Source organism: Ruditapes philippinarum, unplaced genomic scaffold (assembly GCF_026571515.1).
Source record: "Ruditapes philippinarum isolate M1 unplaced genomic scaffold, ASM2657151v2 ctg2093_1_1_1_1, whole genome shotgun sequence".
NCBI lineage: Eukaryota > Metazoa > Mollusca > Bivalvia > Venerida > Veneridae > Ruditapes > Ruditapes philippinarum.
This window is the reverse complement of record NW_026853350.1, coordinates 9,636-153,814: the sequence shown is the minus strand read 5'-3', so window position 1 is coordinate 153,814 and position 144,179 is coordinate 9,636. Positions and strand designations below refer to the sequence as shown.

At 31.0% G+C, this 144,179-nt stretch overlaps 4 protein-coding genes and 1 long non-coding RNA gene across 9 annotated transcripts; 2 read left to right on the top strand and 3 right to left on the bottom strand.

Moving 5' to 3' along the window:
- Window positions 1-33,602: 33,602 nt before the first annotated feature.
- On the top strand, window positions 33,603-93,845 carry LOC132736592 (ADAMTS-like protein 1). Of its 5 annotated transcripts, XM_060723749.1 has the most exons (17): window positions 52,995-53,011; window positions 56,204-56,549; window positions 76,867-77,028; window positions 78,205-78,438; window positions 78,890-79,066; window positions 79,470-79,609; window positions 80,758-80,956; window positions 81,194-81,344; window positions 84,795-84,861; window positions 85,534-85,646; window positions 86,038-86,160; window positions 86,896-87,025; window positions 87,535-87,739; window positions 88,292-89,137; window positions 90,194-90,376; window positions 91,174-91,321; window positions 92,763-93,845. In XM_060723749.1, exons 2-17 carry the CDS (start codon window positions 56,514-56,516, stop codon window positions 92,879-92,881), a joined length of 3,033 nt encoding a protein of 1,010 aa, XP_060579732.1. In that variant the 5' UTR covers window positions 52,995-53,011; window positions 56,204-56,513; the 3' UTR covers window positions 92,882-93,845. The 5 variants fall into 5 exon arrangements, with proteins under 5 accessions (XP_060579734.1, XP_060579735.1, XP_060579732.1 ...); XM_060723751.1 differs by lacking the exons at window positions 52,995-53,011; window positions 56,204-56,549 and adding an exon at window positions 33,603-33,744; XM_060723752.1 differs by lacking the exons at window positions 52,995-53,011; window positions 56,204-56,549 and adding an exon at window positions 49,027-49,168.
- On the bottom strand, window positions 35,698-43,213 carry LOC132736591 (uncharacterized). Its single transcript, XR_009626597.1, has 4 exons — window positions 42,938-43,213; window positions 39,956-40,039; window positions 39,122-39,267; window positions 35,698-38,336 (listed from the first exon to the last, which is right to left on the bottom strand). It is a non-coding gene; the product is annotated as an uncharacterized LOC132736591 (long non-coding RNA).
- Window positions 93,846-101,439: 7,594 nt separating the features above from the next.
- LOC132736588 (protein C19orf12 homolog) lies at window positions 101,440-111,753 on the bottom strand. Its single transcript, XM_060723745.1, has 4 exons — window positions 111,627-111,753; window positions 108,128-108,244; window positions 106,780-106,872; window positions 101,440-101,722 (listed from the first exon to the last, which is right to left on the bottom strand). The coding sequence occupies exons 2-4, from the start codon at window positions 108,222-108,224 to the stop codon at window positions 101,502-101,504; spliced, it is 411 nt and encodes a 136-aa protein (XP_060579728.1). The 5' UTR covers window positions 108,225-108,244; window positions 111,627-111,753; the 3' UTR covers window positions 101,440-101,501.
- A 5,826-nt stretch (window positions 111,754-117,579) lies between these two features.
- LOC132736590 (alkaline phosphatase-like) lies at window positions 117,580-123,950 on the top strand. The gene is made up of 10 exons (XM_060723746.1): window positions 117,580-117,923; window positions 118,916-119,136; window positions 119,613-119,793; window positions 120,057-120,226; window positions 120,655-120,762; window positions 121,068-121,170; window positions 121,565-121,708; window positions 121,952-122,143; window positions 122,406-122,528; window positions 122,816-123,950. Exons 1-10 carry the CDS (start codon window positions 117,797-117,799, stop codon window positions 123,028-123,030), a joined length of 1,584 nt encoding a protein of 527 aa, XP_060579729.1. The 5' UTR covers window positions 117,580-117,796; the 3' UTR covers window positions 123,031-123,950.
- A 9,393-nt stretch (window positions 123,951-133,343) lies between these two features.
- Window positions 133,344-137,594, bottom strand: LOC132736587 (uncharacterized). The gene is made up of 6 exons (XM_060723744.1): window positions 137,472-137,594; window positions 136,712-136,866; window positions 135,940-136,029; window positions 134,919-135,071; window positions 134,209-134,366; window positions 133,344-133,688 (listed from the first exon to the last, which is right to left on the bottom strand). Exons 1-6 carry the CDS (start codon window positions 137,481-137,483, stop codon window positions 133,657-133,659), a joined length of 600 nt encoding a protein of 199 aa, XP_060579727.1. The 5' UTR covers window positions 137,484-137,594; the 3' UTR covers window positions 133,344-133,656.
- Window positions 137,595-144,179: the final 6,585 nt, after the last annotated feature.

Below are 144,179 nucleotides of genomic sequence, written 5' to 3'. Positions count from 1 at the left end.
GTAAAAATGTCGACAGAAATACCTTCTGGTCATAGGATCTTCATAATAATACATAAATTGTCAACATATTCACATCAGAATATTTTGACAATAAAGGTAATTTTATAAAATGGAAAATTAGATTAAAGACGAGTTAATGAGTTTAAAAAGCGTTTAAAAAGTATTGTAAAAACAATGTTAATTAAATCATAATTATTTAATATCAAAGTAAGTTTTTACAGAACATTTTAAATGATATTGTACAACGCTCGACCGTTCTTGAAACAATTGAAACAAAGCTTTTTTTTTTTTTTTTTGGCTAATTTTCAAACTCATCTTAATTGTGTAATTGAAATTGAGCACATTATTGGACAGGTATTACTTGTGTTGTTTCCTAAATGTGATTGTGGCAATACCATTATGCAAGATTTGTTGGTGCTTTGCAGAATATTATGTTTCTTACATTCGGTCTGTGCATTTCACTTACATTGAGAGAGAGAAAACATTCAATGTTAAATGTTACAAAAAGGTTTCTGACCGTAGATTCTGTATTCCTTGATTTAATGTTAATACTATTTTATATCCTGTCGCATAGAATCATGAGTTGCTACTTACGACGTATGATATATTATAACTATTAAGTGCGTTTCTTTTTAACGAAACCAGGTAATTTATATGAGTTTAAATAAGATATCAGTAGATGGTATGGCAAGATCACAACGTTTTAAGTCAAATTAATACAGGTCTGTTACCGAAATGGTATCTGTTTCAATACGTTATCAAATTTTACTTCTTTAAGTAACGAGTAGATGAAACACACTTATTTGTTTATAGTATTTAATGTAAGCACGCGAAAATATAATTACGTTGAGAAAACAAGAATATATTGTACGGCATTTAGAAGACCAGATATGAGATCAAAAACGGTACAGGCCATTTGTCATCTTGTTTGAGGTTACATTAACAATATGTTGAAGTTGTTTCGATCATGTTAATAAAATTTATTGCATGTATGTACTTAAATACCTTGAAAGTGTAAATTCCTTTTGTGAAGAGAGAAATGGATACTCACAGTATATTGCCACTGTTTCATTGTCTTTTGGGCAGGCACGTGGATCAAGTTGTAACATTTTTTGACTACAAATTCAAATATGGCAGGTTCAGTCCCCCATTACTCTTACAAAAAGTGCTGACAAATCCTTCAAACGAAACTTTTAATGCCGATGTTTCGTGTACAATATGATTATCTTGCTCTCCTAAAAGCCTTTTCACAAGTCAAGCTTCTATGTGCTTTGACAGTAACCATTTAAGCTTTGTTGATCATTAATTTTATGAAAATGGAATTAAATACAAAAGTTAAACATACTCTAAAGCCAACTGTTTTCAATCATCTTGTGCGTTAAAGAACTAGTCTTTCCCGTTTGTACTTCCATGACATTAACTATCCTTAGTATTGTTGGCGTAGCCGCATATTATGTTTAATGTTTCGTAAACAGTGTTCGTTAACACAATTATATTCTAATGAACAATAAAAATACAACTTTTTTGCCCCAATAGCTGATATTTTGTTTCCTTGTACTTTGAAATAATTATAGGAACGTGCTAATATTGTCACTTTGAATGAAATGTTATACACGATAGTTGCAGTTGTCCAAGCACTTTTGTGTTGTTTTGAATGTTACTAGCTAAATTCGACACATTCAAAAAGTACGACTAGGAATGATACACATGCATGTATTAACGATAATACAAACGTCCTAGTCTATGCAATTTTTTACTAGGTTTAGGAATAAGATATTCATTTTGCAGAATATATACAAAAAAGAGAAACGAAATATTTGTTAAAAGTTACCACTCTCAAACTGTGGGAAATTGCTGAATTTACAAATTCCAAAATCTTAAACAGACACTTAGTAAATGTTTTAAAAGAAAAAATGTTTAATGATATTTACCATTCGAATTCATCAAAGGAATTTGTAACTCTTACACGAAATAAACAAATGTCTGCCTGTGCCAGGATCAACTTTTTTAAGTTAATATAAACACTGCAATACAATTGCTGCGTTAAACAACTTCTGATGTATTCTGCTCCCGGTGACTTAAAGACGCTGCAAGGTGTATGGAACTCTTTCTGCTTTATGTCATTTAAGTATATTTACATTACTGCACAATATGTCTCACTTAAGATGTTAAGAATATTTTTTCTGGTTTTACAAAGGCATTTGGTTTTTTGCAGGATAAATACTATAAGTAAGTTCGTTTTGTTTTCTGAGTGTAAATGTCAGAGGTATTAATCCAATGCAAACAAAAACTATTTTAGTTTTATAAGTTTTAAGCCAGGAAAGATTTCTTTTCCATGCATAACTTTGTATCTCTTCCATACCTTAAATGTTACTTTTTCTTTTAAAAGACGGTGAAAGTCATGTTCCACGCACCGTATTTAGAAACTTATTTTCGCAGTAGAACCAAAGTCCTCGATATTTTCGAATTCACATCGTTCACGTAGCATGTTGTAAGGGCCACGTCAAAATTTGGAAATGTAATATGGGACCTAAGTAAACATTAATGTGATTCCTTCGCAATTACATTTCATTACGCTATGGTTCTGTTGTCTAATTAAACGCTATTTTTGCCCTAAGTGTTATTAAACATTAACATTAACAATCGTCCCGGTCCATCATCAGTCCTTACTTAATATGGTTTTAATAGACTTCATTCAAGGGATATTTATATTATTCGCATTTGAAAAACTAGTATGAGTAACTTCGATGATAAGTTTATTCAGAGTCCGCCTAACAAAAAAAATGAAATATTACCCTATTTCATTCTCTTGAGATTTATGGGGCAAAACATTCTCTTCAAAAGTGCCAGATAAATCTTGATTAATAGAGGAGGTTTTTCATTACTTGATGAGATTATAGCTGATTTTAATAGCTAATGTTTTATTTTAAACACGCACTTGTAAAGATAAGTCATGGAAACGTGTGAAAGAAAACATGTTTTAGCACTTTTAAAGCTAGGCTTTAATTGTTTCTATTTGCTTAACGTGTAGGTTTCTCAGTATGTATTACATAATTTGACTGTTACAAATTAAACTATTTCTTATTTTACTTAATATGAGAAAGGAATACAGACATTTTTTTTCAAAATAGTCTGATTACTTATTCATATTTAACAATTGTTTAACAATAATAATACTGTTTGAAAATATGACGCCGTTTTCTACCTATATATTTTCTGGATTTGGAAATCAGTTAAAATATACCAAAACAACACATATTTCTTTAATCTTAAATTTGGAAAGACCTTCTTGCTTCGGATTTGTTCAACTGTATATATGTAAAAGAAAAACATTTAAATTATTTGAATTTTGATGGTACGCGGTATGTAGGCTCATTATGTAGATATATTTTAGGTTGATGTGACCACGTGTTACTTTGAATTTATTCAATTTCTGAACACTTATAGAAAGTGCAAAGTAAAAGGCCAATTTCTAATTTCTATCATATCATCAATTATTCCATCTCTTATTCTTATTCATAATCTTCATTGTTACCATTAAGTATTATTGCAAGTGTGCTCCTTTTTATAAGAAAATAACTTCTGTAATACTCGTAAGTTCTGGAATTTAAATGCAATTATAGAAGACATTGCTGATTTTGCAAAATCCAAGAATGTGAAACAGAAACGCTAAATGGAGAGAAAAAATAATGGCAACCATTTAATTCTTCAAAAGAATGCGAAAAACTTGACAGAATGAACTAAATATTTGTCCTTTCTAAGGGGAATATTACATTGAATGTAAACATGTAAATGCAAAAGACGTTTCTTTTGATTGATGCAATTAGGGATTTTTTCTCGTTTAACTGTTACATATTCAGGTATTTTCTGTTTTATGTCATGGGGAAAATACTGACATTCATTATCCCGACTGTGTCTTTGAGAGTGAATACATTTGAGCAATGCTCTTAATCATTTCTCTCAGTCATCAAGTAAATACTCAATATATAAGCCCAGTTATCTTTTGTTATATTAGTTAAAATATAAATTATTCAAATTTAACTGAAGGTATTACCATTCTTATGCCTAACCTCCGCTTTGAAGAGTATTCAAATAGGCTACAACTTATGTTAACTACATTGAAACTGAGGGCCATGGGTTCAAACCTCATATGGGACAACATTTGTTTTTCTTTCTTTTTTTTCTTTTAACATTATTTATGTATCTCTACATCTATTTTGGGTAGGTAAAAGTGTTTATTTTTTATTATTTAATTTATAGGATATCTATTGCTTAAATAATGCTAAATCTAGTAATAAATATGGTACCTGATATTTTCAAAGTGTAATAAAATCAAAACTAGACGGTAAAAGTATTTAATATTTTACAAGATCAACCAACATACTTTTTGAAAGTTTAGGGAAACTTTGAAAACAGGCACTTATTTGGGTAAATTTTAAGGATTTTCTAAATTAGGCTCCCTAAGTAGGAAAATGGTCAAACAGGTGTTATAATGGGGTGGGGTATGGTAACATTTTTATACATATTTTTATAAATTATGAGTAAAAAAAACATAATATTGTTTATGTTGATTGTTAACTGAATAGTACTGTATGTTTCTTACCAAAAATAATGAGAAAACGTTTTACATTAGAATGTTAATGCAGAATATTTAAAGGGTACTCATTTCTGAAAAAGGGCCCTCATACACCCTAGACTCAGTTCATAAAAGTGGCCATAACTCGATTTCCTTAAGGTAAAGTTTGTTTAAATTTTGCATACAGGTGTATTTTAAGGTATATATCTGACCTATGATATAAATTTATCAGTTGCTTATAGTGCCCGTTAGGGTGGTAATATCTTAATACTTTTCATTCTTAACGACAATATTGTAAGTCTACATCAGCTTTAAGGTTATTTCAATTATTTTTTCTGATTTTTATGCTGAAACTCACTTATTTTCAATTAAAACTCTGAAAAGTTCAAAAATTAAAGATTCAACTACAAATTGAAATTAATGAATTTCCTTTACGATTAAAAATGAATAATGTGGCCTAGAGACACCGGCTTAATTAAAAGTATTGGGACAAAAACACAAAGAATAAAAAAATACATCTGTTATTGATTACATGTCCGTATGGATAATTAAACATCATACATGTATAATACTGTATATCAGTTATCAATTAATATTGCATTTTGCCTAAACTCGTCAGTGATTCCCTCATTGAAGGTCTTAATGAGAAAAAGATTTATTATTCAATCACTCAATAAAACATATTTACTCAATACAAACGAGCATAGAGTAGTTACTGTTTGCTGATTTATTTAAATTTATGAAATAGCTCATCGGAAAACGATTAAATAAATGACTGGTGAATAATCAGTTTGTATTTGCTGTAACGCCTTGAATATGTATTACATTAATCATTATTCCAGTAGGTATTATTACTATATATTTACCCTCCAATATAGGAACTTATGAAAGGTGAGATCAAGCAAACCAGGTGATCTAGATCGGTAGGGATCAAGCGTTTCATGTAAAACAGTACATTTACAACTGACTTATGAATGTATAAACCACAAAGAAATCAGTGTGTAAATATACTCAAAGGTTACTTTCAACGTATCCCATCCAATCTGATAACTGATTTTTCTACCCAATCTTGATGCAGTTCTAGATATAATTCTTAAAAAGCCTCTAAGATTACCAATTGTTTTATATAGGTAACATTATAAGGAATATTACACGAGTAAACAATGCCTTACAATACTGAAAAAATTCAATCAATGAAATAATTATATTTTTGCAAACATCATGTAGTTAAAGGTTAGCTGTGTTATCGATTGTAATGGTTGTGATTTCAAGATGTTTTATTTATTGAAAAATCAGTGCATAGATTATTGATCTTGTATGTAATCAGTTTTGAGAGAAATGTATCAATAAACGATCGGAGTTTCAAGGTTAGGTTTATATGCTATATTATCTTGACAGCCAATCGGGTTACGGGCTATGTTGTAGTGAAATGAATTAAATTATCTTAATGAGTATGTCTTATTTCCATTTTTATAGAATTTATTCATTGACGTAGATGATAGTCTGTTTGTTCTAGTAATTATTTATTTACAGAAATACTTGATTCTAATAAGTTAAGTCGTATGTTTATGTTCTTTATGGAACCATTCTCCTACAATAAACATAAAATGCTGACATTATAATCCTTTGTAATAACGTCAAGAGAAACATAAATTTATATTAAGATGACATGTGATAAGAATGAAACATGTTCTCGACGTGCTTTATCATGTTCATCAACGTTACTTCATACTTGCATCATTGTTTCTACAAACCACACACAATGAAACACGAAGAAAGTAGTTTTATGTACACATCAAAGAAATTGTTTATTCTTACATCACTTGCAATTAAAGATTCAACTGTGAACATGTTCATTGGTTTTTGTCCGAAAAAGAAATTTCAGATCAAACTTACTTCACAGCAAATACAAAAAAAAGCATTTGCTTTGTGTATCAATTTTGATATAATGATGAGATAAGATACGATGAGATAAGATAAGATAAAAAATAGGGAATGATATATATGTTATTCATGTTATACAATACAATTTAAAAAAGAGACGGTTATACATAAGTATATACATGTATAATAATACATTTAAATCAGCTGAATATCATATGTAAAAGTGAATAATAAAAGTGAAAGATAAATTATATAGTGTGAATGTCGAAATAAGCATTATACATAAAAGATTTTCGTTGGTTGTACCCATTGCATATAAAACATATTGCATATAAAACATAATCGACATTTATATAGTATGTTATTTTTCCTTTCAAATAGTTACATTATGTTTTCTTTCGTTTATTTCTCAATTCCCATTTGTCAAATGAATTTACATCGGAGAGATTACTTACTTTGTTGATGTTAATGCTATTGTTCAGTGAAATTATATTAATTCAGATCCGGAGCAAAATAAAATATCAGTAACATGTACTTGAAACCGATCTATTATAATTATAATGCTCAGTTTTTATCTAGTCTATTGTAGAATGTTTAATGTGAGGTATAAATATAACTATATTTAAATTCCGTAAAGTGTTACATTGTATTATAACAGCTACAAATGTAGCAATTTCGGTTAAATATTAATTTACAAATAATAAGGTTATTTTATTATAAAGAATATATTTCTTATGTCACATACGCATTATGAAAACCATGACTGAGTAAGCATGTAACCCATAATATTACATATTATTACACATACAAACTAACTTAATATGCAGAATTATCGCGAGAATGAACAATGTTGTAATTTTTTATTCTGTTCTGTAAACATTGATAGGGTTGAATGGTATCTAATGATTTCAAAGAGGATGAATAACTGTATAAATGTCACATACATTGAGTAAATGATTAATTTAAGTCTTCAATTTTATGGTGTTTATAAAAATTGCAAAAGGTAGTTATGACTGAATTCCCACAAAAACTAAAGATGTAAACATCTATTTTTGTCAGTAGAATAAGTCGAAATTCTTGAAGTAAATATGTTTTGATACGCATTCTTTAAGTGAGTAATCATTTTATTTTCCATTCTGAAAATAAATAATTATAAAAAACAACACATTAGCTAGCTGGTATTTTATAGGCAAAAAATGATAGACTGCTTATCGAATGAATTGATATGAAATATATGAGTAATTGTTAGTCATAGATGAATATCCTTAAATAAATGACGATAAGATGTTTAAAATGATAATGTGATGCATTCTGAAGTGAACTGAAAAACTGTAGAAATTTCTTGCACATTGCACGTTTTAAAAACAAAATTAATATATTTTGTAAACATATAAATATTTAAAGTAACATTACCTCAAACTGTATGTATGTGTACATATACAACAATAACATTTTAACACAAAGATAGACATAGAGAAGAAAACATGTAAAAATACTGATATCAGCTCTTCACCAGTTATATTTTAAGACAAAAAAATGGTGCAGTTACATGTTACCTTATAAATTGTCAAATAAGGAATAATGAAGTATTTCATTTTGATATTTTCGAACTGTACATAAATAGAAATTTAGTAGGGGGAAATGAGAAAATAGTTCATAGGAATTCTTTTTCCTGTAAGAATATGAGCATTGTTATTTTATAAATAACATTTTGATAGCATTTTTAAGAACATTCTAAAATATGTTGCTAAGTAAAAATGTCGACAGAAATACCTTCTGGTTATAGGATCTTCATAGTCATACATAAATTGTCAGCATATTCACATCAGAATATTTTGACAAGAAAGGTAATTTTATAAAATGGAAAATTAAATTAAAGACGAGTTAATGAGTTTAAAAAGCGTATAAAAAGTATTGTAAAAACAATGTTAATTAAATCATATTGAATATCAAAGTAAGTTTTTACAGAACATTATAAATGATATTGTACAACGCTCGACCGTTCTTGAAACAAAGCTTTTTTTTGCTATTTTTCAAAACTCACCTTAATTGTGTAATTGTGCACATTATTGGACAGGTATTACTTGTGTTTTTTCCTAAATGTGATTGTGGCAATACCATTATGCAAGATTTGTTGGTGCTCTGCAGAATATTATGTTTCTTACATTCGGTCAGTGCATTTCACTAACATTGAGAGAGAGAAGACATTCAATGTTACATGTTACAAAAAGGTTTCTGACCGTAGATTCTGTATTCCTTGATTTAATGTTAATACTATTTTATATCCTGTCGCATAGAATCATGATTTACTACTTCCGACGTATGTAATATTATAACTATTAAGTGCGTTTCTTTTTAACAAACCAGGTAATTTATATGAGTTTATATAACATTTCAGTAGATGGTATGGAAAGATCACAAAGTTTTAAGTCAAAACAATACAGGTCTGTTACCGAATAGTATCTGTTTCAATACGTTATCAAATTCTACTTTTTAAGTGACGAGTAGATGAAACACACTTATTTGTTTATAGTATTTTATGTAAGCACGCGAAAATACAATTACGTTGAGAAAACAAGAAATAATTGTACGGCATTTAGATGACTAGATATGAGATCAAAAATCAGGCAATTTGTCATCTTGTTTGAGGTTACATTAACAATATGTTGAAGTTGTTTCGATCATGTTAATAAAATTTATTGCATGTATGTACTTAAATACCTTGAAAGTATAACTTCCTTTTGTGAAGAAAGAAATGGATACTCACAGTTTATTGCCACTGTTTCATTGTCTTTTGGGCAGGCAAGTCGATCAAGTTGTAACATTATTTGACTACAAATTCAAATATGGCAGGTTCAGTCCCACATTACTCTTACAAAAAGTGCTGACAAATCCTTCAAACGAAACTTTCAATGCCGATGTTTCGTATACAATATGATTATCTTGCTCTCCTAAAAGCTTTTTCACAAGTCAAGCTTCTATGTGCTTTGACAGTAACCATTTAAGCTTTGTTGATCATTAATTTTATGAAAATGAAATTAAACATACTCTAAAGCCAACTGTTTTCAATCATCTTGTGCGCTAAAGAACTAGTGATTCCTTTTGTACTTCCATGACATTAACTATCAACAGGATTGTTGGCGTAGCCGCATATTATGTTTAAAGTTTCGTAAACAGTGTTCGTTAACACAGTTTTATTCTAATGAACACTAAAGATACAAATGTATTGCCCCAATAGCTGATGTTTTGTTTATTTGTACTTTTGAAATACTTATATGAACGTGCTTATGTTGTCGCCTTTAAATGAAATATGATACACGATAGTTGCAATTGTCCAAAGTCGTTTGTGTTGTTTTGAATGTAACTAGCTAAATTCGACACTTTCAAAAAATGCGACAAGGAATGGTACACATGCATGTATTAACGATAATACAAACGATCTCGTGTATGCAATTTTACTAGGTTTATTTTTTTTCAGAAATACGATATACATTTTGCAGAACATATACAAAAAAGAGAAACGAAATATTTGTTAAAAGTTAATACTCTCAAACTGTTGGAAATTGCTGAATTTGCAAATTCCACAATCTTAAACAGACACTTAGTAAAAAAAACTTTTAAAAGAAAAAATGTTTAATGATATTTACCATTCGAATTCATCAAAGGAATTTGTAACTCTTACCAGAAATAAACAAATAGCTGTCTGTGTCAGGATCAACTTTTTAAGTTAATATAAACACGACAATACAATTGTGCGGTAAACAACTTCTGATGTATTCTGCTCCTGGTGACTGAAAGACGCTGCAAGGTGTATGGAGCTTTTTCTGCTTTATGTCATTAAAGTATATTTACGTTAAAACACATTATATCTCACTTAAATTATTAAGTTTTCTCTGGTTTTATTAAGGCATTTGGTATTAATCAGGATAAAAACTTGGTGCAAGTTCGTTTACTTCCGAAGAAGTCAGTAAGTTTTACAACTTTCCTTGTTATTTAACCAATGCAAACAAAAACTTTTAACATAACGGTTGAATTCGTTTGTATCTGTTTATATTTGTTTATTCGCTGACTTCAAATCCATGCAAATTGAAAGCTGAAAAAAATACTCGTTAACCTTCTAAGATGACCGAAATTTAGCGTGAATTTATTATATAAATTCTTTAGTTAATAATATTACTGATACAATTTAGTGTGCTCAAAAGAGTATCACATTATTTACACACGGAGATCTATTCTAATACAAACAACGCAATAAACAAAGAAAGTTGTATCCCCTTTTTTACTTGAATGTTTATTTTTTTTCTTTAAAAATGCGGTGAAAGTCATGTAAAATGCATCGTATTTAGAAACTACTTTTCAGGTAGAACTCAAGTCCTCGACATTGTCGATTTTTTATAGCTTACGTAACATGTTGTTAGGGCCGCATCAAAATTTTAAACAATCGTCCCGATCCAACATCAGTCCTTACTTATGTTTAATAGTCTTCATTCGAAAGGTATTTATATTATTCACATTTGAAAAAACTCTGTTATATGAGTAACATCAATGATAAGTTTATTCAGAATCCGCCTAACAAAAACCCTATTTCATTCTCTTGAGATTTATGGGGCAAAACACCTTTTTCAAAAGTGCCAGATATATCTTGATTAATAGAGGAGGTTTTTCATTACTTGATGAGATTATAGCTGATTTTAATAGCTAATATTTTATTTTAAACGCGCACTTGTTAAGATAAGTCATGGAAACGTGTGAAATAAGACAAGTTTTTACCAAGTGTAAATCTAGGCTTTATGTAAATGTGTCTATTTTTCACTTATTTTCATAGCCTGTATGGTTCTTAGTAAACATGATATAATTTAACTGTTATATTTGAAACCATGTCTTATCTTATTTGAAAAATAATGTATTATCAGTTCAATAAAACAAGAGCTATTTTTACTAGAAGAAAAAGAGTTAATTATATATTTTTTTAGAGTACATGTATTGCGAATCTAGAGTATTTAGATGTCAAAATGTTCAGATATTGTACAAAATAGAAAAAGGAAATAATGTTTTTTGTTTATAAAAAGTGATAAGTAATAACATAAACTGTGCATTATTTTATTTGATAGTTCATCTAAACGGCAATTAATTGATAATTAAACGCAAGAATGGCATAATGGTATCAAAATCAAGTTTGTATTCAATCTTTCAAATTAATGAAATTGTACTTATTGTTATACTAGTAGTACCTGGATTTGTTAGAAGATCGAAATTTGCAAGCTTTACATCGCAAGTAAACATTCATACTTGGCAATTGTATAACAATAATTCGGATGCGTACAACTATATAATTATATGAAAAAATATAATACGTTGTATGTAAGTTTATTAGGTAGACTGTCAGATATCTCTTAGTTAGATGTAACCATGTGATACTAAGATTTTATTCGGTATAAAAGCCAACTTTTCATAATATTTAATTATTAACTTTCATCTCTTATTCTTTATTTATTTATATTCATTGTTTTCATTGAATACCCATGCAAGTGGTATCTTTCTTTTGTAGAAAATAACTTCTGTAATAATGTCTGGAATTTAAATGCTGATTTTGCAAAATCTAAGAATGTGAAACAGACACAAAAAGGTTACATTGCAACCATTTTATTCTTCAAAGGAATGTTAAAACTTGACAGAATGAACTAAATATTTTTTCTGTTCTTAGGGAAAATATTACATTGAATATAAACAAGTAAATGCAAAAGAGGTTCCTTTTGATTGATGCAATTAGGCATTTTTTTTCTGGTTTAACTGTTACATATTCAGGAATATTCTGCTTTATATTACGGGGGAAATGTTAACATTTATTATCCCGACCGTGTCTGTGAGAGTTAATACATGAAAGTAATATCTTTTCTCTCTGTCATCAAGTAAATACTTATTGTATTAGCCCAGTGATCTTTTGTTACCAGTTAAAGTTAGAATGATTTAGATTTAACTAAATAGTTCCCGTTTTATATGAAAGTGCATTAAGTCGACAGAAAATTAAATATTCTTTCAATTATTTTTTAGTTATTATAGTTTTTAATTATTTTTTTATTTGTTGAGAAATGTCACACATTTGTTTAATAATGTGTAAGTAACGGACTTAAAGATGTTTTACAACTGACGAAAGTAGCGCTGAACGTAAAGTGATGTGTCATAAAGGTAGCAAAATGAAAACAAAATAGTATTTTGACTTCCATAAAAATACTAATTGGCTATTATTATACCAGTTACCACCAGAGCAAGGAAAGCAAAAAGATGGTTCATCTATGTGACAATGAGAATTTTTGTGAAACGGTAGCAAAATACCAAAAATAAAATGTTGTTGAGAAAGAAACATTCTGAGGCATAATGAGTCTTTTACTAAATCACATATTAAATTGTCCATAACACTTAAGCTGCTTCCGTTATAATCTCATTGCGTCGAGATTTTCGTTCAGTGTATTTTATCAAACTTTCAGATATTGTTTCAATAAATTTCTATTCGTTATCTAAAATTTCTCTGAGCGAATGAAATAGCATTTTGATTGATTCATCATAATCGGATATATATTTTATAAAACGTCGGAATTATCCGGGTTTAAAGAGATATTTTAAAGAGGTAAAACATTTTACGTCTTTATTTTTAGAATTCTTTAGAATTCTAAAGAATCAAAACGGGCGGTCTGATATTTTCTATTGTTTCAGTATTTAATGACTATTCTTCAGTTTTGATGTTTAATATCAAAAGATAAGATAGCATAGCAGTGAAATACCATTCGTTATCCTGAAGGAATTTGCAAAATCATACGACAACTGTTTAGTAGTAAAAGATTGAGTTGATTCCAAATTACATATATATAAGGCCTCTTGTGAATTCAGGTTTTAAGATATATTTTGAAAATAGAAAATGTTGCACATGTATTGCTTTGCCAACAGATAAGTATAACACTCTTTATTCACAATAATTCTGTTACTGTACTGTATCACGTCTGATAATTTACTGGTGACTCATATTTCCGTGGTACTTAAATGTTTAACACAGACAACAAAAGTTAAAGGGAACAAAGTGAATATTGTAGGATAGACATGTCAATTGCATCATAGTTTATTCCATTTAATTTTTGCATGTAAGCAATTATGTATATAACATTGTAATTAACACCCATCTGCGGCATTGTGAGTAAATTTGTGTTAGGCAATTACATTTTAACAGTTTCCAAACCAAAACCAATAGTAAACTTTATTTATTAGTACACCTATACCTAGGCTCATATCTGAAAGGGGCTATTTTCCCTTTGGCATTTATCAAATACCTCAATGGTTGTTTAACAAAGAAGATTTTCTTAAGAGGTATGAAATCTAAAAGGAAAATAGTGAAACTTTGCTCTTAATCTGAATAAAATAATTTTTTTTTAGTTCTATATGTAACATTTCGATAAAAATACAATAAAATAGTAAAAGTAAAACTACTGGTAGGTTCATAAAGTCTAGGAGGCACTTTAGACTGTTTAAGCCTGATACCTTGGAAATAGGGGTACCACGGAAACACGGGACACCAGTATACACTGCTGTGCGTTATTTTGCTGTGTATGAGTATCTTTTTAATACTATCAGATTATTCATTATTTTGTTAGCAATAGAACGATCAATACTTTAAAGAAATTTAACAAATTATCTATATGAATCCAAAAAAAGGTAGAAGTATTAACCCCCCCCCCCCGCACCGTGTGTTTTATTTTAGTTTTTTTCGCTCCCATATACCAATCATTTTACTGAGCTCCTTTGATACATGTAATCAAACTAGGCAAGAACATTCTAACAACGCTGGTATTTTTAAACTTTGTAGTAAGTTAAAGATGGATGATAAATGTTTTGATGAATGTGTTCTTTCATGTTCATATAAACTAATTTTTTATCATTTTTCATTAAACATAATTTTCTCCTACTCTGGAAGAATAAAAGAGTAACATGAATATAAGTGTAAAATACTTACAATGTAACCTTATTTAAGTCAACCCTACATTCGAGGTGTTGTTTTTTATTCCATAAAGTTAATAATACCTTTGATCTTATCAGCCAGTCTATCTCCATTGCATTTATAGCAGTGCTCTCTAGAAAACTCTTTTATCATCGTCCGTTTTGTAATGCAATAAATGAATAACATTCTTGAAATAGTAACTGCATAAAAAAACTTGCTGTTTTTGACCTGATTGCAAAGTTTAGCTCATAACAATTAATTGATATGAGTTTTACATATGGAGAGAGGGAATCTGTTTGCACTTAACGCGTTATATGTCTATGAAAAAAATGTTAAACTACCAGTGACGCGGGGAAATTGGTTAAGCTATTATACTTAGATTAAGTTGTATTTAATACGTTGAGAAATTTAAATTTGATGTTTGTGGTACGGCAGATCAAAGGGGATAATATTTCAGTCAGTGACAAAACATTCACTCATTATACTTGTAATAGGTTTAACCTCGCATCATTCATCGTGTTTTATATAAAGTTCATTCATTGCGTTCAGCTTCATTTAGCGAGTTATTTAAGAATACATTTTATAAGACATAGGTAGTGTACTACATATGTATCTACGTTAATACATAAAAGGGATATTAATTGCAATGATTAATGTATTTCGTAATTTGCATTAACATTCAAGTTCAGATACTAAATATTTTGAATACTTTCAGGCCATTACTGTAACCCAACGAATATTCGCGACCAATTAATATTCGCTTTATTCGCGGATGGCCACGAAGCGCGAATATTTGTTTGCGCGAATAAGTCCGCACGATTTCGAGAATAAATTGGAGATTTTTTTTATTTTAGACGTTGTTCATGCAAAGCTACTTACCGGATATATTCGAATTTTACGGGCACCTGTTAGGAAGTAATGAACTGTTATGAATATTGCCATCAAGCAATAAAAACACAAACTAAGTAAACTACTACAGTAACTATTTTATAAATATCAAAAGAACTCTATGTCAATATAGCAATCAAAATAAATATACACATTTTAATACAGTTTATGAAATACTAGTAGGCCTATTGTCAATCACGTTTCTTTTCTGGTGTGCTTTCCAGACCATGATCAGGTAAAAACGATGCCGAAACATCCCTGCATTCTAAGGGTTTGTTTTTTATCCGCCACCCTTTCAACGACATGTTTAGAAATGAAGACGAACGATGCGTACATGTACATATATAGAGAAAAATGTTTTGCTGAATTGTGATCACAATTCACTTACCAATACAATATAAGGCTAGCGTATTGTTAATCCCATTTAAGACACCAATAATGACCTCAATTATTTAAGATTAATAGTCGGCTAATGGATTTTACGGCCCCATCGGACTTTCAAATCCGCGAATATATTTTTTCGGAAATCAAGAAAACGCGGAAATTAATATTCGCGAATATGTCCGACCTCGTCAAAACGCGAAAATTTGTATTCGCGAATATAAATTGGGTTACAGTATGTTTTATTGGATTTATATCGTGCCATACAATTATATGAAGAACAGGTATTGAAGTACCATATATGCATATATCACTTTCCTATAATAAGGGTATAATTATATTGACCAAGTTTTAAAGGGATACACAGGCAAAATTTTCATCTCTTAGTTTTGAATTTTTCATTCATTATTCTATAAATGCCCTCAAAATGAATATATTAGACAGTCAATGGAACAAAACTTTTTTCCATATAAAGAATAAAATGGTGGTTTCCTAACTTGACCCGCGTGGGTCAGGTTAGAGCGCTATGATTTCGCAATATTTGTCAAAGTGAACTCTGGAAACGTTAAAGAACATTTCAAATGAATGACATAGACTTGTTTCAATCATACAATATCCAAAATATCTGTTATTGTAACTTAAAGGGTTGGCTGAAGTCACCTGACTTGTTTTAAAACTATTTGGTGATTCTATTGGCGTCTAAATCTTGTTCAACATATGTAGATATATTTACGTTTCAAACCCAAAATGTATAAAATTCAAACAGACATTCATGCTGAAACTTCAAGAAACGTCATTTTAGCCTGTTTTCAGTACATAAGATCATTTTAATATTTTTGTCATTATTTTGCCTGAATATCCCTTTAAACATCGATGTCAATGATAACTTATATATTTGAGCCATGTCATGACAAAACCAACATAGCGCGTTTGCGACCAGCATGGATCCAGACTAGCCTGCGCATCCGCGCAGTCTGATCAGGATCCATGCTGTTCGCTTACAAACCCTATAACAAGTAAAGAAACTGATAGCGAACAGCATGGATCCTGATCAGACTGCGCGGATGCGCAGGCTGGTCTGGATCCATGCTGGTCGCAAACGCATTACGTTGGTTTTGTCATGACACGGCTCATTTGATTTTTTATTACTATAATTGTACGGACACCATCATTTAATATTACACTAAGTACAATTATCAGGTCTAAAAGAGAAAACACACTCTTTATATGGATAGATAAATTGATTCATTATGCACTACTGTCCGATTTTCTTAAGCCATGGCATTTCATTAATTAATCTCATTAATTGCTCAATTGAGTATTTTCCCATATTAAAATAGATAAATATTCAAAGATTTTAAAAAAGATTTTTTTTTATATTAAAGAAAACGATGAGGGATATCATTCCTCTTAAATAGCAAATCAAAGGGATACAATCGAAGTTAAGCGATTTTATATTACTATACCGTGTTATCACCCCTGATAACACTTAAAGGAACGATAAATACAAAAAATATACATGTATAATTTCATGATGATTAAATACATACAAATAATGTATTTTTGTGATTTCTTTTGTTTGTTTGTTTATTTGTTTTGCTGTTGTATTTTCGTAAATAATGGCGAGAACACAGGAGATATAGCTTGTTATATTCTATAACCTTTATTGCTGTATCAAATTGTAAGATTCAGCGATTATTAAATTCTTCGGCGCTTTGACATTAGATGTGAAAATTAGTATCATGCACATATTTTAAATGTCATTTTGACAGAACGCAGAATACTTTACATTTGTATAAATGTCACAGTGAGTTAGACATTTTAATAATAAAGCAATTTATAAAGTTATGAAGATTGGCACATTTGAGGTAATCTGTTAATAGAATATGATTCATATAAGAGTGTAAAAATGATCCATTTTGTAATATGCTGCAGATATATTACATTAAATTACTTGTATGCATATACAGATGTGGTGATAGTGTTAGCAATTTAACGTATTCTTGTGATTAGTCATCTGATTTGACAAGATATATAAAATACGACTAAAAATCTTTTCAAGTTTATTAATTACATAGACTCTTTTTATGGTGCATGATTATGTAATATATATACACTTGCGTCTTTTTAAGAATTAAAAAAATAGTTGCTAATTAAAGAAATGCAAGGGAGACAGATCTTGGTGATTTTCTTACTTTTATTAAATGAAGTTATCTTCCTTGATTTATATTGTTTACGGTGACCTAATTATTCTATAATGGAAATCATTTTTCGCACTGCCCAGTTTAGCATTGTTTCTTGCTATGTAAATAATGTAATGGTTTTGTGTTATCCAACTTGTTGGTGATAGTTAATGGAGATGCCCACACAGAAGATACACAGCATGATGAATCATTCTTAATATAAGAAAGTTTATATTTTGTATGTCAATACGATATGAGTCTCTTACAATGACTAACTGTTTTATTTCGATAGATCTTTCATAAAAAAGCTTGATGTTTCATCAATATTCAAGTACTAAATACCGTGTGTTAAATATAGAAATATAAAAAATCGGGTGGATTCAAATCTTTGAACGATTATAGATATTTGCTTTTTCCGATGAAAAAGTGTCGAAGTGGCGTATTTATTTGTACGGGCACATGTTCGTTGTAAAAAGGATGATATTATCAAATTTATTGACCAATTTGATTTTTATAGTTTATAATAAAACAGTCATATATCAAGATGAGATCAGATTATCTCAATAACAAAACTTAATAGGTTATAAAATGAGGTCTTGCTGACATATGTGATATATATGTGCGGGCATAAACGTGTCCAAATGTCATGCCGAAATAAAGCAATAGATACAAAAAGACTCATGCATTTTACATGGCACTTACTATTAGAATATAGTGAAATAATCCATATAAAATCTTGTTTAACTGAAGTAATTGTCAATAAAGAAATCATCTTTAAGTTAGATAAAAGTTTACTATAATTGTTATTATGATTCCTTTTAAGCTCGTCTGTTTCGAAAAATAAGTCCAGCTATATTGACCGCTGCACCTAGTTGTTGTTGTTGTCGTCGTCGTCTCGGTTGTCGTCTTCGTGCAAAAATATTAATGGAATTTGTTCTGTTTACTAATCGTGAAAAGGTACAGTTGATAGAGAAGGGGCGTTTTATTGGAAGCTAAAATTTTGGATTATGTCCCTTTTTACTAACATTTTTTTTCAAAATTGGTTAACATACGAGCGTTAACAGTGCATGCGATCCAAGAGCACACAAAACATGATGAATATATCAAAGAAAATGATATTCATCTATAAAGACATAAATCAAAGCGGCATGTCACAATTGGCAGGCTTGACCAATTATTTTTGTTAATACATATTATTAAACACTAACCTATACTTCAAAAACACGAAAACAAATGTTCTAACTTATTATTTGTTTAGAATAACAAAACAATGTTCTGTTTAAATGTTTAATTCATTTAACTGAAAGGCTAAAGGAGAAAAAAAATGGTATACTGATTTTTTAGTATTCCAAGAGAAAGTTTTTAAGTGAAGAAGTTAAAAAGGCATGACTCAGTTCTGTAGTAATACAAAATGAGAGACACTTCAGTAAAAAATGTTGGTTATAACAGAATATCTAAAACAGCATTCTTTTAGAATCAAAAACCATCTCTCCTTTTTTTTCTTTTTTTTCTTCAAATAGTACTTTTTGCAAAAGTCCAAATATACATTTTTAATTAATACATGTAGCTATACATTATGTTATTAAGATATGTTTACATGTATTCGTTTTGCTATCACACAGTTATTATAATTTATTTTTTCCTAAAGGTATGCAATATAATTTTATGCTTTGAAGAATCGAAAGTTAATTAATGCTAAAGTGTTACAAATATTACAAATTTTAAAGGCAGTGGTAAATGAGAAAATTAAACACATCCCAAATGACAAATAAAATGTAAATAAAATAGTTATCTTTAAACCTATCGGCATATAAAATAGGTGTTAAAATATAAAACGTTAGTGATTCAGCATAAAATTTTAGAAAGTAAAGGTGAATGAAGGTTTAATTTAATCAAAAATGTTAGGGTAATATGCTCTTAATTATTTTTTAATAATCTTATAATTTCATACATTTTCACTAATAAATGCCCGGTTTACAGCCTTGTCATTCAGGCCCGGGTTAATTCAGAACTCAAAGTGCATTTTAATACTTTAATTACAAATCAAAGGGAAAATAATGGAGCAATGCAAATTATCTAAAGCATCGGGGTACCAGATTGAGATTTTATTAAGAAAAACCATTAGTTTGAAGGTTTAACACTTGATGTCTCATATACGTTTATGCTTTTGTAAAATGGAGAAAAATGAAAGTCTCTCATGTTTGCATGAGTTAAAGTAGTAACTTATGGCGGAGTGTGAGGTCTAGAGACAGAGGGTGGTGGTGAAAGGGATATCACAATACAAATAACAGTTGAAAATTTTCAATACGAGTATCTATTTTCTGTTTTAATTTGCCTGTAATATCACCCTGGGCCGATCAGTTTTCTTCTCAACGCAGCTCACAAAAGGTCATCTTCCTTGTTTGCTAACATAGGGGCAAAATAGTTACAAATCAATTGCACCCTACCGGTTTGTATTAGAATCAAGCTTGTGACTTGTAAAGAGGCTATCCGGATAAATTATATTTATAATGTCGCCGGTTATACCTACATGCTCGATGCGACATGAAACCTGACCAAAAAGAATAATGATAGTTCTATTCGTCGTTATATAGAAGTCAATTGGAACTATGATGATACGCAGCCATTTATTATCATAAGCATGATAACTCCCTCAAGATAAAATTATCCCAAGCTATATTAAAGTAGCTCTTTTGAATTAAGTAAAATCTAAATAACATTCATAACAATTTGAATGAAATATTTCAATGCTATAATTATAAAAACTAGATCATCATTAGCGTCTGGAATAAACCTCGGAATTATTGGCATCACTAGGCTATTTCCTAGAAGCACATGATGTAATTCTGAAAGTATTCAAAGAAAGGTCGCTTCGGTCACGTTGTGACGTAATAAAATATGTAATATCGTGATTTTAGTTTTCCTTTATTTTCTTAAATTCTCTCAGTATGAAGATCTAAAGGATGTAGACAAGTGTTTTGTTTATATTGTTCATAGCCTATAACTATTTCAATATTTCAATGCACTATGTTTTATTAAAATATATAAGCTGATGCAATTATTCGGCTTTGCAGGGGGGGGGGGGGATCCACAGTTTTGATATATCTTAATCCAATTTTTCACGAATACTTTTTTCTGTCAATTTATCAAACATATAATTTTTACGTATAGGTCAGTGTCTGAGCTACTCTTTTGTTAGGATGAGCGCAAAAACGGGTTAATTGTGATCCTGTACCTCGCCCTACCCCACCTCATAAAAAAGTAATTACAAACATTTCAGTTTTCAATAATATAATGAAGTATGCATTAAGGCATTTAAACAAAGAACACCGCCGATTATCGCCTTTAAAATACACGGTATTTTCTATCATTTAGTACCTTTTACTCTGCATTAAAGTTGCAAGTCATGTAACATAATATACTCTATCTATACATTTGTATTTCATTTTGCCAACTGATCCCAAATTCAGATTCCCGCCCCTTTAACCAATCACGACATATTGTATTGTAGTTTTATACTTCAGTTCAATTTTCATAGTTTTCTTTTCACCGAGTTCTTTTTCCCAGAGGAAATGCTACAGAACAAATACTATGATTAATCGTGTAATATTAAGAAAACAACATTTTCATGCAAGTTACATTCATTGGGGTAAAATCTTAGCTACAATTTATAAATTCACGAACAGAATTCGAAGCAATAACGTACCAGTTTATTACTCGCATGCATGACAGATTATAATTGTGTAAAAAAGAGAAAAAGACGGGCATGTTTTTCTGTTTCATTACCATGCATTGTTAGTCACTCAGCTTTTCAGATAATATTGTAAAATTGGAGATCTAATTATCAATTATTGATACAGACGCTGCCCTTTTGTTGTTATTCAAAACTTTATAATGAATAATGTCCGTAACAGCAGTTGAAATTTTTAGAGTCTAAACGCGTGCAAATATGAAAAGATGTTTAACTGGCACTTCATGTCCAAGCATTTAAAGGGAAAGATTGCGATCTATTTTCTCTCAATAACACACTCAGACTCTTTTGTAAACTTTTGTAGTAAACTATAATTATGAATTATTGTGGTAAAGTTTAACCATTTTGGAATTGTGGCTAGTAAACAGTGTGTTTGAATCTACTTTTTAAGAATTGGAAGTGTTTAAGATTTTCAAAATTTGTGATTATTTGAACAGAATGATGACGTCATTTCAAATAAATATGTTGGATATATAGTACTGACATGAAAACTATTGGAAGTATCATACTTATTTTGGTAAGCTGTTTATATATTATGACATCTTATTCAATATTTATCAGTTATTAAGTAGTTTTAGGAGAAAGTGTTTCATTACATCAATACATACATAAACGATGGTCATGAAAAACTACCGTTATACATATAAATACCGTAAAACATTTTATTCTGAATAGGGGGCAGGGGACATATTCGAATGATGGCCCCGGTCAAATTTTTTAATAACTCAGACATGGTGTTTTGAAGGTACTGATAACTTCTGATATTTCTCTGTCATTGTAATTCTTTCTTGTTTGTGTGTAGTAAATGAGATATATTTTGGGGTTTTTACCCGAAACTAAGCATTTTGGTAGCTTTGTATGTATTTCTGACTCTCCGAATGGAGGTGAAAAAGTTAATCAAAGCACAGAAGGCGCTGAATTTGTTTGGGTCTCAGAATGTAAGAAAGGTGCAGGTTGTGAGATTATATGTATAGTGCCACCAATGCTTTCCAGCGTTTTAATTGTAGTAAAAAGACTAATTGCAACACTGATATTCAATCCAATGTTTATTTGACTTTAACAATTTGAAAAAAATGAGTTACCTTTACTGGGATTTGAACTCCAGACCTCTCGCTTCCTAAGCGAGCCCGAAAACCCTTCAGCCACGGTGAATTTATATGTGAACGGGCTGAAGAAAACCATTTTATTCTAAATTAGGGCTTGTAACGACTTTAACTGTTGTTTAACACAGATGTAAATAATCCTGGAGCTTACTATAAGCATTTATATTTATAAAGAATCAAAGGGCTGCAAGTTCTGTGGTATTTTCTGATCTTTGCAATCTAAATCGTACTGTATATCTGTATGCATTTTCCTGTATAGGTTTATTTTTATGTATTATAATTCATTTTGCAAGGCACCAGAGATTGATACATACGGAATTCTGCATAACTGGAGTTGCATCAAAAAATCATTTATGTTCATTTTTTACGACAGTCACACTTTATCCTTGCATATCATGGCTACTTCCTTAACGAAAACACTTAAAAAAGAATTTAACAAAAAAAAAAAAAGTTTCCTCGACTGGGATTCGAACTCGAGACCTCTCACTCACTAAGCGAGCGCGTTACCAATGTACCACGGAGAAGTTATACACAGGATGTCTGAATAATATCAAGTCATTCTAAATTTAGAACTTCCATTTGCATTTCGGGTTTGTAATCCTTATTAATTTCGATGTATTTTGTTCAGGGTAAACCTGTTGTTTAAAATTGAAGTAAATATTTTAGCGAAAATCCTCTCGCCCAAACAGTCTGACATGTAGAATCTATATATTCCACTACTCGGTTTGTGTAGTATTCGGTAATAAATAGTATTTTCATTGATAAAATCATATTCATCCGCGTAATTTGTGATTGTGCATTTATTGACAATTCTATAAGCCAACGCTATTGTTTAACTTTAAATGCGTTGTAATTTGTTGGATACTTGTAACAAAATAAAATATTTCTTTCTTTTAAATCGCTAGTTTTAAGCTGTTTTGAGAACTACTTGTTGTTAGGTTTGTCGTAAACTTCTGTGTCAGAGATTGAATGTCCGCTTTGTATTTAGTTATTTTCGATCAGAAAATACAATAAAACAATATTAGAAATCTTCGACCATTCGGGAATTACTTTGCTTGAAAATTGATGCGCCTGTCTTTGACCATCTTTACGCAGTGATCTCCCCTGAATTTTTCGGCTTTAGTGTACATACAAAAGGGAAGTAACCGCTTCAAAAAAGTGGACTACTTTCGGCATTTGCAATTAACAACATTAGACTCTGAAATTTCGCTACCATTATTTGTTTGGTCTGACGACCCAAACAAATAAAAATCAAGCTTTGACAGTTGGCGCCAAACAAGTAAGAAATTTCAGATAAATTTTGTGAAAAATCTAAACGTATGACAGACACTTTATTTGTCATTTCTGAAAATGCCATGGCCTGCACTGCGTGTTACTGATATTTTTAAAGGAATCGGGCGGATTCTGGAGTATGCTGCACCTTCATGAAGATTGCCCATATTGGTATATTTTAGGTGTGATTTTGGCTGGGTGGGGGTAAATATAAATTGCTGTCAGTCATTTTTTGAAGGAGCAATGCATACAAACTATTATTTTTTTCAATGTTTGTCATATATCATTGAATAATGCTGTGCAACTGGTTATCTGCCTGTGAAACATATTTTGAAATATTTGGAATTGTGTTTCTGGTCACACTGAATTACAAAATTTTTCATTTTTAGGTCCCCTGCCCCCTTAAGGAAATTTTCAAATTTATAAAATGTGTTGGAATTGACCCAAATGTGCCCATAAACATTCCTTCTACACTTGTTAGTCAAAATTTGAAGTGACTGGTAGGATTTATCAAGTTATGTAGAGTAAGTAGACTGTCAAGTCAAGGGAGGTAATAAAAATTTGGAATTTTGGCAAACACTGTACTTCACAGAATGTGCACATTTATCCAGATTTAACCGTTTTATATTGTGAAAATTGACATAATAATGCATAATTGAGCACTTTCAATTGTTACAAATATATATAATGTCATATAAGTCAACAGTGGTATCATTACTGCACTTTAAGGTGTATGCCAGGATAAATGGGGTCTGGATTGCTGTGAAATTCATTTTGGGACATTAAATGTGGCTGTAATATTGATTTTCTTGCTATAATCTCCTTCCAAAAGACTTTAAAAACTCTGAAAATACTTTATGGTATTTAAATTAAGGTGGAATACAGAAAAATAACCATCTCACAGGTTCCTGGCACTTGATATTAAGTAAATCATATAACAGGCATAGTCATTGTACTAGTTACTTCCCCTGAAATAGGGTCTTTTTTAAATATTTGATTAAATACAAAGTAACCGCAGTACATACTTTTTGAAGTTAACGTTTAATGCGAAATAATCCATATTTTAAGAAAATAAAAGGAAACGCTTTAATTTGGATCACATAAAAAATCTTAAGGGGGCAGGGGACATATTCGAATGATGGCCCGGTCAAATTTTTTAATAACTCAGACATGGTGTTTTGAAGGTACTGATAACTTCTGATATTTCTCTGTCATTGTAATTCTTTCTTGTTTGTGTGTAGTAAATGAGATATATTTTGGGGTTTTTACCCGAAACTAAGCATTTTGGTAGCTTTGTATGTATTTCTGACTCTCCGAATGGAGGTGAAAAAGTTAAAAATCAAGCTTTGACAGTTGGCGCCAAACAAGTAAGAAATTTCAGATAAATTTTGTGAAAAATCTAAACGTATGACAGACACTTTTATTTGTCATTTCTGAAAATGCCATGGCCTGCACTGCGTGTTACTGATATTTTTAAAGGAATCGGGCGGATTCTGGAGTATGCTGCACCTTCATGAAGATTGCCCATATTGGTATATTTTAGGTGTGATTTTGGCTGGGTGGGGGTAAATATAAATTGCTGTCAGTCATTTTTTGAAGGAGCAATGCATACAAACTATTATTTTTTTCAATGTTTGTCATATATCATTGAATAATGCTGTGCAACTGGTTATCTGCCTGTGAAACATATTTTGAAATATTTGGAATTGTGTTTCTGGTCACACTGAATTACAAAATTTTTCATTTTTAGGTCCCCTGCCCCCATAGCAGATCTAAAACAGTTACACAGTATGAGTCTAAAAGCCACATAAAAACAAACGATGCGTTGATTTCGTTAAAGGTATGTAATGGCACTAGCCTAGAATAAAGGCATGGATAAACAAAGGGTAGACCCACTTAAATGTATTGATATGTTAGAAACTATAAACAATCATTTCTTTAAACGCATACACTACCACATTATGTATGCGTATGTCTTTGAATGTATATAATTTAAAGGTCTAAGTTATAAGAGAAACTATGCACTGTTGAAACATTGTGTGTAGATTCAAATGAATTATCAAATACAATATACGTTAATAACTTAAATATATTGATTATCATAGGAACTTTGACCATATCCCGTCAAAAGTACCATACATAAAATCTAAGTGCACATTTCGTTAAAGGTATTAAAGGTAATGTTTATTATGTAAACTCTACGCATGAACATGAAACAGTTGATTATATGTAACATGTTGTATAACAAATAATCATTATGTATCAAATTAAAATTAAAACATAAAGTAAAATTAAATCTTTTAATTACACTATTGATTATACTTATCTGATACGCATGTATATGATTCGTTATCTTTGATATAACAGATTTTTACGGACGTTTCCATGAAACGCTGCTGGAGTTCTATTTCAAACTTCAGATTTCCTTAAAATTGACCCAGATATAGTTCACACCCTTATAAACTTAATTTGTTTTTCAAATTTAATGAAGGAGAAACTAATCTGTAATAACGATGTGATTGACAAGGTGTAATGTGGCGTACCTTCACACGCAATATAGCATTAAAAATCGACAATTTCTCAATTATCATTTCATCCAAAAATATGAGCCACACACGCTTTGATACTTGACACTTCATCAAAATAATCACGTATAAACAGAGATTTGACCTCTGGTAACATTCAATACGTAGATCCAGTAAATGGATACGTTATTTACATTAATTAGCACTACTAATTACCTACAGGTATTTTGTCAGTATACAAATTGTTGTATGAAAATACGATGCCTGTGTCATGTAGCCATTCATTCGAAATAAATATCTTTGAACATAGTATAATTCATATTTTAATCGCTTAAGCAAATTATGTTTTAAACGCTTTTATTACAAACAGAATCGTTAACAAGAGATGTATTTAAAAGGCTGATTACTTTAAGGCATTTTTATGAACTATTGACTTATATGTCAGCATTTCTGAATGAAGTATTATTATCATTGATTTTAATATTATCATAATTAATATTATTATTATTATCATTATTATTATTATTATTATTATTATTATCATTATTATTATGGTCACGCTGAATACATGTATGCTATGATATTCTCTTCTGTTATCATAACGTTGAAGAGGAACAGTTTAATACATGTAAAACGCGCATGCAAAACTAGTCACAATGTCTTAAATTATGTCAAAACAAAGAAAATGGACAGGGAATGAACATAAAAGAAAATCCTTGGAAATTTACAAACCTGCAATTCGTTACAATTTACTTGTATTTCAGTCAATTACTTATTTATGTTTAATTTTATGTTACGTAATGTATGTTACGAGCAAATGTATGCCAGTCTCTCCCATTTTTCCCACAGTAAATCAATACCTATGTAAAAAGTAGATGATAAATATTTCTGTTAATGGTGCATACAACATAATTATTATTCATTTAACATTTGATTTCAATTTAAACAAATTTGAAATGAACCGTAACCTATTTTTAAGCTATTTAAACATTTGTTTTCAGTTTGTAAATAATTTATGACGGAATTTGATAGATCTACAAGTTCGGTAAAAGCTTCTTATTAACACGTGATTATTTGTGATTTATATAAAAGCGTCATCAGTTTATTTGCCACATGAATTAACCTAATGATGTCATTACACAAAACGGTGAATTTACGTTAGAGAAACCTACCTTAAGATTGTGATTGATATAATCGATTTATAAAAAGATATTTTCTCCGTTTCGTTACAAAATATTTGAAATGCAATATTTGTAAAACAAACACACCTTTAACCTATATGATATACTAGTATAACACGTAAATAAATGTTAACATATTTCTGGTATAATGCATATTTGATTAAATTATTATTCAGGCGCATTCATGAATACAGTTTTATCAAAACTGAGCAATCGGTTAACTTCCGATTACACTGCAATGCAAATTTGTTCTGTAGAACTAGAATAGTAATAGCTCAATCAAACCATCCCAATTATTATGTTGTGCATGATAATGTTGTTGTCGTTGTTTTCATGTTGTTTTTGAAACTGTACCGTGTATTATTTTTAACATTATCGACCGAGGCAAATCATCAATACATCGCAATAGAAATGTTCCTAAACTACGGGGTAAGATGAGAACACTCCATATCAAAAAATACTGTAGGGTTCCAACTGATCTTTATTCACTGCATTAATAGAAAATGTGACCAAGTACCCTATATATATTTTTTTGTAAATCTATAATCAGTGGAATGTTATATAAACGGGTATGTTGTTTAGCAAATCTTAAGAATGAATAAGTCAGTGCCTCAGCGCTTCAATTATCCTTTAGTGTTGAACTCCTTTTTCCTGAACGTCGAACTAATGAAATACTTGCAAATCGTCTGTACGCAATTGTTAGGTTATAAAATTATAACACATTAATGTTTAATTGAATTTTAATCCATTTCCATTGTCGAATATTAATAATTTAATGTGTTTTAATGATGTTTAATAGATGAATTCAATGCTGAAGAAAATAGGCTATAATTTAAACAAGATCGTTGAATAAACAGATTATTATTGGTTGTAATTTCGCAATTATTACTCGCAATACAAATTTAATTTCAGATTTTAAAACCTTTAGAAAAAGGATGGTATAGCGATTAAAAAATCATGAAGTACAATGAAATTTTAAACATCGAGTAAGATTGAACATTTTATTAAAATGTCGTATGTTGTATATTTGGTGAGTTTATTAACTGTTTCAAATTGGCGCGATAACAAGGATGAACGTTCAACTTGTTGGTTACATTACTGACAATGCAGTTATGACTATAACTGAATCTTTTCATTGATTTTTATTGGTCCTCTTTACATGTGTTATGTTTCAATAGTTACAAATAAGTTAAAGGTTATTTTAGTTTGCATTTGACACTTGCTATGCAGATAGTGTCCAGAAATGTGCAGAAATGCCATTTACACCGTTAGTTAGTTAGTTAGTTAGTTAGTTAGTTAGTTAGTTAGTTAGTAAGAAAGTAGGTTAGTTAGTTAGTTATTTAGTTAGTTAGTTAGTTAGTTAGTTAGTTAGTTAGTTAGTTAGTTAGTTGGTTGGTTGGTTGGTTGGATGGTTGGTTGGTTGGTTGGTTGGTTAGTTAGGTTAGTTAGTTAGTTAGTTAGTTAGTTAGTTAGTTAGTTAGTTAGTTAGTTAGTTAGTTAGTTAGTTAGTAAGTTTAGTTTAGTTTAGTTTAGTTTAGTTTAGTTTAGTTTAGTTTAGTTTAGTTTAGTTTAGTTTAGTTTAGTTTAGTTTAGTTTAGTTTAGTTTAGTTTAGTTTAGTTTAGTTTAGTTTAGTTTAGTTTAGTTTAGTTTAGTTAGAAATATGAAGCGCTACAACAATCGACTCAGACACATATTTCTTATAGAATGTAAAATAATTACAATGTTAGCAATGAATTTGTTCATTTATCTCGAGGGTTACAGACTTAAGAGCTTTAAAAAACAAGGTCAAACTAATAATAATACATGCCAAACTGAAGGAATATTTCTTTATTAAAGAAATTCATTATAAACTGTAGAAATATCTATCTCCTTATGCATTGAGTTATATGTACCAAATTCTTAAGTAACTGTAAAACATTAGTCTTTTTATGAATCTCACGTGATGATTAATAGATGATGTAATATGTGCAAATCTGAATAAATGAACTGTTCTCTTGTTTTACCATATCATTTGACTTTGTCAACATCTTATTAAACCAAATTGCAATATCATTTCACACTTTATGGACGAATTGTTTCTCTTTATCAAATTACATAATCATATTATTAAAAACGGATATCAAAATTATATTGTATTTAAAAATTTGCAAAAAATGGAGAGCATTAGCATATCTTTTTGCAATAAACACAGCGTGAATCATCTTTAGTTATAAACAAAGTATAGAGTTTACGCATAATGTTAGTATATCATCATATCTATTAAGAATGACTAAGAAAATAAATAATTGTTTCATTTTTAACATTTAATTCATTTTGTAATCAAAGCATGTAATTTGAAACATTAGTTTACATACGATCCTAATGCGCCTTTAGATTCTTCTGGATATCAACTATTACAAAGGAATGAAACGCATTTAATTTATATGTATAGATAGCTTTATACGTGTAATTCGTTTCATATTACTTTCTTGCACTATTTACAATTTATAATTTATATGGCTATTAAAATTCTGTTTGTATTAAATGTTATTATAATATGTATTATTCAGCGCTTCTGTTGTATGTTTCTCTAACCTTTTTAGTGATACTGTAGTATTTTTCACCGTATTTAACGCCATTTAAGAAGAAGCTTTTACTACTGTTGAAAATAAATATTATAATGTCTTTTCTCTTCAAATTATCCAAAATATCGTAATACATTATTTACATTACATAATACAGTATTTTAAATAAAAATGACAGTTTCATTTGATGTATTGTAAGCAATGATTTTTTCATGTGTTTTAAGATTTAAATTGTCGAATTAACGCCTTTGCCTTATAAGCTTATAGCAATATAGTAATATCTGGATGGAAACCAAGTACTATAGCAATCAGCCGTGTATCATACAGGGTTTAACGTAATGGGGTGACGGCCTGACTGTCTCAAATGTTAACGTATTTAGTGATATACGATTACTTAAGCACATACACATGTATGTCATCGTTGATTTTAAACGGTTTAGCGAAATTAAAGGATTACAATGCACGTCCTGTAAATTGACTAGACTAATATTCGTAAATATGTCAATCGAATTTGTGAATAAACAGATATAATTATTTTGATCCGTCTTAAGAAGATTAAGGCCACGGCCTTTCCCCAAAGATATGTACAAAATCCACTTGAATAACAAACACTGTGATTATTTTAAACCGATGTTTGTTAATGTTTAATTTAACATCTAATTCAGAATTTTTACAAAGGTTTACTGTCTGAAAAATGAGGTACACGACCTTTAATGTTAAAACTAAAATACCACATTTATTGAATCTTGAAGGTGGATTATATTCAGTCGGATGATAATTTTGAGTAAATGATGTAACATTGTAAGAGTGTTATATTAGGATAGATAGTGTAAACATAAGGATGAATGGATGATCATCTTGTGTAAATAGAAACAATATAATAAACTGTGTTCTTGAGTTATACTATTTAGTAGACATTTATCTAACATTCACTTATTTAAACATGTATGATTGATTTAAATACTCAGGGATATGCGCGAGTCTTGCAACAACTATTAATTAAATTGAAAATTATAATAAAATTAAAAATTATATCAAAAAGCAATTATTAAAAGAAAACAAATTTAAATTCATTTAGTAATAAACCGGTAAAATTTGACAAACCAATGCGGTAAGCAATGCAGTCCGTTTTTAGGTAAAATTGACATACACAGTTCATAAAATATTGAGGCAATTAAATTAAACTAATTTGCGATATTCATAGTGAAACAAAATCGTTTTGTAATAATCACAATGTTAAGCTCCTTACAAACATTTATTCTTTAAATAGTCGTCGCCTTAGTACATAAACAGATTAACTCCTATTAAATTTAATAGGATTTAATCCGTTTCTGCACTAAAGTGACGTAATGATAACATTTAACAAATTAATATAGAATATTGCCGTATATCGTACATGTAAATGTAAACCGAGATGAAACCTTCGTTTTATTAAAACATTTACTTCATAAGATTTATAAGTAGTGTTTCATGCACTTGTTTTATTTTTTCTAGTCACTCAGACAAAATTCGTAAACTTTTTAATGTTTATATGTTCTTTTAAGAAAATATTTAATTAATTAACATGTGTTATAGTAAGAATAAAAAAATAAAGATTGGTATTATTTGATTTCATCTACATCATCATATTAAGTTTTTTATTAAATATTGCCTTAATGTACGAATGGTTGCATATTAGCAGGCTTAATCAAACAGAGTGATGTAATGTTTCATTTTCAAATATGACGTATTGGTCGACCTTTTTAAGTTCAATTTTGACAATTTTATTGAATTTCTTAATTGACATTGTATGTCAGTATGTCTTTTTATGCAAGGTAATTAAGATGTAATAATTAAAGAGAATAGATTAATCTCTATTAGTGTATATTCACATTATGACATCTTTATGGCCATTTTTTCTTCTTAAGTTATGAATTAATTTTATGTTTTAAGTAACACTATTATTGTAGGAAAGTGTATTATTTGTACTTTAAATGGATGGCGGTGATTTATGTCAGGGCAGCCCTGATAGTTGTATTAAATGACTTTGATCGTAAGGTTTTGACAGTTTATTTTAAATTATACGAACTATAAAAGGTTGTGTATTTCTCACGTAAATGTAGGAGTAACTTGTTGTCTTGCCATAAATTTTTGTTCTCTTTGAAACATACAGGAAAGTCAAAGTTCCGTTTAAAGGTCACATATAAGCAAAGTACAAACGGAAAGAATGTGGGTTAAAGTATTTCATATACCATTAAATAATCAACGCTGGCATTGTACATCGACTCACATGATTATTTTAAATTATAAATGCTGTTAAATTTAAATGATTAAAGAAGCGAAAGCTGAGTTAAAATCGGTTAGATCGGTAAATACTCCTACTTGTTTTTTTACTTATCTTATTATGTAAACTAATAAAAGTAACGTTAATGTTTTTGTACTGCTGCATGCGGATTGTGAAAACGATATTGCTTCTAATAATACAATGACACTAACAGTAAGAATGGTTAAACATAGACAGCAGCAAGCAAATATTGAAATTCATCATAAAGCCATGTTCCTCTCAAACAGGTGTTTAACTATATAATCACCCTTAGTGAGTCATCATGAAAATGAAGAAATGTAAAATGTGTTTGATGTAATCGAAAACCAGCAAAAACATTTCTATGTTGTTTATAACATTTCAATAATCTTATAATTTGATACAAACTCACGTATATTGTGCTGAATTAACGACCCAGTCATTACGAGTCGTGGTACATATAGTACTTCTAATTTATCTTAATATTCTCATTATAAATCAAAGTTAAATCAGTAAAGCAAAGTATGTTATCTGAACGCGCATCGGCTTGATTCATCACGTGACCCAGACTGCTTCAGATGAAGTGTGGTGCTAATTTTAACGCATCTTAATATCTTTATCTTATTTAATTAAAAAAATATTATCAAGACTAAAACATCATTGCACGATGAATTTTAAACGTGTATGTATGTATTTTTATATTTAAAGATATTTAAACGATATTTGGCTGTATTTTGTTTGCAAAATGTACGTGTCGAATTACAAGATGTGTTGAACCGTTTCTGTATTTTAGGAAAAATATTATACTTATATACAGCATTTAACTGAAATTAAAAACATCTAATCATTTCATCAAATTTAAAACGTTTTTATTAAAATAAAAGAAAAACAAGCGTATTGCGTGTACAATTACGAGTGCTAAATATAACAGTGAAAGATCAAGTTTTCGGTCCAATGAGACTGGATCTTACTATCAAATGAGACATTTAAGCAGATAATAACTATTTTCAAAAATTGGCAAGGAGTGTATACAGTGATTAATTATTTGCCATGGATTTAAAGTTGTCATAGATTCTTTGAATGTGAATTTTAAAACAATGACATGACTTATGATGATGGATACATCAATGTTTTAATATGAATTATACTGGGAGTGTTATTCTAATATTGGTAAGTAAATTTATAGTTAAACTTTAATAAGTTAATATTATTATTATTGTTTAATGTATTTTTAAAACAAACAGTTTTTCATTATTCCTTTACGTGTATAAAGCTATATATCTGCTGCAATAATCATTGATTGGATTCTAAAAAAAGAATACTTCAAAAATGTTTGTATCAAATAAATATGATACTAAATTGCCTGAAAAGTAAATGGCGCTTGCACAAAATTATTGCTAATCGGATAAAAACCCTACTTTAAGTAACAAAATAATATTTTGTTGAGGAGCATTTTATTCTGTTTAAGAACGATATTTACGAGTGTTAAATAACAGAGACGTCTTATATTACAAAACTTTCGAGACTCGACCAGAATATGGAAGCAATATAAATTTACTGCTGATCAACGTTATACAGTTATTCTTTATTCAGTTATTTCATTAGAATTAGCTATATACTCTTTAAACGAATCTAATGTGAAATCTCTCTGATCGTTGTTTAACTTGCTTATCCATAGGAACAACTGTTGTAACTTTAATGTTAATAATATTAACCTCTTTTGTTTTTATGCATAGATTATCTGAATATTTAAGTATAAGTCTTGTAATATCATAGCTTAAAATGGATGACGTTTTAAATGCATAATAAGTGGTGAATTCTCCTAAAAAAGAACCCAGTTTCTTTTATTTTTTCATCCCTATGAAGAAGAAAAAAATGACGTAATCCTAGCGTAAATGTTGTAACGCAGAGGAGGAAAGAACAGTGTCAACTTATAAATGAAGAATTCATTAAAAATGAGACTAATTTACTCGGATACATGACACTACATCTGAACAATCATATAACAATATAAATATGATCTTTGTGAACATTTGAGATGTAGGTCTTGTAAACGGATACGTTATTTACAACATTTAATGCTAATTATCCACAGGTGGTTTGTCGTAGTACAAATGGCTTTACAAAAAATATGACAACTTTGTCACATAACCATAAATCTGAAATAAATACGCTTTAACACGGTTAAAAAAATAAATGCTTGAATGTGTCATGTTGTGTAAGGTCAAATATCAATTGAAGGTTGTTAAATTTGTATAAAGATATACTGCAAAAACGTCTTAAAATTTATTATAACTATTTTTTTAACATAATAGTTTCTTCGTTAGTCATACATACGTTTAATCCGCCCGTGTGTCGTTAGCGCCTACCGTCATCATCATTATCATCTTCATCATCCTCACAGTCATCATCTTCAGTATCATTATTGAAACGAAACGGAACGGAACTTATATATACAAACAGCTCTTTCAAAGCAAAGATATGAGTCTCGGTCAATCTTGTCAATGTATCTAAGTTTTATTATTTTTATCACAGTTTTAATGATCGATAAATTAATTAACTAATTCTAACGTTGATGAGGATCTATACGCCCTTGACTGAACATAAAGTAGCGGACACTTAAATTCCTACCGTAAAAACAGTAAATGGTGCATTCTAATGCACGAAATAGTGGTATAATACCTTCTTGCAGTTTCCACATCCCATAAACCATGAGGTGCGATGTATAGCCGAGAAATTACTGTAGCAGTAGCTCGTGGCAATCATAAAATCAAAGTGCTGAAAGCACTGATGGGGGCGCAATATGTTGCATACAAAAATTCGAGATTTGTATAGCAATCTACTTTAGGTGTTCCAATCTGATATCATTCTTCTTTCAAAGTTGAATAAGTGCCCATTTTGTACACAATATAATAGTATCGCCTCCAAACTCTTGTCAAAATTGAAAATCATGTACCAAGAACATACTAACAAACCCAGGCAAAATGCATAATTGATATCATATATATATCATGAATAAACATTTTAAATTATGACATTGGATTTTGTTGGGAAACTATAGTTGTTTAACCAATTTTCATGTAAAGTACTTCCTTATGTGAGTGTATAACACATAAATCAGTGTACTTACTATATTTATTCCAAGAAATGATTATGCAGATAGAAAATAAACAGAAAATTTAACTGTCTTTAAAATATTTCTAAAATAAAACCAGGACTGTAAGAACAAACTTGTTTTTTGTAGAAACCTTTCAAGCACAATAGATAATACATGTGAGAATGTAAATTGGAATGGATACATATAATCAAGTTGGCATTGAAAACAAGAGCCACTATCTAGCCTGGGCCATGCTCGGCTTTTTCTTATATTGGAAGTCAAACACATCAGTAGGAGAATATTGTAATATCTATTAGAGTACTCCTAGAAAACATAATATAAATGTATAAAGTAAATTTCAAATTTGAATAGTAAAGGTCATAGTTGAATGATAATTGTTCTTTTGTCCAAGAATGAATCAAATCATAGACAAAAACAAAGTTATGACAATGTGATCGAATTTCAATTGTTTAACCTTGGAGGTAATGGTCATTTAAATGTCAAAGTTATATCAGAAAAATTCAACATGTTGGTTTTGTGTTTGTTTGTCCAAGCATGAATCAAATCTGTAAATAATAACAAAGTAATGACAATTCCAGCTAACTCCAGATATTTTATATCAAATAAAGGTCAAGGTCATATATGAACTTGAAGGGCTTTTGTCACAAAAACATGTCTCCCAAAACTGTGTATGGTTCTGATCACTCTTTTGAATTTTGGCAGTTTTACATGTGATAGATTTTTCTTTTTTTAACTCTGGGGCCATTTTGTGCAGAGAAACAGAACATGCCATTGTCGGATACCCACGATTGATAAACATGTCACATAACATGCAATCAATGATGAATGTTAATGGTTCGGCCGTGGGTATCTGACGATGAGAACATGCCAACAATGTGCACAACTAAGGATGGCACTGTACACTCCTGTTTAGTCCTGTTTGAAATCTAACCAGCAGTTTGAACATTACTTTTGTACTTTTATATAAGTTAAAGATAGAAAACATTATCAATTTTAATCCTATACTTATTATAGGTATTTATTGGATTCATTATTCAAAATTAAATGAAAGAGCATGGAACAAAATATTTTCAAGATCTAGTAAAATCTAAATGTTTTTAAAATCTAGTAGAATCAAAACTTTACAATAAATATACTATAAAGTACATTATAACAATACATGTATTTTGGATAATACACTCTCAGCTGAAATACTTTAAATGGGTATGGTATTATAAATGTTTGTAAATATTGTAAGTTATCTAATCAATAAGTCTATTCTTAATAAAAGAAACTTGCACCTTGATATTTTCTGTACAAACTAGAACTGCCATTGTCATGGCGTGAATACCCCCACATACCAATTTGTCAGAATCAACAGTAGTCATTTACAGCTCAGACAACCTCCCAGCCAAATCTGAGGGAAGTAAGCCAGTGCATTGCTAAGTTATGTATTCTACATGTTTTAGTGGAAAAGATCAAAGTGAACTTTACCTTTGACCTACTGACCTCAAAACTGAAACTGCCATTGAATGACTTCAATAACACCCCCCCCCCCATTTCATGCAGCCTTGCCTGGAGGTGTTTTATGATGAATATATGAGACCATTTGAGCAGACAAGCTAATTGTAATAAAAGCCCCTGTGACCTTGACCTTTGCCCCAGTGACCTCAAAATCAATAGGGGTATTCTACTAATCTTGACTAACCTCCATGCCAAATATGAAGACTACGGGTCAAAGGATTCTTAGGTAATTGGGCGGACAAGCTTTAATTAGCCAAGGCCCCTGTGACCATGACCTTAGACCTGGTGACCTGAAAATAAATAGGGGTCATCTACTAATCATGACTAACCTCCATGCCAAAAATGAAGACTGTGGGTCGAAGGATTCTTAAGTTATTGGGCAGAAAAGCTTTCTTCAGTCAAGACCCTGTGACCTTGACCTTTGACTTGGTGTTCTCAAAATTAAAAGAGGTCATCTACTAATCATGACTTACCTCCATGCCAAATATGAAGACTGTGGGTCAAAGGAATCTTAAGTTATTGGACGGACAAGAAAAAACTGACAAACTCCCGACGGCCGGACAAGCTGATTCCAGTATACCCCCCTTACAACTTTGTTGTGCGGGGGTATAACAGATTTCAAACATTGATAAGTTAGCTCATCTTCTTGGTGATGAACTGGCGCCTCTATATACAAATGTGGTTCTGTTCATACATAGGTTATCTCATGTTCTTTGTGATAAACTCTCACCTTGAAGTTGATAGAGTTCTGTTCATACATATTTCAAAAATAGATAAGTGATCTTATTTTCCTGGTGAAAAACTGTTCGCTCATTAAAGTTCTATACATATTATGATATTTCAAATATTGGAAAGTTATCTCATGTTCTTGGTGAAAGACTGGTGACTAGTTTTCTCCTCAATGTCATTTCTTTTTCTAATTAGATTAAGTCAAGTTACTATATTCATGAGGCTTTCGACATCACATCATCCAACATTGCAAAGGGCAAGCAGTCTCCTGGTATTCCAATTTCTTTTAAGTTTTGAAAAACCCAAATATTTCAATTTCTCTAGTAGTGTTTCCGACATGAAGACACATCTACATGCATCTGTCCTTATCACTCCTGCTATTACTGTTCTATCATACAAACGCCACTGTTTCCTGAAATATTTGTTTAGAAAAAGTTAATTGCAAAATAAAAATGCCATTATTTTTGTTGTTTTGTTCGGGGGGGGGGGGGGGGGGGGAGAGCAATTTAAAGCACAATTTCCAGCTTTACTGGTTGAGGAAGACCTTGGTGCACCTATGTGTATGATTTCAGGCACCTGGGTACCATCAATGTTCCATAAATAAGCTGGATAGCTTTCTCACATGAAATAATCCATAAACCCTTGCAGAGCTCGAACCTACAGCAGTGAAAGGCTTAATAGGTTCAAAGTCAACCAATCCACCACAGACACCCCAAGTATTTCATCTATTTGCTAAACAGCAATTTTTTCAAAATTATTTAAATTTATAAATGTGAGTGATTCTGATAACCTATAGATAGCTAAGTGTAGATAAGATAATCATATATGTCAGATATGTCGGAGTGCTTACTGTGAATATTCAATATTTTAATGTGAATTCTCCTGAGGTGAAAAGGAAAGAAAAGCTGAATTCCTAAATACATGTTACATGTCACAATTGTTCTTGCTATTATTTTTGTTCCTAATTTCTAGTATATAGATGATATTTAAATACACTGTAATTCCTTTTTATAAATTTGGATTTTATCCAGTGACAGAAGCTCACTGACTTAAAATAAACTGTCCTGTGTCAGCCTTTAAACAAGTCAAGAAAAAAAGCTATTAGAATATAATAATTAAGAAATATCATATACAACCACTTCTAAATAATCATGTACCGCTTCCTTAAATGCCATGCTACTGAAAGAAACATTTTACCATTTATTCACTGCAAGGTTTGTCAGATTGACAGTCTCACATTTTAGCCTTTATCTCTCTTGATTTCATTCTCATTGACCCTAAAGCATCCTTAAAATCAATATCCTGCCGTTCACATTCACAAATCTGACATGTAGGCCGACCATCTGAAACAGAAAGTTGGAAAGATAAAATATAATTATTATTAGATATACATATAGTATCCCAATAATTATGTTAGTTGATATCAAATCAATAATTTAAGCAGTGTTCGAAATTAGCAGTAGTCCGAGGGCCTGACTACTAAATTTCTCCTCGGGCTACCAACTTTTCACAGTAACAAGCCGACCAGGCTACTGTATTTTCAGAGGCAATATAAACAACTGTTTTGAACAAATGAATCGTGCCAGTGAAATGTCTTTTGGGCTAGTGAATATTCCAATCTGGTAGTCCGACCAGACTAGTCGATTCAAATCCTAATTTCTTACACTGTTTAAGAAACAATTTGTTCAAAATTGTCCAAGCACAAAGATTTTTATAGTATACTATAGTAGTTATAGTGTATATACAGTATGTACTAAATGTCTTTACAATCTACTATACTGTCCTGAAATTTTAAGAAAACAACTATCTTTAAAATCCATTGTCTCAGAAGTTGCAAAACCAAGTAAATGAAATTGTTCTGGGTTTGTATTATTCTGCACAACTTCTCATCACAAAAGCTTCAAGGACATTAATGAGTGAATCAGGTCCTATCCTAAAAGATTGTTGCGTACAAGTTTGAAGACAATCCATTCAAAAATAACAAAGTCATAGCCACTAATAGCAAAAATCAAGAAAATTTAAATATTTTACCTTGAATGTTTATATGGAGGTCAAGTTTAGTCTGGTCTATTTGAAGGGTTGTTGTGGCCAAGTATGAAGACAATACACCAAGATCTGAAAAGTTATGAAAAAGGTTAAAGTTTGTTGACAGCAACGGGAAAGCCGTCATGACCCTAAAATGCAAACTGAAAGTTCTAGCCTATACACACTGTTGAGGATAGCCGTTCAGCATTTTTCAATAATAAATAAAATCAATGCAATGATAAAATCAGTAACTTGCAAGTCTTCTAACATTTTTACAAAGAATGAACATATATATTTTTTCCTAATAATTCTATGATGACGTTCAGCCTTTTATATTATAACAAGATATCGGAAAGATATATCAGAAATGAATTGGCCCGTGGACTTTAATGTCAATCATAGAGCTCTTATGCAAAATGTAATGGTAAGCAAACATCCAGCATGAAATTTTCAAGTAGCTAAAAGTGAAATAAAATTATTAAAAATACTTTGTCATATAAATTCAACTACTGTTGGAAATTGACCCACATGTTTGATTACAAATGTATTACATCTATATTGTCCATAGAAATAATAAATTAATTTTCAGTCTCTTTCTCTTCGCGCTTTCACACAGATTTAAATTATTCAACTCCATGATTTTCAGAAGGAAAAAATCTTCTGATCATCAAACACTAAAAATTACTATACCAACTGTAAATTGCAGTCTGTGCGAAAGACTGTCGGTCCTCGGACCTCGCCAACTAAAAATCAGTAGGGCCGAGATAAATTTCGATACAGTCAGTTGTCATGTCCAAATAAAATTTCAGCCAGTTTGAAACAATTTTTGGCCTTCTAAAATATGCAAAGCTTCCAAGATCGATCTATTTTTTTAATTTTTGCTTGTATTCACAGACCAAGATAACCAAAATCACCGCAGGATACGACCAGTTTTTGCTAAGTAATGTAAGCCACCATCTTGTCTTTGATAATTTCCTTACCAAAACATATTTTTTCTCCAATCTTCAAAATTAAACCTTTGAAAGATGTATTGTTTTCTTGTGAATTATGCTAATGTTTTATTAATTATGTTTCTGTATATTTTTTTCATAGTATCTTATAGTTGAGTCTGACAATTCATATATGCTAAATATTTTTCTTTATAATTATGGCAATATCCCTCCCCCATCCCTACAAAAAAAACCTTTCAGAGTCCGGGCCGGTAAAAAATCATCAGGGCCGGAAATAAATCTAAGGATTCAAGTCCTTGCGGCAGGAATTTTTTTTTGACTTTCACATTGACTGAAATTGTATATGATATTCAATAAAATCTTCTTTTAGAAAAACAAGTTTGCATATTATTGTTTTAGGCAACTCATTTTTAAAATGCTGTACAGCTAGCCTCAACAGTGAGTATATGCTAGTCGTATTATGAGTCGCATACAGCCAGCACTTTTGTCAAACAATACTGGTTCATACTGCTAGCCACTGCCATGATTAATTATTCCTTCCTCTACCAATTCATAAACTTCCATCAACAAAATTTTTGAATACTATTAGTATAATAATCATATAGATGTTAAAAAATAAAAGTAATGATGACTTAATATGATGTATATAAAATTCCACTGCTAAAGACAAGTTGTTTTTATTGATAGTTTATATCAACAAAGGTAATGAGGTAAGTTTCATCAGTGTATGATGACTTTTAAATTTGTGTTTAAAGTAAAAATTGATAGTCATCAAATTGTTCTAAATATTACCATACTGTTATACAGAGTTCCAGATAATTTTTTGACACTGGGGGTAATTACTTACCCCCACATTCCAGAATGTGGGGGTAAATTTAAATAGATCAAAAATCTATCGAGTAAAATTTTGTGTGAAAAAAATGTCAATTTGATTAGCCCTTGAAGCAACCATGCACTACATGTGTATTAATAAATCCTTGCAATTATCAAGAAAATAGAACAATTGTTTTATCAAGCACCTAAGCAATAAAGACGTAATTTGACTGGTTTACAGAGAAAAATAGTTGAAAGTATCTTGACGGGTATTAATTGGAAATAGATACACAGTCAACTGTTAATGGAAGCGGTCAATCAGCTGTTTCGAAAATGAAAGTACACACCAAAAACGCTTCAAATTTACATTCTTTGCGTAATAAATTTACAGAGTGCGTAAATGAACGCAACAAATTGGTAACGTTGTACGTTTTTAGTTGATTTTAAAGCGTAAAATACGCCGATACTCACATTATCTGGAATCTGTTATATTTAATAATATAATCAGTAATCTTATTATTATTGACCTGTGGTTTTGAATTTTAATACAACTACTTTTTTCATATAAATGTCTATAAATTTACAAATAAAAAATCTATAAAATTATGGACTGACCATAAATATGAAATCCTACATCTGATGAAGGCAAAACTGTGGAAATCAGATCTACATGTATGAAATAAGTATATCTGAACTTAAGTCATATTGTATTTAACAATTATAATTATTACCAGTCCTTTAAAATTTTGGGACCTCTAGGATAGGATTTTATTCATTACAGGGCTGGGGCAGTACCTCCAGTCGCTTGCAAAAATCATGATCACAAAATTGAAAACTATCATTTTTCACCAATTATAACATTTTACCTGTATACCATGACAAGTTTTGGGCCTATTTTGTTTAGCTTAGATAGCTAATACAGTAAATTGAGTTATAGAGATGTGTTCAAAAAGTAGTCAAAAAATGTAATAATAATTTAAGAAAATATCTTTCCATGTTTCTGAATAAGTCCAGATATTAATTATGTGGTTTCAACAATAAAGAGTGATAAAACAAACCAATATGTTAATAAATTGAAAAGTGGACCGAGTTGAAAAAAGGCCGAGCTGACTCGGGGCCGAGTACGTTTTAGGGCCGAGTTTGTAATGCACTTAAATTTGCAGTCTATCAAGCGAAATATATCAATAGCTTTACCAGATTGTGAAGAAAACTTGATTATACATACGGAATAGATTGCAACCAAAATATCAACGTAATAGCTGGGACTTCGTAATTGATAGCAAATCTTCTCAGCCTTTTCTCGGAATAACTGACCAAGATGGCGATTTCGGGAAAATGACGTCAGTGGGAATATAGTTCGTATTCATACGCATACAAATTTTTACTCTGTCATTCACACTTTTTAACCATTTTAAGCTTGAAAGTTATCTAATATGAAAATCGTATTCCATTTTTCCTGAATTATTGTGTTCTATGATAGTTATAGTTAATTTATGACTTGATAAAATTGGCACCAAATGTATGCAAGTACTTTGGCTCTCGTGCATCGGGAACCAGAAGGTAGAACAAATTAACTGGTTCTCATTAAATTTTTATCGACTGCTAGCGTAGTAATATTCAAATCGCATAAAGCAATGGTATATGTAATTTTGTGATAAAAGGATTTAAAATTTAGAAATAAAATGATCAGTCAATTTCAAAATAGATACGGTATTATGATGATCTGAATATTATGGCAAAATATTGGAACTATTTTTGCTCAGCGCAGCTAGATAGCCTAGACGCGTTCAAAGGGTAGTTAGCTGAATTTATCGTAATTACATTGGGGGCTTGCGCCCCCAAAAATAAGGTAGCAGACAACGTTCTTTTGCCAGAAAGCGACAGGTCCGTATAGCAGTCTGTCCGTACTGGAGGGTTACGCTTCTTAGTAACATTCTTCGTAGTTCTCTTACATTCTTCATAAATGACAGGTAATAACTGGGTGAAAATCAAACTTTCTAATATCATTTCAATATCTGTCTGCGAGTGTTCAATTTATTAATGATTTTTATTTTTTTTCACTGACATAGAAATTAACAAAACATTCAAAATAGTTAACTTGAATTCTATTTCCGTATTTCATTTTAATTTTAAGAGTAAATGTATATCATTCAACTTTTTCTGTTTCTCGTTGTTATAAAAGTCAAAATGATAAATATATTTGCTAATGATGCGTTATCCCTGCAATGCCTTTGAAGCATTAGTTTCAAAAGAGAAACAATTATCAAATGAACCGTAAGATATCGTATGTCATGTTTATAAACTATCAAAACAGTAACTACAACGTTTGACTGATGCACTTAATTTCAGATAATGTTCCTGTGATATATTTCTTTCTTTTGATAAAAAGTATATTAAATAGCATTTTTATTTTTTAAAGACACGTTGTTTTACATTTTGTAATTACTGAGTATATGAGTTAAAGTTCAACTCGACGACTCAGATTTGTTTTTAAACTCACGATGAGCAATTTTTTGTTTATAAGAAGAGATTGTTCTGTACATTCATTGCAAATCTGCGGATGATGTATATTTAAGCAAATGTGTGTATAAGACCATATAATAATTGTGTTATTTTATAAGTATCTTTTGCATGGTCAAAAAAAACCTTTTGTAATTGTTTATATTACATGCAAGTGTATCATTTTTTGCAAATATGTTACGATGATGTACCTTTGGTACAAATCTTATAAATTATATGTCCTGTTATGTTCTAAAGTAATTTGTGACATTTTTATATAATATTATTATATAAATCATCATATGGTATGAAACGAGGTGAACGGATAGGACCTTTCTAAATGCAAACTACAGTATACCATGAAATTTCAATTATTGTGTGTTAAGCAAAGTTATTCCCATATCCGCTATTCTTATCCATATAAAAGGTTATTTAAGGTTATCTCTTTAATAGTAAAATGATGACGTTACAATCTACGTAAATACGTCTATTATTATGACTCATAGATTAACCGGATAATGTCCTTTTAGCTATTCGGTAAATATTTTCATTTCACACATAATTTCTGATATTTATCTTTGGATAAATTTCTAATAGGCTGTTTTCTGTATTGCTTTTATACTTTTTTTTACTCAATTCTCTAAAGAAATTAATCGTAAATTACATTAGTGAAATATTTGGTGTGTAATAAAAGGCGAATCAAAATTTTAATTCTCTATGTAAGCAGATCATATAACCATATTATTATGATTTATAAATGATAAGTAATTTTAAGGTTTTGATAAAATTCCCATCCTGGGAAGTAATTGAGCTATCTTTCAATCCATTTTTTTTGTAATTATAGATAAATATAATGGAAATTACTTACTTAATATAAAGGTCAATAAAAGACAAATTAGAAAATGAGAAAAGAATTAAATGAGATTATAACTTGCATATAATAATTCATATTTTTCACTACCGTTCAAATCCAATAATACATCAGAATTTTAAAGTATTTATGGGAATTTAAACAGGACATGACATTTATATAAATTAATATACTTTACGATACGTTAAGCGCACAACCTAACATTTTTAGTAATAATGATATATATTTAATTTGGAACATTTTTATTTTCTTTAAAGGCTGTGCTGAATATTATCTATGTTTTTGCATTACATTTTTTATTTATTGATTTAAGATACATGTTTGTAATGATTTCTAATCAACTAATGCGATAGGAAACACAGAATGAGTAATGAACTTCGTGTTATAAACAAATATTGACAGAAAACATTTGCGCGATATGTGCTTGTTTTAACGATATGTTTGTAAACGTTTTAACTAAATGTTATATTTACTTTTTACAACATTACTTTTGGAGGATTTTGGATTCTAAAAAAACACGTTTTTTTGTAGTTGTAGGAAGGTCGTTGTGTACTGGTGCTGGTGTTATCATTGATTTTCTGTTTAAGCTGTTATCTAACCATTGACTGCAACACTGCTTGTAGCCACAATATTTACCCAAGAAACCAGTGCAAACGAAAATCTATCTGCAATGCTCGCTTATCAGTCAGTACATATTGTGGAACTGTCCACTAAAACTGTGAATGGTTATAATTAAACAGATTGAACGGTGGACAATTCCCGTCGCATGCATCGTTTCAAATAACTAAAAGGATATAAGACTATATTGGCAAAATGTATGTCTCTGCGTACAGCATCAGGATATGTTTAGATAGATAATCCTTAGTTGAAAAGACAATTTATGACGTATATCTAAATAATAGACAATATGTTATACATTACACCTGTACAGTTGATATCATTCATTTAATTCATACAAGAACGATGTGAGATATCACCGTAAAGGTATTAAATGAAGTTATTGAGGAAACTTATTTTCATCTAATATATCAATTTGTCAGTTGTTTATTTTTATTAATGACATCTTTATTAGAACTATCAAACTGATTTATGATACAAAAACAACTGAAATGTTTTGGTAATGATTTTTATCATTCACTCGACCTATAAAGCCCCACATAGATTTTTTCTTGGGGGGGGGGGGGCGGGTATTAACACAATTTTGTTCAAAGACGCCAAAACAGAAAAAAAAGATTTTTGCTAACCTCGGCTGATACAAAGTTTAAGCAACCTCACCTGCTGGAACTATGATATGCGTAGACTCAAATAATTTGAACCCATTTAGTCTCTTCTTACACCGTGCTTCTTAAGATCCGCAAGGTTAATCGGTGGCTGCAATTATTATATCTCAACCCGTAAAGGCAACCCTCAAAAGTCAAATAATGAAAAAAGTAAATAAATTTTACGTACAACACATTTTAAAAGCGTTTTTTATTTTTTATAAAAGCATATCACACAGATTGAACTACTATTTCTTTTTACCACTAATCGAAATTGAACCGGAATAGATTTAACATAATAGGTCGACATCCTGACTGCTCGCAATGTTACCATATCAAGTGATATACAATTACTTAACCCTGTGTCGACATTGCCTTTGTACCGTGTAATTGAATTTGGCGGATTTACCAAAAGATTAACACGCGTGCATAAAAGTGACCCTAACCAATATCTCTAAATATTTCAATCCAATATGTGAAGAAAAAGATAAAAGTTTAACTTACCTGACCCGGCCGACAAAGATATGGGTAAATTTTTAAATGATATGTTTCCTCTTCTAAATATCAAATATTTTAATTATTATAAACATCCTACCAAGTATTAAACTTAATAAAGTATTCATGTTAAAGGTGAAATTTTAACGCATTAAGTATGTACTAATGCAAAATGTGTTCGAGTCAAGGACTTAATATATTCTATTCCTAATTTGAAAAAAATGCGGGTTTTTATACGTCTGTGAAAACATTGTTGTGAAAACGATGTGTATTTTCAACAAGGTATTTCAATGTAAAAATAAATTTTTGAAGAAATGTTTCTTGGTAAATTCAAATTTAACTTTAACTTGTTATATAAACAGTTATCATGTTATGCTTAAGAAAGAATATAGAGGCTACAGAAATATTAAGAATATATTCAATGTTAACTTCAAATTAACAAGTAAATTTAGTTTCTCAATTATCACTATTAAAAGGAAATGTATGCCATGGAGCAAGAATTTCTCATTCATAGTAGAAATAGAAATATATGTTTTGAAAAACAATTCTTGATATGATGAAATAACTTTAAACCCGTTGTTAATAATTATACACTTGCAGAAAATGGAATACATATCAAATTACTCTCGTATTAATAGAAGAAACCTAACTGAAAACAAAGGCAGATACATTAAATGATGTAACATGAATACTGTCGAATGACGCGTGATCCTTAAGCAACAGTTGTAAACTCACATTAACTAAGATTTGTAAAAATCATGTATAATGTCTTTAGTTTGACATAAAATATTCTTTTTATCAGTCACATTTGTACCTGGTACGTTTTTGTGAAGCTTCATTAAGAAATATATATGAAATTACAGTTATCATTATTTTACTAAATATTCATTTAAGTTCATTTTGCAAGCAAATTATGTCTTGTTTTATCATCTCCGAATACTTGTAAGTATTTTAAGAATGCTCGTTTGAAATGATTTGTTTACTTAAAAACCGGTAGTAAAATTCTAATTAGCCCCTCTAATGAAATAAATCAATTTAATATGTTAAATGTTCACATTCAATGGTGCTATTGAAGGCTGGCGATAAAATCTTATTAAAACACAGCTAAGTGAAATATGTTAAATTTATAATGTTATCGTTTGATCAAAAACAAGGTTTGGTTTAATAAAAACACTTAAGTAATAACAGTCACTACTCCGACATCTTCATTGAATGTGAAATTTTTTAAGGGTAGGAATCAAATTTAATGTTTTATTGTGTGTTTTTTTTTTTCCAAATAAAATAGATTAGATGTAACTTTTTATAATAATCGTAAATGTTAATGACAAAAGTTAATATAACAATTATGGAGGGAAAGATTTCCAATGAAAAAATCACTCTGTCGATGAACAAAAGTGATAATTATAGTGTTAAAAAGTTAACAAATGATTGACGCATGAGCAAGTTAAATGCGTTCTTAAGCAATAAAAAGCAATTAAAATAGAAAAAAAATATCGAAATGCTCTCGGCAATTTACACAGGTGTTTGAATAAAAAGGTTCATTTAATGATTCATCGACCAAACAGGATAAAGGGTTATAATAGTTAATGTAGTCGAAATGACAGCAATGTCATACTAATCTGATAATCTAAGAATACAAATGCAGGTTTGAGCTGCGTTTATTGCACATCTTTTCGTGCTGTCATACATAAAGTACTATTTAATATATATTGTTTTAAAGTACTGTTATCTTGTCTTGATATCTTAATTTACAAACAAATTGAAATATAACATAGCAAAGCATTTGGAAAACGATTTTGAATATCAACATAACAACTGTAGCCTTAAACTCTTTGTGAAAAAGTGGAGACTTTAAGTTAAATAAAAGCGGGAGATTTGGTGTTTGTACATGTATTTCAATTTTAAATTCGGTCAACAACATTTACATTTCATTCAGGAATTAAGTTGTCAATTATTGATACAGATGCTGCTGTTGAAAATCGAAATTACACAATGAATAACGAGATAACACTTTAAACACAGCCAAGAGAATGCTGTACGAGCGACCGTGAATAGAGTATTGACGGAGACAACATGTCCTTGCATTTAAGGGGAAGATTAAGATCAGATGTTTTTATTAACTAACATGCAATGCGGATATATTCAACTATTTATAACTTATTATAGTGTTTATACTTCCCAATATGTTGCGGCATAAGTTTTCAATTGTTAAATGTTTAAGGGTTAATGATTTTTAAATAAGGAATTACTTTTACAAGATGGAATTTGAATACATATCACCCAACATATATATTGTGACATGGAGTTCATAAAGAGTATCATTCTGACATTGGTAAGTTTTTATGTCATTTCAATATGATATTGTTTCTTTTAAATCTATTAACGCAAATGTTTAAGCATGTTTTTGGTTGTCTTCAAACACGGACCAGTCTATAAGAATTGGAGTTAAGCAAAGCAAAGCTCTGACCGCTATTTTTCCTTTATTTCAACGGCATTTCAAACTGTATAAATTTGAGTGATTTACTGTTGTTGTCCATGAAAGAATATGCTAATGTTTACGAATTAAAGTAATTAGCCTGCAATTCCAATACCAGACAGGGATTTCATACATGATTTTTCATTTGTCATCATGTATTGTTTTATCAGTCAAGGACAAGAAAAATCTGTACCTGGAACAACCATGTCATAAAATACAATGTATTTCAGTATAGACCACCGTGACATTTTCACATAGGAAAACTCGTATTTCAAACACCATCTGACATCAAAGAATGCAATTTTTTACATGTCCTAATATAGTGATGTCAAATAACTTGTTATTACAGCTGCTTAATGTCATATCCAATTTAACAATTTAACACGAGAGATGAACGTTTTTCTATATTTTATGTTGACTAACGCTGCGGATTAAACATAACTAAAATAAATATTTTGTTTTCAGATTATAAATCAATATTAGATTGAAATGATGCGGATTACCTTGTTTTATTTGAAAAAATAACTATAGTGATTCATGTCCTCTGTGTCTTCAAACATAAAGATTGTCCTTCGATTAAAAACGATGTTGATTGATAATAGATAAGCTTAATATGAATTATCATAAACTTGATGATTATGTTATGTAATAAAATATTTAATGGATATACGGTTTTAAAATAAATTAGCGTTAACATTTAATTTTACACATTGCATGTCCTTGAGTATCCCGTGTTTATTTCCGAACGTAAATTTATAGGTCTCTTAAATAGCGTTATATTTAAGTCATACTCGAAACTGTTCAATTTACTTTTAATTATAATCTAACAATAACAATTCATTTTAAGTGATATAAACTTTCAGCAGCACAAGTCTAACCATAGGGGAAGAAATGTTAATCTACCCGTTTTCAAGTTCGCTCTTGCTGGTCAGAAACTCTTTGGTCTAAAGCTGTGTCTCTTACTGTGTTATCAATACCAAACAAATACTAACAAAATTAAGCAGATACATCACTAGTGAATAACTTGAATCTGTTTCTAAGTGAAAATGTAAATTGAATAAAAGTAATCTTAAAGAAATCAACAATTTGACAGGTGCGTAACAAATTAAACCATTTGTGGTTCACGATAAAAATGTAGGAAAGTAGCAAGAAGTAAAGATACGCAACGCGATTAAAATACCAGCAAAGTTTATACAAAGTTTGTAGTTTATACCGCTTTGATAATCTTATGATTAAGAACAAGTTCACGTGCTTGTGCTGTGTATACGACAAAAGTCGCGCGAACTATTTATTTTACGGTTAGTACTCCAAATGAAGCTTAATATTAATATTAATGTAAAGTTCGATTTAAAGAAACGTAATCTGGCAAAGTATTTTGGCGTCGGGAGTCGGATAAACAAATTACCGGTATCAATTTTAAGTAGATACAATTCTGTGACTAAATCCATGTTGAAATAAAAGAAAATAAGCAATCCTTCAAATACATATGGCTGATAATTCATTCTACTCATTCTTTATATATATATACATTTCTGTTAATTTCAAATTTTGTTACCTATTAGGTTTCTTTATATATATTTATTTCATTTTTCAATGACTGTTATATTGATGTACATAGTATAAAAGGTGGTTAACACATGAATTTCAATAACTGTTAAGGAGATGCAGGAGTGTGCGTTATGAATATCTTATTCACGTGCAATGCATATCTAAACACCGGGAGCCTTATTAATTATATATATTATAAACAAGCCGTTTTAACAATGAATGATTAAATCTAAGGAAGTCACGTACGTACAATTATTAAAGGAAAGTTTACTGCGACATCATGTCCAAGCAGTTAAGGGGCAAAAAATTGTTCAGATTTCCGGTTTCACTACGCATGTTCCTAAATGCCTACTGAATGAGGAGCATTCTCTCTCTATGTTTATTGCATAGTTTTTACGCGGTCAGTTTTTAATGTTGACTAATTCACAATTCAAAAGTATCTTTATCACACAAAAACGACAAAAGCAAAATTTAATTTACTCTACTATCACCATTTCTGATATGAAATACCAATATGAAAGTTGGAATATACAATTGTTTTTAAATAGCGTTCAGTTATTTTGTCACTTCAATAGTTGTGATGGTTCCGTAAAACCATCAGCTTAAGGCGAGGCACATATTTACAATCTGTTGGTTCTTTATTTTATATTTTACTTATTACAATCTGTTTTTAAATCGGACAGTAGCTAGCAATAATTATATAGTTTATGTTCAACACAATAAAAAAGGACGAAATACATTTGTTTCAAGATATATATTATTTAATTTTAACAATTGCTTAATATACAAAAAAACTTAACGTACATTTTTTAAATGTCAAACCAAGTTGAATGTGGGTCATCGTTAGTGTTAACTCGCAATACATTCATCAATTTGTTTTGAAACATTGACAAAGGGGAAAATTATATATAATTATCACATACTTATCATGATTGTGTGGGGAAACTCTGTTGGCAAAAAATTTGGTTAAATAAAAATGACAATTTCTCAATTTATGCTTTCGCTCCATATATTAGTCACATACTAACAAGAAAAAGTAATGAGTGCATACGAATACATACATGACCTTAGGGATCCCTTAGCGCGTAGGCCCTGTAAAAGAATACATGAATATTGTGTATACCAAATAATCCTAATTACTAACTGGTGATTTAATTAGGACTTGTCTCCCACATTTCCATTCATTTGCAATTAATTCTTAGCATAGTAACTTCTTGTAAACGCAATCGAAATGTTGTAAGCAACTTAACAAGAGTTCAGAAAAATAATATGGCGAATAAACCAAAGCAAAAGTTGAATAAAATAGAGAAAAACAGAATCCAGAATCCCTAAAGAAAGCCCAACACAGCAAAATTGAAAATGTTGCAGGCTCGGTTTTGATTGAGTCTGTTCATGGACAATATTGGAAAGCCTATAAGCCCATAAATAAACCTAAGTACTATATCCTTGTAACGCATAGTAATAGCTTCATTAACGTTAACTTCAGCTAAAATAAAGAATTAGCTAAAACAATATTCACATATAATGTATCGAAATATATTAGATTTATCAAACAAAGCAATATCTGAATTGAAATCAACTATCCCTCTTATACCGTAGATTTAATGTAACGGGGTGACTGTCTGGCTGTCTATAAGTTAACGTATTTAATACAATTACTTCACAGTGCATCAGTGTTACATACATAAGGACTTAGTATGGATTAATATGTGATTTGTATATGCGAGCAATAAATTGACTCTCCCAGTGTTTTTATATCTTAAAATCAAATTTAAATGTAAAATGATAACATTGTGTAACGCGGTCAAGAAAGATAAAATTTGCTTTTTTATCACGATAATATTCGCTTAGTTTACTTGAATGAAGAACACTATGGTTAAGTTAAACACATGTTTATAACTGTAACATTGTACATTTAGTGTAGAGTATTTACAATTATTTGCTTTTTGATAAGAGAGGTACTCGACCTCAAACATGGAAATTGAAAGATCGTGTTTTAATCTTAATCTAGTGCTTATTTGTTTCTAATATTTAATTTAATACATAAAAACGTATGGAATTATGATTTAAATATCTAGAAGATACATTTTAAAAAAGGGTGTTATATGAATAACTTATTATGAAATAATGTGGAATAATGCGCTTGTAATAGTGAGTTGATAAATTATCAGTAGCAGATTAAGAAAGAAAATGCCTTTGATGAAAAGTATAATGATATGAATTTTTTAAAGAAAACAAAACTATCAATAATTAATGCACATTTTTTTGTGATGACCTATAGAATTTATATTATAAAATACAAATCAGGTAAATGTAATCGAAATATAAGCGAAGTGCGACTTGGTTCAAATAACGAAGGATATAATTTATTTAGCATAATTCATTATATTTCACTAAATGTACAGGATAATAGCACTCACAACAAATAAAAGTAATGTTAACGACATAATTTTTTATACTCTTAGCATCTATAATTCTTGCCAAAATCTATTTTAAAGTCAAAAGATTGTTGCGTGGTCCTCAAAGCTTTCAGTAGCCGAGCAGATGTTATATTTATGTTTACATGAGTGCATATTTGTCGCTGTTATCAAAAGTTATTTAAGGTAAAATCTAATCTAATCAGTGTGTTTAATCACTGAGTCAGTTGTGTTTCATATAAGTAAGGTAGATTAGTTTTACAAAATATAAGATGCTGTATCGTTGTTTTTTTAATATAAAAAAATCGGAAATACATTCGAAAACAAGGCTGTGAAGATTGCCTTAATTTGCTTCTAGAAAGAATTAAAGATACATTGTATTTAGAATAATAAGTGTATAATAGTTCATGCATTTGGTTTCAATATAATTGCATACCTCTATGTGCGGGCATTTGTATAAATTTTCCTAAAATGATGTTTTTACATACATTTCAAATAGTAATTATAGTCAATTTTGCCTGATCTTACAAATTAAGATATCAAATATCTGATTGTTATCTACTAACTGTTTTATACGTTTCATTTAGTTGAAGATGAAAAGGTTTCATTTTCCATTTCATATTCCAACAATATAGTATGTTTTATACATGTATATATGGTTATATACTGGTTAATATGAAAACGGATGTATAAAAAGCATGCGAGTTTAAATGTATTAAAAAAGTGCAAGTAAAGAATAAATTATTGTGAAGATCAATTGTGAATATACTTTTAAATTTTATTGATGTCAGTTAATGCAAATTGACAATTGATTACCCTGACAAATCAGATGTGAAGCTGTCAATTATTAATATTCTTTCTTCAAGAAAACATTTTATTAATAACTAATTTTGAAAGTAAACATCGCAACTATTCAAGAGGCTCTCCCACATTTTCCAACAATGTTGGCACCTGACTCGCAAATATCTTTAAATTATTTAACCTTGACATTGTTACCTTGCTGAATTCCTGATACATCATTAAAATATATGAAATTATAATCAATTCTTCTACAAACAGTATGTTGATGTTGTAACTCACCAATGCATTTCCTTGAGTAATGACATTTGTCATTTTGTACGCAGTGAAAAAGTAAACGGTGTAGTTATATTTGAAAATATCTAGTTACGAATGACCATTAGGTGATTTTATCAGACACATTGCATGAAGCGGAAACGTTGTTTTAATTTCATTTGCACTATACTTTTATGTTACTTATACCCGATCATAAGCTGATGTAAGTCTTCCATCAATAAAACTTTTGTTTTATCTGGAAATTTAGAAAATAATTGCTATAATAGTATAATAATATTACAAATAATTAATGCATGACTGGATTTAATGCGCTTCTTTGCGATAAATAAGGTATTAAAGTGAGTAAAACTAAATCTTATAAACGTTTCAAGCAGGTGTTAGAGTTTAAAGCATTAGTGATATATCATAAACATTTTATCATATTTCAAGATGCTAAAAGTAATGAAAATGAAAGATTAGAATCACAATTTGTTGTTTATTGTATTTTAATAATCTAATAATTTGATACAAATTATGCTACGTTCACGACCCAATAATTAAAGCTACCGTATATTCTATACCCCGGACGTTTCTTTATATTCTATAAAATAAAGTAAACTGGCTAAGCATGTTATCTTAGTTCATCTCTTCAATAAGTTTACTTTTAATGACAATATGCTACCACATTACACGCTTAACAAAAATAGACACTAACACTTGGCACATTTTAGCATTTTCATAGCACTTAATCATACATATGTTTTCGTAATTAAAATAGCCTTGAACGATCAGTCACTCTGATAAACTGTATAAGATAAGGTCATATATCTTTCTTTACGATTTTGTTTCAACATTCCATCATATTTCATTATGTTTTCAATAAATTAATGAATTAATCAAGTAATTATCAAGCATGAGGTAATTTTTTACAGATAGGTGACAGTATTAACATTTTATTGTTTTTACTGGTATTTGATTTATTACCTAATTGGCAACAATTAAAGTTCATCCCAAATTTAACAGCATTGATCTGAGAATTACAATAATTTTGATATTAAATTTTGAACATAAATGAATTCATTGTTTTAACATTTTGTTATCAAAGTTGTAAATAATGGTTGTGTTTTGATTTTGTAACTATACATGACATAACAATGTCATTAAGAATCTATTGGTATCAGGCAGTATCTTTTGATAGAAAAGTCTTGCACTAACGGCTTTAATTTAGGGTACTTGATATCAATATAAGGAAGATTTATCATTACCTGCAAATAAAACAAGCTTAACGATAACCGATCATAATGATAAATTATAACATTTACATTACCTTTGATTTTATTCAGCACATATTTTGAAAATAAAGTAAATATTACAAATAAATAATGCACTACTGGATTTAAAGTAGTAAAAAGAATAAATAATATATTATTATAATAATAATGCATGACTGGATTAAAGTAGTAAAAAGAATAAAATGAGCCGCGTCACGACAAAACCAACATAATGCGTTTGCGACCAGCATGGATCCAGACCAGCCTGCGCAGCCTTACAGAACCTATAACAAGTAAAGAAACTGCTAGCGAACAGCATGGATCCTGATCAGACTGCGCGGATGCGCAGGCTGGTCTGGATCCATGCTGGTCGCAAACCCACTATGTTGGTTTTGTCGTGACGCCGCTCAAATATGATTTACGTGACAGAGGTATAATTTAATGTAGATTGAACTACAATAAATATGGTAAAGAATTCGCTGCCTTATTACAATGTATCACTATTAATCAACTTCCAATTAAGAATAGCGCTGAGTTTTAGTTAAAACACTTTCAGCTGTCGTAATTCAGAATTGCATTAAAAACATCAAATTGTATTATAGTTTCAATTCAGCTCAGTGACGGCTTTATAGGTCATCATGTGCGTGCAATTATGAAAAGAGGCTTAACTTTGACTTCATGTTCAAGCATTTAAACGGACAGATTAAAATCACAACTAAGTCTCAATTACGCTGGATTTTAAGTAAAAAACATTTTAACTGAACATTACTATATCCGACAGCTTATGGGGAAATACGCTTTCCATTTTGTGTCAATGAAATAGAGTGAATTGGTTTGTGATTCTTAAAATGATAGACAATTTTAAACGATGGCATTTGTACTAAGTGTATACGATACAAGAATTTTTCTGACATGAAGTGCATTTGGATATTAACTACTCAGCTTCTGGTAAGTTTTTTTTTCTTTCATGAATGTTATTTTTAATATATTAATTTCGTTTTTATCTGGTTCAAACGGTATTAAGATGGTACAATGATAACACGAAATCAATTTTGAAATAAGAATTTCCCTACTCATTTCTGACATTAATGCTTAACAAACATGTTATCATCATAAAATGAGCCGCGTCACGACAAAACCAACATAGTGCGTTTGCGACCAGCAAACTATCAGTTCGCTATCAGTATCTTTACTTGTTATAGGGTCTGTAAGCGAACAGCATGTATCCAGATCAGACTGCGCGGATGCGCAGGCTGATCTGGTTCCATGCTGGTCGCAAACCCATTATGTTGGTTTTGTCGTGACACGGCTCAAATATTGCATTTCATATCAGTGTTAGTACTTTATAAGTTGCAACACAATTATGTTGTTTTTGTACGAATGTAATACTTATTATCAAATATGATTAAACTACCTGACAAGGCGATGTAACCGTAAGTTTTAACAAATATTTATACAATAATGTTAATGTGTTAAATAAAAGCTACATTTATCGATATGCTAGTTCTCTCTTCGATTTTGATATTTGAATGATTTTTTTAATTGATTTTACTGTATTGATATAAAAACACAAAAACAATTGGTAGTCTAATAGTAATGCCAAATGGTCTGTCAGCACTCACCATTTCTCATTTTGGATGTGCTAACGTTAAGTGAGTACAAAGCCTTTTTTCGATGGCAAATTTTTTGTTAAGTATCCACACGATTATACTGTTCGCTCCATGTAATTACTAACTTATTATAATTTGATTTAAACGAAGGCATGAGAATGTAATTATATCAGGACCACATGATTGACAATGCCCAATTGCCGACAACATTCAAATGACAAAATAATCAGTTCAACCTACTTTTGTCAATTTCCTTAGTAAAGGATTAGTCCATTAGATTGGATATTCGACACGTATGCATAAGCTATCAATGAAGAAAGAAACGAAGCAAATGTTGAAAAAGTATTGAACGGTGGTACAACATAAAAGTGTGAACTGGTTACATCAATTATTTATACCATTTTTGTAAGGTGGTTTATCTATGTGTATACTAAAAAGCCACCTTTTGTCGTTGTTGTTGAAGCCGGAATATGCCATGCTATAACTGTCCCTTATTTAATAGTGTAGGTTGGGCATTTATAGAATTTAGGAAACATGCCCACGAGTATCGCAACATACCTGTACCAATCACATTTATTGCTTCATATGGCCAATTGGATCAATAGAAAATACCAAGGAAAAAGTCCAACAAAATCAAAGGGTGGTCAATTCTAATTTAAAGTAATCATCAAAACAAATTAAAAGTACAAAAAAAAGTAAAAATTAGATTAGAATAACCATTTAATTGATAGGAACGTTTAAGTCGTTTTTTTGTAATAAAATACTTTAAAAGTTGACTGTGATATTAAATAAACAGATAATCATACAAAAGATGTTAAAACATTTAAATGCACTGCATAGTGTAACCTGATGTAAGTATATACTAATGATACACTTGATTTCAGAGAATATAATCCTTCTTTTAAACCATTTGTAGACATTAATACTGTATAATTGTACATTATTATATTACAACATGTGATAAAAAGATTAAATTATTAATAATATCTGAAGAAATTAATTCCGTGTATGGTATGTGCACTGTGTTGCCTTTCCTAATGCTGAATTAGGCGCAGCATGGGTCTATAAATGTACAAAATGTATAATAATTGTTAAAGGGACTCCGCTGAAGTTTTTTGACATGATGCGACTGAAAATATTCTTTCAATTTGATGTAAGTTTAGACCACTGATCTTTGTTCATTCGCGCACTTCGTTTTTTTCCAGAATAATTATTCAAATTGTAAGAAAATGACACAAAATGAAAAGCGTTTAACACTTTTCTCTCAAATCGGGCTCAGAAAAGCATAAAATACGGTTTTCGATTTATTTCAAAGTATACTTCTTAACTATCTTTGCATATATTTCTGTTGAAAGTGTCACAGCTCATTTATGTAAGAAATTCAAATGTTATGTTTTTAGGCTTTTAAACCTCAGTAGAGTCCCTTTAAAACTGGGAATGTCACCTGAAACAGACAACAATAATTGAAATTATGTAACAGATGTAACAATGATAAAAGATAACATATAGAAAAACTAAACATGCTTTTTTTTCATCGACTTACGATGGTTACTGTTGCTTTGAACGTATTACAGCATACTCAAACCGAAAAACAAATGATAGCACGTGTAACTTAGTCACCCCAACATAGAAAGTACATTTAGATAATAAAGAAATTGTTATAAATTACTTCATGTACTTAGTTTTATTTAATATTTGTCATTTATATGACAGATTCTATGAAGTATCACCATAAAAGTAATACATTGATGCTTTAGTATTATACATTTTAATTACTTCCTTTTGATAATGTTTCTTTATTTTAATGAATTGTTTTGATAATTAACCAATAAATATTATTTAACGGCTTTAATTTATTTCTAACGTTATTACATTTATGTGTGACAGAATCGTTCTTTAAGGTGTTTTAATTTTCGTATTATATTTTCACTGAACGGATTGCAACGTCTTTCAACTATTGCCAAAATTCTATTTATTTTGATGTATTTCATCTATTTATTTACTTTGTTTAATTTTCGTTTTTTTTACCCCTATGGTTAGTCATCTAAGGTCACGAGATTTTCAATGATATGTTCATCAAAACAATAAATGTGCAAAAATTTATTGATTGATTTTGGCTCCCTAAGATCAAGGTCAAATAAACATAAAATAGACAAAATAGGGTTTCCGATCAATAACTAGAGTTTGAAATGATATAAACTTAGAGTGTAGCAAGCTTATTTGAACCCCTTGCTTAGGATTGCATTTGAGCCCCTAGGGGCAATGTCGCTGTAAAGTAAGAATAGGAAATAAGTTTTCGGTCAATTGATCGAAATAAAATTATTCAATGAAACTTGTTTTACATTCAATTAATAATTCAAAAGTATTTTGTTGATTAGAATAAGCTGAGAGTGTGACCATCAATACAAATGTGCTTAATAAATATAACGTATAATATTGCTCTTGCAATTCCTTTCCATATATCAGCGTTACCTACACAACGATTGATTAAATCTGCTGATCTGGTGATCTGGTGATTGGTATGCATTGGCCCTCGACCCGTATTCTTTTTTTATTTAAGTTTGTGAATGAATATACAACACGACCTAGAAAGATAAAGGTCATTTTTCATTTCAAAACACTTAGCTGGCTGAAATAACACAGAGTCGTCTCGACTACTTTATACATTTTTTGTAAACCGCAGCTTTGTAATTGATAAATTTTTACAACCATAGTCTGTTTGATGAGATTCACTCGACACTGTAAGGTTTAATATATAACTTTAGTGTATTGCATGAATGGAATTTTTGGAGACGATTGGCAATATTTGAACTCAGTTAACATTAAGACCTTTTAAATTAAATGCATAGTTTTAGAAGTCAGTTTGTTGTGCTGAAAAGTCTATTATGATCAAATAAATGATCAATTCTTTTAACCTCTCACTTTAGGAAATGATATATATGTACATGTGTTGTAAAAGATGTTTTTAATTGTTTGCCACTTAAGCCATACACTAACTAGGAACCTTCAACCTAAACTTACTTTTAAACGTTTTATTCTGTTGTAATTATGTTTATCCTAAGTGCAGTTATGTACATAACTAAATAATGAATGACTAAATCAAAAATAATAATTTTATGTACATATACGCACTTCAAGATATATTTTTCTACAATACGATTTTTTTTGTGTGAACGTATGTCTTTAATACACTATACATATCAACTGTTACATGTACATACGTTTCTGTTTAAAAGTCAAAAAAGGATGTTGTTTTTTTAATTTCAGTATTTAGACACACATATCGCGTCTATAATTATTTTATACTGAGCTAATTTATTATTGGCTACTAAGTGACGATAGTTAAAGTGAAGATTAAAGATCAAACAATAAATAATAGATAAGAATGCCAATTTCCCTTTTATCTAAAATTCATGTAAAAATAATTGTTTGAATGAAATGTTTGAATAACACTTTAATTCTGTATCAAAATTAATTTTCAGGGGCAATTAAACGTCGATTTTAAAAAAAGATCTGAATTAAACTTCATTTAGCGTTAATAAAATATGTAACGCATTTATGACTATATTTGTTATAGAAAGAACTAATTCATACTATAAAACGATAAAATACTACGCATGCTTCGCTGCGGTTTTGAAACGCGGTTACAATAAGCATTTCTTTCAGTTGTGTAAAAAAGAGGAATTAAATTATCAATTATTAGCTCATTTTTTAATGTGATTCAAAAGTGTACAGTGACTTAATTGGTATAACAAGTAAATGGCAGGGAGAATATCATGTGCGTTTGATTATAAAAAAGAAATTGTTAAATGTGATTTTATGTCAAATCATTTAACGTGAAATTTGAAATTCAGAATAAAATTAGGATCTGATCAGTAAAGAACCACTTACTTTCTAGCTTATTAAACGAGACAAAAATTTAATTGAATATGGTGTGAAAATTCAAATACGATGGAATTGGTACTCAATTGGTTGGATACACCCTGTTTAAAGAGATGAAGAGCAGTTGGAAATATATTTTGCTGCTAACGTTGGTGAGTTATTGTTGGACTTTCATAACCTAAGAGTGTATGAATGTATGGAAAAGTCCTTTATTCTATCTTTTTTTATTTAAGCTTTCAGGCTTTTAAGATAATAAACGGTAATGTATCTTTCAGTTCATCTGCGAATTATTTGAAAGTGCTATATCTAGCGATTGTTTTTAAAGTTTCGTATTGCATTTGATTGAACAAACTGATGTTTTCATGACATTAAACTTATAATTGTTGACAATGCATTTTTAATTTAGAAAGTCTCGATCGTAGGACGTTGTGGGTGTCTCATATGATTTCTTTTTTTTGACGCAACTCTCTTCTCTTTGGAAAGATGTAAAATTTCATCACATGCATCTCATAACTTTCTTCAAATAATTTCGAATAATACTATATGTACATTCTTTAGAACCGTCTTTTCATACATTTATGGCTGTATGATAAAAATAACACGTTTTATATTGAACACTTTTCAAGTAATACACCTAAAAGAGTTGCCTTTTTACTAGCGCCATTGGTTTAGGCGATATTAATCTTATATTTGTAAATCTTATAATCTGTTTCTCAAAGTGTACATGAAGTGTCTAATTGGCATTAATATATTCGCGAATGTATGATTCTATGTAACGATTACCTAGAAATAACAAGCAAGATGTTGATAAGCATCTTCAAATACTTGTTGACTTGCGCTTTTTATTTATTTACACTAGGAGAGCGCATGTTATACGATTTAAGTCTGGCTTATGGTTATATCATTGCCTACCAATGACATATGTAGGCTGTATATATATTTAATTTCCGGAAGCAAGAAATCTGAAAAAGGTGATCCATCGGAAGAAATGTAAATATCAAAACTTTATGAAAATTGCAGACGCAGTTTAATTGAATCTGTTCATAAGAGATAAAGTAAATATACAACATCTCTCACACCCCCTAGCACCGACTTAAGAGGTATTTAATCGTCAACACAATGTACTTTAGTCATAATCAAGTTGTATTTTTTAACTTAATTTTATTTGTAGAACAACAAGAAATTGCAATTCTCTCAAGAGTAAAACCTTAATGCAGATATTTGGATTATCAATATAACAGCTGTCTATAATTTCTAAAAAAAATTCTCTTTTATAACATAACCTTCACGAACTTGAATGACGTAGAGCAACGTTTTCCAAACATCTATAACAAGTATTATAGTAATAATGATAACAAAAATAGTTATCGGTGTCGTAGTCTGTATCATCAAGCCATTGCTTATCGTCAAGAACTAAAGAAATAAAACTATTAACATCATTTTCAAGTAGCAATTAATTCTATCAATACAATTATTAACACCAGCAACACTTTAACATCACTAGCAACAACATTATCACCGCTATTATCATCAATATATTACACTAGCTTAAATGACCAAAAAAAGAAAATTCTAAATACTTGTTACATAAATTGTAATTTATGATCCCTATTAGAAACTTTCGTCGTTAAGTATCCTATTTAGTACATATTCTAATTTACAAATGACATAAAATGGGCACCGACATAAAATCACTTTGGACTTTAAAATGAGGTGAAATTGTTTTAAATGGTATATTTTGATGCGATTTTGTGAGTTACGATAAGCATTTTTTTTTTAATTTATCGCTGTAATAACGATCGTATTTGTGCATTCATTGTAAATATATCGTGATTTATTATATTAACATTAAAAGGTGTTGTGTGTTGAATCAGGAGACGTAATTTTACAAAACATATGGTTTCTTAAATTGATGCTTAAGTAGTCATTAATTTGATTCAACTTTTTGCAATCTTTTGTAAGAATTTGCGCATAAATATTTGACAATGTTTTTGTGCAGTATATTATACATTGAGAAAAGTGTAAATTGGTTTTTATTTCATTTCTTGTTCTGTTTTGATTCTTTTAATGATATTCTTTTAGTTTTAAATATTTTTTTTATTTTCTGCAACTTCTTCGGCACGTTCACCATCATGAATTAAAAAAACCAAGTATTTCCAAACAATTAAATCGTGTAACCCTGCTTCTGGACTTTTTAATTTAAAAAAAACCGAATGAATGGTCTTTAAAAACTCTTTTTATACAAAGCGAGCTGTCCTGGCAAATTGTTTGACACAAAAATAAGATATTTTTTAAGTTATTAGAATAAGTTGAAAATGTCATATGTTTTAAATAATAAATTATTTTGCTAATTCTATTTTATCAAATTTAGCTGACATCATTTTATAAAAGAACATTTTTACAAACTGCGAATAATGTATGCTTTCAGGATATAATATGTATTTAAGTCCAAGAACGTGTGTAAGAAAAAAAATATATACTGCTTTCTAAAGATTCTGTAAATATTTCTCTTGCAAAAAAATAAACATTAGAATCTTATAAAGTTATTTATAGTAAACATAATTCTATTTATATGATATAATGTGTTTTTATTTATAATGTTTCTGGTTTACCCTTTACAGCGTGTATCTGGTGGCCAGGTGGTGAAAATGCAGTTTTTATAATTCTTTCAAATTTGTTTGGAGATCTAGCCAAAATGCTTCTGAATGAAAAAACATTCGCCAATATTTCATTTCAATAACAAATGTTTTACATTGCATTGTATTGTTTGAAACATAACAAACAATAAAATACCCGTGTTATCTATTTTATTATAGTTTTGCATGAAACGCACGTGCGTCAGAGAGACATTAAATATATATTTAAGCTTCTAAGAATAAGTTATACTTTTGTATATCATTTCTATTGTGAACATTTTGGCTAAGAACATCGAGGTTTCCGTCATACCTAAACCATTAATATTAATTATTGTCTTTTTGTCTTTTTGTAGTAGTAAATGGTTATATCATATACTTAAACAAGGTCTTTGTGTAAGGTGTTAATATGTTCACCTTTTGAAATCATGGCTCTTTAATGGGAAGAATTGACTGTTATGTTAATATTAACGTCATTTTCCGCTATTGGCAAGGATCTCTTTGTATAGTAGGTAAATTGGAAAGGTCATATTCATTAGTTACGGTGTTGTTAAGTGTTGGTCCGATCTTGATACATATAAAATGTACTTTTTATTTAATTTTTTGTCGGTAAAGATCATTCATTAACTAGTGCTTTAAGTTGCTGCATAAAATAATTTAAAACAGGCAAAGGTTTTTTAAAGTTTTTTTTTAATGACTCCCCGTTATTTGGTATCCCATACCGTTAGTGGATTTCAATTATGACTTTATCAGGTTATGTAAGATCAGAATATATGTCTAGGCATGTATAAAACATATTTTATATCTCTAGCCGTAATTTGAAATTGACGATAGAGGCATTTCACCTTAACGTATGATCGGTTTAGATAAAAGTCATAAATTGAGCCGCGTCACGACAAAACCAACGTAATGCGTTTGCGACCAGCATGGATCCAGACCAGCCTGCGCATCAGGATCCATGCAGTTCGCTATCAGTTTCTCTACTTGTAAAAGAGTTGGTAAGCGAACAGCATGGATCCTGATCAGACTGCGCGGATGCGCAGGCTGGTCTGGATCCATGCTGGTCGCAAACGCATTACGTTGGTTTTGACGTGACGCAGCTCAATTATAAGACATTGCAAAATATATTGGACCCAAATAAAACTCTTCTGAGTTTGTCTATAGGCCAACTTTAAGATTCCTTTCAATACAAGCAGATATTTTGTTTTGGCACTGGACTGATCAATAGCAATAACAGATTAACATTAACACTTTGTCACTGTGTTTTATCACTCTTTGATAACTGGAAGTGTTGAGATGTTTTTGCAGTGTGTTTTTCATAATTTAAGAGTTTTACAAGTACCAATATCTCGAAAAACCGCCGATGGAAATGAATATATGTTATCTTGATATATTGTAATTGCTTTATAGTAAATGGTAAAACTTTACATAGTAGCATTTCAAAGTACTTTTAAATTGTGTCTTTCAACCACCGTCTAAATAATGTATCAAAGTAATTGTTGCAATTGGCCCTGTACTTTCGGATATTACTGTCACATCAGCATCATTTTGATGTTAGCTTTTCCAATACTTTAAATCGTATATAATTAAAAAGTCTCTCACTGAAGTGTGAAAATAGATGTATGAGAATAATGGATATGGTGATTTCTGCGGAAGTTATAGTCATAATTCAATAATCTGAAGACAGAATGATCCCTCGGAAGCATAAATTACAATCAAATTACATGAAACACTGATTCGGTTTGATTGAGTTTGTACTTGAAGGATAATGAAAAATGCAACATCCCTTACGCCTTCTAGCACCGGCTTGAGAGGTACTCATCAAGAAGTACTTTTTTCAATACCATGGTGTAAATTATCACGTGAATGAAAACATTTGATAAACAATATTGTGAATATAGTGTTAAACATATTAAAGTTAAACTAATCGAATATTAGCGATTTACAGGAAGAGAGGTATGCAATAAATTGGTATTTTAAGATAGTTCATTCTAGTTTTATGAATGAATTTTAAAGTTGTTTGACACGACCTACAAAGATAAAGGTCATTTTTTTCTCATAAAATAACATGATAAATTTAAATCCGTGCTTAAAAGTGTTAAATATTATTATATCCAAGTTCTTTTTTTGCAATCATATACAACTATGTACAAGAGTCACTCGACATTTTAAGTTTAACTTAAAGGTCTTGTTTAATGTTATAGTGTAGTGCATTTGGAATTTATGTAATATTGTTGAAAGGACGATCTAGTTTGCTTACTTTTGGTTTTGTGATACAATGTAAAAATTTACTTTTAGGTTGCTATATTAGGGGACATTAAATAAACATGCACGAGGATCAGCTGGTTAGATGTAGGTTTCAAAAGAAATAAATATGAAATATTTAATGAAGTATCTATGTGACAGTTATTTAAGACAAACATTGTAAAAAAAGTGAATTTATTAGTACATGTACATAAATTTTAAGAATAATGAATAATATCAATTATATATAAATAAGAGTACAATCTTATACTCAGCGTTATCATATTACCTGCAGAATTAATTAGTCAATATGTTTATTAAAGATGAGGAAAAAAATATCAGACCATGTTAATAGGTAAAATATTGTTCAACCAAATGATTTATATTTTGTTACGCCAGATCAATACACGCTTCATTTTAATTTTTCAAATAAGGATTGACTTTTTCCTGAAAATTATGACTAACGGAATTGTGACTGTCATTCGTTTATCTTTTCAATGTCCACGGTTGTAATGTCAATCTAAATGTATGTTATAACATGTTTGTTAAGTGTATTCTATTGTGACCATTAATTTGTTTTGTCATGTCGTTTTGTAATTTTGACAGATGTTTTTCTCCCTTCTTACATGAATTAATTAGGAAGCTTAAGTATACATTTGTGAAAATATTGTAATAATGATTTAGTGTACATAGTCAAACAAAATTATATTTAATGACTAATATAAATGATCATTTTATTGACCAAAATTTAGATTCATCACTTAGTATCCAATGACCTTAGCCTTAAAATGTTAAAATGTTCATTGTATAAACATGTAGTCATAGATAAAGAAATTTTCATGGGCTTTTATTAATTGCATAATAATCTGGACAATATACCCTTGCAATTTAACGAACGCTACCATGAAAAGTTATAATTATTTGTATTCTTGAACGGTACCGAGTGTTTGAATTTCAATTTTAAACTTACGTTCCTGTTTTTCCCCCAATGAAATATCTCTGTGAGAGTGCATTTTATATTTGGAGACAGTATTATTGCCTAGTGAATGATATAAGCTTAAGTTCCGATTGAAGATGAAATATATATGAGCCGCGTCACGACAAAACCAACATAATGGGTTTGCGACCAGCATGGATCCATACCAGCCTGCGTATCCGCGCAGTCTCATCAGGATCCATGCTGTTCGCTTACCAACCCTATTACAAGTAGAGAAACTGATAGCGAACAGCATGGATCCTGAACAGACTGCGCGGATGCGCAGGCTGGTCTGAACCCATGCTGGTCGCAAACCCATTATGTTGGTTTTGTCGTGACACGGCTCATATGTAGTTTAAGATAAGAATGACACTTTAACTTTCATCACAAGTTCATGTAATTCAAAACGTAATGCAATGAAATGAATGAATAGCAACTGTTGCAGTATCAAAATTAAATTGTTGGGACGTTTAAATCGTTTACCTAGCATACCATTATTTGTTATCATAAAAAAGTCGGTATGGTAAAAAGATACTTCACTTTTTTTCCTTGACATGTGGTAACACTAGCATTTCATTCATCAGTTGTGTAAAAACGGGGATTTAATTGTCAATTATTATTGATACAACAGGAGTAGTTTTATCGTGATTCATAAGAACACAATGAATAATGTGTTGTTAGCAAATGGTGACAACATGGGAATTGATTAGCACGCAGTTATAAAAAGGATGACCTGTGATTCTTTGAAAAATGTGATTAGTTTAACATGATGAAATTAAGATTTTCTGTTTTGGATTTATCAATTTTCCTGGCATGAAGTGCACTCGGAGTATAATTCTGATAGTAGTGGTAAGTGAATATTTGATTATCATAGTGTTAGGTAAAATTTGATATTATATTTTGAACTTATAAATAAAATGTGTTACATGTAAAATACAATATTAACATATTATTATATAGTCTTATTCATGTTGTGAAAAAGGTGAATTGATTTAAATACTAAGTATGACTTTTCTGTCGTTAAAAGAATTGTGGGTTTTAATTTATATTTCGAATATTTGTAATTTATATTATATGCACATAAACTGAGATAAAGTTACCATTCTAATGGCTTTTGTGCAAAAGAAGAGTGTCTAAAGATCTATTGCATTCTTTAAAAGTTTGACTAATGAATATGATGAAGTATTGAAATATATGATTCTCATAAGATTTATCATTTTATGGCTAATCCTTTCTTGACTAAAATACAAACATAATTATGATAGTAAGTAGATGTATTTTCAGAAATGTACAGCTTTACATTGCAAGGTTAATATCAGAATTGTATTTGAGACCTCAAATTTACATCTCAGTATCGGGGTACATTCTTGCAACTGCTCGAATATCTATTACATCAACCAGACGTACCACAAATAATGTGTCCCTGTATGTTAAGATTGGGCTAATTACTTACATGGTATAGCCATTAGGCATCAACATTTTTCGCTAATTTGGGTTCAGTTACAACAATTACATTAAAAATAATAAGCGCTTTTATGATAACTATCTAATAAAGTTTTCGTATGTTCCTGTTTTTTATCAACTCAATGAGACCTGCCACCTATTTATGCGATACATAACTTGCTCATATTACATATGTATTACATACAGTACATACTGTGTAAAGTGAATAAGATGTACACAATAGATTTGATTTTTATTGCTTATATAATATGTTGTATCTCCTAGAGAAAGGCCACACATTACCTTTATCTTTTTATGTGCTTTTAGAAATTCACCTCGTTACTTAGAAATCGTGAGAAAGAAATGTTGATCCATATTGAATTTGAAAATAGTCACAGAGGAGGGGCTAACACTAAAATAATATGACACGTTCTCATTGTTGATAAATCTTGAATATTATCCCCCTAAAATACCCCACGTACGAATAAAATTGACAGTACGTAGAATATTATTAGAAAGTAAATCTTTTAGGCCCGGGTCATAGAAGATGATACTTATGTGGAAACTATCTACTTTTTTATTATTATTATTATATTATTATTATTATTTTTTTTTACTATTATTATTATTATTATTATGATTATTATTATGATTATTATTATTATTATTATTATTATTATTATTCATCCTCATCATCATCAAATACGCTCAATATTGTTTTATTTAAAAACAGTAATTATAGCTTATATCAACGCAATCGTTTACAACGGCAGCATTTGGAACGCCTCTCTCATTATTACCTATTTAAATGTCTTATCTGATCTTTCGCAGTTTTGCAAGTTATTCTTGTCTTTCATTTGTAATGCCACTATAAAAATATTGCGAATATTGTTCGGTTTTCATACCCTCTTGTTTAATCATGGCATATTCTTTGGAGATTTATATTTTTGGAATGGTTTAACATTTTCAATAAACGAGTAGAATCACATCTTGCATATACGAAATAGTTAACCCTTGCCATAAATTGATAAATTATTTAGGGGAAGGGCGTGGAGAGAGGCATTTGAGCCGCGTCATGACAAAACCAATATAATGGGTTTGCGACCAGCATAGATCCAGACCAGCCTGCGCATCCGCGCAGTCTGATCAGGATCCATGCTGTTCGCTATCAGTTTCTCTACATGTAATAGGGTTGGTAAGCGAACAGCATGGATCCTGATCAGACTGCGCGGATGCGCAGGCTGGTCTGGATCTATGCTGATCGCAAACCCATTATGTTGGTTTTGTCGTGACACGGCTCATTTATCTGTGAGCTAACGGATGTTATTTATTCATGCTCATATAAACATACAAAAATTGATATAGTATGATTTTGAATAATTATGTTAATTCATAAAATGAATCCAGAATTGTTCCCTAGCTTTTTGCACATTTTTAAGTCTGCACCTCCAATAAAAGATTCGTATCTCTTAATATAAAATATGCTCTCGTTAGCCTTTAATTGAAAATGCATGTTGCGTTTTTATTTGCCGCCGCATAAACTACTGTAATAAAATTACACTAATTGGGTAAATTACCTTAATGTAGCCTAGTTAAAGATTGTAATTTATGATAGATATTTTTCATCTTTGGTTTGCACATTTTTTTGTGAAATTGGAAAAAAAACACTTTATTACCAATGACATTCTCAATGCATTAAAACGTGTTTCGATATTTAAATGAGCAGAAATCGTTTAAGATTGTATATTTTGATACGATTTTGTTAGAGTTATGACACATTTTTATCACTCTAAAATTCCAGTTTTCTTTTGTTATTTGTAGCAGACAGAAACAATTTTAACTGCGTAAATGCAATGAATAAATAAACACATTCTTTATTTAACATATAAACAGTGTTCATTTCTTTCAGATAATTATTGTATATCAAGTAATATTAAAATTTCATACAAGCTGTCGTTTCATTCCAACATTATTTTAAACATCCTCAAAACCATTTTGCAACGAGTTCAATGTACAATTCTTTTATCCTTTTATCACTCCACAGATGACTGGCCATTTTTTAAGATAAACAGGTTCAATAAATAGAAATACGCATTTTTTCCCACTGGAAACAGGAGGTAACTTTTTCATTTAGCTTAAGTTACTCCGAAATATTTAGCTTTTATTGTTGCAAATTTTCCTTTACGCGTAATCAAGCTGGCTGATGAAGCTCTTCTTGAAGTGAGATTTTAAGCTTTTTGTTATTTGTATATGTATTGAGTATAAATGCATCTTCATCCGAATAAATAATACAAAAAGTTTGAAATTATAAATTTGACATTAGAAAATCAGAAGATAGTTACGTGTGATTAAACTGGAGAATACGTGTTATCGGTACAAAAATAGTATTAGCAATTGAAAGTTCCGTGACCCCATATTTCTACAGAATTCCGCCTTATTTATCAAATTAAAGTGAATTGGTCTATAATAGAAGGTATGTAATAAAAAAGATATTTAATATGTTGATCGTATTTAGTATCAGGCATAATAGCAAACCACGAAAGAATTGTATATGGATATTATTGGCAAGTGAGAGATACAGGATCGGATATTACATATTTATATAATATGAGCCGCGTCACGACAAACCTTTGGTCTGGATCAATGCTGGTCGCAAACCCATTATGTTGGTTTTGTCATGACGCGGCTCAAATTATAATTATAGCAGATGATAAATTTTACATAAGAACAAAATATTATAATTTATCATATAGTTATTCTTACTAAACCACCTAGAACTTCATCATCATTTTCTTTTCAAGCAATGATTTATAAGACTATCCAAATGATACATTACTGTTGTTTTTATCGATATTTGAAAAACTTACGAAATATGTGCCCATTGTAGACCAATGCACTTTAAATGCTGGACATTTATTTTGTTGCTTGATCAGACAATTATTATACATGTACACGGAAAATGTGATTTTTATGTTGTTTTTTTTTCTAGTTTCAATGTGTTCATTTCTCTGCAAGTTTATTTTGGCACAATTACAACCATTAAAAAATTATTGAAATATTTTCAACAATAAAATCTTTAAATGCCACTATAAGAGTTTAAAATTGAAAACCAATTTATATTGAGCAAGCCGTCTGTTAAACCGTTTGACACAAAAGCAAAACATATATACATTGTATAATTGAAGATTTCATGTGTTTTTATTGTATAACATTTACAAGTAAAATTTAAATATCTGAAATAACATTTAATTTGCTTATATCTTTCCGAATCTTTGCTTCAGAACAGCTTCAACTGAACAGGCTTTTTTTCTATCGGTACGCTGTTATATTTGGTTTTAACTGTTGATTTAATAAAGGAAACAAATATCACTTTGTCCGAGAAGACACAAAACAAAAATAACAAAAGCGGTCGGTGGATTAAAAGAATGTATACTTCACATTGTATTTAAAATAAATGCGTTTAATTGGGAAAGAAAAACTGCGTAGACTTGTATATAATTCGATAAAAACAAGGACTAATTTCACAAAACTTAATTTTAAAACAGTAGACCAACTATTGTATTTTTTTAGTCGACATTGACATAGTTTCCAATCATTGATCATTCATAACGATTGATTTCTCTTTCGAGAATTCAGCAGTGACTGTGAAATGAAAACAAAAAATCGGACAGTTAAGCATCGTTTAAATTCAAAGAAAATTTATGTTTAAATAATGATTCTTTTCTAATGTATGCCAGGTGCTCTACCTCCGCGAAGAGAATGTGTATTTTTTTTAATTTTCTATTTGTATTTCTTTCCTACGTGTGCTTTTAGCCGCTGCCAACAAATGATTATTAAAAAGATGATGAAAAGCAACAGTACATGTATTGTTGTTATATTTTCAATAACAAATAATTATCATTCCCTTAAATAAAAACTACGTTTAATTACGATATTCATTTGATGATTAAAATAAAAAAAATCCTATTCTGTTTAAAGCTTAGTCAGCGATAAGCACGGCTAATAATGCTATGTTATCAAGGAAGAATTTTGCAAATAAAATGAATAAAAGAATCACTCATAATGAACGAATTTGAGCGAGTATAGATTTTATTTGCTACTGTTTTAATTGATATGTCTGTAAGGGCCAAAGAAAACATGGAACAGTCATATACCTTGGTTTCCATCTTGACACTTGTTTTTGTAATGTTTATTGAAAGAATTAGTTTTTGATAATATATATTGCAAGGTTAATTGGTTCATAGATCCTTATCAGATCCTGCTTTTTGTCTCCCTGATCGGATCGTATCATAACACAGGACTATATCACATGTTTATAGCATATTTCACAGGTGCTAGTGGCATTGATTTGACCTAAAATGTGTTTGACCTTGTTATTTATACAATAAAATATCAAAATATTAAAAAAAAAAAAAAAATTTTTTTTTTCACTGTTATGTTATTATAGACAAGGTATGCAACATTCAGGTACGAAAATTATGGGTACGCCGGTTATCTGTGTTAAAATTTTTCACCGGGCGGTAATATCGTCGGATTTTTGCATGGAATCAATGCACAATATATTTTTCTATTACAATTTATTATTTACAGATCCCCAATTAACCGTTAGTTAATGTTATAAAGCGCGAAAGTAAGAAATCACCCAGGTCCGAAAGATGAGACCGTCATGACATGTACATTGTAACCTGGTATTTACGCTTGAAATACATCAACAAAGAGATCAAATGGGTCGAACACACATGCAAACAACTGGATTTTACATACATTTTAATGGTTTTATGCTCCACAAGTCGAACTCAGTCCTATGAGCCTGTATTTAAAGAAATATTCTACATGTAGACGATATTTTTAGAAGGTAATTCCTACCGGAAGTATTCTCCGGCTTCCGTTTCACATACATTGACATAGAGCGGAACAGGGAACCAAGCACGTGTTGCGGGAGAACACTTCCGATTTAGGAATTACCTTATACCAGGTACGTATATTAATATACGTACCTGCTTATACATGGTAAATACGGGCACATAGGACTTAGTGCCACTCATGGAGGATAAAACCATTTAAAAGTATGTAAAATCCAGTTGTTTGCATGTGTGTTCGACCCGTATTACCTCTTTGTTGATGTATTTCAAGCGTAAATACCAGGTTACAATGTACATGTCATGACGGCCTCATCTTTCGGACCTGGGTGATTTCTTACTTTCGGGCTTTATAACATTAACTAGCGGTTAATTGGGGATCTGTAAATAGTAAATTGTAATAGAAAAATATATTGTGCATTGATTCCATGCAAAAATCCGACGATATTACCGCCCGGTGAAAAATTTTAACACAGATAACCGGCGTACCCATAATTTTCGTACCTGAATGTTGCATACCTTGTCTATAATAACATAACAGTGAAAAAAAATTTTTTTTTATATTTTTTTTTTATGCCCCCGCCATGTAATGGCCGGGGCATATAGTGTTACCCTTTTCCGTCCTTCCGTCCTTCCGTCATTCCGTCATTCCGTCCTTCCGTCATTCCGTCATTCTGTCATTCCGTCATCATCAGTTTCCGTTCATTATCTTAGTAACGGTTGCATACATTCAACTCAAATTTGACATATGGATATGTCATGAGAAAATACAGGTCAAGTTCGAATTTGGTCATGGTTCGATGATTTTTGGCAGAGTTATGCCCCTTTTACTTTAAAATAATATGAAATTTTCAGTTTCCGTTCATTATCTCCCCAACGATACAACACATTCAACTCAAACTTGACATATGGATATGTCATGAGAAAATAATGGATATGTCATGAGAAAATACAGGTCAAGTTCAAATTTGGTCATGGTTCGATGATTTTTGGCAGAGTTATGCCCCTTTTACTTTGAAAATAATATGAAATTTTCAGTTTCCGTTCATTATCTCCCCAACGATACAACACATTCAACTCAAACTTGACATATGGATATGTCATGAGAAAATACAGGTCAAGTTCAAATTTGGTCATGGTTCAATGATTTTTGGCAGAGTTATGCCCCTTTTACTTTGAAAATAATATGAAATTTTCAGTTTCCGTTCATTATCTCCCCAAAGGTACAACACATTCAAGTCAAATTTGACATATGGATATGTCTTGAGAAAATACAGGTCAAGTTCGAATTTGGTCATGGTTCGATGATTTTTGGCAGAGTTATGCCCCTTTCACTTTGAAAATAATATGAAATTTACAGTTTCTGTTCATTATCTACCCAACAGTGTTACATATTCAACTCAAATTTGACATATGGATATGTCAAAGGAATGGGCAGGTCAAGTTGGAATTTGGTCATGGTTGGATGATTTTTGGCAGAGTTATATCCCTTTCACTTTGAAAATAATATAGATACATCTTAGGAATAAGCAGTTTAAGTTTGAATTTGGTCGTGGTTCAATGATTTTGGACAAACTTATCTTTCTTGAATGTTGAAAAAATTTTGAACTTTCAGTTTCAGCACTCATACTTTTGTGGAAAGTTTGAATTTGGTCGTGGTTCAATGATTTTGGACAAACTTATCTTTCTTGAATGTTGGAAAAATTTTGAACTTTCAGTTTCAGCACTCATACTTTTGTGGAAATGTATGTAGCCATTATTTTGGCTACAAATATGAAATATGCTATTTTCAAAAGGTTAAGACTGAATAATTTCAGTGCTTTGAACATTGTATGAAAATGGTTTGTGTTAACATTGAAAAGTTTTAAGGGCTTTGAACTGCAAATGAAAAAAATAATCTGTGCAAACAAATTTGGAACTAAATATTATAACATCTGAAATTTTGGCTGCATGCGGGGGCATCCGTGGCATGATGACACATTTCTAGTTTTTTAATATTTTGATATTTTATTGTATAAATAACAAGGTCAAACACACTTTAGGTCAAATCAATGCCACTAGCACCTGTGGCATATTTTATATTTACATGTATCTAGCTGTAACCAAAGTTGGCGATCGAGGCATTTGACCCTAACGTAATCAGTTCAGATGAAAGTAATAAATCGTTGTAGAAAGTAGATTGAAATAAATATGTCTAGCCAAGATAAAACCTCCACCCAGACTATGAGCCCATGTTAAACATCATTTCAATCAAGTGCAATAGATAGTTCATCCATAGTCGGATCCTGGTCAAACATAACAACGTTAGTACATTTTCATTTCGGAGACAGTTTGTGATAACTGTTCAAATACATTTCAAGTGCATTTGGCATTGAATACAAAAGAGTATTGCATTTACTAAAAATGTAAATATTAGTGATATTGGTATAAGCATTAGAATATGCATGTAGAATTTAACATGTGCACCACATCAATGAAAGTATGAGTGGTGCCTTCCAACATTAAGAATTGCTCGTCTTTTTGTTAATGTTACCTACCTCTCGTACATAGTATCGTATGTTCGAGCCATTCCAGGGTGACGACCATGTGTTCTCATTTGACAAACGAATATGAGATGGAGATTCGTTCAGAAAACTTCAAGATTCCGTATAATTGTCTAAAAGTGTCCATCATTTGTCAAAATATTAAAAGTAGAAGAAATGAAAAATAAAAGTTACTTTAAATTTGATGTCTCTCTTAAAGACTTTAGGTGTATCTGTTAAGTTGAATGAGATAAAATTTGTCATAATTGTCAACATGTAGGATGAGTCTTATATACTTTTAATGATGCCTTTCTGCTCACCAGTGTTCGTTAACAATAACTTTACAAAACTGTTGTAAATATTAATGTAGATGGTTGTAATAATAAATTTATCGTGTCAAGTATACAAGTATTTTACACCATAAAAAACTTATGTTCAGCATACCTTATTCGTCCACAGATTACATGGATATTTGAACATGTTATCAGTTATCAAGCAAATAAAATATGTTTATTTTTACAGTATGACACGTACGATGTATTGTGATAAACATGTCATAGTTGAGAGAGATATGTCAAACTTGTTTTTTCTATCCTGTTGAAAAAAGTTACAATCTCACTATAAACATTTTATTATTCAAACAAGTTGATATTTCCGTGATGCACAGAAATTGCCGTGTCGTTATAATGCTTAATGTGTAAAAACGTAAACAATGTTGGTTATTTACTGGTTATCATTTATCGAAGTCATTGATGACCAGAAAAACGTATTCTTAACTAGTAAATGGTTTGCAAGACTTTGTGCTTACAAACGTACATTGGTAACACACGAATAGGTGATCACATGAACATTGATATATTAGGGTTACGGTGTATATTATACAGGGATTCCGTTAATGGAAGTTTGGAGTCATTTACTTTCTTGATTTTGGCTTGTGTCTTCCATAATACAATACTTTTCCTTCTTTACCTATATAATATGACTTCCAATATCAGACATTTTGCAGTCTCTGACTTCCAAATTTTGGACCTCAATGGAAGCCCTGATTATATGACCGAGTATATCCGAGTATGACATTTTTGTTTGATGTTTTCAGGTGATAGCTTACAATGTAACAGCAGAATGGTTAGACTGGGGGGAATATGGAAACTGTTCGAGACCCTGTGGTGGAGGCCTTGTTAACAAAACGAGGACATGCTTAGGAGCTACACACACATGTACTGGCACTAACATACGCTACAAAGTCTGCAATACACAGGTTAGCTTATTAATTTCGACGTTTTACTGCAAATGTCCTAATTAAAACGTTTCACTCAATGTGTAACTCTTGAATTAATTAGATATAATAATCTTACAGACCTGCATTTCCGTTAGTTTTACCCATTCGGAAATTTCGTCTGGCATGAAGGTGCCAGATAAGTCGTATGCTGTACAATGGCACGCTTAGGAAGAAGTATTTTTCCGAAATGAATAAATTTATAATTTAATACGCTGTTGTAAGAAAAATTATACGGGTGTAATGACATAAATTTCAATAGAAAATTGTTTTATTAAGGTAAGGTTTAGAGTATACTTGAATATGGTAGAATATACAAGAAAAAATATCTGACATATGTTTGCAGATTGGATATGAATATCCGTCCCGTGGGACCCACCCATTGGGCGGTAACGAGGCTTGCCTGAATAACTTTAAGACTTACGTTATTAGAGTATTGAAAAATAATTCAAGCTGGTGCAGTTTTATTTGAGCTCATTTCGGCCACTGATACAACTCATCTTTCAAAATACATTTTGGAAAAAAGGAATTTTGTGACACGGATCTCCAACATAGGGTTTTATCCAGCACAGGGTTGTATCATAAGAGCAAATAAAACATATCTTAAAATGTTGTCCATTGCCAAGTGTCATTGGTCCATCGAACATTTTATCAATGGCTTTATCATTTCATACCATAGTCGCCAAGTTCTTCAACATTTATCAGGCATCGTGAAAAAGATATGTCGCCACCTTTTTACATTGACCTCGTTAAATAGTTCACCACGATTAATGTTTGTCCTCAAACAGTATATCACTGGTTACTGAAGATTTAAGAGAAAAATACATGTTGTTGTAATCTAAATAACAACGTATTTCGCGTAACAAGTTCCACTTGTGTGATTTAATTTAAAGCGACGTTTGACTGTTTTTATTCAGAGATCACTTGCGTGTTGAGAATATATTTGTATTGATCGATTAGAAAACAGATTCCGTTGCTATTTTGAGGCCCATTGTTAATGCTTTGAGAATTGATGGATCAACCGTTTTGCCAGATGATATCATTTGGTAATGAAATTATGCATGGACTGATTGTTAAACAGAAATTTTGCGCATAACAAATATGGCTTTATTTAAGAAATCATTTTATTTCAGATACTAACATAATAGTCTATTTCAGGCGTGTGGAAGTGAAGGCCTGTTTATCAGGGACAAACAATGCCAATCATTCAACAATGTTTCAATCAAAGACAACTATTTCCACTGGGTACCATATTACAGCTCTTCGGAACCATGCGTTCTCTATTGTCGAACTGTAGAAACGGGTTTTATCTTAAAAATGCAAGCGCAAACTTGGAATGGTACTGCATGCGGGAAGCAAAGCGGAGGCGTTTGTATAGGCGGCCGTTGCAAGGTTTGTTAGAAAGAATATTAACGATGAATCATTATATAATGTAGTTGCTATACAAAGTACACGGAGTATATATAAATCGTTGTTTTAAACCAATTATGATATATATATATATACCATTCTCAGCAAAAAAGGTATAGATTTTACAGATATCTTATTCGAAGCTGAAATTTATATGGTAAAACATAAGAACAATATGATTGTAACCATTCAACATGTATAGCTATCAACATAATCATATTAATTGATAAACAATGTATGAGCACAGGAACTTGAAATTCTATCAAATAACCAATATTAATTATAATTTCCAAATATACCCCCTATATACTATAAAAATATAGGGGGTATATTTCGCATATTATCGTTAATAGTGATAGAATTTCAAGTTCCTGTGGTATGAGTACTAAATTCATAAAATATCCGATATTCATAAACGTTATTTCATGTTTAGAAAGTCGGATGCGACGACATAGTTGGATCTAAAAGAAAGCTAGACCCATGTGGAGTGTGCGGCGGTGACGGTACGTCATGTGACAAAACACGTGATCATAGAAAACGTCATCATGAAGCATACGTCACAGGTTTTCAGTGGGACATAGGATGGAGTATGTGTTCTAAGACCTGTGGGGTAAGAATGTTTTTTGATGTTACTGTACATGTACCATTTTGAATTTCAAATTGTCTAATGGTCACATGTTTGTTACGAAATTGTTACCATATTCACCCTGACTCAATTTGTGAATTTATAAGTACATATCTAATACTAAATATATAAAAATTGATATGGCCTTTTCACATCTAATCACTTGTTTTTAAAAAGATGAAAAAAAATGCCACAAAACAACATTTTTTCTTCAAAATTATGTGTGAGGCCATGTTTTAACATGGAAAAACTCGATTTTGTTAATTCCAAGATTTTTTATCATTTTCTGTTATAAAAATTAATTAAATACGAATAAAAACCTCAAATAGATTTTGATACTTAGTAATACCCTATTGCTACAAAATATCGTCTGTGTTTGTATTTTTAGAAAGGAATACAAGTTCCGTTCGAGGTATGTAAAAATTTGGACACAGGAGAGGAAGTCGGTACAAGGTTTTGTTCTGGTACTGATAAACCATCTCTTCCTAGGACGAGAGTCTGTGATGAAAGAGACACATGTGATTTCAGGTAAATACAAAAAGAATTGCGTTCAAATGAGTACAATTATACCAGGCGAAATAATTTTCTGGAAATTCACTGATAAATGATATTGAAATTTAAGTTTAAGGAACGGAAAGTGATGTAAAAAACCGATATTATACATTAGCATTGGTCACGACACCTACTGTGCAATACTATATCTAGCTGAAAGTTTAATGAGTTTTAGAGATCTTTTGATATTCTGTTCTAATACGTCAACAGTTGTCAGATATAAGAAAAGTTATAGCTGAAATGTTTGACTGACATGTAGAGCTAGTGCCATACCTTATGTCGTACCTATTTGCTCGATAATTATATATCACGAGATATTTCTAAGTAACCAATGAACGAGCATCTGAATATGATATTTCTGTCGCTTTCCTTTTCTCTACCGTCACAATAAGTAAACCCCGGCAAAAATGAGCCAATCAATGGGCATGCTCTGGAGTGCGGGTAACTAATACCTGCACTCCAGTTCATGCACTGTGCATGTTTATGTATACGATTTAACTCTGACACATTTTCAACAGAAAGGTCCCCAAACTATGATACAATTTAAAGTAACTATAACAACACTTGCCTATCTGACCTCAGTGATAAGGAGTTGATACTTTTAGTTTCAAGTTGAAGGTTGTAGGTTCGAATCTTATTGAAACATTATTTTTGTATGTTTCTTTTTATTATATCTTGCGAAACTTGACTACTACATTTTCTGTGCATGCCGATCACTAGTTGTAAGACTGTACAAATTTAAATTATGATAATTTACCTATACATCAAACTATCAAAGTTATGATTGTTTTAAGAAAAGACACATTACATTAAATAAATGATTCATCCACTAATGCTGTAAATAATTTTGAAATCTGAGAAAAAGGTTGGTTGAGGATTCAAACTTGCAACTCCGCGTATGCTATGCTATCATACTTACCAGTTACCACTAAGCTGTCGGGACATTAATATGAATACAGTATAAGAACTTTCCTATCAAAACATCGTAATAAATTACGAAAACTAACGAAAAAATTTCAAAAAGCTTCCGAAAAATAAAAAATCTCAGGTCAATATTGCCAAACAAATATAGCATTTGATATGTTATTTACATATATCATTTTAAAATTCTATACTCTGTGCAGGTGGCAAACTTCAAAATGGGGATCATGTAGTCGATCCTGTGGTGACGGGTTCAAGTATCGACGTGTCGTCTGTGTCAAACGTTACAACTCTAGTATAGAGCACGTGCTGGACCACAACTGTGTGGATGCTAAACCGCAAGGGAAGACGTCGTGTTACCTTGGCGATTGTCCCGAGTGGTTGACAGGACCTTGGTCCCCGGTAAGTTGACCCGAACATACCTACATATTTCAAATATATCATTAATTTGCTGCACGCGAATATTTACGATATTTACATTTCTAATGGGCCAACAACTCTCTATATTTCATGGTATTGCTTTTATATTTATTGTTTCCCTTTACTGCAAGAAACTAAACAGACATTCGACGATCTTTACACTGTCTTAAGTTAGTATTTTGAAATTCATGCCGGAATGTTTCTCTTTTTGTTATGTAGTGTTCGGTGTCATGTGGGTACGGGCAACAGAAACGGAAGGTTGTATGTCGTGCATCTTCTACGGATCTATGTACCACTGAGCACAAACCAGCAACTGTACAGAAATGTTTCTCTGGCAAATCATGTGGCACGGGGAGCTTCCAGCAAGACGGTTAGTCTGATTTAATACATAGGATATGTTCTTGTCATAATAACAATCAGTTTTCACGAACTCCGACAGATGTCCCGAATGTTAGGAAAAACTTTATATGTGATAAAGGGATCAGTTGGGAACAAGATACCGCTATGCATGCGCTTTATTCCAGTAGAATTAATTCATGAAGAAATTAAAAAAAATTTAAAAAAAAACACCAGTTTTCTCACATTAATAGTGGAAAAATGCCGCATGTAAAACCTTGAAAATGACGTTAAATATGTAACAATGTACAAAACTTTATAATAATTTTTGGACGGTATTTCTTAATAATGCTTACTTAATTGTTTTACTGACGCTTGATTTAATTATTTGTTGAAAATGCTTGATGAACTTTGTCGAATTACTATTAAGCTTATAATATTTTCATATATTTGTTAAAATGAAAAAAAATAAAAACAAATATTATTATATTTAAAAAACAACAACTTGGCTTAGTCCAAATTAACTCACTTGGTAGTGTGTCTACATAATTATGTACTATAAAAGTTGTTCTTATTGACACTTTCTTAACTCAGTTAATAAGTCCGAATAGCAGAAAAGTAATCAGATGCAATGGGGATTCACGTAATATTTTCCTGACGGCTTGGGATGTATAAACTTAGAATCTTTTATACACGTGGACATAAAACTTTTCAATAATCTTTATACCTAATAGACTCTTGTGTTCAAAGGTTTACAGATGTTATTAATGATATAGCATTGCCACTTTTTAAGAAAACTACCATTATTGACCCAAATAGAGTAAAATGTGATAATAGAGTATGTAAAAGGGCTGAGTGGTTTGACGATGAATGTCGACAAGCTAAGTGTGCTTTTTTCGATTCACTTTCTGTTTATGATAGACACAAAACCGAGGAAAATAGGACTGAAATGTTGCGTTTAAAATGTGTGTATAAAATGTTAGTAAAACGTAAAAGAAAAACATTTGAATGTGAAAAAATAAAACGAATTGAAAATTTACGTCATTCAAAACCAAAAGACTTTTGGAAGTTTTTTCGTAGAAAAAATGAGAAAGGAAGTGGCACATTAACTGTAGATGATTTTTTGAAATATTTTTCAAGTTTACAAAATGAATTTCAAACCCCTGTGAATAATGAAGCTGAGGAATTTTGTTCAGAATATGATTTTGATGCAAATAGGTGTAGTTTTGAAGAGTTAGATAAGCCAATCACAACTACTGAAGTCGAATTTATTGTTAAAAAACTAAAAAGAAATAAAGCTTGTGGTAGTGATAATTTATTAAATGAATACTTTATAGAATGTTATGATATACTTTCGGCACATTTGGTAGATATTTTTAATGCAGTTTTGAATTCTGGACATTTTCCATCTGATTGGTCTAACGGTATTATAGTGCCTATTTTTAAAAAGAACGACCCATGCGATGTACGGAATTATAGAGGCATCACACTTGTTAGTTGTCTATCGAAAATTTTTACTGGAATTTTAAATAAACGACTGAATGATTGGTCCGAAAAAAATGATATACTAAGCGATGCTCAATTTGGTTTTCGCAAGGGTCGTTCTACGGTAGATGCAGTTTTTGTATTAAACGCTGTTGTACATAAGATTTTAAATGAAAATAAACGTTTGTATTGTTGTATGGTTGATATGAAAAGAGCATTTGATAGTGTGTATCTAAACGGCCTATGGCTAAAATTGCATAAGTTAGGAATTGATGGAAAATTATTTAGAATATTAAGGGACATGTATTCACAAGTTAAAGTTTGTATCAAGGGTTGTAACTCATATTCGGACTATTTTGAGTGTGCTGTAGGCTTAAAACAAGGAGAGGTTATGTCCCCTTTATTGTTCTCATTATTTGTTGATGATCTTGAGCTATTTTTACAAAGAGGGCATGACAGTGGTTTAACCTTAGATGATATTACTTTTATTCTAATGCTTTTTGCAGACGACATGGTTATTTTAAGTGACACTGTTTGCGATCTTCAAAATAGTCTAGATTTATTATATACATACTGTAACAAATGGGGCCTAGAAGTAAATACCCTCAAAACAAAAATAATTGTTTTAAGGAAATGAGGTCACATAAAGCAAAATGAGCATTGGACATATAATAATGAAAACATAGAAATAGTTGATAATTTTAATTACCTTGGGATTGTTTTTAACTATACGGGTACATTCATACTAAACCAAGAAACATTGGCTGGCAAGGGCCTTAAGGCCCTTAATATTTTGATGCATAATATAAAGGGATTAAATCTTAAACCTAGTGTTATATGCCAACTTTTTGATGCTTTTATAACAGCTACTCTTAATTATGGTTGCGAAATTTGGGGATTCAGTAAGTCAAAAGAAATTGAACGGATCCATCTGAAATTTTGCAAAATGTTATTAAATGTTAAATCTTGTTGTACAAGTATGGGTGTGTATGGTGAATTAGGGCGCTATCCGCTTTACATTAACAGATATGTACGCATTATTAAATTCTGGTGTAAAATTGTATCGTCTACAAATATATTATTAAACAGATTATATGATAATTTTTGTAAATGTAATGTTATCAAAAATAACTGGGCATATCAAGTTAAAAGTATTTTGGACTGCTATGGGTTTTCATATGTTTGGAACAACCCATCCTGTGTTGATCTAGGTAAATTTCATTTACTTTTTAAAGCTCGACTAATTGATACCTTTAAACAAAACTGGTTTCAACGATTGCAAGAATGTGAAACATTATTTATGTATAAGCAATTTAAAACAGAATTTAGATTTGAACCATATTTAGATTTATTGTCATTCAAGTTTCGAAATGCTTTATCAAAATTAAGATTATCTTCACATAAACTGGCTATTGAAACTGGACGCTATTCTAGAAACAGAGTTGAACGAAATGAGCGTTATTGTATTTTTTGTCAAAACAGAGATATTGAAGATGAATACCATTTTGTTATATCATGTCCGTTGTACGAAGATTTTAGAAAACAATATATCAAAGCATATTTTTATAGAAGACCAAATGTTATTAAATTTACAGAGCTTTTTAAGAGTGATAATCAAGCTATAATTAGAAATCTTTCCAAATTTGTTTACAATGCTTTTATACTTAGAAAGTCTTTGCTATGTTAACTTTGCCAATTTTATGGAAGGAATTTATTTCACTTTGATTTTGTTTATGATATTGATTCATATATATGTAAACATCTTATTCATCCTCCACAAACAATATGTTGACAATGTAAATTGTGTTCACTGTCTGTTAAATCACATGATAAAATTATGATATTTATGTATATGCAATTGTATGACAAAAAACTGTATTGTTTAGGTCAATAAAATTATCTATCTATCTATCTATCCTAATGGTGATCAATCTCATGCCCAGCCTAAAGATTTTTTTAAGATATAAGGAGAGCAAAAACTTTTTTTTTCTTATTTCAGATTCTACAGTTACAGAACATGATTTCTTTGATGACGCCATGCTACAAGATTTATTCACGTTACCAAGGTAACTACTTTTATCATTCTTTATTCTTTATTAAAAACATATAATTTAGTCACGTAGATATTTGCAGACTTGAATATCAGTGTGTGTCGTTTTGTTGTCTCTCTTTCTCTTTTTTTTTTTGGGGGGGGGGGGGGGTATTTTTTGTAACCTGAGTCCGTGTCATAATTATAATGTTTATAATACATTTGGCGATTATGTCTTTTTATATCTGTAATTACATATTTCTTCGGAAACAGTCTTAAACAGGATGTTATTCTATTACAATTAATCACCACAAAACACGATAGTCATTAAATAAATCATATCGTATTATGCAGGATAGTCATATCTATTATTATTATTATTATTATTATTTTTAATTATTATTATTATTATTATTGTTCTTATTATTATTTTAATTTCTTTGCAAAAACGTTAGAAAATATTATCTACATGTATTTTAATTTCATAAAAAAAAAAAAACATTTTTAAAATTAATATTAAATTTTGTAAATGACGGATATGGTCTTTTTTGGGTTTTTTATGCTAAAAAATAATTAAGTTTGTGACAAATCGTAATTTTTTAAGAAACCCATACGTCAACATGATCTTTTCGTCCGTCTGTATGTTTGCTAGCGACTTCGATTAATACACGTTAAGATGAAATACTAGGTTGTTTTTTGTATGTTGTAGGTTTGTAGTTTCATCATGGGGTCCCTGCTCTGTAACATGTGGTGTTGGCTACAGGCACAGAAATGTGACCTGTAAGAAAGATAGCCAAGTCGTGCCGTTCTCTGAATGTGAAGGTTATTTTATATTTTTATCTCTTTTTTAAAATGTTTCGGTAGATAGTGAATTTAGATTGTGACAGAAGTAAACACTCTGTGTGCTTATTTTTGTCATAGACAATGTTCAGCGTGTATTTAAACAACAAAATGAAAGACATTTCAATGTGCCATGTTATATATTATCTGTTTGATGTCATATTAAAAGGTTTTATAATTCATATTTTAACTATAAGATAGTGAGTTGCTCTGGGGTAGATGTTTTGTATTACTTATAACCAAAACAAAAACCAACAATATGCCAACCCTTCTTTCAGGATTGACTACCACTATGCTTGTATGATATGGAAGTAAATGCTTTTTAATGCTTTTGTTTAGACATTTAGTTATATAAGGGTACATTATATTTCAGGAACTGAGCCGCACAGTAAACGTGAATGTCATCAAGGAAAGTGCCCGTTGACAGCTTCCGGTGACGAGGCATTTGTCTGGCGTCATAGAAAGTTCAAACCTTGCAGTCAAACTTGCGGACGCGGTAAAGTTCTAAATACCTTAACTCGTTACGGTCTTCCATAAATTTTAGCCACTTACAATGTCATGTCTTCAAACTATTATATATTACAGTAAAAACCGTACATTAAGGCCATCAATAGGACTGGACTAAAGTGAACGGTCTCATTAGTTGATATTTATATCAAGGCATATATATTTTATGACAATATTCTGTCAAGGTCACTTTGTATGAAAATGTTCAAACAATCTTCAAATACTACTGAAGAAGATGTTGTAATATATTAATATGATGAGAAAATTAATAGAAAAGGTTAAATTCACACAGATCTGCTTTTTATATTGAATGATGTAATAAGTCATACATCAAATTATAGAGTTTTACTTTTCTGTATAAAAAATGTCTCTGATCAAATAGGAATATCATTCTTCACGACATAGATGTACAGAAGCAACAATAGACCACTCTGAAATATATTTTCTCATCTGATTTTACATATGTTTTGAATTCTGAATTGGGGTATTTAGCTAATGATAACTATTCACGCTTATGACACACTGTCCGCATACAATATGTTTTGGATATGTAAAATGCGAGATTTACGCACGAAGGTATTAATGCGATTTAAATGTTAGAAAGAAACCATAGTCCATTAGAGGTCATTTTACGGAATGGCAAGTATATCGCCAAAGCACCCATTAGAATTTGTATAAAAATATGCGGTGTCAAAATATTAGAGTAATATATTGTCTGTTACAGGAACTCAAACAAGTATCCTGGAATGTGTTGACGTGGTCAGCAACAGAACTGTAGTCGATTTCCTGTGTGAAAAGTTGATCAGACCAGGACCGATAACCCAATATTGTAATGTAATTGATTGTCCACCAGGGTAAGTAATTGTAAAGAATGTTTAAACTTGTCTGATAAGATGACCAAAAAAAAAACATTAAAATATCGAATCTAACCCGCATTCTTTAAGTATTGATGCTTCTCTATTTGTGTGGGATGGGAAATGTGTCGGTAGACGTTGTTACTATACGTTAATAGGCCATTATTTATTTTATGGGCCAATTATCTCCTACCGGCCCGACTCTGTCTCTCTTTTAATATTGTCTTAATATATAAATTTTTTGGCTGATAAATCAATATATATTTGCCTTGTTCACTATTTACGTGTTTATCATTAAACATTGAAAGATGATATGCAAGCACAAAGAAGCACTCGGATCCAATGAAGTTCGCAGACACTGAAATATACCGAAAACAAAATGTTTTTATGATTTGTTTTTGTTTATATGTCCATTGAGGAATATCTTACAAAACCAAAAACAAAACAAAATACAAAAATAACAACAACGGCAACAACATAAAAAGCTTCAAAATAAGTGTTATTTACAGATGGCGTGTAAGCGAGTATGGTACATGTTCAGTGCCGTGTGGCGGTGGTAGACAATCACGTGATATTGAATGTGTTCAGATGACGTCAGGTGGTGCACAAGAAACTCTGCCTTTATACAGATGTCCAGACCCTGTTCCACTATCAGAAAGATCTTGCAATCTAAAATTTTGCCAAGCGGAGTGGAAAACCGGATCTTGGGCAGAGGTATGCAGATTTTATTCAATTTATTTTCATTGCAGAATAACCAAGGATTTTACCCGATTTGGGATTATTATTACATGTTGTATAAACCCATGTCCTTTATGATTGAGTAGCCACCGTTTATCCCTGCGTGATCTAAGAAGCGACTAAATGAGTTTAAATAACTCGCGTCTATGCATCTCTTAGCTACAGCAGGTGAAGTGGTTTTGACCACTTGTGTTGCTTTGAAGTTTGTAACACCCGAAGTTAGCCAAAGTCATCTTTCCTTTTTCGGCACTATATGATCTATACTGTGTTGGTGTACCTAAAAACCAAACAAACAAACATTTTGACGTTTAAAAGAAGTACAATTAGGCTGAGCAAGAAAATTGTAGTGTAAACCTTTTGTCAAAATGAGATTATGTGGCTGGTATAAAACATTATCGTGTGCAAAAATAAGATAATGTGGTTGTTCGGTGGGTAGAAAACCGTAACTAATAAATGAAATGTAAACATGAAATGTAAGATAATTCAGATAATTCACCTCTGTTGTAAACAGTATTCTGCATCTTTCAGTGCTCGGTTACTTGTGGTGCCGGGTTCGAATCAAGGCCAGTATTCTGTGTAAAACATCTGAAGACAAATCTGCAAGTGAATGTCTCTGATTCGGAATGTATCGGACCGCGTCCAACGAACACGAGACCATGTTACTTTGGTGACTGCTATAAACTACAGCAACTTCCGGAAATAAAGGAGCGGAAAGGAGTTTTTATTCAAACGAAACGGTCGAAAAGGATACGTCTTTATGTTGGAGAAAAGGCAATTCTTTTGCCAAATCAGTCCGTTAAAATCAAATGCCCAGTGAGAAACTTTCATAAGAAATTAATTTTCTGGACTAAAGATCACCGTTTGATTCCGTTAGTTGGACGCGTAAGAGTTTCTTCCAACGGAGCCCTCAGAATAACACGTGCAAATCCAAAAGTTGACACGGGTGTTTTCACGTGTAGTGCAGGGTTACTTCATGCAACCGTTAAGGTATCTTTTCAATCAAAGCGTGAGGCTAAGCAACAAGCAGATACTATATTAAATTCAATATTTCAAGCTAATTTTAACGGGAGTAATTTTCAAGCTGACGGTACATCTAAGATGAAAAATACGAAGTATTTACATATAAATGCAATAGATGAAAACAGTGGGTATGATTATTCAAGTTTTACCACATCAAACTGGACCGAGTGCTCGGAAAAATGTGGGTGGGGTACGCAAACAAGAATTGTGACGTGTAATCACTTGACTGATAAATTCATAAGGCTTTTACCAGAGGAGGAGTGCTTGAAAAGAGGACTTGAGAAACCTACCTCAACCCAAAAATGTATTATAGAGAGTGAATGCCCTTCATGGACAGCCGGAGAATGGTCAGAGGTGAGAATGAATTATGCTGATTGTCGTTTATAAAGGAATCAAACTGTTTTCTTTCGGTTTTCTTAGAGAGCTGTTTGAAATTAATTTATTAATAATTACAAATAAAATCATATGGTGAAGCAACTTGAGAACTTAACTTCTCTGAATTTCGGAAGTAATGTTAATTTAATATATGACGTTATTATATTAAATTATATTGGGTATAATACTGAGTTCTATTTGACGAGTACAAAACTGTCAAAACTATATTAGACAAGATACTAGCCGAGTCTGATATAGGTTTTGACGCTGTGTGTAAGTCCAATAGAATCAGCATTGTTCTCAATCATGTTTAATGATCTCTTTATTTCACACCACCAGTGTTTGACAATTCGACAGAACTTTATAATTTCAATTACAATAAGGATTTGATATGGATTAAGACTTGAATGGGTGCGATACAGATTTGATATAAATCTTTTGGACCCTGGTAATGAAAATGAGTCTATATAAGGGGTGTAATGTTGGTTTGATATGGACTTTGTTGACTCTGGAAATAAAAAAGAGACTATTAGTAAATTGATAAGCTTGGACCCTATAATGATGTCTATAGGAACGTCACGTGGTACAAAGGCTGAGTGACAGAACATTGGTTATTTTTATGGTGTTGAAACAATGTATATTGTATGCATTACTTTTTACTACTCATTTGTTTTTTATAACAATATTATTAGAGGCTTAATTATAATGATGTATTAATCTGCTAGCCATTTGTTTTGTTGTCGTTGAAGAGTTACTTTTTCTATATTGTAATTCATCGAGGCCGAGCTTTTAATAAAACAATCGCTTTAAGAGATGCTAGTCTAATAGCTTATAAAACTAAAGGTTACGTGATTTCAATATCAAAATATATGAAAATAATTAGAGTATCTTACATGTAGTATCATTATTATTGTGAAACAGTCAGAAATATTAATAACAGATTGCAATGCATTTAAATCATGTTGTTTCTTTTTTTAAATAAATCATTTATTACATGAGAAGATTTTAATGACAAATTATTGAATTCTTAAATAGTGTACAGATGAGAAGTGTGAAAAAGTAGGTCATTCAGTACAAACGAGAGTTGTTCAATGCCTTTACAAGAACCAGACCGAGGCTCTGGTATCTAAATGCAACATTATCGAGAAGCCTATTGCTAGAGAGCATTGTAAAAATCCAAACTGTACTGCTGAATGGCAGACATCAAAATGGTCAGATGTAAGTATATGTTTGTTTGTTTATTTATTTGCTTAAGATGTAAGATAATGTGAGCCGCGTCACGACAAAACCAACATAGTGCGTTTGCGACCAGCCCGGATCCAGACCAGCCTGCGCATCCGCGCAGTCTGATCAGGATCCATGCTGTTCGCTATCAGTTTCTCTACTTGTAATAGGGTATGTAAGCGAGCAGCATGGATCCTGATCAGACTGCGCGGATGCGCAGGCTGGTCTGGATCCATGCTGGTCGCAAACCCACTATGTTGGTTTTGTCGTGACGCGGCTCATTTACCGTTTTGATCAATTAAACCATTTTTGTTGTTTTGCAAAACGTATAAAAAGGGGTTCAATGAACTTCCTAAATAACACAAAAACAATGTATGTACTATTTGTAATCACCTATAATTAGTTCCTGAAATTAAAGTTTGTCCAATGAGATCTTTCTTCTTTTTTTTCCAAATTCATTGGTATATTTAATTGAATCGTTACTAAAATGTCAGTCAACACTATCCTATTAAATGAGTGTATGTATCACTATCGTACAGTGTAAAGATACAGAACATCATTCCAACCACTAAGTCAAGAGCCGTCGCTAATGTAAAGCCTGTATAGTCTAGGCTGGCTCTATATTGTTGGTTAATTTTGTATTTCTTTGTACTGAAATTCTGACACTTTAAAGGGGACTGACCCAAATTCAAAGTACAGCATATCTATTGCACAAATTCAACAGGTCAAGGTAAGAAATGTTAAGATTTCACTTAGCACAAAGCGTAACGAGATGTTTTGTTTCCTTACAGTGTACACCATTATGTGGCGCCAAAGGACGGAAGTTACGTACGCTAAGTTGTGTATGGGTATCGACTAAACTTCCGGCATACAATGTTTGTAGAAATAAAGCCAAACCATCTGTCTCAAAAACATGTAAACCTGCGAAATGTAGACACAGTAAGTTTTTAACTTCAGTTTGTCATTGTAAATATAAATATATATTTTTGACGACATCATCTGAAAGATTTTTTTCTTTTAACTAGCTTCGTTACAGCGTTTATAGCTTACAGCGTTTCTAGGTTACGTTTGAAATGTAGGCGTTTGATCGTCTGATCATAAGGAGTCAGCATGTTCTGGTGATACATGCATTTTTTTATTTGTCACAAAGCGCGAGCAATATATACGGAATATTTTGTTGCAGTAGCTTTCTGAGGATTTGTATTTTGCTACGAGCAGCGTTGACAAATTTATATCTCGCGTGACCGAAGGACGAGTGAGAAATCAATTTTTCAACGTCGCGAGTAGCAAAATACGTGGCCTTAAAAAGCTGCTTCAACATAATTTTCCTTTTGTTATATACCTTTTCATTTTAAGTAAAAAGCACTTTCAATATACTTCACTTCTATATTAGTAATTTCATGAAATGAAATGTAGTTGTCAAGAAATAAATTCATAAATGGCGGATGAATACGTATTTTTTGCAAAACTGGCCACGCCTTTAATAATGTTGGTTCCCGTTTCCAAATGCTATGTTATACACAGCTGCAACTAAGATGGAAACCAACGTCAAAAATAGTTCGGCACTTCCATATATGGTATTTCTATCCGTTCAAGCGTAATCGCGCTTCAAGATTTACGTGTACTTTAGGGAAAAAATTATAGGTATATAATTAAAGGCGTTTAAGTGCATTGGTCTATAATGGGAGGTATGTAATACAATGAATAATCACGGTGATATTTAGTTGACATACAATGTAACAATAAATCTCGAAAAAATTATACATGGAACTTGTTGGCAAGTGTGAGATACATGGTTTGATATTACATACATTGTATAGAAGACAGTAAAATTGTTCTAGAACAAAATATTGTTTCAAATTAACGTTCATTCTAAATTATTTAGAATTTTATCAACATTTTTTTTCCAAGCGCATTTTATAAGAAAATCCAAAAGATTGATTTCAATTGTTTTTATCAATATTTGAAATTATAATGGAAAATGTGCCCATTGTATAGACATATTAACTTTAAGGGAGAATATATTATTTCAAAATGGATAACATATCCGTCGTTTAAAGGTTATGTAAGCATTTGACGTCGTTTACTCACGAATAAGTTCACAATGAATTGTATACGCTTTCAACCAACGTATACAATTCACGTGTAAGCAAAATACTTTGTTATATGTAAAGGGTGCAGTACTAGTTCTTTCATATAGACTTTCTTTAAACTTGTGTTATATCCTTATACATTGTATATTTAATAACCAAATGAGTTTCCCTTATCTATCATATTCCACAATTTGCATCAAATTTATTCTTTAAAATCATTTTAATTTCTACATTGTGATACATATTAACACTTACGTTTTATAAAATGTTATATTTTGCATTTTTAGCAGAAACTTGTGTCGACAACTCATCGTTCTGTGATTTAGCTGGACATTTAAAAATGTGCAGATATCACAAGTTCCGCTGGAAGTGCTGTAAAACGTGCAAACAAGCCAACATTAGCTAGATTCAGATAGTCCTGCAAACTGTGATTTTAATTGTTCAGATAGAAGCAAAGTCGCCAGACACTAGGCAAATCGTTTCCAATGGCAGCGAATGCATGTTTTACAGAAGACATGTAACAAATTGTATACTGCTTTACATGTGTTTTAGTCGTACAAGACACTTCCACCGGAAATGACGTTAACAGAGATGACAATCGTGCGCAGACAACTGTTGTTTTCAATTTTCTGAATTTAGCTGTTGCAATTGTTGAAAACAATTTACATGGAAATCTGAATATTCTAGAGAGCTGGAACTTGTACCGTACAGATATATTTGACCCATTATACATGTTTCTGTTATGATTATAAGGTTGTTTGATATATACATTACATAAATCTTTTTTTCTCTCTTTTTCTAGTTTCAACCAAAGTAACCGCATTAAATATATCAAAAGAGTTATGATTACGTTGTTGCGGCAAAGCCGAGTGATTAACGCGGCGGACTAGTAATCTAAGGATTGCTGACCGCATGGGTTCAAACCCTGACAGGGGCAAGCTGTTGTTTCCTTCAGCAAGAAACTTTACATTCACTTTACATTTATATTGCTTAGTACTGGTTTGTTCCAGGAACGGATTCGAGAGTGTTTCAATAAGATTAAGCATATAGCTTCCAACACAATCGAACTAAAATAAATTTGTATAAAACCAAAAGAGTTATGATATCAATATGTATCGGTATCATAAATTATACGAAGTCTGAATACATGAAGGTTCTTACTGATTTATTTAAATACAATGTATTATGAATTCTGAAATCGTCTTTATGATAAAGGTTTGTTCTGCTGAATCGCCATTTGACGTTGTTCATTTATTCCGGCGTCAAGTTCTAACACAAGCATTATTTTATGACCCGTCACTGTACATAACTATCATTGTGGATTGTATATTTTTTATGATATTAATTTTCTAATAAAACTTTGAAATACGTGAAGATTTCTTGATTTTTCTTGTTTCAACCTGAACACTTGTATTGTTCCGCAGCCAGCCTGTTGAGGGCAAATTCAACAGTGTTATGGTATGAATTTTACTGCTCAATATGCGGAAGAACTATAAAAAGGAATGCATAAATTTAAAAAATAAAATACTTAATATGTAAATAGGCGCATAACTCTAGAAATACAGATCGCTTAGTTTTGTCCATTTTCAAAATTTGCAAGTTTTTAAATGCTGTAGGTCTTGCAGAACCCACGATATTTCAGCGGGTGCAAAAAATAACGCTCTGTAATTCAAAGATTGGCAGGGGTATCTGATAAGTTCTTTGCCATCCTACAAAAAAAAACAGTATCTAAACTACAGAAGTGCAAAGAAAACAGCTTGCATCTCCAACGCTTTTTAAGATAATTATGTCAAAGCCAAAATTATGTGCAAAAGAGAGTTTAACTTATGTACTGATCTGTATTTCATTTCTTTATAGTCATATCTCCGCCATTGCTAAAAAAAGGGTCACTTTTCTTCAACGCAAATATCAGTAATTTGGGCTGCCATTATGTTGCAAGCAGTATTTGACGGCACGTCAAATATCGAAGCTCTATGCATTGTAACTTTACACAAGAAGACTTCTTCGGTATTCCTATATAAGTTTACATAAACTAGTAAGTGGCTGCGAGGGTATTTCTACACAATTGGAATGACATAAAGTAGAAAATCACAAAGTGATGATACATGCTAAACATAACAAACTTTGTACATTCAGGACAATGTAGGAGATTCAGAAGAAACGATTTTAAGACACGTTTACTGTATATGTCTACATAAACTGTGTCCCCGACGGTGGGGCCATTTTTGACCCTATATGTTTTTGTAAAGGTCCATTAAGCTATGCTTTATACTAAGTATCTAAGTTCAGAGTTTGCAGTTTTTCACAAGAAATCTAAATGTGTTTTCCAATTATTTTTAGTCAAATAAATGAATATTAAATAAAGTGACCCTTGGACCCGGCCAATTTTGACACAAGAAGAATAATAACAAGAGCTGTCACAGGAGACAGCGAAGGTCGACTAATAAAATACTGGACGCAGTAATAAAGACAAAATTATGAAAGAAAAATCATTTATGTATACTTATGTATTAAGTTATAGTAAAAAAATAACATTTGTTAACATAAATTCCAAGATCAATGGGAATAATTCTTAAAATAGTCACGCTAGAGTTATGAACCTTGTCACACAACATGTGTGTAATGATAAGAAATATATATTTGAAGTTGATGCGACATGCAAAATACCAAATACAAAAGAAGACTTCTAAAGGCATGACATATTACTTTTGCAGATGACTTCAAGGTTATACTACAATCCAAATATCTAGGCATTGTTATTTCAGAGAAGTGGTTCTTTAAGACATTTTACTAAACTGGCCTATGTATCTGACCTCGAGGACGAAGTCATTTTTTACCAGATGGGCATGACTTATACAACTTTTTAGAGGTCAGATACGCAATGGCAATGCTACATGCTGAAAATCTAGCCCGGGCATTGAAGTCTTAAAGAAGGAAATAAATATGTATTTTCCAATACAAATCTATATAAACTAAGTGTGTGTGACACCTACCACCCCAGTTCTGGCCAATTCCGACCAATTGGACAAGACTCACACGTGTATGACATTGTGAACATAACAAGAATATGTTCAATGCAACTTCGAAGAAGAAGTTTTAAGACCTTTTGCCTATACAAGTCATCAGTTCAATCTGTGACCCCAAGACAGGGTCATTTCTAAGGTGCAAGTTGTAGAGGTCTACACTGCACGCCAAATACCTAAGTTCTCAGTATAGCAGTTTAATATGTGTATATCTATAAAAACAAAGAAACCACTGAGACGTGATTTATATAAGATGTGTAGAGTACTTCCAAGTGGATGCTTCATGGTAAATATCTAGTATTGTTGTTTCTCAGAAGATTTCATTTTGGAAATATATCTTTATCTCCTTTGACCTGTATATACATCCAACTTGAACCAATTCCACAAATTTTGCTAAGGCTGCCAAATGTTCATTCCTATGAAGTTTGGTCAAAATCAACCAATGAATTAAGTTAGAGATGGTGGTTGATCACAGGGACGATGGACGCACTGCCATCACAAAAGCTCACCTTTGAGCACAGGTAATAAAAACAAGTCACATTCTAAAACAAAATTTATTTCTAAATGACTACATTAATGAATAATACATATAACTTATAAAAGGTGTAAGTAAACATGATATGTAAAATTTTTAAACTATAACATGTATAATGTAACATTTATTTTGTTGTAATGATCCTGAAAGAAAAATTCATTTACTTTATTAAATACTTAAATACTCAAATATACTATGTCAGTCACAAATAATAACAAGTGCTTGACTATTCTCAGTACTTGATATTTTTACTGCCATTTTATATTGACACCATCTACTTTATTCCACAATTACAGTCATTTTTAAATAAATAACAAAACTGCTAAAACATTTTTTATATTTCTAAAAATATTTGGTAAAATGGGTATATTTTATAGTAATCCTGTGAGTATAAAAAAATCTCCATTAATGTAACAGAATACAAATGGAACAAATCTGTTTGAATAACTAAATAATGTAATCATCATTTGACAGAAGTATACAACAATAACATGAGAACAATAATATAAAATAAATATCTTAATTTCCCTCTGGCACTGTATAAATATATCAAAAATATTACCATGATACCTAAACTTTAAACTATTTTTTCTAAGAAGCTAAAGTATAAAATATAAGTCATACATTATATATAAATAGGTCAAGTTCCAAAGTAAACAAGAGCACCACATATACTTGTTAACGCTCGTCTGTTAAAGGCAACAAATATCAATAACCAATTATTTTTTATCAATATTTAAGTTAAAAAACACACATTACTCAAAAAAGTTGTTTTTAAATTAATGTAAATGCCACTGGTATTACAAATGTCATTCTAATCCAGTATTCAAAGTTTTATGTTGACACCTTTAATAAATAGTTTTTAATTCAATAGCAATTTTCACAAAATTTCTAAGTTAAAAAGGGGCATAACTTTAACAATAAAACTTTCAGAATTATGCTCCTTGTCTAAACAAGAGGGCAATGATGGCCCTAGATCACTCAACAGACCCATCAAACTCATCTGAACAATTACCTAGACAAGCATTCTGGCCAAGTTTTATGACAGGTGAGTCAAAATTGTGACCTGACTAGAGTGTTAACAAGGATTATCCATATTTGAGCAGTGTGACCTAGTTTTTAACCCAGGTGACCCATATTCGAACTTGACCTAGAAATCATCAAAACAAACTTTCAGACCAATTTCCAGGATACTTGGATCAAAACAGTAGCCACTAGTGTTAAAAAGATTTTTCTATTTTTAGCTCCGGTGACCTAGTTTTTCATGCAAGATGACCCATGTTCAAATTCATCCGAGCAATTACCTAGACAAGTATCCTGACCAAGTTTAATGATAATTGAGTCAAAAATGTGACCAATAAAGTGTTAACAAGGTTTTTCCATATTTAGGCGATGTGACCTAGTTTTTCATCCGAGATGACCCATGTTCGAACTTGACCTAGAAATCACCAAAGCAAACTTTCAGACCAATTTACAGGATATTTGGATCAAAACAGTAGCCACTAGAGTGTTAACAAGATTTTTCTATTTTTAGCACCTGTGACCTAGTTTTTCATCCGATATGACCCATGTTCAAACTCATACGAGCTATCTAGATAAGCATCCTGACAAAGTTTGATGATGATTGAGGCAAAAATGTGACCGCTAAAGTGTTAACTAACAAGTGTGGACGGACGACAGACATTCAACGATCCTAAAAGCTCACCCTGAGCAAGCTCAGGTGAGCTAAAAAGTATACCTTGATATGATGAACAAGTATTCCATTAAGTTTTATGCTGATATCTTTCATAGTTTTAAAATCATTCTACTTCACAGGCAATTTTGACAAAAAAAAATTGTAAAAAAGTTGTAAAGAGGCATATCTCCAAAAAATAAGGTATTTAATTAAGGTTTCAAAATAGTGCCCCTTGTGTAACAACTGCACTTGTCATAATAAGCAAGTACTTTAAGTTTCATGTTGAAAGCTTTTAAAATTTTAGAGTTAATGCTCTACAATAAAAAGTTTGCATAAGTAATTTTTTGTTTCTTTCTCAAAGAAATGCAGTGTGTTGTATTATAAAGCCATAATAAAGATTCTTGAGAAGTTAAATGGTTGTTTGGAATGTAAATAGAGCCACATAACCTTTTAAAGTGTTTATAACTAATGAAATAAAGCAATTGTGCAGTATTATAAATGAATCTATCAAATATACTTGTGACAGATTATATGTCTATATGCAAATAATTGTCTACTATATAACCATTTACATGTTACTAGTCAAATAACCTGTTGAAAGTATTTGTGCCTAATAATGCAATTTAGTGTCATGATATTTTCTTATATACATTTGACATTTTTTGTTCAGATTTTATTATATCATTTTGAAATCAACTGATTTACATTATTTTATTTATGTCAAAGATATATCAAAAGTAAACAATTTAGCAACCATGTGCTTAATGATGTTTTTTCTTACATAACATGTTACTCAAAAATCAATCAACAACTCACATGCTCTTCAATTCTGGAGGAAATAAAAGTATCTGTATAACAATTAATCTTTTCTTTATCCAATAAAAACTTGAAAAGAATTCATGAAATCTTATTTAATCACAATAAAATTTTAACAGTATACAATTATTTCAATGCTGTTTTTGGAACAGTCAAAACTGTTGCACTGAGGCATCAGGGGTGACATTTGGAACTGTTACAAGAGGCCAAAGGAGGGAAAACAGTTTTACTGTTCCACAAACTCGCATGCAATAAATAACTGTTTTATTACCTAATGCTTTGCAATCAAACTATAATATATACTGCAGCAACATACTAATAACATTTTTACAACTGTTTAAACTGTTTACAGCGGAATCATTCTGACATTTGATTTTCTAAAAAACACAATTATAGCATTATTGAAAATATCTGATGACAGGGGTGAGACTATTAAATTGTTGACCAATCAACAGTTCATTTCATCACTGCGCATGAACATGATTTCAGTGGTTCAATTTAACAGTCATAAACAAGAAGCGCCGCAATGCGACGAAAACCAGGTTTTCAACGGCCAAGTTTTATGTGACAGCAATCAATAGGTCAAAGTGCACTGAAGTTGTTGGGTTGAAGCAGAAAATTCTATTGTAAGCAAATGACCTTGAACTTGCTCCCGCATATCTAAGTAGCAATCCAAAGCTGCCACTCAGCAAGTTTGGTGTCAAAAGGTCAAAGCAAACTCAAGTTATAACATGAAAACTAAATACATTAACCTTGATCACAGACACCTGGGTAGCAATCCCAAGCTGTCTCTTGATATAAGCTACCCATTCATCAAGTTTGGTGTCAAAAGGCCAAATCAAATTCAAGTTATTGAGTGGAAACTGAATTTTATTTTTAGTAACAGTGACCTTGACCTTGATCACAGACACCTGGATAGCAATCCCAAGCTGCCTCTTGATATAAGCTATCCATACACCAAGTTTGGTGTCAATAGGCCAAACCAAACTCAAATTATTGAGCAGAAACTGAATTTCTATTTTTAGTAACAGTGACATTGATAACAGATACCTGGGTAGCAATCCTAAGCTGCCTCTTGATATAAGCTATCCATACACCAAGTTAGGTGTCAATAGGCCAAAGCAAACTCAAGTTATAGAGCGGAAACTGAATTTCTATTTTTAGTAACAGTGACCTTGACCTTGATCACAGACAACTGGATAGCAATCCCATGCTGCCTCTTGATATAAGCTATCCATACACCAAGTTTGGTGTCAATAGGCCAAAGCAAACGCAAGTTATTGAGCCAAAAACTGAATTTCTATTTTTAGTAACAGTGACCTTGACCTTGATCACAGATACCTGGGTAGCAATCCCGAGCGGCCTATTGATATAAGCTATCCATACACCAAGTTTGGTGTCAATAGGCCAAAGCAAACTTAAGTTATTGAGCAAAAACTGAATTTCTATTTTAAGTAACAGTGACCTTGATCACAGACACCTGGGTAGCAATCCAAAGCTGCCTCTTGATATAAGCTATCCATACACCAAGTTTGGTGTCAATAGGCCAAAGTAAACTCAAGTTATTGAGCGGAAACTGAATTTCTATTTTTAGTAACAGTGACCTTGACCTTAATCACAGACACCTGGGTAGAAATCCCAAGTGGCCTCTTTATATAAGCTATCCATACACCAAGTTTGGTGTCAATAGGCCAAACCAAACTCAAGTTATTGAGCGGAAACTGAATTTCTATTTTTAGTAACAGTGACCTTGACCTTGATCACAGACACCTGGATAGCAATCCCAAGCTGCCTCTTGATATAAGCTATCCATACACCAAGTTTGGTGTCAATAGGCCAAAGCAAACTAAAGTTATTGAGTGGAAACCAAAAGTTGATGCCCGCCCGCCCGCCTGCCCGCCCGCCGACTTCGGCATTACAATAACCCGGTTTTCGTTGAAAACCTGGTTAATAAGAAATTAGTATTTATAGAAGGTATTAGGTATTAATACAATCTTAACTCAATGAAATACATAACAAAAAAATCATTGTATTTCATAAATACATGTACATGATTGTATATTTTACAAGATCACCAATATTCTTAGTGCTAGACACAAAAAGGGGGCATAATTCTGCAAACATGCTAAGCAGACATACCTGCTCTTGTTAGTAAAAAATATATCAAGTTTAAAGTGAATAATAAAACAGTTACCTGCTCTTTAGAAATGCATTAATTTTTTCTAATTTAAAACAATTGAACAAGTATTCCAGATAGAAGGGATTAACTTGACAGTTTTTGAGAAACTGACCTATGAAGAAATTTTTTTAAGTAAAATAAGATTCAAGATTCTTTAAGTAACGTAAACAAGTTATGTTTCTTGTTACATGATACAATTAACATATATACATATTACATACATATTACACATGACAAATACAAAAAAAGACATGAATGATTAAACTCACTGAAAACAAGTAAGTATAATGAGCATATACAAGATAATAAGGGTACAACTTTGCAAAAACCAAAAACTTTCAATGAATTTTATGATTATCTGCCATACTGAAATCTTGTCATATTTTGATTGTGAACTAGTATATCAAGTTTGAAGTAAATAACAAAAAGGTTAACCAGTGCTAAAAATCTTTGTTGAAAAAGGAGCACAATTTTGATTAAAAAAATTAAATTAAGATTACCTGCCCTTTTGAAATGGCACCCTTAAATGACAATATAAATGTTCATCAAAGTTTAAAGTGCATAGCTTTTATAGTTTCTGAGAAAATGAACCTTAAAGAAAGGATAACCAACACTGACGCTGAAGGCACAATGAGAGGGTCATGACAAAAACAAAATTTATTTTCCTCGAAAAGTGGAATACATTATGGAATATGGAAACATAAACCTTATTTTCTCTATATGTCTATGGAAATTTTTTTTAACAAAAACTTTTATCTCAACAATATCAAAATTATATGAAATTGGAATCCTGATGTACTACCCTCCATCTTTATTCTGTAAGACTGTTCGTATAACATTTAATAACAGCTCACGTTGAACCTGGGAACCAACGAATGCTGTGAGAGCTTCTAGGCCTGAGCTACCAACAAGTTCTTGTACTTTCTCCACCAAACGTTGTTTGTCATAGTCACTGAGATTTTTTAACACTTTTATCATTGAGCTATATTCATCAGATTTACAGTAGCCAATCACTGAACCTGTAATATATACAATAATAACTGAACCTATACAGTATAATTACAGTAGCCAATCACTGAACCTGTAATATATACAATATAAACTGAACCTTTACAGTATAATTACAGTAGCTTATCACTGAACCTGTAATATATACAATATTAACTGAACCTATACAGTATAATTACAGTAGCCTATCACTGAACCTGTAATATATACAATAATAACTGAACCTATACAGTATAATTACAGTAGCCAATCACTGAACCTGTAATATATACAATAATAACTGAACCTATACAGTATAATTACAGTAGCCAATCACTGAACCTGTAATATATACAATAATAACTGAACCTATACAGTATAATTACAGTAGCTTATCACTGAACCTGTAATATATACAATATAAACTGAACCTATACAGTATAATTACCTTAGCTAATCACATAACCTGTAATATATACAATAACAAGCAATTATCATAGTATTGCAAGCAATCCATAAGTCCCCTACCGGTAAGAGCCCAAGCAAAATTCTGAAGGGCCATTGGCCATTCACTTATGTTCCTATTTTAAGTAAATTTGTTGAAAAAGTTCTTTAAAAGTGATCACAGGAAACAGTTTTTATGTACAGACAGACGGACTGAAGGAACTCTAAAGTTATTTTTTAAACATCCCTGTTATCAAAATATAACATTTTTAAAATCCTATCATGATTGAAGAAGTTGGAGTAAAAATTACCAATTTCTCAAAAAAAAGTCTAAGTTCAAAAGGGGCATAATTCTGAAAATAGCCTTGCTAGAGTATTGAACACTCACAAATGTTGAGTGACAATAACAAACATTTATACGAAGTTTGAAGTAGATACATTCAGAAAAAGAAGTTATTAAAAAAAACAATGTTTTTTTTATGAAAATTTTAAGTTCAAGGGAGGTAATTCTGATAAATTTTGTGCTAGAGTTGTAAACCTTGTCACATATGATGTGGTTGATGACAAGCAACTTTTATTTAAAGTTTGAAGAAAACACCTTAAGAAATAAAGAACTTAGAGTGAAAAAACTTAAAAACTAGAATCAGAAATCTTGAAATTCAGCCTATTTGTTGCCATAGCAACCAGAATTTTCAACATAGGAAGATAAAAAAGGATGTGCATAATTTCCATACTGCCATCTACCCATATGTCAAGTTTCATAAACATATTTTCAGTACTTTTTGTGTTATGACTGGATCCAGGTTATGTGTAAAATTTGCCATATTTTCAGTCTATTTGTTGCCATAGCAACCAGAATTTTCAACATAGGAAGAAAAGAAAAAGACGTGCATAATCTCCATACTGCCATCTATCCATATATCAAGTTTCATAAAAATATTTTCAGTACTTTTTGCGTTATCGCGGGATCCAGGTTATGTGTAAAATTTGCCATATTTTCAGCCTATTTGTTGCCATAGCAACCAGAATTTTCAACATAGGAAGAAAAGAAAAAGACGTGCATAATCTCCATACTGCCATCTATGCATATATCAAGTTTCATTAAAATATTTTCAGTACTTTTTGCGTTATCGCGGGATCCAGTTTTGTGGACGGACGGACTGACGGACGGACAGAAGGACGGACGGACAGACGGACGGAGGGTAAACCTAAAGTCCCCTCCGGTAAACCGGTAGGGGACTAATAACTGAACCTATACAGTATAATTACAGAAGCCTATCACTGAACCTGTAATATATACAACAAGAGGGCCATGATGGCCCTGAGGTCGCTCACCTGTATATAGGCCCCCGGAGCGGGGCCAGTTTAAACCCCAGGGCTTTTATTTGAACAAACTTGGAAGACACCCATTAGATGATGTTAAGTTTTTACTACACACATATAATGAAAAACAATCACCTCTGCACCCCATCCTCTCCCCCCGCCAGAGCCAATTTTAACCCAAGGGCTTTTATTTGAACAAACTTGGTAGACACCCACAAGAAGATGTTTCATATTAAACATCTTACCTCTAGCTCATTGGGTTTTTTAAAAGAAGATTTTTTAAGTTTTTACTATAAAACAATGACACCTCTGGGGCGGGGCCAGTTTTGACCCCAGGGCTTTTATTTGAACAAACTTTGTAGACACTTACTAGAAGATGTTTCATGCTTAATATCTATAATCTAGCTATTTAGGTTTTTTCAAAGAAGATTTTTTAAGTTTTTGCTATACACATGTATAAGAAAAATCAATGTCCCCCGGAACGGGGCCAATTTTGACCCCATGGCTTTTATTTGAACAAACTTTGTAGACACCCATTAGAACATGTTTCATGCTAAATATCTTAGCTCTAGCTCTTCGAGTTCTTTAAAAGAAGATTTTTAAGTTTTTACTATATGCATATAGGGAAAATCAATGACCCCCTGGGGCGGGGCCAATTTTGACCCCAGGGCTTTTATTTGCACAAACTTGGTAGACACTCGTTAGAAGATGTTTCATGCTAAATATCTTAGCTCTAGCTCTTTGGGTTCCCTAAAAGAAGATTTTTTAAAGTTTTTACTATATGCATATAGGGAAAATCAATGACCCCCTGGGGCGGGGCCAATTTTGACCCCAGGGCTTTTATTTGAACAAACTTGGTAGACATTCACTAGAAGATGTTTCATGCCAAATATCTAAGCTCTAGCTCTTTGGGTTTTTTAAAAGAAGATATTTAAAGTTTTTTTCTTTCGGTTGCCATGGTAACCAGAGTTCTGCATGGAATTAATTTCTTTGAACAATTTTTAAAGGTGTAATTGGCTTAGTGGTTTATAAGGAGATGTCATTTAAAGTAAAAGTTTACGGACGGACGGACGACGGACGAAAAGCGATCACAAAAGCTCACCCTGTCACTTTGTGACAGATGAGCTAATAATAACTGAACCTATACAGTATAATTACAGTAGCAAATCACTGAACCTGAAATATATAAAATATTAACTGAACCTATACAGTATAATTACAGTAGCTTATCACTGAACCTGTAATATATACAATAATAACTGAACCTATACAGTATAATTACAGTAGCCAATCACTGAACCTGAAATATATAAAATATTAACTGAACCTATACAGTATAATTACAGTAGCCAATCACTGAACCTGTAATATATACAATAATAACTGAACCTATACAGTATAATTACAGTAGCCAATCACTGAACCTGAAATATATAAAATATTAACTGAACCTATATAGTATAATTACAGTAGCTTATCACTGAACCTGTAATATATACAATAATAACTGAACCTATACAGTATAATTACAGTAGCCAATCACTGAACCTGAAATATATAAAATATTAACTGAACCTATACAGTATAATTACAGTAGCCAATCACTGAACCTGTAATATATACAATAATAACTGAACCTATACAGTATAATTACAGTAGCCAATCATTGAACCTGAAATATATAAAATATTAACTGAACCTATACAGTATAATTACAGTAGCCAATCACTGAACCTGAAATATATAAAATATTAACTGAACCTATACAGTATAATTACAGTAGCCAATCACTGAACCTGTAATATATACAATATTAACTGAACCTATACAGTATAATAACAGTAGCCAATCACTGAACCTGAAATATATAAAATATTAACTGAACCTATACAGTATAATTACAGTAGCTTATCACTGAACCTGTAATATATACAATATTAACTGAACCTATACAGTATAATTACCTTAGCTAATCACATAACCTGTAATATATACAATATAAACTGAACCTATACAGTATAATTACAGTAGCCCATCACTGAACCTGTAATATATACAATATTAACTGAACCTATACAGTATAATAACAGTAGCCTATCACTGAACCTGTAATATATACAATATTAACTGAACCTATACAGTATAATTACAGTAGCCCATCACTGAACCTGTAATATATACAATATTAACTGAACCTATACAGTATAATAACAGTAGCCAATCACTGAACCTGAAATATATAAAATATTTACTGAACCTATACAGTATAATTACAGTAGCTTATCACTGAACCTGTAATATATACAATATAAACTGAACCTATACAGTATAATTACAGTAGCCTATCACTGAACCTGTAATATATACAATATTTTCTGAACCTATACAGTATAATTACAGTAGCCTATCACTGAACCTGTAATATATACAATATAAACTGAACCTATACAGTATAATAACAGTAGCCAATCACTGAACCTGTAATATAAATTACAATATAAACTCAACCACTGTATACAATACAATTACAAAAGAATTTTACTGAACATGTAAAATAAACAATATTAACTAAACATATACAATAATAATAACAGAAGACCTAACCCGTAAAATAAACAATAATGAAGGGACTCCACTGAAGTTTTTAGACATGACGAGACTGGATATAATTTTTAGAGATTAATGTTTTTTTATGTAGGTATACATCAATAACATGTGTGCAAAATTTCAGATCATTTCCTCTATCCTTTGTAATATACCAGATTAAATATTATAATTTTGAAAATAATTCAAAAGTGAAAAGCAATGCTTTTCACAGATCAGGCTAAGAATAATACAAAAATTAAATTTTCAATTGATTTCTAAGTCTAATTCTTATTTATTTTTGGCATATCTTCCTATATAAGTGCCCCTGTTGTTCTATGTATGAATTAATTTTTTTTATGTTTTAAGGCTTTTGGACATCAGTGGAGTAATGTATCTTACCCTAATAAGTATAACTAAAGAAAACAAACTTGACCTGAAAAATATACAATATTAACTGGCTCTGAAAAATATACAATATTTACTGACTCTTTAAAAGCATAGTTACAATATTATACTGACTATGTATAATATCTACTTTTTACTGAACCTATAAAGTAAAACTATGGTACTGTAGTCTTTTACTAAACTGGTAAATGATTCTATATGACTTGTTTATCCTAATACTGAAAATCCTGATGATTAATACTAGACAAGTTATTAAGTAAAGTAATTCACTGTAGTAAGAGTAAAAACATTATTTCATTAACAATAAGTCAAGAAGAAAACAATATCTTACCCACAAATCCACCCACCAGAGCACCTGGTGGTCCACCCACTAAACCACCTGCACACGTACCCCCAGCAGCCCAGGCCATCTGCTTGAAAATACCTTGAAATATATAAAAGTAATCTCATATTATCTAACCAGTCACATTTACAGGTTATAACAATATAATATTACCTATCATTTGAATACATGTGTATAAACTGATTTTGATTTTTACCATTCATTTCAGTAAAACAAGGGAGAATATCATGGACAATTCACAGGAAAATAATATATGCATAGTTTTTCTCCCTTGTAATATTTATTTACATTTTCACTTGGTTTATTCCTTTATAAATCATTATACATGTATATAAATTTCAAGGGCATAGCTAGTGTTATGCACATGTCTAACATACAATTGTAGATCATCTTGAAGGAAAACAAAACTTCAAAATAAATATGTTAAAGACAGCGCAGTGTGAGGTTAGTGGCAGAATTCCAAATTTATTTATTGCAGCTTAAAGTGAAGCCCTGGGTTGTAACACAAATATATATCTATGAAGTATTTAGGTGGCAAGATCAAATACTTGCAACTAGGCGATAGCATTTACATTTATTATAAGTTGAGTAAATCCATAAAACACTGTTCCTGGGCTGGCTGTGAAGCAAAATGCTATAACCTTTATACATACAAGAGCTGAGGTATAATGCAAATGACTGTAGAAAAGATTTCTTGATCAATCATAACAAAAATGTCTAGAATTATCTGGGAATCGAACGCTTGTTGCACGATTCACAGACCAACACTCTACAAATTGAGCTAACCTGATTGTGCATATCATGTGGATAGGGAGATGTTGTATCATTTTTTTAAAGAAATTCTGGATAAGACAAAGACAAGTAACACTTTACAGACATCATACTATCACAAAGGCTCATTTCTCACCACTTTGTACAGGTGAGCTGACAAACAAAAAACAAGAGCTGTTCAGTGTTGGCAGAACAGTGTGCTCATTGCTTGGAAGTGAAAGAAGACCCTGGGTAATGTAGAATGGTTTAAGTTAAAAAAGGGCCATAATGCTGTAAAAATAACATGTTAGAGTTATAGACAGTGACCCCCTATTACACTTTTAAAATTAGTGTGGTTCAATACATTCTCTTCAGTAGTTTAGAAACACAAAAAATCTAAACAAAATGTGACAGGGTAAGTACAATAGCTCCCCATAATAGTCATGCTAAAATTGTAACTGGACAAAAAATATTTTAAATCTGATCTAGATAAGTCCACTTATGGTAACCAGCTCTCCGAATACTTCTGATAAAGTTGTCATTGTCAAATTACCCACTGCTTATACCTTGAAATCTTGTTTCTCACCTTTGCTTGTTTTCTTTAATTCTGCATTTGTTTCAAGAATTTCCATCAGATGTTTGTAATAAGGTATAAACGCCATCCCTGCAAGATTTGCAGCCATTTTTCACTTGCTCTGTCAGTCTGAAATATTCAAAGTTATATAATTATGTACATATTAAACAACAAATAAGTAAAATGACATTTTACTCATTTTTTGGCAGTCAAATTAAGCTGAATTTATTAAGTGAAAAATTAGCTATAATAATGATGATTGACTGGTAATTTATAACGAAAAATGTTAATGAAACAATATAAAAACTACCAAAATTATATAAAGTAATATATATATAAAGACTGCCCCACACTTTTTTCAAGAATTGAACAGGGGCAAAACCTGACTTTTTCTTACCATCAAATCCAAAAAGACTGATGCAGGCCTTTATGAGTGAAGAGTTTTTGAATAATACAATTTGAAAGTTTGGTTGTGAATGTTGTTTTATCCTAGTATTAACTTGAACCAACATATAATAACAAAGTTATGGCAATTTTCATAAAGTAAAATTAAAGATGTCTTAAAAGATCATGAAAGTTTTAAATTATATTCACTTTAAGCAGCATGTTGATGTTGTCTAACATGTTATTAATGTTCAAATAGTAATAATATTTGTGCATAAATTACTAAATGCCTGATGCCTGCCCAGACCAAGACAAAACATCCTTCCCCAAAACCATCTTGTTCAAGTATACAACAGTCAGCATTACATTCATTTCATCTAAAGTGCACACAGCCCCTGCTATGACTTTTATGAATGGAAAATCTCGACTTGTAAGAGAAAAAAACACTATTTCATTGTTGCCATATCCAGTGTTAGTCTCAATATTTAGACTGCAAGACCGACCAATTCTACATTCTGATATTACATACATGTAGATGTCTGTCTGCAGGCAACCATTGTCTATATAATTAATAGCGCTAAAGCCCACAACTTGTTGGGCTAGCGATGGTGTGTTCATGCCCAATTAACATGATTTAAGTGGTGATGCAGCATCAATAAACCACCAATGTAATAATGATGTCCACCCTCACTTAGACAACTGTGTACAGTTTGGGTAGATATTCAGTTATTAAATGTACCAAGAGTGTAAGAATTACTGGCAGTTCGAAAAATGACATGTAGGTGTTTCTTTGTAATGAAGGTTTTGAACATGCATTGAGACATGCAGCTTATACTACATGGTAAATCTTCCATAATTATGTCCTATTGCTTGGTACTTTTAACTAATATATCAAATAGGAGTTCAAGTGGTTTTGAGCAAACTACTGGTTCAGCAAACTTTATTTATTTAGAAAAGCCTGCAGTATACTGTCATGGTTCAGAACTGACCATTTAGGAAGAAGATGTGTAAGGGGCTGAATAGCTCAGTCGGTAGAACCAAGGTACAGTATTCAGAGGGTCCTGGGTTCGAGTCCCGTTCAAGCTGCACATTTTTCTCACCCTTTTGAGAAACCATGGATTACAAAGAAAGCAAGAACAAAACATATAATAACCAAATTGATTGTCTGAGTATAACGTTTAACATATGTATCTTCAATGTATAATAAACATATGAAACATGATAAATGTATGAGGCATATGAGGTTTTTCACACGTGTAGCTAATAAACAGCTAATTTAAAGCAATCAATTGTGAACAGCATGCTACTTGATTAAACGTCTCACTCTTTAATTGGATGGATATCACTATAAATAAGTATTTTTCAGACAAAATAATCATGATAGAACAGAGCATATATACTTTATTTCTGACTGGGGCTTAACACACATCATCACAACGAATATCACAACATACATATACATGTCTATTTATTATAATGCATGCACCAAGAAATCATGATAATATAATAAATTCAAACAGTTATATTCACACAATTATACAAAAGGTTTGTACATGTTTTTTTTATAAAGGGGACAGTTTGAGAATTTACGCTTATATATGATAGCCATCAATTAAATCTCAAATTATACATTCATATATGTTATAAATATCTAAATTGTCTGTGTGTTCTGTATCCACTCATATGCGACAAATCAAATTAAGTTTGAACAACACATAATTTTGTACCGTCACGTTTAATCAGGTAGCACTTAGTTCACACTTAATTACCGTTAATTGCATCACGCATTCGTTAATCCAGTAGCATTGCATCTCTTTTTATTTTTTATCAATAATCTATAATTTAAATCAAAAACTACTCTTTTAAAAAGTTGAATTTAGAAATAAATTTTTATCTTTTACATATTTTTAAGTATTTATAGCTGTTAGTCACAAAAATAACTTTAGGGCCGATTTGACTAGTTTTGAGGCCGATTCGACTAGTTTTAGGGCCGATTTGACTAGCTTTGGGGCCGATTTGACTTTTTAAAATTGTTGTGTGGCCGGTTTGACTAATTTTGAGGCCGATTTGACTAATTTTGGGGCCGATTTGACTTGGGGCCGATATGACTTGGGGCCGATTTGACTGGTTTGCATGTGGGGCCGTGACTGGATATAGCTCAGAGTTTAATTTACATTGCTATGTAACTCTGTGAAATAAAGGATGAATGTCTTATGTTGTTTCATACTGTTTTGGTGACACTTTTGCTTGTGTCCCTTGTTGTTTTCTCGTCTACGGTAAGTATCTTCCCCATTGCCTCTAGTTTTTATTTCTTTGATTACTCCCCACCCCCTCCCCCGGTCTCCTGTCCCCTTCCCCTTTGTGGGCCTATTTTTATTTTCTTTGAATTCCTAATCAGTTACAAATTAATTATCATTTAATGATTAACCTGTCCGTGCTGTCTTTGCCCTGTCCTGTTTTTGTTTGGGGTCCCCCTGGGCTCCTTGCCATTGGTTCTTGTTGCTGGGTCATGTGGGGGTTGCGTTCATTGAACGCCGCCTTTCCTTGTTGATCTTGTTTATCATATTCAATATAGCAGGGGAATATGTCAGAGGTTAGAACTATCACTATTTAGGGGAGAAGATATGTAAGTGGCCAGATAGCTCAGTCGGTAGAGCTGCGGTATGGTATTCCTAGGGTCCCGGGTTTGATTCCAGGTCATGCTGCACATTTTTCTTACCCTGCTACAATACTAATTACTATACTGTTATATAGATTTAGTTTGCTGAAACCAAAACTTTAATATTTTATTATATTATAGAACAGTAGTAGTTCTGGCTTCCATAACTTTATATGTCGCTTTTATTTTGACGTTGCGACAGTAACAGGTCTAGCAATACTATAAAACCTGTTCGCTGAAGTATCTTTAGCTAGAACAGTAGAAGATACTGTAACTTCCCATTTGTTTACTGTTTACTGTTTCCTTGGAGTATTGTAAGCACTTCTGTGCCATGATTAGGTAGTTAGACAAAACCACTTTGCCCTAAAAAAAATGGCTAGAACCGCTGGTGCCAAAAACTATCTTGATAAGCAACCTGATTTGCGGCCACAGATTTGTTCATTTCAATCAACCAGAAAAAAATCTTACGGTGATAACGACTCTGGAAAAATATCAGCAAATTACGCAGTTTCATCCGAACATTAAGCCACTTTAAATATGGGAAAGGGTAACTCAATTACAGATTTACACTTTATCGTTGTCATCATAAAGGAAAGCGGTATAAGGCCTCAGACCACAATTAATTTCACCAAGTATGTTCACGGATTTATATAAATCCGTGGTATGTTCTATATAAACCATGTGGCAATTTTACTAACTCTCCAACAAAATCAAAGTCACTTGTGCTTACAGTATCATCCAAGATAAATAATTCCAGCTAAAGCAAACTTGGGGTCATGCGGCATTTTTTCACAGCATTTCAGTCTGAAAAATACATCAGTCTGATATTTTTCAGTAATCGGCCAGAACCATGTGAATCATGTCATGTAGAAAAACCACTCAAAAAATACTTATTCACAAAAAAACGGAATTAAAGTTGGCAATTACCAGCTGCTGTTTGAAATGAACTTTGTCAGAAAATGTCTTTTTTTTCTATCTCTTTCAGTCAATATTATTCATTTATATCTGGCATTAACACGGGGGAGGAAGTGTTACACGAGGGATGGAGTTCTTACTTATGATAACTTGTCAAGGAGTTCTTGTGATAACTGTCACGGAATTCTTCGGAAAACTATTGTATATACTGCAAAAACACTCGTCAGAAATGGTAATTTTCATCTTTAAAAAGTGAGTTTTAGGTGCTAAATAAATCTTTAATGATTAAGCTTGCCTTACATATTGCATTATGTGTCAAAAACTAATTCATGGTCCATTTTTCATCGCCTCTTGCATCTGGTAGTTTTTAGTAAAATTTCCAAATTAGGCCATTTCTCAAGTTTTGGCCTGTTTATTTCAAGTATTCATCTTTGCCATACATAATTACCTATTGCAAACATAAAGCCCCGGCTAACAAATTTGTACTCGAATGTCCCGGAGTTCTTGTGATACCTCAAAATATGTCCTGGGGTTCTTATGATAACTTTTGTTACTGCCAATGTGTTTCTTGCGCTAAATCACGGCACGTTTTAGCGTTTTTTATTATTCAGTAGATGTCATCTACTGATCAGGTGCAATGATCTTTCTGGGTTATATAAACCATGGCTTATCCCTTCTAAATTATTCATCAGACAAGGATTTTACCTTATAGGCTAGCTATCTACTGTCCATGGGCAATTGATGTCCCTACTTATTCCTTCTCATGTTATCGTATAAACAAGGTTAACAGGCCGTAGTACGTACAAACAGACCAATTCGATAATAAAATTGTCCCAACAATAAAGGGCTAAAGTTGAGTTCACACTAAAGGTTACACAAAGTGCACTAGGGGTGCACTAGATGTGCACTACCAGTGCACTAGATGTGCACTTCTTGTGTACTTCATATATAAGTGCACTTTGTAGTGCACCAGACCTATTATATGTATTAAGCAGTTATGAATAGCAATTTGACTTTTACAAAAAGATAGATAAATATAGATATCTGTATAATAGTTTTTATAATGAATTTGAAGTTGTGAATATTGGATTTTGTAAAATATGGCGTAAAATATTAGAACAATAATTTTTCAAAGTCATTAATTTTACTGATTTTGTACTTTAAAACTTAATTGTTAGAATTAATAAGTAAATATAAATAATTATAACTTTAATGTTGATAAGTGCATAAATAAACAAAATTAATTGATATTTAATATGTTTCTGTTTTATGATAATCTGGTAATGGAATATGAAACATTGAAATCTTAATTAAACAAAATTCATTTTTTTGGTGGGTGGGGGGGGGGGGGGGTTGGGGCAAATTATACCAATTAGTTAATTTTGATCTTAACTTAGTTGTTTTAGTTAAAGGTAATGATTTTAAGCATTAATAGCCTTTAATACATTGAAGAATTAATATGTTTATAATTGGCCTAAATTTTGTCAATTTATCTCATTTATAATCTCTCTTACCTACTCAAACTGAGATTTACCTAAGATCTATTTAAATGATATATATTATTCTGAAAATAAATATCTATATATAATGGTGGTATGTGTGAAATGTGGATTAAGTATTGATATGTGTGGATAAAGTATTGATATGTACCTGTGGGACATTAGTATACTTAAACTGACATGGATATTAACAAAAAGGTTAGAAAATCTTTCAGTTCCATTTTTTGAGACAACATCTTTTTTTCTTTTTATCATGCATTGTAACATAATTATGCAATATGATTATTTTATGAGTTTATTATAAAATGCAAATATATTTCAGTTTTCCTTTTGTACTACTTGTAATGAAATTTATTGCACCAACATCCAGAGAAAACAGAATTTACATTGCCTACTTATATTTATCATCTGCCTTTTGTTATTTACCCTGAGCGGCTCTCTTATCAGCAGGGTACTATATTAAAACACCAGTACACAGCATGACTTTTGACACTTTAATCTTCTGTAACTGTTTTCTGCTCATGTATGATATTTTATTTTAAGAAAAAACCAGATCTGCATTAAAGTGAAAAGGAAGTTGCAAAAGTTTTATAATCATGTATTTAAATATTTTCTTTAAAATATATAATATCTTCTAAATGTGTTAAAACTGACAAGGCAAATTTGTCAAATCTATAACAGAAAAAATTAACATTTCCCAGTTCAGAAACTAAAAGATGCTGCAAATTTTAATGCAGAATGGCAAGAAATGTGGATAAATATTGATATGAGGTCTTTCCAAAATAGTTAACACTGATATTGATTTTAAACCAGTTTTTTATGATAAGATTAGAAAATTCCACTTCAAAGACAATAATGACAATATAATATCTAGCTTCTAGGCCCCATGTCATGCTCTGGTTGAGTTCAGGTCCACGATAGAGTGGGCAGAGACTTTCAGTTCCGGTTGATTTTAATATCATTTGAATCTTAGGTTTTATGTAAATGGGAGCTCTGAAAAACTACCTTTTTTCGAAGATTATAATAAAGGGAAATAAATAAGTTAACGTATTTTAGGAAATTTATGGTAGTTATCCTTCTTTATGTGACATGACTTTTTAGAAGCATAGCAATGCTAATGTATATGGAATTATTGTCACTTTCTTTCTTTTACAAGATCTTGTTTTTTTGTATTTATACACACATTAATTTTAAGCTTCTTCAATTATTAAATATAAAGATCCTGTGATGAGAGTAGTATTTTGATCAACTATCTCGTTAGGAGACATGAAATGTGGTTTATTTTAATGGAGATAATCCTTGTCTGCGATGTTTATAAATAAATAAATATACCTACCATATATGTTAACACAATACTTTTATATAATATTTTTCTACTCTTTATTCAATAACTATCCACGTGAAGACCTAATTTGTTGTTCGCATACATTTTTCGTTTAGGTTATCTTGCTGGAAAACTATTGGAGGACAGGATAAAAAAAAAATAAACTGTATATAAATGAAAGTAAAATCATCTCAAAAACCATCCGTTCATAATTATTATATAATGTTATTATAAACCATTGTTTTCTTCTAACGTTCTTTTTATATTCTCTCATCAACTTCAAAATTTATACTATAAAGGTTGTGTGAAAATCTTATGTCTCCTTTTGTTTAATCTTATGTCTCCTTTTATTTAATCTTATGTCTCCTTTTTGATCTTATGAAATGTTTAAAGATTTATTGTATGATGTGTATTTGCATGGTTATGTATGATTATATGATTGTATGTTTCGTTGATTGTTTAATAAATGGGGTTCCACATATGTGGATCTGAAGCAAAAAAAACAACAAAAAAAAAACAAAACAATATAATATCTAACATGTGTGCATGCCATTATGATTATTTTTTACATTTGATTATACAAAAATTATAGTAATTTATCTATGTCTTAATGTATTTTGGGGAAAAAAAGGAAATTTTAAATAAATATTGCAGACATCTTCATTTTTGTTATTTACCCTGAGGCCCTCTAATCAGCAGGAGACCAGTATAATGAAACAGTCGCTCTCAGAAAAATACCAATACACAGCATGATTTGAGACTTCCCTTTTTCATAAAAGTATTCCCTTTATACATTAAATTTTTAATGTAGAAATCTTGAATAAAGTTATCAATTTTATTTATAAAATGGATTTTTTTTTAAATTATTTATATCTTTAAAAAGTATTTCATGGTTGAAAAACATAAAATCACAGTGAATGGATTGTTTTAAAATCAATGAATTGATATTCTCTTTCAATCTTGAACATGAGGAATTGCCTCTTAAGTTATATAATATTATGCAGAATGGCAATACATGTAGATAAATGGATAAATATAGAAAATGCCGCTTTAGAGACAATAATAACTAATATGCATTTATGCCATTATGATTTTTTTATATTTGATAATACAAAAATTATGGTCATTTATCTATATGACTTACTAGCTTGGGTTCCAAGGAAAATGTCGAACATTCATTTTGAAAAAAAAAAACACAAAAAAAACGAGGAATTTCAATGCATATTTATCATCTGCAAAATTGACTGTTCTTTGTTATTTACCCCAAGGCCCTCTTATCAGCAGGAGAGTGGTATAATGAAAACAGTCCCTCTCAGAAAATACCAATACACAGCATGACTTGAGATTTTCCTCTTCAATAAAAGTATTCCCTTTATACATTAATTTTTTAATATTGAAATCATGAATAAAGTTATCAAATTTATTTATTTTATGGATAATATTTTAATTATTTATATCTTTAAAACGCATGCAAGCATTACACAGTTGAATACTAAATTATCACAGTATACTGATTGTTTTAAAATCAATATATTAATATTGTCTTTCAATATTGAACATGAGGAATTGTCTCTTAGTTATATATTATAAAAACAATATTTAAGCTTAAAGATAAACCTTTCCTTGATTTGTTTGAGCTTATGAAAAAAAGTTTATGTTGTTACAAACTAAATTAATTGGGCCAGAATTATCAAATTGATTTTCCCATTTGTACTGTACACTAGAAAAATTGAAATACATGGCCATTTAAAAAAAGCTTTAAAAACACTTATTTAATTATCCATTACGGAATATATTTAAATTTAACCTTATTGATTCTAAAAAAAAATATTTTAAGGGGTATTATTTTACACTAACAGTTAAATACTGGTTAATAAAAATATGATTACAATAAATAACTTTTTTTAAGCTTTAACATGATATCACCTAAAACTGCTGATTTTAAAATTTACTTATTTACATTCATGAATAGGCCATAATTATATTCCCAAAGATTTTTTTTCTTACAGCAGCTTAACATTAGATGCCCCCTGCCACTTGATATGCAATTATCCAATAAACCATTTAGGTGTTCCTATATGTTAATTCGATGGGGGATTTTGACCTACGTGTAAATTTGATGGGGGTGGGGGGTGGGGGAGCTTTACAAATAGTATTTACAGAATTTATAATATTTTTTATTTTGCCTTCTTCGGCTATAAATGTTGAATCAACATTTTTTCTCCGTTTCATTAGCATCTTACCGAGACGATTTAAACTATTAAATCCCTCTGAAACATAACTGTCACTTGCTTGACTATGATTAAGGTGCATACGTATAAAATTGCATTTTATCATCTGATAAAATAACATTTTAAATAAAAACATTTTAAAGCAAGTACGTAAGTGTATACACGTAAGTGTATAGACACGCCGCAGTTCAAAAAATGCATGGAATCATTTGTTATATTTCGTAATGACCGTTCCTTTAACTAGACTTAACTATATAATGAATAAAATATATTTCTTTTAAGATGTAGGCGCTTTATTCCTTGAATTTTATCTTGATAAACAGATTCAAAAGTAAACTGCGTAATCGTCTTGTCACAATTGTATGTAAATGAATGAATAAACAACGTTTAACATACAACATGATATCCGTTCCCATAAATTACGTCAGTTTGTAACGCACTGTCCATGCATGTAACGTTTTTTAAATAAATTTATCTTATCTTTATAAACTCATAATACCTGCTCTTCAGCATTTATACGCTTTATATATGAGGATAGATACGCTTTATATATGAGGATAGAATTAAATTATTTAAAAGAGATAGGTGTATTGTAAATGATCTAAATAGGTTAAGAAATTCTGCATACAGTTTTATTAGCTTTACTATTTTATATATCAAGACAGAACTATGAAAATTGTAGCATTACATTCTGTTTTGTTTTTGTATTTAATCATATGTTTGATACATGTAATGCATGGATTACAAAAACGAAGTCATATTTCAAGGAATATCTTATTTAATAACGCAGAAAAAGGTAAGTTACTGTAACAAATTTGTCTATTTTTAAATTATTATAAAAACGTTGATGTTATTGTTAATCATTTACGATATTTATTCAGGTACTCTTCACTCTATTCAGTTAAAACTTCTATACCGCCCGCTCAATAGGGTGACATTGAGATAAGTAATCCAGGGCCGCCGGTTCGATCATCGGGCGAGGCGAAATTTCTCCCTTACAATTTATCTCCAACATTGGGTCTAGTGGTCATTTGATCGCTGACCAAGAAAGCATATGGGATTGGTGGTCGCTCACTAACTGAGAAATTGGTATTTAATTACTGGTTAGTTATCCAGAAAATCAAATAGGTTTATTGACCTCCGAGACATGACCAAACAATATTCGGAGAAAACTATCACAAGAAAAACAAAGAAATAATAAATTGGACGAACTAGTACGTTCAAATATCATAATTTTATGCATTATAGTACACATTACATGAGAAAGAACACAAGTTTGAAAAGTCAAAACACGAATGCATCTCTGTAATGATCAAAACCTTCATTTTTCTCTGGACAATCAAAACCACTGTTGTGCTACGAGTAAACATAATTATGTAAACGAGAACAAAATGTCAGAAACCTTAATATATAAATCACAATTCGTCTTTAGTTGAGATAAAAATAGTTGATTTTCAAAAAAACATGTATTTTTGCAACACTGTTGTTGTTTTTGTAGTTTAAGACAAACAAAAAGTCACTGTTGCGTATAACATTTATAAACAATAATGATCCAGTTTTAGAATAATCAGTGGAGGGTAATACATTTGTTTTAAATTTCGAAGGTTAACACGTGGATTATTTCATTGAATTGGTAATTTCATGAAACCTTTTGCATTGTTTTACCTAGATTTATAAAATGGTATTCACGTTACTTATCGTAGAAACTTTTGGATTTGAATATAAATACGAGTTCATGTATCACACAAATTATTTCTTTATAAACAAAAACTTTTCATTTCATTTAAGATGGAAAGTATTGGGAGACTTTAGGAATCAGTCAAATAAAAAAGGCAGCCTCCCATGTACCGAACAAAAATTTAGCAAAGAACATTATCTTGTTTATTGGAGACGGAATGGGCATTTCTACAGTCACAGCAGCAAGAATTTTAGGAGGCCAGAAATTGGGAAAGCCAGGAGAAGAACATATCTTAAACTTTGAACAGTTTGAAGACGTTGCCTTGTCTAAGGTAATCATTTGTATAGAGAAAATAATCGCTAATTATATTTTCAAATTAGCTAATAAAACACAATTTTGCTTCATTGACGATGAAACTTTAACTTAGAAAATTTAGAGCTTTATAAGATAAACGTTTTTGATCACCGTTGTGTCATATCATATAATGTGCATCCTGTACCAAGCGGCTTTACGTCGCTAAGATTGGATAACATGATCTTCAGAGAGCTCGATTGAAGCCTGTCATTGACATCAGATTCCTATTTTGATTTTGAGGAAACTTTTAGCTAGCTTACGGCAGGTTATTAGATTTATCCACCCCTCCTCATTCCACCGAAAATAATCGAACAACAAATTAAAGTTCTTAACAGCCAAAGAAACAGCCAGAAAGAAAATCAATTACAAATCAAATATGTAACAATAGCTATAAATGTCATGCCGATTAACGAGACAAATATCATGTTAAAACTTTATTATTTACAATTTTAGACTTACATACTGGATAGGACGACTGCAGACTCAGCTGCATCAGCGACTGCTCTTCTCTGTGGTGCGAAAACAAATTACCTTATTGTTGGTATGGATGGTCAAGCAGTATACAGCAACTGTAGTGAATCAATTAGAAAAAGCAAACAATTAGAATCTGTTTTGGACTGGGCACAAGCTGCAGGTTAGTGCAAATGGAGTTTACTTACTCAACGAATTAAAATATACAAAGGAGCTTTCTGTATTAGTTTTTTTTTAATATCAAAGAATGGCATAAGCACAGGTTCGAGTCATATTGAAAACGCTGTCAAAATGACAGAGCAAATAAATAATGATGATTTTGCTGTAATGTACACTTTGTTTAATGGTAATGAAACTCATAAAAATAACATTGATAAAATGCCAGTTCTGAAATATTTATCGTTTCGTCAATTATTTTCAATCTAGGTAAAAGAACCGGAATTGTTACTACAGCTCGGATAACACATGCGACACCCGCTGCGGCCTACGCCAAAACACCAAACCGAGACTGGGAAGGAGATTCTGTTATGACAAATGATGACACACCGTGCAAAGATATTGCAAGGCAGTTGGTTGAGGATAATACAAATATAAATGTGCGTATGTTAAATTAAGATGTTTTGTCATATTTCAATACATGTTTTGAAAACAAATCTATGGATGGTTCAAATCATTGCACAGTTTAACATGTTTGACGATTTGACATATTATAATGATATAAAGGTTCAAATATATTTTCTAGCTTATATGGATTTTTTTCTTTTATTGATACAAACGCGTGTAAACACAAATTGACATCTTATGTTGCTACTATTATGGGCCATGTAAAATGCTGAATTTAATTTAACAAAGTTACAAATATAGACGTCAAATATTTGTCCGATGTCTGTTACAAACGCTAATGCAAAAATGTAAAAAGAAGAGCAAGGTTATATTGCTAATATGGCAAATAAGAAATTTATGTGAACTTCTGTAGAAGCTAGTGGATTATTAGAAATGAATACGTTGATTTGTAATAAAACAGGTGCTTCTTGGAGGAGGTAGACAGTTTTTCATACCAAATACCATGATTGACCCTGAATCTAACAAGACTGATCAAAATCAAAGGCAAGATGGCAGAAATCTAATCACTGTAAGTAAACTTAAACAATTTTTTACATGAACTAGTTTCCTTTTTTAATTGACATATGAAAAATGTTCCATATTTGACATAAAATGTAGAATTTAATTTTAAAACTGTTAATGATGAACAGTCAGTAAATATTCAAGGGTTCTAATTCCATGATGTTAGTGGATACGATAACTGCCGTTAAACAAAATGATGACAAATGATGCACAGCGAATCAATTTTTATTCACAAATAGTATCAACGAGTGTGTTGATGTTAATTTGTTTTGATACTTTAATGTAATTGGGCATTGTTTCATCCAATTCTAGGAATGGATGAAAGAGAAAGCACAACGTAATGTTAGTCATAGTTATGTATGGAACAGAGACCAGTTTTCGACCATTGATGCAAGCAACACTGACTATCTACTAGGTATTACTGAATTGAATTTATTATTATTATTTTTGTAAAAGCCCCTTGTTTTGGGCCGATATAAACGTGTTTATTGTTTAAATTTCCCATATATAAAATGTTTGGGTTAATAAAAAAAAGGGTAAATACAAAAATGAAATTGGAAAACAACTTTTAAAATTTTAATTTTGCTGTTTGCCAGTCTAGAAAAAAGGGTCACAGCATGTTAAAATATTCGTTTTTAATCTTTCGGAAAATAATAAAAGACAATCCCGAATCATTCTGAAATTTTAAAAATAAAAATAAAAAGGGTGCGATGAATATGAAGTTTAGATTTTTGTTTTAAATTCCCAAAAAATCAAAAATAAGTCAAGTGTAATTGTAGTTTTATATATCCGATTTTGAATCCTGACAGGACTGTTTGATCCAAGTCATATGGATTATGACATAGATAGAACATCCCATGGACCATCAGGGGAGCCATCGTTGGCTGAAATGGTCACAAAAGCCATAAACATTCTAAACAAAGGCAATGAAGGTTTTTTCTTGCTCGTTGAAGGTAAGTGTTAGATGGTAAAACACAATAATAATAATAATAATAATAATAATAGTAATAAAAATCATCATCATCATCATCATCGTCATTAACAATGACCATAATAAAAAAACAACATAATGATGATATTATAGAAATAAATTAATAGTAATAAATATGTAGATCTACATACACAACTGTCAAACCACATCCCTATAAAAACGTATACTGTAAATACTGTATAGCTTGTTGTTATCATATTTTCAGGTGCAAAGATAGACCACGGGCATCACTCAAATCGACCAGAATTAGCACTCAATGATGTATTAGCGATGGATAACGCAATTAAATCAGCAATCGGCGAAACCGACTTCAACGACACTCTAATTCTTGTAACGGCTGATCACTCCCATGTCCTCGACATAGCAGGTTATCCAAGCAGAGGCTCTAACATTCTAGGTATTCTGAAGAAGAAGAAGAAAAAAACACCATTAAAAACCATAAAATATGACAGTTTACATCATTACAAATAGGTCTTGCAATATTTCACAAACCCTCTCGTCTGGCTTTCAAAAGTTTGTATTATATGTTCACTGCTCTTGGGAGAAATATCTCATATAAAACAAATATTCTGTTAATTTTTAAAGCAATCAGTCATTAGCGCCAACGTTTTTGATAAAAACGGATAATTATTATTATTATTCATTTTTTTAATTCGAAGGTCTAGCTGAGACATTTGCCGGACCAATCCTAGCTGAAGATAAAAAGCCGTATACAATTTTACAATATAGCAATGGTCCAGGATATTCAATGTATAGAAAAGACCTTACTGGTGTGGATATGTGTAAGTTGAATTTAAGTTGACATATATCTTAGTATCTGATAAATGAAAGTTTGATTACATTTCTTTAGAACATGGTACCTGTCGTAGTATTTGATATATTATGTAAGTTTATTTGGTGTATGATACCTGTCGTTGTATAAAATGTTCTGCTCAACAGTGAAAAACATTCAAAATTCTTTCACCTAGATACGTGCTATTCTTTAAATATAGGTTATTATACCCATACAAAATTTCTTAAAGAGATAAAATAAAAACACATTATAATAAATCCTTAAATTGCTTTTCAGCTGTTGGTGCTAAAAGATTTCCTTCTGGTATACCTTTATCATCGGAAACACACGGTGCCGAGGACGTGTCAGTGTATGCAAAAGGACCCATGTCTCATCTTGTGCAAGGTGTTCAAGAACAAACCTACTTCGCCTATGTAATGGCATATGCAGCATGTATAGGACCATATTCCACAGGTGTACTCAAAGCGGAGTGTTTGGAAGATCGGACTTGAAAAATACTTAGTTTAAACAATATTTTATTTATAAATATAACATTTATATGATAAATGACAAATAATAAAATTTTTGCTTGAAAAGCCTTTTTAGAAAGTCTATCCGTTAGCATTGTCTCAAAGAGTATGTTAAAACGGTAACAATTATATAGGCATTTTTGTATTAAATATACATAACAGTTTTATGAAAAAGACTTAGAAGCGTTTTGATCACACCGTTTTTATTTATATTTTATGTATACTTTTAGAAATAACGAATAGCATATTATGTAAAGATAAATACAGTTTATGGTATAAAAATATATAATTTTTTACACAGGAACATTGCAACTAATAAGTTTCTCCTTCAATGTCAATTAACCGAATCTAGTCTCTGTGTTTTTTGGTGTATGGATATTGAAAGTATAGAACATCTATTTTGGAACTGTCAAATGGTTCAAATATTTTGGAATAATCTATTCAAATGGCTAAGTGAAATAGCAATAAATGTAACGTATGATAATTTTACGTTTCATCTTCTCAAAATATTACATTTATACCAGTAAATTAAAGAATCAAACTCCAGACATAAGTATCATTAAAAGAAAATTTTCTTTTGAATTGAAAATTGAATTATTTGTTGCATTACAGAATGATACATTAGAAGACTTTGAAAATTGCTTGATAAATCAAATTGATTTGTTTAATATGTAACAAAAAAAACATGCATGAAGAAATGTTACCTTTTCTTGTGTATTTACAGAAATGAACCTCTTAACTTTATTAAATGTCTTTAAAAATTCCTGACTTAAACATCACAAAAATGTTAATTATTAATTATCTACGTATCAATTTTAATGCTATAGTTACAAGTTTGTTTGTATGTATGCATTCTTTTCTTGAAATAAACGGGCCTTTAACTAGGTTCCAAAAAATTAGCTCTATGTGTCCATCTTGGAAAAGCATAACCCTCTTTTGTTATGGCCTCTTAAAATAAAGAACGTAATCTCAAACCTCTTCAAGTATCTCTGAACTTCTTCTGTTAAGTTTAGCCAATGAACTGATTAAGCCATATAGCTCTCACATGACATTGAAGTACCTTCAGGGTGCAATTACCTGCTTCAAGGTTTTTTGTTTCAAATATTTATTTTTATTAAGACCTGTTAATAATGTATTTACAGGACTTGTAAATGTAACAGTAATTTGTATGAAACTTCGCTGAGTAATAAAATATGGAATGTAAATAGTCACTCCTTTTCATTGCTTCATTTGACAGCAGAACACATGTCTGTCAGGAACTAAGCTTTTATGCACACAAGTTGATGACTTCTGGTCAAAAATAAACAGCTAATGAATGAATAGGTTGGGTGTGAGATTAGGTACTTACACAATGCAATACAATCTTGCACAGTATGCAGTCACCTCGATTCAACATTATAGTTGTCTAATGTTTATGTTTCCGTTTTAAGGTCCAATTGGTGCACGTAGGTCGTCTCGGGCACACTTCATTGCATCATTTTTCTTACAAGCATGGCCATTATGTGAAGTAAATGATTGCTAGCCATTACTCTAGAATTAAGTAGACCCAGAAGAAGAAGTTGGTAGCTGCATATAGTAACCAGTGTCTTTCAAGTAAAAGACCCACAAAGTTTTAACATAAACTCTCACTTAACATGTTAACATGGAGCTAAATTTGTTATGTTAATTCGGTATTTATTTCATTATTGATTTATGATCTATCATAATGCAGGATAAACGTTATTATTAAGACACTCGCACACTTGTGCACACTGCCACCCGTACTTGGTAAGTTTTCAAATTTTAGTGTTCTGACACCCTTGCAAATTTTACATTAAGGATAAACGTTATTATTAAGACACTCGCACACTTGTGCACACTGCCACCCGTACTTGGTAAGTTTTCAAATTTTAGTGTTCTGACACCCTTGCAAATTTTACATTAAGTCATTCTAACGAATGCGCATATGTCAACAAGAAAGGGCGTAAATAATGAAACAGCTCAAGTAAGTAAGTATTTATTCTATCATAATTAAATTTTTAAAAAAGGTCTGATTTCACATAGCGAGCAGAAATATCCATTACACGGCATGGTGCTGAAAGGAAATCGATGTCATACTCGTAGTTTATGTGGATGGAATTATATACATGACAAGTTTCTCGTGCACAACATTGCCACTTTAAAATTCAACAAAAATTACTGTTTTAAAACGTAATGAAATTCTGTTTAAATTTGTTTACGTGTTAGACACTAAAACATATCATACTAATATTGAAAACAAATTAAGACTTGTATAGGCAAATAAGATTGGTTTTAGTTTTAATCAGGGGTTGGGGCGGTAGTAGTCCTATAAAGTTTTCCAGCTAGCTTATAGAAAGGTGGTTCTACTTAGTTGCCCATTTGTGCCTAAAATAATACAGGGAAGGGCATCTGGGATCTTTCTCTACCAGTAAAGCTGGAACGTCGCCTTATGACCTATACTGTGCCGGTCAGACGTAAAACCCAATTAAACAAACAAACATTAGGGCTGGGGCGAGTATTCGAGTACACGTCAGAAGCTATTGACTGGAAACTTTATAGAACGGTGGATCCTACTAAGAAGTGCAGCGCATAAGAACTTGTACTATTTTTGAGTTATTGCCCTTTTTATACTGATGTAACATTGTTACAATCAGTTCAAATGACACTAAAGTTAAAGTTATGTCTTCAATGCAAGAGCAGTGTTTATAAATAAACTATAGTTAAGAAGAAAATGTCCAACTGACAGCTATACTGTTGACATTTAGGAGACACAGCGGACTAGCAGAGTTCTAGATGAACTTAAAAAAAATTTAGTATTAAGTTTTGCATCCAACATCAATCTTGAAATATAATAAAGATACTCACTTGCACTTTGAGATCATAACCTGAGGTAATTATTTTCCAAGGGGCATAATTATGAAATGCAATTTGAATGAATTATGTCCATTTTAAAACCAAGAAAATTCTTGATTTATACTGTTTTGCTTGCAACAATAATATCTGTCAAAAACCTACTAAAGCAGTTTTAAAGATATACTATGCTCAAATTTGATATTAGTAAATATTCCGACATAATAGCTACAAGTCTCTTTGAAAATATTAAATACACCTGTTTTGACTTCACACAAAGTTACGTTATGTTATGTTACATTTTAAATTCTGCACACTATTAGTGCTCACAATATGAAAATATAGTGTTATTAAAAAAACTGGCAAGTTTTTTTAAAGGAACTCCACCGACGTTCAATAAACCCCTAAAATGATAATACAAAAATGAATTTGTTCCTTATATAGATCAGCTGGTGTACTTAAAAAGAAAGATAAATAAGAAATATACCCAGAAATAAATTGAATGTCGTATTGATGTGCTATTCTTAGCCCGATTGGAGTGAAAAGCGTTGTTTCCATTGTTTTATTCGAATAAGACATACTCAGTAAGGATTTAATTGATCTCAATAAATTTCAGTGATGAAGATATTTAACTTGAGGATGAGCATAGTATAGACCTTTTTACAATACGATTCTTCCATAGCAACCAATGTTGCATTTCGCGCATGCGCATTCTGCGTAGGGCAAAGGCGCAATATCAAGTTTATTTCAAATTTGCATTCAGGCCACTGGCCCATACACATGTATACATGAAATATATATATATATATATATAAACACAATAGCATAATGACATGACACCTAGTTAGGATAATATAACATCGCATAATATACAGATTTACATAGAGTTGTATAAAGTACAATGACATGTTGTCAGAGCAGCATTTTAGCCAATTTTCAAAAAACATATAATTATGTAATAAGATTTAGCAACTGACATAAAGACATTTAAGATAAAGATTCATTTCGCAGTTTAAATGCATGATATAAAAACATTGATAAGTTTCGTATTGTCTTTACACTTTTGCATGGCATTAATAAGTTAAATACATGATTATTTGGATGTTCCCAATACTTATTTGGTATAAATTGTTGACGTAGATTATTATATAAAGGACATTTTAACAGAAAATGAAATTCGCATTCAATTTCATATGGACAGTGTATACAAAAACGGATTTCCCCTGGAATACCAATATGTCTTCCTTTCTCTATCATCAATTGATGAGAAGATGACCTAAAAGCAGCAAGACTACTCCTAAATTTCAATATATCTATACAGTCCAGATATTTTTCAAAATTAATATTACATTTAAAATTTCTATAGAATACTAGCTTTCTGTTTTCTAAACACTCACTGTTCCAATTTTGCATGTACTGATCTTTTAATCTATTTACATAAAGGGTAAGGAATAAGTTTGCATTTTCAACCTTTTGTTGTTCCCAAATATAGCCAAAACCATTCTTATAGAGATTTAATCGTAGAGTTGTCACCCAATTTTTATAACCTAGTTCATCTAACCGTTTAAGCATAAAATAACTTTTTTTTAACATATCTCTCATCATCCATATATAAAATCCGTATCCAAAATTTAATACAGCTTTTTGTTGCATATATATACATTGGGTATCTTCCACAATCTCCCATTACAACTGCATTACACGACTTTAAAAAATATTCATAAATCTCTTACATGCATATATTTGAACACGTTCTATACAATCCCTAACTTCAAGTCCCCATATTTCTGACCCATATAACAAAACAGGACATATTTTTGAGTCAAAAATTTTAAAATAAGATTTACCTGACATTGGTAAAAGATTATACATATTTTTTAAAAGGATAACTAATACTTTTTTTGCTTTTATAGCTAAATTTTCAGACATTTTATACAATGATAATTTACTAGTGAAATTTAAACCCACATAGGTAAAGGCATTAACTATTTCAATAAGGTTATCATTATAAAACCATTTTTCTCGTTTAGATAGTTGACCTCCGTTTTTAAAAACAACAATTTTAAGTTTTTAAGATTCCATTCCAAACAATATTTTTGAAGACTGTTGAGTTGATTTTGTAAACCTTCGATGGAATCTGAAATCAAGCCTACATCATCTGCAAACATTAAAAGAAAACATTCAATATCTCCAGGTGATAACTGCACACCTTGAGTAGCATTTTGTCTCAAAAAGGACTCCAAATCATTAATAAATAAGCAAAACAAAATTTGACTGAGCTTACACCCTTGTCTTAAACCTGGAGGGCATTCAAAGCAATCAGTTAAATTATTATTACTACTTTTGACACATGCTTTTACTGATTTATATATACTCTGTATAGCAAAAAGTAATTTACCTTTAAAACCATGTTGGTACAATGCATAATAAAGCTTTGATCTATTTACAGAATCAAATGCCTTCTTGAAATCTATAAAGGCTACATAAACCTTTTTACCTTTCATACCTAAATATTTACTCACTATTGAATATAATACAAAACCGTTATCAATGGTCGAATATCCACTACGAAAACCTGATTGGGCTTCAGTAATTTTATGTAGAGCCTCAGAGTAAAAAGTTACACGTGTTGTTAATATACTAATATATAGCTTACTAAAAATATCTAAAAGAGCAATACCTCTGTAATTATCTGGATTGTTAATTTTTCCTTTTTTATAAAGAGGAACTATAACTTCTTCTGACCAATTTGAAGGAAATTCACCTGATGTGTAAAGCCGGTTAAATAGCTTCCTAATATAAGGTAGTAAAATGTGTATACCAAAAATAAAATGTTCTGCTACCAAATTACCTGAAGAAGATTTTTTAGGATTTATATTTTTCAAAGCCTCAAGAATTTCATCATTAGTTATGTCACTATTAAACAAGCTGTCTTCAATATCATCTAATATAAGGTTATCAGGTACATCATCAACACTAGTTTCAGTATTACTATTGAACAATAAAATTGACAACAGTGTATGATACTTTAAGGCTTTAATAGTCGTGATTCCATGCTATATCAACCAGAAAGGACGACTTAAAGCGATAAGTACTTAAAACGTCAATTGATATTTATAACAGACATAATAAATATGCAGGACTAATAATCCAATGGTCAAAAGGCGAATACAAAAGACGTCTGTTTAAGGTATCATAAGACGACTTTTTCATCCGTAATTTAAATTTAAACAGCAGGGTGTTAAAGATTAAATTATATTACCCCTGTATTAGTAATAGAAAGAGCATCGAAACACGAGGCTATCTGATTTATACGAGGGGACGTAGCCCCCCGAGTATTAATCAGATTGCCGAGTGTTTGGATGTTCTTTCTCTTTTGTATCATAGTCAAACATAAAAACACGTTCCCTGTTGTCACAATATGAAACCCCGGAGAAAAGTAACCAATGAACGAGCATCTAAATATGACATATCTGTCGCTTTCCCTGTCTCTGCCGTCACAATAAGTAAACCCCAGCAAAAATGAGCCAATCAATGGGCATGCTCTGGAGTGCGGGTAACTAATACCTGCACTCCAGTTAACGCACGATACATGTATATGAATACGATTTAACTCGGACACATTTTCAACAGAAAGGTCCCCAAACTATGATACATGTACAACATAATATTACACAATGTGTATTGTACACTTTCTTTGGATTTGCCAGTCGGTAAGTGTCAAACAGATTGACACGCGACCGTGGTTGTTTGTTTCCAACTAGAAATTGTATAAATATCATTCAACCGGGACGTTTTAGAACCAAGACATAGTTAATCACGTACAATTATGTAAATCGTTATTTAAGTAACTTATATATATATACCGATCTCATCAATGTTTATTGATTTGTGAAGTGACAATTAGTGTGACTTGCATTAAAAAATATTAACATGTCTTACGAGGAACCGGATAAAATGAGTGTTATTTCAATTTCCTTAAAGATTTTGAAAAAAAAACTATTTAAAATATATTTATGTGACTTAAAAATTATCTGTTTTGCATCACAGTCAAATAAAGGATAAAATCATGTAAACTGAACACTAAAAATGCATTATCACCGGGCCTTTTCTGACTATTTTCAGAATGCTTATTAACCTCGATTTCATATGTTATCAAATTTCTTATATCTTTTTTATGAACTATTTCAACAACAATTTAGTTGACTCAAATTTGAATAAAAGATATAATTCCACATTTTCTTAAAAAAAATCTCAATGTCAGGTCCGTGACCGTAAGTGGGAATTCTTAACCAATTTCCTTTTCCATGCCTTTTTATGGCAATTTTGGCAACAAAGCTATAACGAAGCTTTTCTATTTTATATAATTTTTTACCTTTTACCTTAAACTTACTCGGAATTATCTATAAACTTCTTCTATATTTCTATGTTAGACTAGGCTTTTTTTGCCCTAAACAGATTGCGCATGTGCGGGAAATTACTACTTCCGGTCGATGTTTGATAGCAACGAACCGCGTCGTAAAAAGGTCTATATCGTTAAGAGATGAGAAACTCCGTGTTTAATCCTAGTTTAATCCGTATTGAATCCGCTTAGATACAGCCTTACTTGTATAATATAATTCTTATAATACTCCATTACATATTTCGTTGTTAAATTATTTTATAGCTTTCCTCAGAACCTCGATGGTTCAACATATATAGCAAAGAGATTGGGACCGAGAATTATGGCGAATGTCATCTTAGATATGAATCGCCTGATGCAAAAGGAGACTTTGTTTAAAGGGGGCAGTGTTTGTAAGTAGAAATATACGATATATATAAAAAGACAAATAAGTGCCGGAAAAAAGTCACATATAATAAAAAAGAAAAAATGAAAAACCTATTTAATGATTTGCCAAGCGGTTTCTCTTAATATGATCATCAGGGCAAAAGTGAGGTCTAGGATAGAATTAAAGAACTTAAAAGTGACTTAAAGTGACTAAAGATTGTGTATTGAGCATAGCATTTAAAAAAATACTTATAGAAACAGTGTCGCAATGAAGTATTTGTTCGGGTAATAAATTATATAAACCGAATATTTAACTTTATTACTAGTTTATTTTAGCTCTTTGAACATAAATGTACACGTTTGTAATAAAAACCCAATGACAAAATAAGGAGTCCGCTCATTCTAGTGAAGAACCCATACACATTTTTCATGAAAAAAATGAAGTGAGACAGCGTGAATTAAAATAGTGAAATAATTAAAATATTATGAAAGAAAATAAAATCTGGATCGTCCATGGTATTGATGCGTGTTTTTTTGTTCACATCCTTTGCAAAACAAAATTTACGTTCGAATTTACCTCGAAAGTACATTTTGCTTTGCAAAGGATGTGACAAAGTTGTCATATTCGGTTTTGTTGGTATAACATGTACTTGTAGATGATCACGATGCCTAAACCACGTGACGTAAAAACCTTTGTTGACACCTAATTTTAGCGACATGCACCAGCTCGGAAGTAGCGATAGAGCAATTTACCGTATATCTCGGAAAAGGTAGCTTTATCGTTTACCAGACATGCATAAATATTTTTCAAAGAACGATTTTGTAATTTGTATGTTTGAAAATAAAAAATCCATTGTAGTCATAGTAACGAGAAGTTGGCACATACATCGAAGATCGGATATCGAAATTAAGTTTGTAGTGAATATCGAGCTATCTTTGAACGGAGATCGAAATTCAAAGTAAATCAAAGGAGTATTTCGAGGTAGAGTTGAATTTCGAGCCAGCTCGAAGATCGAAATTCAAAATAATTAAAAGCTCAATTTTGAGCTAGAACTGAATATTGAGCCAGCTTTATAGTGGATATCGAGCTAGCTTTGAACTTCGAGCCAGTTTGAAGATCGAAATACAGAAATTTAAAATCCCGAATTTAGAGCTAGAGTTGAATTTCGAGCCAGCTCTAAGAAAGAAATTCAAAATTTCCATGGCCGAATTTCGAGCTGGAGTTAAATTTTGAGTCAGCTCGAAGACCTGAATTCAGAATTTGAAAATCCCGAAAGAACAGTTACCTATTGTCCCTCTAGCCACATTATTACTGTCCCATGAGAGTGGACGGACAGAGGCATAGACGGAAAGACGTGCTGACTTCAACTGGAGAGTGAGCGAGTGAACTATACAAATATATCAACAACTGTTCACACATAACCGATTGCTTGTCATCCAAGCTCAGCGCTACCGATTCTATAACGCGACAACGTTCCGTGGCAACTTACAGAATGCTACCGGTGTGCGTGTAGGCGTTAGAATTACTTGCATGAATATCAGGATTGAGATAACGACGGCTTGTAATACGCTTCCTACAGACAAAGCAACATTATCAAAACATTTGGAATGGATACTTAACCATGCTACTTGGACCAAACATTACAGGGCCACAGTTCTTTACAAAGATTATATTTAGTCATGGTTTTGTGTGGACTTCACGGATAGGTGGGTTGGGGTAAAAAACTACTTAATAAGCGCTTTGCGTCAGTTTGTGTTGCAGAACATGACCGATTAAGTGGAAGTTCAGTCATGGTATCGGCGGGGATTAGTGCTTAGAGGAAAACAGATTTACACGTCATTGAAAACGGCACCCTGACGATTGAGAGATATATCAATGGAATGTTGGACTTTTATATATGTACGACCATTTGCAGGTGCTGTAGATGATAATTAAATTCTAACGGATGATAACACGTGGCCAGTAGCCACGCTAAGAAAGTATCTACAAATCTCCCCGACATCCATAAAAGTTTAGGATGTCATCTTAAAATGTTGATTTTCATCTCTTGTGTTCTTTTACCAAGTTTACGCGACAATGAACACTTCTATGATCAACAAGAAACCTGTGTAAATGTCATCTCTTTTAAACACAAAATTGTAAGTTAATTTCGCATATTTTTGTGGAAAAGTTTAACCTAATACATATATTTACAAAGTAATGTCTTGTCTGAAATTCTGAATAAACCAATGTTTTCCTGTTGCAACAAAGGTTGAAAGGTCTGCTCGAAGCAAAACAAATTCGCGTTAAAATTACCACAATCCACCTAGCCTATAGTGTCAAGAAGTGCTCTCCAACTGAGGCATAATTACAAATTTATACACTGAATTTAAAATCTTCATATCGATCCCTTTTTTCTTTTAGAATGTAAATTGACACTTATTCACGTTTGTTGTGCATTACAGATGTTCTGTCTACAATAATTATTACTCTTAAATATAAGGAGGCTACAATCGATTGATAAATGCATTACGGTAATTAAAGGAATTGCGATGAATTATACCCTAATCACTGGTTCCCTTTTCAAATTTGGTTTTCGTCATTAGACTTTAGTCTGGCTCATTGACATGTTATTTATTAGGTAAATAAAAAAGATAAAAATAGAAAGGATATGATATTCAAACTATCATTGAAGTTAAAACGTTTATTTTAATTTCTAAACCTCGGAAACATGTTGAACATTAGAAAATGTAGTTTTATTAAAGAATCTGAAAACTGTGTAATTTCGTTTAAACAAAACAAACAAACAACAAAAACAAAAAGACAAATAAACGAAAGCAAGACTTAACTTTTCCCCATTGCTGAATGGACGAATGCATATCAACTTGCCGCCGCGTGCACGCGGCGTCCAATAAAATTTTGAGTAGTATATTAATTGCAAGATACTTTTAATTGCATTTGAAATAGTAGAATGTTAAACAATTAATGTTCCTTGTTTTGTTCTTTTCTATCACTTTTGGAGCTGACATTCATAACTTTGTGCTGAAAATAAAGAAATCAAAATACGTACGTATACACGAAATTTTGTCTGTTAAACGAAAAATAATTAAATACATCCAAGAATGACAGCAAATTCTATTGTCATTTATTAATTTATTCAGTCAGTCGAGTCACATGTAGTCATCAATTCATTCATTCATTTTCCTTATTAATAAATAAATAAATAAATAAATAAATAAATAAATTAATTAATTAATTAATTAATTAATTAATTAATTAATTAATTAATTAATTAATTAATTCATTCATTCATTCATTCATTCATTCATTTCATTCATTCATTCATTCATTCATTTTTCTTATTTATTATTGATTAATTCATTCATTCATTCTTTTTCTTATTAATTGATTAATTAATTAATTAAATAATTAATTAATTAATTAATTAATTTATTTATTCATTCATTCATTCGTTCGTTCGTTCGTTCGTTCATTCAATCATTCATTCATAAATTCATCCATCATTCATATACTTATTTATTCAAGAAAGAAACAGTTCTACCTTTGCATGTATTTGGTATTTGAATGATCATTGAGACGATTTTGTTCGGGGGTCCCAAACAGAATGCCAACACGTTTCGATTAAAGTAGCTCGGAAAACAACCGACGCCGACTGCCTTGGGTATTTCGAATTTGGCACAAGAGAAGTCGTGTTCCAGTCTGTAATATAATATTAATTTTGTAGACGCCAAATCACAAAATACCTTTTAATTTTTAATATCTGATTCTAGAAGATTTTTTTTAATTTATTTTCTTTATAACCATTCGTTGAAAGTGTTTAACTGTTTATTTATTTATTTTACTTTTATGTTTTGATTATTATTATTATTTTTTTTATTATTATAATTTAAGATTTTAGCTTGCGACATATAAAAGTTCTGCCTAACAAATGGTAAACCGACTCGCGAATTCCCCGTTCCATATTGTTTGCTATTTTTTAATATGAGCCGCGTCATGACAAAACCAACATAATGGGTTTGCGACCAGCATGGATCCAGACCAGCCTGCGCATTCGCGCAGTCTGATCAGGATCCATGATGTTCGTTTTCAATCTCTATAACAAGTAGAGAAACTGATAGCGAACAGCATGGATTCTGATCAGACTGCGCGGATGCGCAGGCTGGTCTGGATCCATGCTGGTCGCAAACCCATTATGTTGGTTTTGTCGTGACGCGGCTCATATTTATTTTACTACATACAAGCTATACTTACTTTAAATCGCATTCGGCGATATTGACATTTTCGATAATCCAGCAGTTTTCTGTATCAGACTTAATCCTCTGTCTGCAGACCATTTTTCTTGAAGTGTTACACATGGCATTGTACATGCATTCCGGATAACGAGAAACCGCGTTACTCTCAAGTCTGTTCAATATAAAACACTCAAATGAAAAAAACAAGACTTGGAAATACTCAAACAGTTATTTTTAACTTTTAACCTTTAACCTGCTGACGTAGTGTAATGGATTTGCCTATCTCCGAATTTGGGACAGTCCGTTCTAAGATAAAGGGGCTTCAATGTCAAAGTACAAATACTGAGCTACCAACAGTAAAGATGTAGATATATTGTCTTGGCTAAATGAGCATTAATCTGTCCGTAAAGACACAAAATACAGCCTTCACTGCAGAGTACGGACTCCTGACATGTCACCAGTCGTACGCTTCTTTAATTTCCGCCGTATCAAGTTCTTCAAAGCTTCTGCGAATGTCCTGTGCATCTCCGAGGGGTGCGGTAGCCTAGTGATGAAGGTGTCTGCCTCTCAACCCAGGGATCATGGGTTCGAGCCCTAATTAGGTCACGACCATGTTTCTTCATTATGTCACCAGTACTTTTCAGGAAGCAGACTCGAAAGTGATTTATATGTTGCAAGAACTTGTTTCGCAATCAAGCTTAAATAAATAATATTATGTTTAAACCATGTATGGTTGTGCCTCTCCGCAACGTGCACGTACCGTGCGGAAGGAGGGCCGACAGTTTAGAGGCTGGCAACTGTTCGAATGGTTCTAGCATGTAAAAGGTTAAGTCAGACAACCTTTAACAATGCTTTACAACATGGACTTATAATGATTGCCCCCCTCGCCCCCACAGTTATTAAACAAAGAGCCTTCCTCCGGATATCATATTCAACTTGAAAGCACATACATAAATTATGCGAGATTTTACCATTGCAGAAAACAAAAACTAAAATGTCAGATGAAAAAAAGAAAAGAAAAATTTATAAATTTAACTTACTCTAGATGCTTCACAGCCGCTTCATTCCTTTGTTGCAAGATGACCTGCATTTCATCTGATAAATTAGATTTGACTTTCTGATACTCCTGTCTGCAAAATTAGAAAATTGTCAAAGTTTGATATTAGGTATTTCATTTACATACACATAAATACACTGATTCTTTTAAGAAATATTTAGTCCATTTTTCTAAATTCAAAATAATAACGAAAAAGTATATAACATCTTAAATTACGGCTTAAATTTCAAATAAATATTTAATCGTTCGTAAAATGTATAATTTCAACACGTGTATTTTGCTGACAAAGTAATAACGAAAACATATCACATGTTAATACGATTTAAATTTCATAATAAATATTTAATCGTACGTAAAATGTATAATTTCAACACGTGTATTTTGCTGACAAAGTAATAACGAAAACATATCACATGTTAATACGATTTAAATTTCATAATAAATATTTAATCGTACGTAAAATGTATAATTTCAACACGTGTATTTTGCTGACAAAATAATAACGAAAAAAAATATCACATGTTAATACGATTTAAATTTCAAATAAATATTTAATCGTACGTAAAATGTATAATTTCAACACGTGTATTTTGCTGACAAAATAATAACGAAAAAAAATATCACATGTAAATACGATATAAATTTCAAATAAATATTTAATCGTACGTAAAATGTATAATTTCAACACGTGTATTTTGCAGACAAAAATGATCATAAAACCGCATTTGTTGTATTAAAATAGAATTGTACTGTACTCTGGAAACGTTCCTTCTGAATTCAGAATAAGACTTCCGGTCTTAACTTCCGGTGGACCGCACATCGCCTGTCGTTTTGCCCGGGCTTCCGGTTCATGAATCTTGTAAACGTGGATTGGAGTGAGGGTTAAAAATAATACCCAACTTGTATACAGCTGAAACAAAAAAGGCAATGTAATTTACATAGACGATAAGTATTTTAATATCTTAAATACGTACTGTGACGGCATATTCTACATGAATTCTATATTCATAAACCATATCGAAACGCAATTGTTGTTATCAAAAAATGTATTCACACGCCTGACAAAGCAGGCATAAAACGAACGTTATTATTCTATAAGGTTAGCTTAGGTAATATCTAATTTTATCTTATCTTAAATAGATACGGGAAAAAGCGACATCCTTCATGCATTATCAGTACATTCTATTTGCTTTTGTAACTATTAACAAAAATACCAAATGGACATGACTGACCATTAGTCTGTACGTGTTTATACCTTTGACCCTTTACTGTATACTAAATATTCAAATTGTAATGAGCTTATAAAATCAATGTTTATGTTTTATCTATCATAGCGATTTTACCAGCTCAAACTAACTTCAAGTAAATTGAACTTTCTAAGGTTTAAAGTGAAACAATTTTAAATTAATACAATTTTATCTTTAAATAAACAATGCGTTACATGTTTAGCAAGCATAATTAATTCTTGTCAGAAACAAAATGTTTGCAACAAAAGAAAATGACAATAACTCTTACCAGACGCGCCATAGCTGTCCGTAAAATTTTGATTCTTGCATGTTTGTGGCGTATGAAGATGAAGTATGTGTTCTTCGGTAGCCCGTTAAGATTACTCCGCTGAAAAAATAACAAAAATAATTCGCCGAGTAAGAAGTCCTTGAAGCAATTAGATAATTTATCTGAAATCAAAATCGCTTAATGGATCTATCTTAATTTTTTTATTATTTTCGTTTCACTGATTTGTCATTTAATTCTCACTTGTAGAAATCAAAGTGAATGTTTGGTTGATTGATGAACCATTAGAATTTTAAAACGTGCATAAAATAATTATAGAATGTATTGATAAATGCATGAACAATTCAGGAAGATCAAAATGTATATCTTATTTATTATTTAGGAATAGGAAACATTCGATGTATCTCTTTAGACGACCGACCGGTCGAATGGTCGTTCGGCTGTCTCTCTCATTGATTGGTTGGTTGGTTGGTTGGACGGACGGACATACGGACGGTCGGTCGGTCGGTCGGTCCTATTCAAATAACATTTAAAGCATGTTTTTGGAAGACAATGTACTGTAAAATATTGCATGTATTCGCGATAGTAACGTTTTGCCGCTTAATAACATGCAAGTTAACTTAACATTGCAGTTCGAAGCTAACTTTAAAAAGTGTGAAATGTAGTGTTTAAAGTCGTACGAATCCCACATTCAAGCTTAAAGCTGCCTTCAGCTTTTTTAAAGTTATTAAAAAACGTTATTGATATATAAATCGTTTCATATAATTGTCAAATCAAAAGAATTAAAGTGGAAAATGAAATTTGCTAATAATAAAATACATAAAAAATTAGGAAATTTCTCGATACCTCTAAACTACCGGTTCGTTCTCTATATTTAAATCAGTGAAACGGACGATTCATTTTCGGATCTTCTATTTTTAGAAAAGATCGTGACTGGCACGATATAAATATATCTCGGGACGCTGTTTTGCAAAAGACTTAACAGTGATATGATGAACAAAATCAAATTACAGAAATACTTAGTTTGAAATAACACAGAATTGCTTTCCCTGCAGAAAATAAAAGTTGAAGGCCGCTTTAATGTTTACTTGAAGTGTCGAATATGGTGCTAAAAGTCATGGTTCAAATCTCGCATTAGAGCTGAATGTTCAAAAGGGCCGAATGTAGCCAAAAGTGGTGCAAATCTTTCATTTGAGATTAGTGTTCAATTTAATTGTCGAATATGGTGATAAAGCCATGACAGAATTACATACCCACACTGGCCATAGCTTTCGCAGAAGCGGTGGGTCTACCGGTGCGGCGATGGAGAATTCGTCGCAGAAGCGGTGGAAAAACATGGCTGTCGGATAGTTTTTTGCTGGTGTCGGTAAGTTTATGACTTATTTGTACGTTATGTTTTTATGTTTAACTGATAACACCTAGTGAGACTGGAGCCCACATATGTACTCTTCCAACTTTTTACACGCATGGGGTGCAAATCATGACCAGTTATGCAAACACTTCTGTACAGTTTGACGAGGGGACGCCACTTTTGCCTAATTTTGTTTATAACACTACAAATGTACTCAAAACTACCCCTAGATACACTGGCATCGCATCGTATGTATGATAATTACACAAACCAACCATATTTTGGAACTTTTGGAAATTGATATTACCATTTTAATAAAAGAATTGACAAAAATTGATTACAACGCAGACGGCGGTGGATTCGATTGCAACGCAGTGCGGTGGGCCCGATATCATTTATGTCTTTTTTCTAACGTTAAAGTCACAGACACTTAGGAGTTGAGCTCCAAACACCTAAAAATACAAATGAAATATATGTTTGTTAATCCTAACACATATAGTTGTTATATATATATATATATATATATATATATATATATATATATATATCAATGAAAGTAAATATACGCTTTTTTGCATCATGTACCTTATAAATATGTTTTTATAAAATAATCCCTGTTTTAGATACTAGTGGTGTTTGTTAACTACATTTATCACACACCCGTCCCGATTTTGCGACTCCGTAAATATGGTATGGCACGGCCGTGCATATATTTTGACGTGACGTCATTAGCGTTATGCTAACATAGTGTAAAGACGCGCTAAATGTTAGCGTTATACTATAGGCGCGTCAATGAATCAAAGTGCTGCAGCACTGAATGCGACGGACATGCAACCGGAGAGACATTAAGGCTTCTTTTAGAAAAAAACAAAACAAAAACAAAACACAAAATAATTATATAACAGAGAAATTCGTTCCATACAAGTTCGAGATTTGTAGAGCAATATATTTTGTGTCCCAAACTGATATAATTCAGATTTTCTACTTTCAAGCACTTAAATACAGAATGAAATTTATGCCTAAAAACTCTGGTCAAACTTGTAAATCAGTGTCCTTATCGATTTATTCCAAGAAATGATATGTAAATAGAAAAAAAACTGTTAACGAAATATTTCTAAAATAAAACCAGGCAAATAAACTTCAAACATAAATTAATACATTATACATTCGAGAATGCTATTTAGAATTGCTTCGTGTTATATCATAGTGGGCATATAGACAATAAAATATAAGTCATTTGTATTTTTTATGTCTCATTAAAAAAAATTTTGGTTAAAATCATCAGCAATTAATAGTGTATTTTTTAGATTTTTTTTATTTACAAGGTAAAGATGTAGAGGCCAGAGCACATCGTTTTTATTTTAATTTAAATGTCACTTAAGCACTACAGTGTTTAGTTGTCCTTTTCAATTTCACACTAAATTCCATTTTCAACTTGTTTGCTTCTTACAATTGTATAGAATTTCTAAAAGTATTGGTTTATTACATGTATAAAGTGTACTCCCTAATCGCCTGTCCAAAAATCAGAACAGGTGCAGCAGAATCTATTTTTAGAATAGCGAAGGTTAACTCATATCATGACCTAGAAAAATATGTAAACAAACCACAAGAATCGGAAGTAGAACTGATATTATAACTTCCTTACCATGAAAGACTACATGGCGGTCAAGTGTTAAAAATTAAACTCTCTTCTTACATGCATTTTCAAAAATAGATATTTCTACTAACCATTGTACTGTATCTAAGATATTAATAACTGCTGAATATTCAGCTAAACCCGCGGTATGAGTCATGAAAACAGTTCTTCTTTTATTAATGCGCGAGTTATCCTAGAGTCACGAAAAACTTTTGATTAATTTTCGATTTGTTAATAATAATGTTTTGTATAATGAAGAAATATTTATTTCCTACTAATAATGTCTTGGAACTCAGAGGTTACACCTTTATTGTAGTATAATTTTCTGTCCTACTTTTTCGACAGCGGTAAATCGTTTCGGCAGTAATTTGCATATTGCGCAATAATACTACGGGACTACAACGTTTTTATCAATAATATACGTTCATATTTTAACTTGGATAACTTAATTTGAAATTGAAAAGGCTAAATATGGAAGATTTTAAGATATCCAGACAAAGTATGGGAGTTTTGAAGGATCAAATTCATGTACTATTTCTTGGGCTGTTAATCGGTTTAGGACACACTGCGCGATTGTAGTCAACGAATTCCCATGTAGATGACTTAGCTCTGAACGCGCCTGAGGGCGCGTCCGTCGCAAAAATGACTCTTATTTCACTTTAAACGGTCTCTATTTTGGGTATGTGATAAATAGAATATTAAATTCGTGTAAGTTCATTACTGAATTTATTGCAGTCGTTGAATAAATTAATATTATGCTCGACAGAGGCTCGTATAATATAATTTTATTCAACTCGTGCAATAAATTCAGTATTGAACTTACACTTATTCAATATCCTCTATGTATGGGTTGTTTAAAAATTAATTATAATGTATACATTAATTATAAAATAATCTTGTATTCTATTTTCAATCTATGCATCATGTACCTTATCAATATGTTTTTATAAAACAATCCCTGTTTTTGATTCTAGTTTAGAATATTGGGATGTATGTTAACTTTGTAGTGCTTAAATGGTTATTTTAACTTATAAATTGAATTAAAAAATACTTAAAGTTTGTATTTTCTTTACAGACTATGCATTCATTTAACTTATAAAATGTCTTCACAAATTAAATCCTAGTTTGGACACTAGTTCAACAAATTGAAGTATATGTTAACTATGTATCGCTGAAATGTTAATTATAGCTTAAACTCGTATATTGAATTGAATTTATCAATTTAACAAATCAAAATGTTTTTGTAGTTTAACACACAAGAGTCATCATTAACTATGTATTACTAACACATTGGTCATAAATTTATTTTGAACTTTATTTTTACTTATGAACAGTTTGTGATAAAATTTTAATACATTGATAAGATGAGATGAGATGAGATAAGATCTGTTGTTAGTGACACTAATTATAGCTTTATTGTTTTATCTATTTTTTTTATTTTATTTATTTCATTTTTTTTAATATAACTTAACATGTTAACATTAAATTATATCAAATTTTTATTTAACATGTACAAAGCTATAAATAGGCTGTATGTAATATAAAAAATTATAGAATGCATTTTGAAATAAAATATTACAAAATACCTGACAAAAAAGGTAGACGAAAATGTTGTTTATTGGCCTATGAGCGAATTGCACATGCACGCGTTCAAATTATCGTATATTTTTGTTTGTAAATTGTAATTGTAATCTTTAAGTCACAATTTAAATTGTCGCTCTTTCGTTTTCGTTGCTTTTCACGGTCTGTCGTTCCTCCTTTGGTTGGACAGTTTGGTGGTTTTTGTTGTCCAACTTTGTGTCATCTATTATAACGTTTGCTACAATTGTTTTCTATATGAAAGCGTATTTGAAGTTTCTGGTTAATCTTTTGATTATATCATAATCTATTCCTAGACAATAAAGACGTCTGGCTCTGCCAGACATTATCAATCAAATTTCTATGTTTGTATTTTAACTCTACTGAGGATGGCACAAATTAACAAGGAGGAACATGTACCGTGGTAAAAGTAAAACATAATTTTATATACATTTCCAAACTTTTCATGAAAATAAACATGACTATTGAGGCGTGCTGCTTTAAAATCCTAATAATTATATATTTATTAATTCCAGCCCATATACTTATCATATATTTCAATAAAACTTACATATATGCTGTTTTGAAGAAAAAGTAAATATTTATACGTCAAAAATATACACAAGATAAAAAAAATGTGTTAGAAAAAAAATCGCACATCCTCCAAATCACCTTGCAATTGATTCTATTTCCAATATTTTCACATTATCATTTTGTCAATAGGCGACACGAGTCATCCAACATATATTACTGGTACTTATTATATATTTTCATCATATTTTTCTTTTTCAACATTATCAAACTTCATCTTCAATATACAAACACACTATGTGAAAAATTTTAAACTATCGCCGTTTTATTTATTTACAAAATATTTCAACAAATTCAAGCGTGGCACTCAGCTCTGTCGTATTTAAATGCGGTGCGCTATGAATGTGAGAACCCGCATTATCCCGAATGACTTCGATAGGCTGGTTTGAAAAAAGCGTATATTTACTTTCATTGATATATATAACAACTTTATGTGTTAGGATTAACAAATATATATTTCATTCGTATTTTTAGGCGTTTGGAGCTCAACTCCTAAGTGTCTGTGACTTTAACGTTAAAAAAAAGACATAAATGATATCGGGCCCACCGCACTGCGTTGCAATCGAATCCACCGCCGTCTGCGTTGTAATCAATTTTTGTAAATTCTTTTATTAAAATGGTAATATCAATTTCCAAAAGTTCCAAAATATGGTTGGTTTGTGTAATTATCATACATACGATGCGATGCCAGTGTATCTAGGGGTAGTTTTGAGTACATTTGTAGTGTTATAAACAAAATTAGGCAAAAGTGGCGTCCCCTCGTCAAACTGTACAGAAGTGTTTGCATAACTGGTCATGATTTGCGCCCCATGCGTGTAAAAAGTTGGAAGAGTACATATTTGGGCTCCAGTCTCACTAGGTGTTATCAGTTAAACATAAAAACATAACGTACAAATAAGTCATAAACTTACCGACACCAGCAAAAAACTATCCGACAGCCATGTTTTTCCACCGCTTCTGCGACGAATTCTCCATCGCCGCACCGGTAGACCCGCCGCTTCTGCGAAAGCTATGGCCAGTGTGATACCTATTAAGAGTCATTTAGGTTAAATGGCATGCTGCAATTCGTGCCATATTCCACTCGAATTTAAGTTTGTTGTCGTGCTGAAACTTGTCGAGGATTCACAATTCAGCACAAAGTTCACTTAACGTTAGATAAGTCGTGTACGCTTACATTCTAGCTTATGTTCAATTTAAGTCAAATGGCGTGTTGATTATTGTAAAAAGACATTCAAGACCGAGACGCACCTAATGTTTTTGTTGATATCTATGCGTCGTTGATAGAACATGATTTAAAGGCGCATTATGCCACAGAAATCTGTATTCATTGAATTCTTAAGTAATGTCAAACATGTGTATTATACTGTTCAAACAATGGATTAAGAGCATGTAGCATATTTAAAGGAGCTCAACTGAGGTCTGACAGGTAATTTGATGTCCAAAAAAAATGTAAACAAAGTTCAATACAAATCACAACATTACATGTATAACTAAAATAACAATAACTTACGTTTCAACCAACCCTTTTACAACAAATACGCTAGAAAATGCATTT

Bases quoted from the DNA above. Each gene is read 5' to 3' on its own strand.
- LOC132736592 (XM_060723749.1), top strand. From the start codon at position 56,514: ATGAAGTGCATTTGGATATTAACTACTCAGCTTCTG. The intron at 77,029-78,204 runs GTTAGCTTATTA...AGTCTATTTCAG, and splicing joins ACAAAGTCTGCAATACACAG to GCGTGTGGAAGTGAAGGCCT. The intron at 79,067-79,469 runs GTAAGAATGTTT...TTGTATTTTTAG, and splicing joins TGTGTTCTAAGACCTGTGGG to AAAGGAATACAAGTTCCGTT.
- LOC132736588 (XM_060723745.1), bottom strand. From the start codon at position 108,224: ATGGCTGCAAATCTTGCAGGGATGGCGTTTATACCTTATTACAAACAT. The intron at 106,873-108,127 runs GTGAGAAACAAG...ATATATTTCAAG, and splicing joins ATTAAAGAAAACAAGCAAAG to GTATTTTCAAGCAGATGGCC. The intron at 101,723-106,779 runs GTAAGATATTGT...TATATATTACAG, and splicing joins TCTGGTGGGTGGATTTGTGG to GTTCAGTGATTGGCTACTGT.
- LOC132736590 (XM_060723746.1), top strand. From the start codon at position 117,797: ATGAAAATTGTAGCATTACATTCTGTTTTGTTTTTGTATTTAATCATA. The intron at 121,709-121,951 runs GTAAGTGTTAGA...TCATATTTTCAG, and splicing joins TTTTTTCTTGCTCGTTGAAG to GTGCAAAGATAGACCACGGG. The intron at 122,529-122,815 runs GTAAGTTGAATT...ATTGCTTTTCAG, and splicing joins CCTTACTGGTGTGGATATGT to CTGTTGGTGCTAAAAGATTT.
- LOC132736587 (XM_060723744.1), bottom strand. The intron at 136,030-136,711 runs GTACAGTACAAT...CTAATTTTGCAG, and splicing joins TCAGAAGGAACGTTTCCAGA to ACAGGAGTATCAGAAAGTCA. The intron at 134,367-134,918 runs GTAAGTATAGCT...ATTATATTACAG, and splicing joins ATCGCCGAATGCGATTTAAA to ACTGGAACACGACTTCTCTT.